This window comes from Coregonus clupeaformis, chromosome 24, assembly GCF_020615455.1.
Source record: "Coregonus clupeaformis isolate EN_2021a chromosome 24, ASM2061545v1, whole genome shotgun sequence".
Lineage (NCBI taxonomy): Eukaryota > Metazoa > Chordata > Actinopteri > Salmoniformes > Salmonidae > Coregonus > Coregonus clupeaformis.
Window position 1 is genome coordinate 22,274,699 of NC_059215.1, and position 144,179 is coordinate 22,418,877.

The 144,179-nt window shown below is 44.3% G+C and overlaps 3 protein-coding genes across 6 annotated transcripts; 2 read left to right on the forward strand and 1 right to left on the reverse strand.

The window, feature by feature from the left end:
• The first annotated feature begins 40,350 nt into the window (after window positions 1–40,350).
• On the forward strand, window positions 40,351–56,861 carry LOC121538457 (E3 ubiquitin-protein ligase Itchy). Of its 3 annotated transcripts, none has more exons than XM_041846483.2 (24): window positions 40,351–40,491; window positions 45,417–45,508; window positions 47,516–47,657; window positions 48,178–48,302; window positions 49,506–49,643; window positions 49,796–49,841; window positions 49,919–50,121; window positions 50,318–50,531; window positions 50,867–50,962; window positions 51,159–51,342; window positions 51,877–51,946; window positions 52,030–52,114; window positions 52,345–52,473; window positions 53,134–53,206; window positions 53,393–53,464; window positions 53,541–53,629; window positions 53,887–54,046; window positions 54,177–54,310; window positions 54,487–54,627; window positions 54,723–54,843; window positions 54,968–55,072; window positions 55,202–55,298; window positions 55,430–55,502; window positions 55,595–56,861. In XM_041846483.2, the coding sequence occupies exons 2-24, from the start codon at window positions 45,439–45,441 to the stop codon at window positions 55,692–55,694; spliced, it is 2,667 nt and encodes an 888-aa protein (XP_041702417.1). In that variant the 5' UTR covers window positions 40,351–40,491; window positions 45,417–45,438; the 3' UTR covers window positions 55,695–56,861. The 3 variants fall into 3 exon arrangements, with proteins under 3 accessions (XP_041702417.1, XP_041702418.1, XP_041702419.1); XM_041846484.2 differs by having other exon boundaries at window positions 51,159–51,333; XM_041846485.2 differs by lacking the exon at window positions 45,417–45,508.
• A 2,987-nt stretch (window positions 56,862–59,848) lies between these two features.
• On the reverse strand, window positions 59,849–72,135 carry LOC121538458 (zinc finger protein 341). Of its 2 annotated transcripts, none has more exons than XM_041846487.1 (15): window positions 71,907–72,135; window positions 71,337–71,447; window positions 67,549–67,739; window positions 67,135–67,284; window positions 66,354–66,557; window positions 66,045–66,228; window positions 65,818–65,908; window positions 65,436–65,695; window positions 62,124–62,314; window positions 61,708–61,916; window positions 61,445–61,541; window positions 61,232–61,364; window positions 61,028–61,139; window positions 60,794–60,864; window positions 59,849–60,647 (listed from the first exon to the last, which is right to left on the reverse strand). In XM_041846487.1, exons 1-15 carry the CDS (start codon window positions 71,935–71,937, stop codon window positions 60,175–60,177), a joined length of 2,508 nt encoding a protein of 835 aa, XP_041702421.1. In that variant the 5' UTR covers window positions 71,938–72,135; the 3' UTR covers window positions 59,849–60,174. The 2 variants fall into 2 exon arrangements, with proteins under 2 accessions (XP_041702421.1, XP_041702420.1); XM_041846486.1 differs by having other exon boundaries at window positions 65,818–65,911; window positions 71,907–72,134.
• Window positions 72,136–72,405: 270 nt separating this feature from the next.
• LOC121538459 (transcription factor E2F1) lies at window positions 72,406–82,174 on the forward strand. The gene is made up of 7 exons (XM_041846488.1): window positions 72,406–73,860; window positions 74,022–74,124; window positions 74,246–74,465; window positions 74,906–75,058; window positions 77,857–77,971; window positions 78,127–78,358; window positions 80,634–82,174. Exons 1-7 carry the CDS (start codon window positions 73,615–73,617, stop codon window positions 80,867–80,869), a joined length of 1,305 nt encoding a protein of 434 aa, XP_041702422.1. The 5' UTR covers window positions 72,406–73,614; the 3' UTR covers window positions 80,870–82,174.
• The last annotated feature ends 62,005 nt before the right edge of the window (window positions 82,175–144,179 follow it).

Here is a 144,179-nt window from a genome sequence, read left to right on the forward strand (position 1 = left end):
CCATGGTGCCAGTAGGACTGGGAGGACGCACTCTAGCCCCTCCATCTGATACCATCTCCCCCCGCTGTACTGATATCCACAACACTGACTGAGCAGGAATTACATGTTTCGGACCTGCTGTGGTTATATTACTTAAAGGGCTTGTGCATGCCTTTGGCAAAATACTAATGCCATCTGACATAGACATAATATTGGATGGCGCTGCCATCAATGCTATTTGATGGCTACAACTTCCTTAACCTCCCCCAACTGCCAGTTTATATGCCATCTAGTTACTCAAAATAAAAAAGAATACATAGGTAACATGAATCCCTGGCCCTTTCCTTCCGCTACCCCAAAAAAGCAGAGGTTAGTTAGGCACAGCATCTTGGCATGATTGCAAAAGGGTTTTGGACTAGAGTAGCAGGCTCACAAAACCTATTTATACCACTCAACAGCTGCCTGGCAGGGCCAGCGTGTTCTGGGGCAAAGACATGTTGGGGGGCGGGGACTTCTGGACTGCACCATTAAATCGATAGTTCACCCAAATAAAAAAATGACACATTGGTTTCCTTAACCTGTAAGCAGTCTATAGACAAGACATGACCACAATCATGTTTTGGTTTAGTTTCCAGTGGTGGAAAAAGTACCCAATTGTCATACTTGAGTAAAAGTAAAGATACCTTAATAAAAAATGACTCAAGTAAAAGTGAAAGTCACCGAGTAAAATACTCCTTGAGTAAAAGTCTAAAGGTATTTGGTTTTAAATATACTTAAAGGAAAATTCCACCCATAAACTATATTTTGGTATTGGTTTCATTAGTCCATGGTTGATATAGTCCCAACATGTTTTGCATGTACGCAATCAAGTTTTCAAGATATATAACTTTCAAAATACAGAAATACAGCCGTTATGATGCATTTTACATCATATGATGCAAAACATCATATGATGCAAAACGCAGCATCATATGATGCTAAATGCATCATACTGGCTGTATTTATGTATTTTGAAAGTTATATATCTTGAAAACTTAATTGCTTATATTCAAAAATGTTTTGCTAAAATATACATAAGTATCAAAAGTAAAAGTAAATGCAATAAATCATTTCAAATGTCTTATATTAAGCAAACCAGACAGCATGATTTTCTATTTTAAATGTTTTTGGGTAGCCAGGGCCACATTGCAACACTCAGACATCATCTACAAATGAAGCATTTGTGTTTAGTGAGTCCGCCAGATCAGAGGCACTAGGGGTGACCACGTGTTCTCTTGATAAGTGCATGAATTGAATGCTAAAACGTTAGCATGTGGAAACCGTGCCAGGGCAACTAAATCAAAGCATGGACTGCTGTCATACCTTGTCCATAGAGTGCTTACAGGGTAAAGAAACCCAAATATAATTTTATAATTTGGGCAAACTATCCCTTTAAAACCAGTTAATCAATATGCATAAATAGAACAGACCTGGAAACACCTCAAGTTACTTATTGCAAGCATTTGATGTGAAGCCTATTCATAATTTGAATGACATATAAAACATACACATTTAGTTATGAAGGCTATTCAAGGATATTCATAATTTCATTTCACTTCCATCCCTTGTTCTTAAAAAGCTAACTTGTTGCAATAACCACGCAAGCACACATGTCATTTTTCATTTACTTAAAAGGACACAGAATTCTTGCAGTTATTTCGCTGGGCATACATACAGTAGGCTACTGACAGACACACGCGCCGCTCGTAGCCTATCTGTGATTTGAAATCATGAGACAATCACAGTAACATAGATGTTACGTTCTGTAGCTGGTAAAAAAAAAAGAAAAAAGAAGAAGCTATTTCTGTTACAAGCAAAAACATTTACATCTAACATGGACATACCCGTGGAAAATATGTTTAAAAAAATACCTTCAGAATTTGTTGGATGCTCTAACTACTTCCCAAATCTTCCCACCATCACATGTTCCAGTGTAAATGTGTCAGGCACTGCGTACAGCCCGCACCAAAGCGTTGAATTGATAACTGCGAATGTTGAGGGCGGTCCATCTCAGGCTCTTGGGGATTTTATTATCAACATTAAATGTGCAATATGCAAAAATAACACCACCATTTTCTGGTTGCTAAAATTCGAATAGTTCTACTAATTTCAATTTGTGACAAAACAAGCAATGTAGATAATCATTGTACCATCTAAACCGCTGTGAAATATATTTTCATTAACCAAAAATATTGTATTTTCTGCTTTTTGAAGCTGGTGTACAAAACGAAAGTAAAAGAAGCAAACACGAAACTTAAGAACAGGAAGCATAGCGCACATAGAACAGATCTACCACTTCTTAAATTTGCTTTCAATGAGAATGACAGATCTATAACTCATATTTCTATGTGAATTTGTTCGGTAGCCCAAAAAGTTACATATTGCAGCTTTACATTTAATTTTGGACCCTATTTGGTTATTTCCATGATTGATTCAGTGTTTCAATTGTTGAAGTAATGCTCAGACATATTTTATAGTCACTATTATGTGATGTAACCAACCTACTGCTCCTGCCACTGTAAATTACTGAGTCTGAACATGACTGTTGATATTAATGGCAGGTCAGTTGTCTGAGGCTTTTAGACTATAGCAAGCTGCTGCTTCATTCACATTAAATAGAAAATACATGAATTAATTGGCTGAATAGGGTGCGATTTGTTTTTGGTTTCAATTTCATGAATTCACAGTTACATTTATAAACACAGACCTTGCATGGTCACTAATAAAAAAAGGAAACTCTGCACAACCCGAATTTTGGTAACTCACTCAATTTCTCATTATCCAACATTACTAGTTAATATTCAAGAGCACTGAGCACAGACACAAGGATTTCCACCCTCCGACACAGAGAAGACATTACATAGACACTCAGTAGCTACTGAGCAATGCTGCCCTCTGATGACTATTTAGGGATCTCATTTTCTCCTTTTATTTTTCGGCTGAATATATTCTGTACAATCTCTTGCATGGATGTTACTGGATCAACAAAATGATACAAATGATGATGAACAAGTAAAAGTAATCATGTGATTAAGCCTACAGATAAAAATGAACACATTGTATGTTATATTTACAAAATGGAAGATAAAATCTAGAACCACAAATAATTGTCAGTAACCACATTTCCATCCACAGTTTTTATGCGAGTAAAGTCATACAGTATAAAAGAAAATCACAACAGCTGTGATGGAAACAGGAAGTTTCGGTAAAATTGTATAAATGCCGACAGTTCATTTGTTAATTGGACATGGTGGGATCTTTTTGTGTCTAAAATTTAATTATGCTAGAAATGGAGGTGGGAACATCTTTATGCGCAAATATATATAGTGGGTAAATCTACAAGGACATAAGGTTACACTTCCTATATATACAGTACCAGTCAAAAGTTTGGACACACCTACTCATTCAAGGGTTTTTCTTTGTTTTTACTATTTTCTACATTGTAGAATAATAGTGAAGACATCAAAACTATGAAATAACACATATGGAATCATGTAGTAGCCAAAGAAGTGTTAAACAAATCAAAATATATTTTATATTTGAGATTCTTCAAATAGCCACCCTTTGCCCTTATTACAGCTTTGCACACTCTTGGCATTCTCTCAACCAGCATCACCTGGAATGCTTTTCCAACAGTCTTGAAGGAGTTCCCACATATGCTGAGCACTTGTTGGCTGCTTTTCCTTCACTCTGCGGTCCGACTCATCCCAAACCATCTCAATTGGGTTGAGGTCGGGGGATTGTGGAGGCCAGTTCATCTGATGCAGCACTCCATCACTCTCCTTCTTGGTAAAATAGCCCTTACACAGCCTGGAGGTGTGTTGGGTCATTGTCCTGTTGAAAAACAAATGATAGTCCCACTAAGCCCAAACCAGATGGGATGGCGTATCGCTGCAGAATGCTGTGGTAGCCATGTTGGTTAAGTGTGCCTTGAATTCTAAATAAATCATAGACAGCGTCACCAGCAAAGCACCCCCACACCATAACACCTCCTCCTCCATGCTTTACGGTGGGAAATACACATGCGGAGATCATCCGTTCACCCACACTGCGTCTCACAAAGACACGGCGGTTGGAACCAAAAATCTCCAATTCAGACTCCAGACTAAAGGACACATTTCCACCGGTCTAATGTCCATTGCTCGTGTTTCTTGGCTCAAGCAGGTCTCTTCTTATTATTGTTGTCCTTTAGTAGTGTTTTTTTTGCAGCAATTCGATCATGAAGGCCTGATTCACACAGTCTCCTCTGAACAGTTGATGTTGAGATGTGTCTGTGACTTGAACTCTGTGAAGAATTTATTTGGGCTGCAATTTCTGAGGCTGGTAACTCTAATGAACTTATCCTCTGCAGCAGAGGTAACTAAATAGAGCTATCTTCTGTATACCCCCCTACCTTGTCACAACACAACTGATTGGCTCAAATGCATTAAGAAGGAAATAAATTCCACAAATTAACTTTTAAGAAGGCACACCTGTTAATTGACATGCATTCCAGGTGACTACCTCATGAAGCTGGTTGAGAGAATGCCAAGAGTGTGCAAAGCTGTCATCAAGGCAAAAGGTGGCTATTTGAAGAATCTCAAATATAAAATATATTTTGATTGTTTAACACTTTTTTGGTTACTACATGATTCCATATGTGTTATTTCATAGTGTTGATGTCTTCACTATTATTCTACAATGTAGAATAATAGTAAAAATAAAGAAAAACCCTTGAATGAGTAGGTGTGTCCAAACTTTTGACTGGTAGTGTATATATATGATTCGGGAAACCATGCCATTTATTAGGCTACAGATTAAATAAATGATGATGAACTTCACAGGGTGGTGAAAATGCATGGTCATCTTGATGCTCCTTACAATAAATATCGAGGGTCTTATTCTGGTGACATGATGATCGATGCTTGACTGCCTTTTGACAAATACAAATATTCTAGCTCTTATCCATAAGAATCTCATCATGTAGAACCTATCAGCACAGCGAGCTGTTGGCTAGAGCGCACGTGCAAAAAACAGAGTAGGCACATTTGCTATTTAACGCAGCAGTTTTTGTGACATAACTGGAGTAGAGTTGAAAATAAGATGGAAACATGAAAACTTAAGCGAAAAAGTACATGTTGTGTGCACTACGTCGTCATGCACTGACTTTTATCTGCAACAAGTCCGTTTGGTGGAAACACACAGCTGTTGGGAAAATGCACATATTTTCTTTATGCTGATTTTAGAATATTCGCATGAAAATCTGTCGCCAATTGGATTCAAACCTAGCTAGTGTGTTACATTGTTTCAATTTCCGCGGTGGGGCCGGGCTCCATCGCACATAGAGATAGATAGAGGACTCATCTTTATATCAGTGCCATTATTGTAACGATCCCGGCTGTCTGAGTCGGGGTCTGGTCGTAGTCTCCAGTTTCCCGAGGGTTCGGGAACGCTCCGGGGAGCGCTCTGGTTTCCGCACCTGATTCCTGTTAGCAATCTGCACACCTGGGCCTAATCAGCACCTTTCTTAGGCTCTGGCCCAACATCCAGTTCCTGCCGGATCGTTAGCCATGAACAGTAGGTGTACTGTGTATCAGTTTAAGAGTATCTTGCGTGAGTTTTGTTATTTTGTACTTTGTTGAGTTTTGTGTTCTTACCTCCGTTTTTGTTCCACCTGCAGTCACACGTCCGGAACCTTCACTCCACCTCTGCCTGATGGTCGGCGGCTGCCGAGCCATCACTGGACCCAGACTGCACCCCCAACTACTCAACCACGCCGCCCGCTCTGTCCCTGGATTATACTGCACCTTTTTGTCGTATCCAATAAACCCTCACCTTCGTTCAACTCTCCTTGTCCTGGTCTGCTTTTGGGTTCTGGCTGAGGGAACTGTGACAGAACGATCCGGCCAATTATGAACCCAGCGGACCTGGACTCTGTTCGCCATGCCATTACCCAGCAGGAGAAGATGTTGGGCCATCATAGCATGGTACTACAGGAGATCGCGTTGTCAGTTCGGAACCTTTCTACCGGCCTGACGGAGGTCCAGAACCAACGCCAGTGTCCGGTGGAGGACTCACTACCGGTTTCACCCATCTCGCCTGCCGCTTCTGAAGTGGTGTCCCTCCGTGAGCCCAAGGTGCCGACACCGGATAAATATGAGGGGGAGCTGGGAAGATGCCGTTCCTTCCTTATGCAGTGTGGATTAGTGTTCGATCTACAGCCCTACTCTTATGCCACTGACAAGGCTAGGATAGCCTTTTTGATTGAGTTGCTGCGTGGTCGAGCGCTGGAGTGGGCTTCAGCCGTTTGGGAACGACAGGATCCCTGCATGGCTTCATACCAGGGGTTCACGGCCGAGATGAGGAAGCTCTTCGACCATTCCGTCCGAGGGAGGGACGCAGCTAGGCGTCTGTTTTCTCTTCACCAAGGAACTCGCGAGCGTGGCCGACTTCGTGATCGAGTTCAAGACGTTGGCTGTGGAGAGTGGGTGGAACGAGGAGTCTTTGCAAGCGGCCTTTTACCAGGGCCTGTCGGAGCAGCTCAAGGATGAGTTGATCTCCTATCCGGAGCCTAGTGACCTGGACAGCTTGGTAGCCTTGTCTATTCGGGTGGATAATCGAGTCCGAGAGCGAAGGAGGGAGAAGCAATGGGGTCCGTCCAATCGATCAGCTTCTCAGTTCCCAGTCGGATCGGGTGGTGGACCAGAACACGTCGATCATTCTCCACCACTAAGGATTAGTAGAGAGGACCTCTCTTCCGATTCTGAACCCATGCAAGTGGGGCGGCACGGGTTAACCAAGGAGGAGCGTCAACCTAGACGTAAGACCAACTGCTGCCTCTACTGTGGTCGCTCGGGACATTACATCTCCACTTGTTCCCGGCGGTCGTCAAACTGCCCGGCTCGCTAAAGTTGGGAGGACTTTTAGCGAGCCAGTTTCAACCTCTCAGTACCTCTGTCAGACCCCGCTTCCCGGCTACCCTTGTGAACAGGAATCAGAGCTTAGCGCTTAACGCTTTATCGATTCAGGTGCCGATGGAAGCTTTCTTGATGCCGAGTTGGTGGAACAGCTGGGGCTTTCCAAGGAGCAATTGCCGGAAGCCATTGAAGCGACCACTCTGAACGGCAGTAGTCTGGCACGTATCACGATGAGGACTGAACCGGTTAAGATGCGGTTGTCGGGGAATCATTCGGAGATGATTTCATTTTTCATTCTGCCGTCTTCCCATGTTCCTCTGGTCCTTGGATACCCCTGGCTGAAGGAACACAATCCCACGTTCGATTGGGCGACGGGCAAGGTAACGAGTTGGAGCCTTGATTGTCATGCTAACTGTCTCAAGACTGCCTGCCCCCATTCGGTTCCCAGTCAGGTGATTGAGGCTAAACCCCCAGATTTGTCCCTGGTTCCCGAGACATATCACGATTTGGGGGAAGTTTTCAGTAAGCAGAAGGCTCTGTCACTTCCTCCCCACCGACCATATGATTGTGCCATCAACCTGGTTCCTGGAGCTGTCTACCCCAAGGGAAGGTTATACAGTATCTCCCGACCTGAACGTGAGGCGTTGGAGACCTACATCAAGGAGTCCCTAGCTGCTGGTCTCGTTCGTCCCTCGTCATCACCCCCTGGGGGCAGGATTCTTCTTTGTGGGAAAGAAGGATGGCTCTCTTCGACCGTGTATTGATTATCGGGGGTTGAATGACATCACGGTCAAGAACAAGTATCCCCTGCCCTTGATGAGTTCTGCCTTCGACTCCTTACAGGGTGCTACGGTGTTCACCAAGTTAGACCTACGCAATGCGTATCACCTGGTCCGGATCAGAGAGGGGGACGAGTGGTTGACGGGTTTCAATACACCGATGGGGCACTTCGAGTATCAGGTGATGCCGTTTGGACTGACCAATGCTCCAGCGGTATTCCAGAGTATGGTGAACGACGTCCTGAGAGATATGATCGGTCTCTTCGTGTTTGTTTACCTGGATGACATTCTGATCTTCTCGAAGGAACCTTCCGACCACGTCCAGCATGTCCGGCAGGTTCTGCAGCGATTATTGGAGAATCGCCTGTTCGTGAAGGCCGAGAAGTGCGAGTTTCACGCCCACACGACATCCTTTCTCGGGTACATCATCTCCAGGGGTGAGATTAGGATGGACCAGGAGAAGGTTAGAGCGGTTCTGGAATGGGCCCAGCCCGGTACGAGATTGCAGCTCCAGAGATTTTTTGGGGTTTGCGAATTTCTACCGCAGATTCATCCGGGATTACAGCCGTGTGGCCGCTCCATTAACCGCCTTGACTTCCAGCATCAGGACCTTCAAGTGGAATCCGGAGGCGGATCGAGCGTTTCTGGATTTGAAGAGGCGATTCACCAACGCACCGATTCTCTCTCTCAACCGGACACGGCCCGTCAGTTCGTCGTTGAAGTGGACGCGTCTGATGTGGGAGTTGGCGCCATCCTGTCGCAGCGATGCTCCACGGACAGTAAACTCCATCCCTGCGCCTACTACTCTCGTCGCCTTTCGCCTGCGGAGAGGAATTACGATGTGGGTAACCGGGAGCTTCTCGCGGTGAAACTTGCCTTGGAGGAGTGGCGCCACTGGTTGGAGGGGGCGGAGCAACCGTTTATTGTCTGGACTGACCACAAGAATCTTGCTTACGTGCAATCGGCTAAACGTCTCAACTCCCGGTCAGGCCAGGTGGGCGTTGTTTTTCGGACGATTCAAGTTTGCCCTGACGTTCCGACCTGGATCTAAGAACGGCAAGGCGGACGCCTTGTCCCGGATGTTCTCCAAGACGGAGGAGAGTGGGTCCAAGACCGAGACTATTCTCCCCCGGCACTGCGTCGTGGGAGCAGTGATGTGGAAGATTGAGGAGGAGGTGCTGGCGGCCCTTCGGACTCAGCCCGGTCCCGGTAACGGTCCACCCGGTCGGTTGTTTGTGCCTGAGTCGGTTCGTCCTGCTGTCCTCAAATGGTCCCACGCCAGCAAGATGGCTTGTCACCCCGGCGTGGCTCGGACGATGGCGTTTCTTCGCAGACGTTTTTGGTGGCCTGCCATGGCCGAGGATACTCGGGGTTTTGTTGCTGCCTGTCCAGTGTGTGCGCAGAATAAGAGTACCAATCGGCCCAGCTCTGGACTACTTCATCCCCTTCCTATTCCCCGGCGTCCATGGTCGCATCTGGCCCTGGACTTCGTCACGGGGTTGCCCGCTTCTGAGGGGAACACGGTCGTTCTGACTATCGTGGACAGATTCAGCAAGTTCGCCCACTTTGTGCCTATTGCCAAGCTTCCCTCTGCCTCGGAGACGTCCGAGATCCTGGTTAGGGAGGTTTTCAGGGTCCACGGGTTGCCCAGTGATATCGCTTTCCGACCGTGGCCCTCAGTTTACCTCTGCTGTCTGGAAGTCCTTCTGTTTGGCCATTGGAGCTACAGTCAGTCTCACATCTGGTTTTCACCCCCCAATCCAATGGTCAGGCGGAGAGAGCCAACCAGAAGATGGAATCCACGCTACGCTGTCTGGTCTCTTCCAACCCCACCTCCTGGGCCTCTCAGTTGCCTTGGGTTGAGTATGCCCACAATACTCTCCTACATCGGCCACTGGGATGTCTCCCCTTCCAGTGCCTGTATGGCTACCAACCTCCCCTGTTCCCTTCTCAGGAGAAGGAGCTCTCAGTGCCTTCTGTTCAGGCCCATATTCGGCGTTGCCACCGGACCTGGCATCGGGCCAGAAAGGCACTCCTTAGAGGTTCGGACCGGTATCAGCTCCAGGCGAATCGTCGCCGGATCCCCGCTCCCACCTATACCATCGGAGAGAGGGTTTGGTTGGCCACACGGGATCTTCCGTTACGGACTGAGTCTAGGAAGTTGTTACCGAGTTTATTGGTCCGTTTGTGGTGGAGAAGGTGATCAATCCAGTGGCCGTGCGACTCAAACTACCGAGGACGCTCAGAGTCCATCCCACTTTTCATGTCTCCTGCCTCAAGCCTGTCTTCCTCAGTCCTCTGTTGCCTCCTCCGCCTCCTCCTCCTCCTCCTCGGATGATCGGAGGTGGTCCTGCCTACACGGTGCGTCGCATTATGGATGCCAGACGGCGGGGCCGGGGTTTCCAGTATCTCGTGGACTGGGAGGGGTATGGTCCGGAGGAGAGGAGTTGGATTCCGCGGCGACAGGTCCTAGATGCGGATCTCATCAGGGACTTTTACCGCTCCATCCTGGCGCTCCGGGGAGTCCGCCCGGTGGCGTTCGTCGGAGGGGGTACTGTAACGATCCCGGCTGTCTGAGTCGGGGTCTGGTCGTAGTCTCCAGTTTCCCGAGGGTTCGGGAACGCTCCGGGGAGCGCTCTGGTTTCCGCACCTGATTCCTGTTAGCAATCTGCACACCTGGGCCTAATCAGCACCTTTCTTAGGCTCTGGCCCAACATCCAGTTCCTGCCGGATCGTTAGCCATGAACAGTAGGTGTACTGTGTATCAGTTTAAGAGTATCTTGCGTGAGTTTTGTTATTTTGTACTTTGTTGAGTTTTGTGTTCTTACCTCCGTTTTTGTTCCACCTGCAGTCACACGTCCGGAACCTTCACTCCACCTCTGCCTGATGGTCGGCGGCTGCCGAGCCATCACTGGACCCAGACTGCACCCCCAACTACTCAACCACGCCGCCCGCTCTGTCCCTGGATTATACTGCACCTTTTTGTCGTATCCAATAAACCCTCACCTTCGTTCAACTCTCCTTGTCCTGGTCTGCTTTTGGGTTCTGGCTGAGGGAACTGTGACAATTATAGCGTATGTGACAGCATTGGTAGCGCCATAGCGATGTACATAGAGTTGGGAGAGATGCCATTAAAGTTAAGAAGACAACAACTAACGATGACATATCGGGTAAATCTACAAAGACCTAAGGTTACACATCCTACAAAAAGGTACTCCTTGTGTGCTGAGAACATGAACGAAATCTGAGTACAAGTTTTGGGTGGATAGGCAATGGCAGGCAAGAGATATGGGGTTGTTTTGGGAAGAAGTTTAGCCCCTCTGTGGTTCTTCCTGCTATCCCACCTTGGTTTCTCCCTCAGCCAGTGATAGATGTGGGGTTGCTTGAGAGGGAAGCTGTTGAGGAAGGAGTAGATTCAGTTGCAAGTGAACATTTAAGGAAAACACAGTACTATGCTTTCTTGAGTATATTCACAGATGGATCTAAGGACCCTATAAAAGGGAGGACAGTTGCAGCTTTTGGTGTTCCTGAGTTTAAGGTGGCAGTGATAAAAAGAGCAACAGATAATTTATCTGTTTACACAATGGAATTGCTGGCTGCAGAGTGGGTGGAGGAGGTGAGGCCAGACAGGGTAGTCATCTGCTCTGACTCCTGTGCCCACGGATGAGACCTCTGTAGCTCAGCTGGTAGAGCACGGCGCTTGTAACGCCAAGGTAGTGGGTTCGATCCCCGAGACCACCCATACACAAAAATGTATGCACACATGACTGTAAGTCGCTTTTAATAAAAGCGTCTGCTAAATGGCATAATATTATTATTATGAGCTTAAATTAATTTGTCTCTGAGCAGACAGGATGTATTGTATGAGGTTTTGCAGTGCTTGTATAGGGTGAGACAGATATTTGTGATGTTCCTCTGGGTACCAGCTCATATGGGAGTAGAGGGGAATGAGGAGGTGGATGTTCTTGCAAAGCAGGCTATTAAACATCCTAATATTGAGATGGAATTGTCAATCAGTAAAGCAGAAGCCAAGGGGTTGATCAAAACAGTGTTTAAAAACAAATGGCAAGAGTTGTGGAAAAGACACCTGTATAACATCCAGGAAAAGGTGGGGGCAGGGAGGTCCTCAGGTCGAGAGAGGCGGTGTCATCATTGTCAGGAGGAGATGGAGACAGTGGAACAGGTTCTACTTAAGTTCCAGCAATATAGGAGGGAAAGGGAGCGAGTGTTATTAGATTTATGGAGTAATTACATTTACATTTTAGTCATTTAGCAGACGCTCTTATCCAGAGCGACTTACAGTTAGTGAGTGCATACATTTTCATACTGGCCCCCCGTGGGAAACGAACCCACAACCCTGGCGTTGCAAGCACCATGCTCTACCAACTGAGCTACAGGGGAAGAGCCAAGATGAAGTGAACTGCTGGGGAAATCTTCAGGGGATGTAGTATTTCATTATGTATTTCGAGAGTATTGGGTAGGATTTAGACCTTCCCTGTCGCTGGTCCACACTCCAGTCCAGTAGGTGGCAGTAATGCACCTTAAAGTTGGTTGACAACCACCATAAAAAATCCACAGAAGACGAAGACTCACCGCCGTTGAGGCTACAACCCATAAGAATCCCAAACCAGTTGACTACTTTATAATGGCAGAAGCATGGTGGAAGCCCTCAATGGTGCTGCCCATGCTAAAACCATAGAGTTTCTTAACCCAGATGCGCAACATGGCGAAACTTCCGGGAACGCTTGTGAAACAGAACGAACATACTAGGCCGGGGTTTCAGAAGTCAAAGAGAGAAGTGAAAAATTCTCAAAATTAATAGACACAACCTAGATTCCAGCTAATGTCTTAAAGGGATACTTTGGGATTTTGGCATTTTGGCAACTAGGCCCTTTATCTACTTCCCCAGAATCAGATGAACTTGTGGATACCATTTTTATGTCTCTGTGCCCATATGGAAAAGCAATATATGGGAATATATGTATATTACTTATATGTTTTATATGGGCATATATGGTGGAAACATAATTGCCCATATATGCTTACATATGTATCCACACATATACAGTGGGGGAAAAAAGTATTTAGTCAGCCACCAATTCTGCAAGTTCTCCCACTTAAAAAGATGAGAGAGGCCTGTAATTTTCATCATAGGTACACGTCAACTATGACAGACAAATTGAGGAAAAAAAATCCAGAAAATCACATTGTAGGATTTTTTATGAATTTATTTGCAAATTATGGTGGAAAATAAGTATTTGGTCACCTACAAACAAGCAAGATTTCTGGCTCTCACAGACCTGTAACTTCTTCTTTAAGAGGCTCCTCTGTCCTCCACTCATGACCTGTATTAATGGCACCTGTTTGAACTTGTTATCAGTATAAAAGACACCTGTCCACAACCTCAAACAGTCACACTCCAAACTCCACTATGGCCAAGACCAAAGAGCTGTCAAAGGACACCAGAAACAAAATTGTAGACCTGCACCAGGCTGGGAAGACTGAATCTGCAATAGGTAAGCAGCTTGGTTTGAAGAAATCAACTGTGGGAGCAATTATTAGGAAATGGAAGACATACAAGACCACTGATAATCTCCCTCGATCTGGGGCTCCACGCAAGATCTCACCCCGTGGGGTCAAAATGATCACAAGAACGGTGAGCAGAAATCCCAGAACCACACGGGGGGACCTAGTGAATGACCTGCAGAGAGCTGGGACCAAAGTAACAAAGCCTACCATCAGTAACACACTACGCCGCCAGGGACTCAAATCCTGCAGTGCCAGACGTGTCCCCCTGCTTAAGCCAGTACATGTCCAGACGCGTCTGAAGTTTGCTAGAGTGCATTTGGATGATCCAGAAGAGGATTGGGAGAATGTCATATGGTCAGATGAAACCAAAATATAACTTTTGGGTAAAAACTCAACTCGTCGTGTTTGGAGGACAAAGAATGCTGAGTTGCATCCAAAGAACACCATACCTACTGTGAAGAATGGGGGTGGAAACATCATGCTTTGGGGCTGTTTTTCTGCAAAGGGACCAGGACGACTGATCCGTGTAAAGGAAAGAATGAATGGGGCCATGTATCGTGAGATTTTGAGTGAAAACCTCCATCCATCAGCAAAGGCATTGAAGATGAAACGTGGCTGGGTCTTTCAGCATGACAATGATCCCAAACACACCGCCCGGGCAACGAAGGAGTGGCTTCGTAAGAAGCATTTCAAGGTCCTGGAGTGGCCTAGCCAGTCTCCAGATCTCAACCCCATAGAAAATCTTTGGAGGGGAGTTGAAAGTCTGTGTTGCCCAGCGACAGCCCCAAAACATCACTGCTCTAGAGGAGATCTGCATGGAGGAATGGGCCAAAATACCAGCAACAGTGTGTGAAAACCTTGTGAAGACTTACAGAAAACGTTTGACCTGTGTCATTGCCAACAAAGGGTATATAACAAAGTATTGAGAAACTTTTGTTATTGACCAAATACTTATTTTCCACTATAATTTGCAAATAAATTCATTAAAAATCCTACAATGTGATTTTCTGGAATTTTTTTCTCTCATTTTGTCTGTCATAGTTTACGTGTACCTATGATGAAAATTACAGGCCTCTCTCATCTTTTTAAGTGGGAGAACTTGCACAATTGGTGGCTGACTAAATACTTTTTTCCCCCACTGTATGTACATATAAGTACGTCACATATATGTTGAAATATACAAGAATTGGCCATTTTCATATTTGACATATTTCTGCCTTCTATACACATGTGCATATGTATAATACTTATATGCTCATATGTGTGACGCATGTAGTATTAACATTTTTATTACAGGTTCAGTTTAATAAGAAATCCAGTATGAAGGAAGTTAGAGGTAGTTTCGTGAGTCAATGCTAACTAGTGTTAGCGCAACCCCTGGACGTCTGTAGGTATCTACTGGCATGCTATTATTGAACATGTTATTACTCCAACCTTGTGAACGTGACAAACTGACACATTTTCATTTTCGTCAAAAACAACTTTATATCCAAGGAGTGTCTTTGATTTGATAGCCTGAAGTATTTCATGATGTATTTCTGAGCATGAGTTTAGCTAGCCAACGTAGCCATGACATTGCCTACAGGCGTGATCAGGGATTTATATTGGAGAAGCAGTTTCTGCATATCTTCATACTGTACTGTCTTTGCTAAAACGACCTTTTGGCCACTAGAGGCCTCTATCATTCTCTATGCGTACACCCAAGAGGACTCGATGTGGATTTTCCTGGCTGATTGAGCTGGTGGCGCGCATTTTGAATAAGCAAATAATCAAACTTTTCTCGTTGTGTCGGTGGTTCGGCACGGCTGTGCTGTGACTGGGTCAGACATGGTAGGAGATAGTGATGGAAAAGAAAGCGAAGCCAGTATGGGGCATAGCGGGTTTGAAGGGGAGCGAGAGGTCTATGGAAGCAGAGATTAAGAAAAGTAAGTTTGAGGAGAGCAACGTAGTTTCCAATGCCAGCGACGGTTTGGAGGTAGAGTGGCGAGGAGGAAGAGCAAGCTACGCTGCGAGGGGATCATGCTGGAGCACAAAGTAACTCTGAAGTTTAGGGAGGAAGGGAGAGTTGGGGCGATGAGTCTAATGGCTGTGATAAGCCATTAGGGTGGTCCAGGTAGTTAGAGGTTCAAGGGCAGGTGGAGGAGACATGAGAAAGGGGGATACCTAGTCAGTTGTACAACTATATTTTACCCAACCCCTCTAAATCAGAGACCTTAATCGAAATCCACGTTTTTGGGGGTTAACTGTCTTGCTCAGGGATAGAACAACAGATGTTTACCTTGCCGGCTCGGGGATTCGATTCAGCAACTTTTCGGCTACTGGCCCAACCTTCATACCCGCCAGGCTACCAGCCGCCCCTTGTCTACTGTATATGCAGTAGTGGTGCGTGGGTAAAATCACTGGGGAAGACAAAAACAAGCCATATTACAACCTATGTGTTGTAAATGCGTTGTTTGCTCAAAGCCTGTTAGTTCATATGCCTTGCGACCGTAATATATATGCCTAAAGGCCGAGAGAATAAGAAGACACGGTGGCAGAATAGATTCAACCACACCTTTGTTTAATCACAAAACCTGAGCGCAACATCTCTGTATGAAAAATGTATCCACTCACTAACTGTAAATCGCTCTGGATAAGAGCGTCTGCTAAATGACTAAATTTTAAATTTAAATGAAATCCACAAAGCATATTGCATGTAACAAAGCGTTACATGACCTACAGCATGGTCAAGCAAGTTAATGTTTCTGACATTTTCAGACCACTAAACAACTATTGATTTAGAACCACGGAGAGTTACCGCAAGCTGCAAAGAAAACAGGCTCTGCCTCCACTATTCCAGCACCATTTCAACATCATCAAATCACCTATGCTACAGTGACAACTAAAACATACCAAAAACAATTTGGTCCATTCAACCTAAGTTAAATATAATGTGGCTGTCCATGTTTCTGACATGCTGACCACACCAGCTGCGTTGCAAAATAAATGTACACATACATGTTATTCAATAATTTCATCCACACTGCTCCTGTGCGTCTGCGTAGCAAGGCGCTAAAATATAACACGGGTTCTATTTGAAACGCTTGACATGCTGCAAGTCCTGCCTCTCCCATCTCCTCATTGGTTTTTAGGAGCATATACCCACGTGGGTGATTGAAAGATGAACAACGTCCACACTCCAGTCCAGTTGGTTGCATTAATGCCCCTTAAAGTTGGTTGACAACCAGTGGCATGTATTCATGGATGCCAAGGGAAGCCAGGTTTCCCAAAAAAAATTGACCAAGGAAAAAAAGAAAAAAACATATACAATAATTTCTTTAGTCTCTCTGTGTTTCATAATTTTGCTTCAATTCGCAAGAAGTTGAATATACTCACCGGAGAAAGCACCCTCTGTCTCTGTATGTGTAGGGCATCTATCTGATGCTGTCTGGTCCAAAAGATTATGACATTGTTGCTGCAGGTAGCATTGAATGCAAGGGAAGCCAGCAAGCATTTGGCCTCCCTTGATACAAAAAAAGAAGGTATAAAATAATACCCAATCAGCTTTGAGCTAAACTGAGTGAGCTCAATTGTGAATGGTCCTGGCGCACCAAGAAAAGCTCAAGGGAAGACAGTTTGGATTTGGCATCACTCCTATCAAATCGCATTGAGAGCATACATCATTGACAGAAACAACTTGAATTGTTGAATCTTGTTGTGTTGTTGTCCTAAATCAGCCATGGATGGAGATAGGGATTTGGGCTTGTGGTTTTACGTAATTCTCCATACTGGCCAATGATTATAACGGCAATTCTGCTGATCCAACCATTAATTCATATATTGTGCCCCATGGCCTGAGAGGATAGAAGTTGAATATGTAGCTAGATGTAGAAGGCTAACATGCTGACCAGACCACTCGCACGTATTGATTTTGTCCACCCACACCAGACGCGACCAGTACACACATTTTGAAATATCAAAACGAACTCTGAACCAACTAATCTGGGGACAGGTCGAAAAGCATTAAACATGTATGGCAATTCAGCTAGCTAGCTTGCTGTTGCTAGCTAATTTGTCCTGGGATATAAACATTGGGTTGTTATTTTACCTGAAATGCACAAGGTGCTCTACTCCAACAATTAATCCACAGATAAAAGGGTAAACAGAGTTTGTTTCTAGTAATCTCTCCTCCTTCAGGCTTCTTCTTCTTCTTTGGACGTTATATGGTGGTTATCAACCAACTTTAAGGTGCAATACCACCACCAACTGGACTGGAGTGTGAACTTCAGTTCATCTTTCAATCACCCACGTGGGTATATTCTCCTAAAACCAATGAGGAGATGGGAGAGGCGGTACTTGTAGCGCGTCAAGCGTCACATATAGAACAAAGTTCTATTTTAGCGCCTGGCTAAGCAGACGCGCGCGAGCAGTGTGGGTGCAATGATTGAATATCATGTAGGTGTCCATTTATTTTGCAGTCCACGTGACGCGTACGGTGTGGTCAGCATGTAAGGTTAACTAAAGGTTAACTAGCTAACGTTGCCTATGAAAGGAAGTTAGGCTAGCTAGCAACCATTTTAGCCATGTAGCCTAGGACAACAAAAAATAAAGGATGTCATTGGTGTTTCTCTGCACATAGAGAGGCGGTACTTGTAGCGCTGTCGCGTCACATATAGAACAAAGTTCTATTTTAGCGCCTGGCTAAGCAGAGCCGCGAGCAGTGTGGGTGCAATGATTGAATATCATAGGTGTCCATTTATTTTGCAGTCCACGCGAGCTGCGGTGTGGTCAGCATGTAAGGTTAACAAAAGTTAACCAGCTAACGTTGCCTGAAAGGAGTTAGGCTAGCTAGCAACCATTTTAGCCATGTAGCCTAGGACAACAAAAAATAAATGATGTCATTGGTGTTTCTCTGCACAGGCTAGCTAGCAGAGAAACACCAATGACATCCTTTATTTTTTGTTGTCCTAGGCTACATGGCTAAAATGGTTGCTAGCTAGCCTAACTTCCTTTCATAGGCAACGTTAGCTAGTTAACCTTTAGTTAACCTTACATGCTGACCACACCGTACGCGTCACGTGGACTGCAAAATAAATGGACACCTACATGATATTCAATCATTGCACCCACACTGCTCGCGCGCGTCTGCTTAGCCAGGCGCTAAAATAGAACTTTGTTCTATATGTGACGCTTGACGCGCTACAAGTACCGCCTCTCCTCTATGTGCAGAGAAACACCAATGACATCCTTTATTTTTTGTTGTCCTAGGCTACATGGCTAAAATGGTTGCTAGCTAGCCTAACTTCCTTTCATAGGCAACGTTAGCTAGTTAACCTTTAGTCAACATGTTTTTTCTACATTTTACATTTTAGTCATTTAGCAGATGCTCTTATCCAGAGCGACTTACAGTTAGTGAGTGCATACATTTTCATTCTACTTGCACGAACCCGCGCACACACGCACGCACACAGAAATCAGAACCATGGACAGCAGAGGCGTAACTTTCACTGGGGACGGGGGACGGGGGGGAACATGTCGGAAACTTTAACTTGCTTGACCATGCTGTAGGTCATGTAACAGTTTGTTACATGCAATATAAAGTTCCAGTCAAAAGTTTGGACACACCTACTAATTCCAGGGTTTTTCTTTGATTTTTACTATTTTCTACATTGTAGAATAATAGTGAAGACATCAAAACTATGAAATAACACATATGGTGTTAAACAAATCAAAATATATTTTATACTTGAGATTCTTCAAAGTAGCCACCCTTTGCTTTGCACACTCTTGGCATTCTCTCAACCAGCTTCATGAGGAATGCTTTTCCAACAGTCTTGAAGGAGTTCCCACATATGCTGAGCACTTGTTGGCTGCTTTTCCTTCACTCTGCGGTCCAACTCATCCCAAACCATTTCAATTGGGTTGAGGTCGGGTGATTGTGGAGGCTAGGTCATCTGATGCAGACGATTTTGTGTGACTCAAAATGGTTCGATATTCTACAAAGATCTAGGGGGAAAAAAGGACCTAGTACATTTCAGGTAAAATAACAACCCAATATTTATATCCAAGGACAAATTAGCTAGCTAGCTAAATGTCGTGGAATGTTTCATAGGTTTCGACCTGTCCCCAAATTAATATACACTACATGACCAAAAGTATGTGGACACCTGCTCGTCTAACATCTTATTCCAAAATCATGGGCATTAATATGGAGTTGGTCCCCCCTTTGCTGTTATAACAGCCTCCACTCTTCTGGGAAGGCTTTCCACTAGATGTTGGAACATTGCTATGGGGACTTGCTTCCATTCAGCCACAAGAACATTAGTGAGGTCGGGGACTGATGTTGGGCAGTTAGGCCTGGCTTGCAGTCGGCGTTCCAATTCATCCCAACGGTGTTCGATGGGGTTGAGGTCAGGGCTCTGTGCAGGCCAGTCAAGTTCTTCCACACCGATCTCAACAAACCATTTCTGTATGGACCTCGCTTTGTGCACGGGGGCATTGTCATGCTGAAACAGGAAAGGGCCTTCCCCAAACTGGTGCCACAAAGTTAGAAGCACAGAATCGTCTAGAATGTAATTGTATGCTGTAGCGTTAAGATTCCCCTTCTCTGGAACTAAGGGACCTAGCCCAAACCATGAAAAACAGCCCCAGACAATTATTCCTCCTCAATAAAACTTTACAGTTGGCACTATTCATTCGGGCAGGTAGCGTTCTCCTGGCATCCGCCAAAACCAGATTCGTCCGTCAGACTGCCAGATGGTGAAGCGTGATTCATCACTCCAGAGAACGCATTTCCACTGCTCCAGAGTCCAATGGTGGCGAGCTTTACACCACTCCAGCCGACACTTGGCATTGTGCATGGTGATCTTAGGCTTGTGTGTGGCTGCTCGGCCATGGAAACCCATTTCATGAAACTCCCGACTAACAGTTCTTGTGCTGACGTTGCTTCCAGAGGCCCTATTTGGTATAAGACCAAGTACATATTATGGCAAGAACAGCTCAAATAAGCAAAGAGAAACGACAGGCCATCATTACTTTAAGACATGAAGGTCTGTCAATACGGAACATTTCAAGAACTTTGAAAGTTTCTTTAAGTGCAGTCGCAATTAGAGATAGATCGGGTTTTCCAGGTCGTCCAGCGCCTGGAGAGGAGAGGAGCCGACCCTGCAGAACCAGTTGAGCGGCCGGATCCAGTCACCCACAACCCAGCGCCCAGAGGTATTCACCTGTCTCGACCTAGGGAATATGACAGGACAGCGGCCCGCTGCCAGGGTTGCCTCCTGCAGTTGGACCTTTATTTTTTTCCACCATCAGCCCGGCTCCATCGGGTTGGGAGAAGGTGTCCGCCCTCTTCTCCTGCCTCTCGGGGAAAGCCCTGGAGTGGGCCACCGCGGTCTGGAGTGAAGGAGGAGACGCGTTGGACAACTACGGGGAGTTGGTCCATCTGAGGCAGGGGACGAGGACCACGCAGGACTTTTCCCTGGAGTTTAGAACTCTAGCGGCTGGGTCCGGGTGGAAAGAGCAGGCCCTCATCGACCGCTTCCAGTGCAGCCTGCAAGAGGACGTCCAAAGGGAGCTAGCCTGCCGGGATACTACGTTGACCTTCAACCAACTGGTGGACATGGCCATCCAATTGGACAACCTGCTGGCTTCGAGAGGACGTCCTAGAAGGAGTCTGCCCATTTCACCCTCCCTCAACCCGGATCACGTTCCGATGGAGCTGGGTGGTGCAGCGATCCGGGAGAACGGAGGACGACAGATCCAGTGTCACTCTTGGGGCAAGAGAGTACATTCTGCTTCACGCTGTCGTCAGAGTTCTTCTGGGTCTGGAGGCGTCAGGCAGGCCACTCTCGCGTCACCCCAGGTAGCGCAAACCCACACTCGTTCAGAGCCCTCTGCTGCGCACTTCACCATCCACGTCCACTTCCCTGATTACACGGTAGTTCCCCAATGTAAGGCGCTGGTCGATTCAGGCGCACCTGGGAACTTTATGGACAGGTCTTTAGCTAATATCCAATGTATTACATTGGTTTCCCTACCTATTTCATTGCCCATCAAAGCACTTGACAGTCGACCATTAGGGTCAGGTTTTGTTAGGGAGGTTACAGCACCAGTCACGATGATTATGCAGGAGACCCATAGGGAGCAAATCACCTTTTATATTATTGAGTCCCCTGATTTCCCTGTTGTGTTGGGCCTTCCCTGGCTAACACAACACGATCCCACCTTGTCATGGCCACAGAGGGTTCTCACGGGGTGGTCGCAAGTGTCAGGGTAGGTATCTAGCTGTTTTTGTTGGTGCAACCACAGTGGAAAGTCCAGACACTACCTCCACCGTGTGCATTCCCCCCGAATACCTCGACTTGGTGCACGCGTTTTCCAAAACGCAGGCGACCAAATTACCACCCCATTGGGCGGGGGATTGCGCAATAAACCTCTGGTTAGACGCTGTGCCTCCCAGGAGTCAAGTATATCCCCTGTTGCAGGCTGAAACGGAGGCTATGGAGACATTATCCAGTGTTAAAGGTCCAGTGATTCAGTGATTCCGGCAGAAAATCCGATAGGTTCTGGGTCGATAACGCGCTGTGCAGACAGTGCAGACTGGCCGATAATAGTCCAGGCTAGAGCTGGCTGGTAGGTAGTGCAGGCCACGGACAATGGTGAAAAACCGCTAATGGTGGCTAATAGCAAGTAGCTAGTTAGCTGGTTAGCTGGCTACTCCCGTCCAGTAGACAGAGAGGTAGATAGCCGGGATACGGGCCTGCTTGAGGCTAGCTCAAGGCTAACTAATGCTTGCTTTGGGGGCAGTGGTGATTAGCCTACAGCAACATCCATTCAACATCCATTCGGTTGCGGCTAGCTAGTTGCGATCCGGTGTTAAGGTCCAGTGATTCAGTTATTCCAGCAGAAAATCTGATGTTCTAGGTGAAAACCGCTAACGGTGGCTAATAGCAAGTAGCTAGTTAGCTAGTTAGCTGGCTGGCTAGTTTCAACTGGAGATTCTTGATAAAGGTGAGTAAATAATAGAATCCGTTCTACATTGAGTGAGGTGGGTTGCAGGAAAGTATATTTAGTAGAAGGATGAAAAGTGTGATAGGGAAATATATAGGTGAAATACAAAAAAAATCAAAAAACAGGCTATTTACATGGACACACAAGAGAACACGACCGCACTGCTACGCCATCTTGACCTATATGCCAAGGCAGAAAAGTGTCTGTTCTTCCAACAGTCCGTCTCATTCCTCGGATACCACATCACCACCTCAGGTGTGGAGATGGAGGGAGACCTCATTTCAGCCGTGCGTAATTGGCCGACTCCAACCACGGTGAAGGAGGTGCAGCGCTTCATTAGCTTTGCCAATTACTATCGGAGGTTTATCCGAGACTTTGGCAAGGTCGCAGCTCCCATCACCTCTCTGTTGAAGGGTGGGCCGTCCCGGCTCCGCTGGTCTGCTGAGGCTGACAGGGCTTTCAGTAACCTGAGGGCTCTGTTCACCTCAGCCCCGGTACTGGCCCATCCCGATCCATCATTGCTGTTCGTAGTGGAGGTGGATGCGTCCGAGATAGGGGTAGGCGCTGTCCTATCCCAATGCTCGGGCATGCCACCCAAGCTCCACCCCTGTGCCTACTTCTCTAAGAAGCTCAGCCCGGCAGAGCAGAACTATGACGTTGGTGATCGGGAGATGTTGGCTGTCAGAGCCCTGACCACGTGGAGGCACTGGCTCGAGGGGGTGAAACACCCTGTCCTATATACCAGGCACAATGAACGTGAAGGCAGACGCACTGTCACGGCTGTACGACACAGAGGAGAGGCCCATAGACAACACCCCCATACTCCCAGCCTCCTGCATTGTGGCGCCGGTAGTGTGGGTGGTGAACGTGGACATAGAGTGGGCGTTACGCACAGAGCCATCTCCACGTCAGTGCCCAGCTGGGCTGCAGTACGTGTCGTCTAGTGTCCGTGATCGTCTTATCTATTGGGCACACACGTCCCCCTCCTCTGTCCCTAGTTTACGTCCAGGGTCTGGAAGGCGTTCATGGAACATCTGGGGGTCTCGGTCAGCCTGACCTCTGGGTTTCACCCCGAATCTAATTGTCAGGTGGAACTGGTGAATCAGGATGTGGGTAGGTTCCTGCGGTCCTACTGCCAGCACCGGCTGGGGGAGTGGTCAGTGTTCTTGCCATGGGCCGAATATGCCGCGAACTCTCTCCGCCACTCCTCCAGTAACTTATCTCCATTTCAATGTGTTTTAGGTTATCAGCCGGTCCTGGCACCGTGGCATCAGAGCCAGACCAAAGCTCCTGCGGTGGATGACTGGTTTCGGCGCGTGGAGGAGACATAGAACGCTGCCCACGTCCACCTCCAGCACGCCGTGCGTCGCCAGAAGGCCAACGCTGACCGCCACCTTAGTGAGGCCCGGTCTTTGTACCGGGTGATCGGGTCTGGCTCTCGACCTGGATCCTGCCCCTCTGCCTGCCCTGCCAGAAGCTGAGCCTACGGTTTGTGGGGCCGTTCAAAGTCCTGAGGAGAGTAAACGAGGTTACGTATAGGTTACTACTCCCTCCTGATTACCGTATTAACCCCTCGTTTCATGTGTCTCTCCTCAGGCCGGTGGTGGCTGGTCCACTCCAGAAGTCTGAGGTGTGGGAGGTCCTGGCAGGGGGCCTCGGCGTACTCCGTCCGTTCCATCCTGGATTCGAGGCGTCGGGTGGGGGTCCTTCAATACCTTGTGGAGTGGGAGGGGTACGGTCTGGAGGAGTGGTGCTGGGTCCCGGTGAGGGATGCCCTCGATCCCTCCCTGTTGCAGGATTTCCATCAGGCTCGCCCTCCTGGCCGTCCCCGAGGCCGGTGTCGGCGCGCTGCTGGAGCTGCGCGTCAAGGGGTGGGTACTGTCACGACTTCCTCCAACGCTGCCTCCTCTCCTTGTTCGGGCAGGCTTCGGCGCTCGTCGCCACCGGCCTTCTAGCCACTGCCACTCCTCATCTCATCATTCCATTTGTTTTGTCTTGTTTTTACACACACCTGGTTCATATCCGCTCATCAGTACCTGTATAAGTATTGCCTCTGCCCCCCATGTCTTTGTGTGTGATTGTTTTCATGTGGAGGTGACGATAGCTCGGTGGAGCTTTATGGATTGTATCGCCAGGATATTTACCCGTGTGCTTTGTTTTCTCCAGTGCGCCGTCATACCGCACTGTAGAGTTTTACGCATTGCTGCGTTCCGCTGTATTTGCTGAATAAACCATTTATTCTGTGATTTACCCTCCTGCGCCTGACTCCGTCCAAATCACCCGCTAAAGTGGATGATTTCATTCCTGTGCTGTTTGTAAATACCCTGGGAGGTTGACTGATAACCTGAACCAGGTTGCAGGCACTGGTTACAGTTTGAAGCTTTTTCTTGAGTGGGCAGCTTGATGAAAGCCAGTCAATATTTAGGTCACCCAGAAAATATACCTCTGTTGATATCACATACATTATCAAGCATTTCACACATATTATCCAAATATTGACTGTTAGCACTTGGTGGTCTATAGCAACTTCCCACAAGAACAGGCTTTAGGTGAGGCAGGTGAACCTGTAGCCATATTACTTCAACATGACTGTGAATATAAACCGCAACACCACCCCCATTGGCATTTGTCTTTTCTATAGATGTTGTAACCATGTATTGCTACCACTTTATCATCAAAGGTATTATCTAAGTGAGTTTAAGAGATAGTCAGTATATGAATGTTATCTGTTACTAGCAAGTTATCGATTTCATGAACCTAGTTTCTTAGGCTACATATGTTCATGTGGGCTATATTTTACACTTTTCTGGGATTCTTGATTGTTTTATTGCTTTACTGCGAGGCTTGTCAGAGGTAGACATGACAGTGATATTTATACTAAACAAAAATATAAATGCAACATGTAAAGTGTTGGTCCCATGTTTCATAAGCTGAAGTAAAAAAATTCAGAATTTTTCCATACGCACAAAAAGCTTATTTCTCTCATTTTTTTGGCACAAATTTGTTTACGTCCCTGTTATTGAACATTTCTCCTTGGCCAAGATATTCCATCCACCTAACAGGTGTGGCATCTCAAGAAGCTGATTAAACAGCATGATCATTACACAGGTGCACCTTGTGCTGGGGACAATAAAATGCCACTCTAAAATGTGAAGTTTTGAGGGACTGTGCAATTGGCATGCTGACTGCAGGAATGGTCACCAGAGCTGTTGCCAGAGAATTGAATGTTAATTTCTCTACCATAAGCCGCCTACAACATCGTTTTAGACAATTTGGCTGTACGTCCAACCGGCCTCACAACCGCAGACCACGTGTAACCACGCCAGCCCAGGACCTCCACATCCGGCTTATTCACCTGTGGGATCGTCAGAGGCCAACCACCCAGACAGCTGATGAAACCGTGGAGTATTTCTGTCTGTAATAAAGCCCTTTTGTGGGGAAAAACAAATTCTGATTGGCTGGGCCTGGCTCCTCACTGGGTGGGCCTGGCTCCCAAGTGGGTGGGCCTATTTCCTCCCAGGCCCACCCATGGCTGCGCCCCTGCCCAGTCCTGTGAAATCCATAGATTAGGGAATTTATTTCTGTCAATTGGCTGATTTCTTTATATGAACTGTAACTCAGTAAAATTGTTGAAATTGTTGCATGATAGTGCAGGGTGAACTGCACACAGTGGGCTTCCTACTAGGGAAAACCACCTCAGTGCTAACAGTATAACTTTGGTTCATAGGCGTATGATTACTGCTGACAATAGATGTAGGATTGACAGAGGCATTCATGGGAGTAGAGGGTCATAAATTAGAGATGAAGAGGGCAATGGGCAAGGCAGGGTTAACTTCACTTGGGAAAGATGAGCTATGCTATGTCATCTCAGCAATGAGGCACTGGTTAGGGTATTGGTTCTGTACAACAGAGTGTGGGAGGAGGGGAAACTACAGGGCAGCTGGAAGGAGGCAGTAGTGGTTCCAATCCGGAAGCCAGGGAAGGACCCAACGAGGTCAACAAGCTATTGGCCAATAGCCTTAACATATCATGTATGTAAGATTATGGAACGTATGATCACGGAGAGACTAACGTACTAACTGGAGAGCAGGGTGTTAGTATCGCCACATCAGAGTGGGTTCAGGAAGGGAATGGGAATTATGAACCCAGTGCTCTGTGTAGAAGCAGAGGTCAGAAAGGCCCAGGTGAACAAGGAGACGGTTGTGGCTGTCTTTTTTTATGTGGAGAACAGGAGAAGGCGTACGATATGATGTGGAAGGAGGGGTTGCTAATCAAGCTTGATCTTTTAGGGGTAGGAGGAAGAATGTACAACTGGATAAAGGACTTCCTGTTTGGAAAGTCTATCCAGGTGAGGGTGGGAAGCCTTTATAAGGCAGTTACTTGGTGGATAACGGTACACCGCAGGGGATCTTGATTAGTCCTCCTTTGTTCTCAATCATCATCAATGATGTTTACTCTCCGGTACGACCGGATATTGGGTGGTCTTTATTTGCAGATAATGGGACCTTATGGAAGCAGATGATGAGACCTTATGGAAGAGGGGAAGAGGGGAAGAAATGTACCATACACAGTCAGGAAGTTACAGGAAGCGATTGATGAGGTAGAGCGGTGGGCATTGAAGTGGGGATTCAGGTTCCCTGTAGAGAACTCAGACAGTGTTATTTTCCATTAGGAAGGTGGGAGATGAGATACGCCTGAGGTTGTATGGGAGAAATCTAGAGAGGGTGGGGTCCTGTTATCATGAGTTTCTAGGGTATCAAGTGATTACGAATGTAAGGATGTACTTCGACACTTTTGATGGGGAGTTCATATAATATATTTAATATGGTACCATGGTTAGTTATATCAGACGAAGTGTAACGATCCCGGCAGTCTGAGTCGGGTCCTGTCTGGTGACTAGTGTTTCTGTTCGGGTTCTCCAGTTTCCCGAGGGTTCGGGAACGCTCCGGGGAGCGCTCTTGATTTCCGCACCTGCATCCCATCAGCAATCTGCACACCTGGTCCTGATCATCACCCTTCTTAGGCTCTGGCCTAACATCCAGTTCCTGCCGGATCGTTAGCCATGAACAGTATGTTTGTCAGCGTATCAGCCTCTAAGCTACTAGTGTTAGTTTTGTTGTTTTGCACCTTGTTGGCTTGCCGTACTTACCTCCGTTTGTTTCTATCTGCAGTCTCTCACCCGGAACCTTCTCCCCACCTCTGCCTGATGGTCGGGCGGCTGCCGAGCCATTACCGGACCAACCACTGCACCCTCAACAACCCATCCACGCCACCCGCTCTGTTCCCTGGATTATTCAGCCTCACTCGGGAATCTGTTAAATAAACACTCACCTTTGTCTCAACGTACCTTGTCCTGGTCTGCTTCTGGGTTCTGGCTTAGTAAACCGTGACACGAAGGACATGGCCCTGCCTCTGCCATCTTCCTAACTCCAGAACAAAGATCCACTCTCTCTATATATACACTCTGTTACAAGTCTCTCCACGAACATCTGGTACCCATCATGGGCACTCCCTTCTCTTGATGTTATGACCCTTTACCCCTGTCACTATATCCTGTCCATCAATTATTCTTAGATCAACTTCAGTAATCTTCTCTGACATAACGGAATGTAGACTCCGTGGCAGCAAACCGCTTATCTACTAACTCTCCCCTGGTCCACACAATATTATGACATCATTACAATCCACTTTTTTTTCTTTCTTATTTTGTGGCAAGTAAAACTACTTAACCCCCAACAATTCATATAAAATACAATATTTCCAATCAGTAGTGTATATATATATATATATATGACTAGAGCCTAAACTATGCTAGATAACTGACCCATCATCTTAGACATGCTACCAAGAAAAACATCCATAGAAATAAATTGTCACCATCATGACATCATCCCCACAAATACAAAGATCCATGACACTTACTAAGTTACATGGATATTATAATCTGGTCACATTAATATAAAAATAACAAAAACGTCCGTCTTCATCATCCATGTGAAGTCAGAGGAACCCCAAGCTTTTCCCTGGTCACTTGGGGCGCTATCTGATCTACTGAGATTCTTCTTTCCAAATCTTCAATCCTGTAAACCTTCAAATCCACCTTATACATTTCCAACTTAACATTCCCCATTCCTCAATCAACATTATCAATGGACTCTAAACTGGAATAACATATAGATGAATAATTTATCCTTTCTCTCCTTGCATTTATACTGACTGATACATCTCTATTCATACTCCTAATACCTTCATATATGTCTCTAATATTTCCCATAGCTTTATTTAAATTCCCAATACCTTCCTAATCTTAATGGCCAACATGTATCCCCCATATAATCACATACATTCCCTCTTTATCTACTATAATAGCATCCAATGCTATGTGATTATCACTTACATAGTCTAATGAGTGACATCTCAGACCCAATTGCTTGAAAATCCAAGACTGTTAATAGATACAATGTTCAACTCCGACTTTGTTCTCCTATTATTCCTGAGATAGATACACATTATAACACTCTATTTTCACTCCCTGTTAAATCATTACATCCCTAAACTATTCATGCTTTAAAAATTCAACCAAAATCTGATCATATGAAAATAGCATAACCCCATGATAGGAACCAATTAAGTACTTAATAATATAATAATAATATGCCATTTAGCAGACGCTTTTATCCAAAGCGATTTACAGTCATGCGTGCATACATTTTTTGTGTATGGGTGGTCCCTAGAAACATAGATACAGTGGGGAAAAAAAGTATTTAGTCAGCCACCAATTGTGCAAGTTCTCCCACTTAAAAAGATGAGAGAGGCCTGTAATTTTCATCATAGGTACACGTCAACTATGACAGACAAAATGAGAAAAGAAAATCCAGAAAATCACATTGTAGGATTTTTAATGAATTTATTTGCAAATTATGGTGGAAAATAAGTATTTGGTCAATAACAAAAGTTTCTCAATACTTTGTTATATACCCTTTGTTGGCAATGACACAGGTCAAACGTTTTCTGTAAGTCTTCACAAGGTTTTCACACACTGTTGCTGGTATTTTGGCCCATTCCTCCATGCAGATCTCCTCTAGAGCAGTGATGTTTTGGGGCTGTCGCTGGGCAACACAGACTTTCAACTCCCTCCAAAGATTTTCTATGGGGTTGAGATCTGGAGACTGGCTAGGCCACTCCAGGACCTTGGAATGCTTCTTACTAAGCCACTCCTTCGTTGCCCAGGCGGTGTGTTTGGGATCATTGTCATGCTGAAAGACCCAGCCACGTTTCATCTTCAATGCCCTTGCTGATGGAAGGAGGTTTTCACTCAAAATCTCACGATACATGGCCCCATTCATTATTTCCTTTACACGGATCAGTCGTCCTGGTCCCTTTGCAGAAAAACAGCCCCAAAGCATGATGTTTCCACCCCCATGCTTCACAGTAGGTATGGTGTTCTTTGGATGCAACTCAGCATTCTCTGTCCTCCAAACACGACGAGTTGAGTTTTTACCAAAAAGTTCTATTTTGGTTTCATCTGACCATATGACATTCTCCCAATCCTCTTCTGGATCATCCAAATGCACTCTAGCAAACTTCAGACGGGCCTGGACATGTACTGGCTTAAGCAGGGGGACACGTCTGGCACTGCAGGATTTGAGTCCCTGGCGGCGTAGTGTGTTACTGATGGTAGGCTTTGTTACATTGGTCTCAGCTCTCTGCAGGTCATTCACTAGGTCCCCCCGTGTGGTTCTGGGATTTTTGCTCATCGTTCTTGTGATCATTTTGACCCCACGGGGTGAGATCTTGCGTGGAGCCCCAGATCGAGGGAGATGATCAGTGGTCTTGTATGTCTTCCATTTCCTAATAATTGCTCCCACAGTTGATTTCTTCAAACCAAGCTGCTTACCTATTGCAGATTCAGTCGTCCCAGCCTGGTGCAGGTCTACAATTTTGTTTCTGGTGTCCTTTGACAGCTCTTTGGTCTTGGCCATAGTGGAGTTTGGAGTGTGACTGTTTGAGGTTGTGGACAGGTGTCTTTTATACTGATAACAAGTTCAAACAGGTGCCATTAATACAGGTAACGAGTGGAGGACAGAGGAGCCTCTTAAAGAAGAAGTTACAGGTCTGTGAGAGCCAGAAATCTTGCTTGTTTGTAGGTGACCAAATACTTATTTTCCACCATAATTTGCAAATCAATTCATAAAAAATCCTACAATGTGATTTTCTGGATTTTTTTTCCTCAATTTGTCTGTCATAGTTGACGTGTACCTATGATGAAAATTACAGGCCTCTCTCATCTTTTTAAGTGGGAGAACTTGCACAATTGGTGGCAGACTAAATACTTTTTTCCCCCACTGTATACAGTGTATTTGATACACTGCCAATTTTGCAGGTTTTCCTACTTACAAAGCATGTAGAGGTCTGTAATTTTTATCATAGGTACACTTCAACTGTGAGAGACGGAATCTAAAACAAAAATCCAGAAAATCTCATTGTATGATTTTTAAGTAATTTAATTTGCATTTTATTGCATGACATAAGTATTTGATCACCTACCAACCAGTAAGAATTCCGGCTCTCACAGACCTGTTAGTTTTTCTTTAAGAAGCCCTCCTGTTCTCCACTCATTACCTGTATTAACTGCACCTGTTTGAACTCGTTACCTGTATAAAAGACACCTGTCCACACACTCAATCAAACAGACTCCAACCTCTCCACAATGGCCAAGACCAGAGAGCTGTGTAAGGACATCAGGGATAAAATTGTAGACCTGCACAAGGCTGGGATGGGCTACAGGACAATAGGCAAGCAGCTTGGTGAGAAGGCAACAACTGTTGGCGCAATTATTAGAAAATGGATGAAGTTCAAGATGACGGTCAATCACCCTTGGTCTCGGGCTCCATGCAAGATCTCACCTCGTGGGGCATCAATGATCATGAGGAAGGTGAGGGATCAGCCCAGAACTACACGGCAGGACCTGGTCAATGACCTGAAGAGAGCTGGGACCACAGTCTCAAAGAAAACCATTAGTAACACACTACGCCGTCATGGATTAAAATCCTGCAGCGCACGCAAGGTCCCCCTGCTCAAGCCAGCGCATGTCCAGGCCCGTCTGAAGTTTGTCAATGACCATCTGGATGATCCAGAGGAGGAATGGGAGAAGGTAATGTGGTCTGATGAGACAAAAATAGAGCTTTTTGGTCTAAACTCCACTCGCCGTGTTTGGAGGAAGAAGAAGGATGAGTACAACCCCAAGAACACCATCCCAACCGTGAAGCATGGAGGTGGAAACATCATTCTTTGGGGATGCTTTTCTGCAAAGGGGACAGGACGACTGCACCGTATTGAGGGGAGGATGGATGGGGCCATGTATTGCGAGATCTTGGCCAACAACCTCCTTCCCTCAGTAAGAGCATTGAAGATGGGTCGTGGCTGGGTCTTCCAGCATGACAACGACCGAAATACACAGCCAGGGCAACTAAGGAGTGGCTCCGTAAGAAGCATCTCAAGGTCCTGGAGTGGCCTAGCCAGTCTCCAGACCTGAACCCAATAGAAAATATTTGGAGGGGAGCTGAAAGTCCGTATTGCCCAGCGACAGCCCCGAAACCTGAAGGATCTGGAGAAGGTCTGTATGGAGGAGTGGGCCAAAATCCCTGCTGCAGTGTGTGCAAACCTGGTCAAGACCTACAGGAAACGTATGATCTCTGTAATTGCAAACAAAGGTTTCTGTACCAAATATTAAGTTCTGCTTTTCTGATGTATCAAATACTTATGTCATGCAATAAAATGCAAATTATTTACTTAAAAATCATACAATATGATTTTCTGGATTTTTGTTTTAGATTCCGTCTCTCACAGTTGAAGTGTACATATGATAAAAATTACAGACCTCTACATGCTTTGTAAGTAGGAAAACCTGCAAAATCGGCAGTGTATCAAATACTTGTTCTCCCCACTGTATCTCCCATTGTTCAACATATCATAAACAGATTATCGTTTTTAGAATTAATGAACTGTCTGCATAACTCCTTGTTGTCTTAAACAAACTATAGAATTTCAAATAGAACTATCAAATAACGTGTATATATCTAGACATGTTCTTCATATCATCCCAATGCTTCCTACATATTTCAATATAGCCCAACTATCACTACTTCCTTTCACCCTCTTACGAAATCATGTCATTAGTAAATTTTCTCCACAAAGCACTACTACCTAATAACATATTTTGATTCACCTAAATAGAAAGAATTATTTTAATACCAGTCTTATTAAACAATCCAATTCAACATCAATTCAACATGTCTCATCACCCAATTAACTTACTTACTTTGTAAACCCTCTACAATATCTATTATTCTCTATCGCTAACTTTCCATATAACGGTACCTCAACAGAATATAAATTATTGTGAATTTATAGTCAAAACAAATAAAACATATATTCACCGATATGCAACTTTAATTACTATGTTATACTATCCTCTGTGTTGGTAAGACAATCCCTTTCACATAATGTTATTAATTCACCTAGTAATCTAGGTCAATAGCATCAATGTAAAAGGAACCCTCTACACGTTCACCATCGAAACACCGTTACCCGTCACTCCACAAAATCTGCGGTCCTTGCAAAGCAAGTTAAACAACTACTTCCACGTCGCATAGCAAGTTACGTCACCACTCTAAATGTCACTTGTACGCACCACTAACTAGCTAGCCCTTTCACACCAAACATTCAACCCCCTATGACTTCCTTCTCCACAGCAACCACTGATCCTTGTACACCTAACGTAACCCATAATGTCCCTTACAGAACTCTCACGTTACAGCGAGCCCCAATGGTTAACACCCGCAGACAAAAACATGGAAACTCTTCAATTATTTTTTTTACAAGTAGACAAAATAAAACACATTCTCAAACAGCGTTCTGAATTTACCTCTATCATAGGGTTTAAAAACTAACGTAACAACATTAACCATCCGAACTTGCTGTAGTAACTTCATGTTAGGTTCAGTTTATCTATTACGATAGTATGTCCATAATACTTCTAACAAAGCTACATTATCCCTAGTGTTTGTTTAATATTCCTATTATTCTCAGAGTTCTCTTGCTTCACTTCCCATGAATATAAGACATTCGCTTCTCTATGCGTCGTAAACTTCATCCTATTTCCCCTGTTATCAACTAACATCATAGCCACACAATGAAACCACCAATCCTCAATTATTAGAATACAGCAGATGTAGGTAACTGTCCTTTCTAAGTAGGCTACCAAACCAAGTAACACCAAACACTTGCTGTAGTTTACCATCCTATATTGAACTTACAGTGAGGGAAAAAAGTATTTGATCCCCTGCTGATTTTGTACGTTTGCACACTGACAAAGAAATTATCAGTTTATAATTTTAATGGTAGGTTTATTTGAACAGTGAGAGACAGAATAACAACAACAAAATCCAGAAAAACGCATGTAAAAAATGTTATAAATTGATTTGCATTTTAATGAGGGAAATAAGTATTTGACCCCCTCTGCAAAACATGACTTAGTACTTGGTGGCAAAACCCTTGTTGGCAATCACAGAGGTCAGACGTTTCTTGTAGTTGGCCACCAGGTTTGCACACATCTCAGGAGGGATTTTGTCCCACTCCTCTTTGCAGATCTTCTCCAAGTCATTAAGGTTTTGAGGCTGACGTTTGGCAACTCGAACCTTCAGCTCCCTCCACAGATGTTCTATGGGATTAAGGTCTGGAGACTGGCTAGGCCACTCCAGGACCTTAATGTGCTTCTTCTTGAGCCACTCCTTTGTTGCCATGGCCGTGTGTTTTGGGTCATTGTCATGCTGGAATACCCATCCACGACCCATTTCAATGCCCTGGCTGAGGGAAGGAGGTTCTCACCCACGATTTGACGGTACATGGCCCCGTCCATCGTCCCTTTGATGCGGTGAAGTTGTCCTGTCCCCTTAGCAGAAAAACACCCCCAAAGCATAATGTTTCCACCTCCATGTTTGACGGTGGGGATGGTGTTCTTGGGGTCATAGGCAGCATTCCTCCTCCTCCAAACACGGCGAGTTGAGTTGATGCCAAAGAGCTCCATTTTGGTCTCATCTGACCACAACACTTTCACCCAGTTCTCCTCTGAATCATTCAGATGTTCATTGGCAAACTTCAGACGGGCCTGTAAATGTGCTTTCTTGAGCAGGGGGACCTTGCGGGCGCTGCAGGATTTCAGTCCTTCACGGCGTAGTGTGTTACCAATTGTTTTCTTGGTGACTATGGTCCCAGCTGCCTTGAGATCATTGACAAGATCCTCCCGTGTAGTTCTGGGCTGATTCCTCACCGTTCTCATGATCATTGCAACTCCACGAGGTGAGATCTTGCATGGAGCCCCAGGCCAAGGGAGATTGACAGTTATTTTGTGTTTCTTCCATTTGCGAATTAATCGCACCAACTGTTGTCACCTTCTCACCAAGCTGCTTGGCGATGGTCTTGTAGTCCATTCCAGCCTTGTGTAGGTCAACAATCTTGTCCCTGACATCCTTGGAGAGCTCTTTGGTCTTGGCCATGGTGGAGAGTTTGGAATCTGATTGATGGATTGCTTCTGTGGACAGGTGTCTTTTATACAGGTAACAGAGATTATCAAATCAAATCAAATCAAATTGTATTGGTCACATGCGCCGAATACAACAGGTGCAGACATTACAGTGAAATGCTTACTTACAGCCCTTAACCAGCAGTGCATTTATTTTAAACAAAAAAAGTAAGAATAAAACAACAACAAAAAAAGTGTTGAGAAAAAAAGAGCAGAAGTAAAATAAAGTGACAGTAGGGAGGCTATATATACAGGGGGGTACCGTTGCAGAGTCAATGTGCGGGGGCACCGGCTAGTTGAGGTAGTTGAGGTAATATGTACATGTGGGTAGAGTTAAAGTGACTATGCATAAATACTTAACAGAGTAGCAGCAGCGTAAAAAGGATGGGGTGGGGGGCAGTGCAAATAGTCCGGGTAGCCATGATTAGCTGTTCAGGAGTCTTATGGCTTGGGGGGTAGAAGCTGTTGAGAAGTCTTTTGGACCTAGACTTGGCACTCTGGTACCGCTTGCCGTGCGGTAGCAGAGAGAACAGTCTATGACTAGGGTGGCTGGAGTCTTTGACAATTTTGAGGGCCTTCCTCTGACACCGCCTGGTATAGAGGTCCTGAATGGCAGGGAGCTTTGCCCCAGTGATGTACTGGGCCGTACGCACTACCCTCTGTAGTGCCTTGCGGTCAGAGGCCAAGCAGTTGCCATACCAGGCGGTGATGCAACCAGTCAGGATGCTCTCGATGGTGCAGCTGTAGAATTTTTTGAGGATCTGAGGACCCATGCCAAATCTTTTCAGTCTTCTGAGGGGGAATAGGCTTTGTCGTGCCCTCTTCACGACTGTCTTGGTGTGTTTGGACCATGATAGTTCGTTGGTGATGTGGACACCAAGGAACTTGAAGCTCTCAACCTGTTCCACTACAGCCCCGTCGATGAGAATGGGGGCGTGCTCAGTCCTCTTTTTTTTCCTGTAGTCCACAATCATCTCCTTTGTCTTGGTCACGTTGAGGGAGAGGTTGTTGTCCTGGCACCACACGGCCAGATCTCTGACCTCCTCCCTATAGGCTGTCTCATCGTTGTCGGTGATCAGGCCTACCACTGTTGTGTCGTCGGCAAACTTAATGATGGTGTTGGAGTCGTGCCTGGCCATGCAGTCATGGGTGAACAGAGAGTACAGGAGGGGACTGAGCACGCACCCTGAGGGGCCCCCGTGTTGAGGATCAGTGTGGCAGATGTGTTGTTACCTACCCTTACCACCTGGGGGCGGCCCGTCAGGAAGTCCAGGATCCAGTTGCAGAGGGAGGTGTTTAGTCCCAGGATCCTTAGCTTAGTGATGAGCTTAGAGGGCACTATGGTGTTGAATGCTGAGCTGTAGTCAATGAATAGCATTCTCACGTAGGTGTTCCTCTTGTCCAGGTGGGAAAGGGCAGTGTGGAGTGCGATAGAGATTGCATCATCTGTGGATCTGTTGGGGCGGTATGCAAATTGGAGTGGGTCTAGGGTTTCTGGGATTATGCTGTTGATGTGAGCCATGACCAGTCTTTCAAAGCACTTCATGGCTACAGACGTCAGTGCTACGGGTCGGTAGTCATTTAGGCAGGTTATCTTAGAGTTCTTGGGCACGGGGACTATGGTGGTCTGCTTGAAACATGTTGGTATTACAGACTCAGTCAGGGACATGTTGAAAATGTCAGTGAAGACACTTGCCAGTTGGTCAGCACATGCTCGGAGTACACGTCCTGGTAATCCGTCTGGCCCTGCGGCCTTGTGAATGTTGACCTGCTTAAAAGTCTTACTCACATCGGCTACGGAGAGCGTGATCACATAGTCATCCGAAACAGCTGGTGCTCTCATGCATGCTTCAGTGTTGCTTGCCTCGAAGCGAGCATAGAAGTGGTTTAGCTCGTCTGGTAGGCTTGTGTCACTGGGCAGCTCGCGGCTGTGCTTCCCTTTGTAGTCTGTAATAGTTTTCAAGCCCTGCCACATCCGACGAGCGTCAGAGCCAGTGTAGTATGATTCAATCTTAGACCTGTATTGACTCTTTGCCTGTTTGATGGTTCGTCGGAGGTCATAGCGGGATTTCTTATAAGGTCCGGGTTAGAGTCCCGTTCCTTGAAAGCGGCAGCTCTACCCTTTAGCTCAGTGCGGATGTTTCCTGTAATCCATGGCTTCTGGTTGGGGTATGTACGTACGGTTACTGTGGGGACGACATCATCGATGCACTTATTGATGAAGCCAGTGACTGATGTGGTGTACTCCTCAATGCTGTCTGAAGAATCCCGGAACATGTTCCAGTCTGTGCTAGCAAAACAGTCCTGTAGCTTAGCATCTGCGTCATCTGACCACTTTTTTATTAACCGAATCACTGGTGCTTCCTGCTTCAGTTTTTGCTTATAAGCAGGAATCAGGAGGATAGAGTTATGGTCAGATTTGCCAAATGGAGGGCGAGGGAGAGCTTTGTATGCGTCTCTGTGTGTGGAGTAAAGGTGGTCTAGAGTTTTTTTCCCTCTGGTTGCACATTTAACATGCTGGTAGAAATTAGGTAGAACGGATTTAAGTTTCCCTGCATTAAAGTCCCCGGCCACTAGGAGCGCTGCATCTGGATGAGCGTTTTCCTGTTGATTAATGGCCTTGTACAACTCATTCAGAGCAATCTTAATGCCAGCATTGGTTTGTGGTGGTAAATAGACAGCTATGAAAAATATAGATGAAAACTCTCTTGGTAAATAGTGTGGTCTACAGCTTATCATAAGATACTCTACCTCAGGCGAGCAAAACCTCGAGACTTCCTTAGTATTTGATTTTGTGCACCAGCTGTTGTTTACAAATATACACAGACCGCCGCCCCTTGTCTTACCAGAGTCAGACGTTCTGTCCTGCCGATGTAGCGTATAGCCTGCTAGCTGAATGTTATCATTGTTGTCGTTCAGCCACGACTCCGTGAAACATAAGATATTACAGTTTTTAATGTCCCGTTGGTAGGATAACCGTAATCTTAACTCGTCCATTTTATTCTCAAAAGATTGAACATTGGCTAGTAGGATTGATGGGAGAGGCAGTTTACTCGCTCGCCGTCGGATCCTTACAAGGCACCCGGATCTGCGTCCGCGATATCTCCGTCTCTTCCTCACGCGAATGACGGGGATCTGGGCCTTGTCGGGTGTCTGTAGGATATCCTTCGCGACCGCCTCGTTGTCGGGTGTCTGTAGGATATCCTTCGCGACCGCCTCGTTGAAGAAGGAGCACTCCTTTTAAGAGTGTGCTCCTAATCTCAGCTCGTTACCTGTATAAAAGACACCTGGGAGCCAGAAATCTTTCTGTTTGAGAGGGGGTCAAATACTTATTTCCCTCATTAAAATGCAAATCAATTTATAACATTTTTTACATGCGTTTTTCTGGATTTTGTTGTTGTTATTCTGTATCTCACTGTTCAAATAAACCTACCATTAAAATTATAGCCTGATCATTTCTTTGTCAGTGGGCAAACGTACAAAATCAGCAGGGGATCAAATACTTTTTTCCCTCACTGTAAGCCTTACCACAGATAAGCAGAACTTGACATAATCAAAAAAATGAAAGTCTGCTTACCTGTTAGTTGGGCTGTGAACTGCATCCTTCATTTAGACGCCAATCTGTTATGATGAGTTTCTAGGGTATCAAGTGATTACGAATGTAAGGATGTACTTAGACACTTTTGATGGGGAGTTCATATAATATATTTAATATGGTACCATGGTTAGTTATATCAGACGAAGGACATGGCCCTGCCGCTGCCATCTTCCTAACTCCAGAACAAAGATCCACTCTCTCTATATATACACTCTGTTACAAGTCTCTCCACGAACATCTGGTACCCATCATGGGCACTCCCTTCTCTTGATGTTATTACCCTTTACCCCTGTCACTATATCCTGTCCATCAATTATTCTAAGATCAACATCAGTAATCTACTCTGACATAACGGAATGTAGACTCCGTGGCAGCAAACCACTTATCTACTAACACTCCCCTGGTCCACACAATACTATGACATGATATTATTACAGGTCCTTCATGTTTATTGGTGTACTTTGATATTAAGCTGACTTGGGCAGAACACAGAGTGGTGGGGAAATGTAAAAAAGTTATAAATGTGATGCGCTGTCTGACAGGGACAGAGTGGGGGGCTGGGCGTTCCTCACGGAGGACCATGTACTGTATGTTGTTTTGATCCAATCTGTAATAGATTATGGAAGTATAGTGTATGGTTCGGCAGCCAGGTATCAGAATATGTAGTGGGGCCTTTTGGACCTCTCCAGATTTAGGGGGAGATGTCATTACATAGCTGGCAATGAACTATTGGGTTAACTAACGAAAGGGGTCCTACAGGCATGTTCGGAACATAAACGTGGACAGAATAAAAGCTTTGGATGGGTGGGTGATAACCAGGCGAGGTGGATGGGATTATATGGCAGGGAGTTTAGCCCCATGGTACCTATCCCTGTGAGTCCACCATGGCTACTCCTACATCCAGTAGTTGATTTACAAGTGTTCTAGAGAGTACGGAAAAACCGGGAAGGTGTTGATCCATCAGAGTTATTTAAAAGACGACTGGATACTATATATCAGGATTTTATGCCCATATATACAGATGGATCAAAAGATCCATGGACAGGTCAGACTGGGTCAGCCTTTGTTTTAAAGAAAAGTGGGGTGGCAGTAAGGACACATATTACAGACCATCTGGCTGTATGCATGGCAAAACTGTTGGCTGTACTGTCCTTGCAGTGGGTGGAGGAAGTCAAGCCAAACAGAGTAGTTATATGCTCTGATTCATGTGCTGTGTTGATGAGTCTGCAAACATTTAGCTCATACAGCAGACAAGACCTGCTATATGAGGTTCTCCAAATTCATGCAAGGGTGAGACAGATGGGTGTCCAGATACATTTTGCTTGGGTCCTAGCCCATGTGGGGGTGAAAGGGAATGAGGAAGTAGATGTGCTAGCTATACAGGCCCTTAGGACAGAGGATGTGGATGTGGAGGTGCCAATGAGCAAGGCAGAGGCTAAGGGAATGATATGGACAGTGCAGAGATGGCAGGAGCAGTGGAACAGCGAGACTAAGGGCAGGCTTATATACAGAGTAAAGTCAGGGAGGAGGGTAGGAAGAGACAGAAGTGAGGAGGTCATCTTTACAAGGCTAAAGGTGGGACACCACCTATTGAATAAGTCATTAAATGTGATAGGAAACCATCCAACAGGAAGGTGTGATTATTGCCAGGAAACAGACAGTGGAACATGTGCTGATACAGTGTGAGCAGTATGATGGGGAAAGAGAGAGACTGAGATCAAATACGAGGGAGAAGGGGATACAGGAATTGAGTTTAAAATGCATACTGAGAGTAGAACATTGTTAGATACAGTCTCAAACATTTTCTATATTTTTAAGAGAAACGGGGCTGGCAGGTAGGTTGTAGTTCCTCCCTGTCCCTGGCCCACACTCCAATACAATAGGTGGCGGTAATGCACCATAAAGTTGGATGCCAAACGCCGGTTAACCCCACAGAAGTAGTATGCGTGCGCACCACCTTGTTTCGGTCAAGTGAGACGATTACGAAGATGGTGGAAGTTTATTTCTTGAAGTGAAGCCGCAAAAGAACCAAAACAGACCGGGATATTGGGGAAAGTTGCCTGTCACGTCTTGAACTTCTTCTGCCCTTGGATTCGGGTAAGCGAAACATCCGAGGTGGAAAGTCCTCAACCGCAATATTTTGCCTCCACACTGGGCTAGCCAGCCATGACACGGGCTAGCTAACCTGCCAGCCAGCTTGTTTTTTTTAAGCCTGTTGTGCTCTTGTGTTATCACGAGCAGTTGCCAGTAGCCCATTCATAGACTGTATATTCATAAGTTGCCAGCTGATATTTAACACGTAAACAACAACACGGCTTCAAACATTTTATTGCATCCAATCTCTGCATCACGGAGTAGAACGTAACATTTCAAGGTTGTAATTTCACTCGTTTTGAGACTACAGAGCTAATTTCGCGACTTAGCTAACTAGGCTAAACGCGTTAGCCTTCTTCGTTGTCAAACATGTCGGAGATATCTAAGCGTATCCTTTTGCCAATGTCATATGCGACTGGTGATGGTTAACATCAAATCCTAGCGATGGCAAACAAAATGCAGTAATAATTAACTATGTTTATTTTCTCCAGTCATATTGTTATTGAGTAAAATGACGTTGGGGTTCTCTTGCTTTTATCCAGTCACGTGTTCATAAAACATACTGTCATTTCAACAACCTGATCGTGCCACTTTCTTTGAACTGAGGGGTGGGGCTGGGTAAATGTAGCTAACCTTTTTTATTTTTTTATTTTTTTATTTCACCTTTATTTAACCAGGTAAACCAGTTGAGAACAGGTTCTCATTTACAACTGCGACCTGGCCAAGATAAAGCAAAGCAGTGCAATAAAAACAACACAGAGTTACATATGGGGTAAAAAAACATAAAGTCAAAAATACAACAGAAAATATATATACAGTGTGTGCAAATGTAGCAAGTTATGGAGGTAAGGCAATAAATAGGCTATAGTGCAGAATAATTACAATAGTATTAACACAATGTATTGTGGGTTATGATGGGTAAGGCAGTTGTAGGGTATTTATCATTTGTATTCTTAAAGAAACAAAGCTCTTCCTTGAATGTTGCACTCAAACAATCCATGTTTTTTTTAAAGTTATACATGTCTGTGTGTATTATACTGAACAAAAATATAAACGCAACAATTACAACGATTTTACTGAGTTACAGTTTATATAAGGAAATCAGTCAATTGAAATACATTAATTGGGCCCTAATCTATGGATTTTGCATGACTGGGCAGGGGAGCAGCCACTTGGGAGCCAAGCCCAGCCAATCAGAATGAGTTTTTCCCCACAAAAGGGCTTTATTACAGACTGAAATACTCTTCAGTTTCATCAGCTGGCTGGTGTCAGACGATCCCACAGGTGAAGAAGCCGGATGTGGAGGTCCTGGGCTGGCGTGGTTTCACTGCCAAATTCTCTACAACGACGTTGGAGGCGGCTTATGGTAGAGAAATTAACATTAAATTCTCTGGCAACAGCTCTGGTGGACATTCCTGCAGTCAACATGCCAATTGCACACGCCCTCAAAACTTGAGACATCTGTGGCGTTGTGTTGTGTGAGACAACTGCACATTTTAGTGGCCTTTTATTGTGGACCTTTGTAATGATCATGCTGTTTAATCAGCTTCTTGATATGCCACACCTGTCAGGTGGATGGATTATCTTGGCAAAGGTAAAATGCTCACTAAAAGGGATGCAAAGAAATTTCTGCACAAAATTTTAGAGAAATAAGCCTTTTCTGCATATGGAACATTTCTGGGATCTTTTATTTCAGCCCATGAAACATGGGACCAACACTTTACATGTTGCATTTATATTTTTGTTCAGTATAGTTGATATGTCAGTTCCTATGTTAACTATTAACTTGGTAGTGTTTTGTTAGCTAAACCCATAGACATAACTTAACCTAAACAGTAGTTTATGTGGAAATGTAGTAGTAGCCTACTAGCCTAGCCTTGTAAACACAAACCTCAGCGGCAGAGCTAAAGCTTGTCTGAGGTTCTGTACAATTGCTTAAGCTGCTATTTAGCCTTTAATCAGGATATTTTCGACTAACCTTGGCGATACTTTATTCGTTCTCGATTTGGACGTCCCCGGTGTCTTCTAAACTCCCATGGCTAGTTTCAGGGGGAAAGTTGGAATTTATTTATTTTCAGTTATTAAATTAAATACAATTTTGCTCCATGAAGTAATCCAACAAGATTAGATGGCGGTATATACATTGTCGGATTATTTCATGGAGCAAAAATGATTTAATTTAATAAAGGACTATTTTCTCAATTCCAACTTTCCCCCTGCAACTAGCCATGGTAGTTTAGAAGACTTTGTCAGAAAATCTATTTAGCATAATTCAATATATCAGCTACAACAGCAAATGTTATCTAGTTAGCCATACAATGTGCAACAATGCAACAGAATTTAGATACAAAAATGATTGGACCGAAGCTTTTAGCACTAACAAGGGACTTGTGAAGTATAAAGGACTGACTTGGACTCGGACTCTAACACTAGGGACTTGATACTCGACTTGGACTCGGTTTAGTGACTTGACTACATCACTGCCATCAGCTAGCCTACTTCTAGCCCTGAAGCAGGACCAAGTTGGAACATTACAAATAGGCCTATCCTATGGTGTAGGCCTACAGGCATTCCAAAATTCACAACAACCTCTAAAATCAAATTTTAATAGCCTAGGCTGTGTTTCCACTTTTTATTTGTTTATGCGTTATCTAACATTTAGGTGAGGCAGGTATTCATTGGATGATGGTGAATCTTTGATCCTGGTCTTAGCTGATGAGTTCCTGACTAGTGAGTTATTTAGCTGGCTCACAACGCAGTCACTCACTGTAGGCCCAGGATCAGCAGTGGTTAGTTATTAACTCCGGGTACAGCCAAAGTTAAAGTTTATCCAGAGCTTTTTCTCTCATTTGCACAGGGGAGATAGGCGAGGAACATACACTATATATACAAAAGTATGTGGGCACCCCTTCAAATGAGTGGATTCTGCTATTTCAGCCACACCCGTTGCTGACAGGTGTATAAAATCGAGCACACAGCCATGCAATCTCCATAGAAAAAACATTGGCAGTAGAATGGCCTTACTGAAAAGCTCAGTGACTTTCAACGTGGCACTGTCATAGGATGCCACCTTTCAGTTTGTCAAATTTCTGCCCTGCTACAGCTGCCCGATCAACTGTAAGGGCTGTTATTGTGAAGTGGAAATGTCTAGGTGCAACAACGGCTCAGCCGCGAAGTGGTAGGCCACACAAGCTCACAGAACGGGACCGCTGAAGCGCATGGCACTTAAAAATCGTATGTCCTCGGTTGCAACACTCACTACTGAGTTCCAAACTGCCTATGGAAGCAACATCAGCACAATAACTGTTGTGTCAGGAGCTTTATGAAATGGGTTTCCATGGCCGAGCAGCAGCACACAAGCCGAAGATCACCATGCGCAATGCCAAGCGTCGGCTGGAGTGATGTAAAGCTCGCCGCTATTGGATTCTGGAGCAGTGGAAACGCGTTCTCTGGAGTGATGAATCACGCTTCACCATCGGGCAGTCCGACGGACACATCTGGGTTTGGCGGATGCCAGGAGAACGCTACCTGCCCAAATGCATAGTACCAACTGTAAGGTTTGGTGGAGGAGGAATAATGGTCTGGGGCTGTTTTTAATGGTTTGGGCTAGGCCCCTTACAGTAAGGGAAATCTTAACGCTACAGCATACAATGACATTCTAGACGATTCTGTGCTTCCAACATTGTGGCAACAGTTTGGGGAAGGCCCTTTCCTGTTTCAGCATGACAATGCCCTCGTGCACAAAGCGAGGTCCATACAGAAATGGTTTGTTGAGATTGGTGTGGAAGAACTTGAATGGCCTGCACAGAGCCCTGACCTCAACCCCATCGAACATCTTTGGGATGAATTGGAACCAGGCCTAATCGCCCCAACATCAGTGCCAAACCTCACTAATGCTCTTGTGGCTGAATGGAAGCAAGTCCCCGCAGCAATGTTCCAACATCTAGTGGAAAGCCTTCCCAGAAGAGTGGAGGCTGTTATAGCAGCAAAGGGGACACAAACTCCATATTAATGCTCATGATTTTAGAATGAGATGTTCCAAAAGAACTAGGCTATGATTCCTGATGCTACTTTCACCAGTTTGATTTTCCCTAGAAAGTTAATTGTTGGGTTGCATCACACTCGTGGCTTTTTCCAGAGAACAAGTATTTGTAAATGGGCAATTCCACGGTAACATTGACACTGAGACTCAGATTTTTCACTTTGAAATGAATTTCAAACAAACCAATGATTGCAAAGTTAGACAAACCATACTATGCACAAGGTCTACCTAAACAATTTCCACTGAGAATTTTACAAAACCACATTCACTTTAAGAACAGTGCAGATGCCAAGTTCGGTAACAGAATGATGACACAAACCGTCATTCAGTTATCAAACTTAGCATCTGCACTGTTCTTCAAAGTAGTTATTGTGCATAGAGTTGTATGGTTTCTTTAACTTTGCAGTCATTGGTTTTTGTTTGACATGCATTTTAAAGTGAAAATCAGAATCTGTGTCACTCTGTTACTGCCCAAATGACTCTCTTAGAAATCTTACTACTATACATCTGAGCTCAGTAAGTTTCACACCCACACTTCCACGTACTTATAGAGAAGACTTGCCTAGTCAGAGAATGGTAGGTACCAGCATAACCTTTCTTGCCCATTTAACTAATAGCAATATCATTTCATTACCATTCAAAATAGGTCAATGTATTAGTTGCTGGGTGGTTAAAGTGTGACTAACAGAATGCTGACCATGATATTTTATGTTGTTCCATTACATTTAGGTAAGGTCACTGTCTAATATCGTAAAGCATCTCTCACAATCCAGTGAACCCAAATGTCATGCCTAGACAGAGGATAGAAAGTCTGTAACTTGCATTGCATGGAATGTGCTTTGGGCCATTGAGTGGTTGACTGAGTACGGTGTGGTGTTTGTTGCAGGTAGCCATTCCAGCCCTATGTCATGGCCTCCAGCGTTGCTAAACCAGGCCCTGGGAATGGCTACCCCATGAAGGCACAACTGCAAGTTATGGGTAGGTTCTTAATCCTGATCCTTGTCATTTATTTTGGGTGTTGAAGGGCTTAGTCCATACCAAACATAGGAAACTCTGTTTCTCAGGGTGTGGGCAATGTTTATTTTGTCCACACTCATAAAACAGAATTGACCCGAAGTGCTCTATAATATTATAATATACAGTGCCTTGCAAAAGTATTCATCCCCCTTGGCGTTTTTCCTATTTTGTTGCATTACAACCTGTAATTTATATAGATTTTTATTTGGATTTCATGTGATGGACATACACAAAATAGTCAAAATTGGTGAAGTGAAATGAAAAAAATAACTAGTTTCAAAAAATTATAAAATATAAATAACGGAAAAGTGGTGCGTGCGTATGTATTCACCCCCTTTGCTATGAAGCTCCTAAATAAGATCTGGTGCAACCAATTACCTTCAGAAGTCACATAATTAGTTAAATAAAGTCCACCTGTGTGCAATCTAAGTGTCACATGATCTGTCACATGATCTCAGTATATATATACACCTGTTCTGAAAGGCCCCAGAGTCTGCAACACCACTAAGCAAGGGGCACCACCAAGTAAGCGGCACCATGAAGACCAAGGAGCTCTCCAAACAGGTCAGGGACAAAGTTGTGGAGAAGTACAGATCAGGGTTTGGTTATAAAGAAATATCAGAAACTTTGAACATCCCACGGAGCACCATTAAACCCATTATTAAAAAATTGAAAGAATATGGCACCACAACAAACCTGCCAAGAGAGGGCCGCCCACCAAAACTCACGGACCAGGCAAGGAGGGCATTAATCAGAGAGGCAACAAAGACACCAAAGACAACCCTGAAGGAGCTGCAAAGCTCCACAGCGGAGATTGGAGTATCTGTCCATAGGACCACTTTAAGCCGTACAATCCACAGAGCTGGGCTTTACGGAAGAGTGGCCAGAAAGCCATTGCTTTAAGAAAAAAATAAGCAAACAGGTTTGGTGTTTGCCAAAAGGCATGTGGGAGACTCCCCAAACATATGGAAGAAGGTAGTCTGGTCAGATGAGACTAAAATTGAGCTTTTTGGCCATCAAGGAAAAAGCTATGTCTGGCGCAAACCCAACACCTCTCATCACCCCGAGAACACCACCCCCACAGTGAAGCGTGGTGGCAGCATCATGCTGTGGGGATGTTTTTCATCGGCAGGGACTGGGAAACTGGTCAGAATTGAAGGAATGATGGATGGCGCTAAATACAGGGAAATTCTTGAGGGGAAACCTGTTTCAGTCTTCCAGAGATTTGAGACTGGGACAGAGGTTTACCTTCCAGCAGGACAATGACCCTAAGCATACTGCTAAAGCAACACTCATGGTTTAAGGGGAAACATTTAAATGTCTTGGCATGGCCTAGTCAAAGCCCAGACCTCAATCCAATTGAGAATCTGTGGTATGACTTAAAGATTGCTGTACACCAGCGGAACCCATCCAACTTGAAGGAGCTGGAGCAGTTTTGCCTTGAAGAATGGGCAAAAATCCCAGTGGCTAGATGTGCCAAGCTTATAGAGACATACCCCAAGAGACTTGCAGCTGTAATTGCTGCGAAAGGTGGCTCTACAAAGTATTGACTTTGGGGGGGTGAATAGTTATGCACACTCAAGTTTTCTGTGTTTTTGTCTTATTTCTTGTTTGTTTCACAAGAAAATATATTTTGCATCTTCAAAGTGGTAGATATGTTGTGTAAATCAAATGATACAAACCCCCCCAAAATCCATTTAAATTCCAGGTTGTAAGGCAACAAAATAGGAAAAATGCCAAGGTGGGTGAATACTTTCGCAAGCCACTGTATGCGATTTGGCAGATGCTTTATCCAAAGCAACTTAGTCATGCGTGCATAAATTTTTATGTATGGGTGGTGAAATCGAACCCACTACCCTGGCGTTGCAAACACCATGCTCTACGAACTGAGCTGCTCTCAAACTAACTTCTAACAGACAGTCTTCCTTCTAGCTCTGCCCTAATTGACGACACTCTTCATCCCCTCAGTGCTATCAGCAAAACTGAGAGAGAACAAGAAGAACTGGTTTGGCCCCAGTCCATATGTTGAAGTTGCAGTTGATGGCCAGTCCAAAAAGACAGAAAAATGCAACAACACCCACAGTCCCAAATGGAAGCAGCCGCTCACAGTGTAAGTTGTCATCGTGTTATTGTTGACAGTCAGCGTTGAGAGCAAGGAACAGCCGCATCTTAATTTAACAAGTACAAATTCTCTCAAAAGTGGCAAGTGTACAGGGTTGACTGAGGATCCACTCATGATTTAGTAGTGCCAAGTGCCAACACATCCACACAATCAATCCCTTCTTTATATAGCTCTGGAGTCTTACTCTGCAGTCCCTTCTTAATTTAGAGTCCCTCTCCAATTTCAGTATGTCTTGGTGTGGAGTATTCGGAGCAGTTATACTATGGTGTAGTAAGCTGATGCGCTTACACAACTGTCTTTTCCTGCAAACATTCAGGGTTTAAGTAGGCAGCTGTTATAGTGGGCATGGACACTTGCTTCTATTTGTCTCTCTCTCTTTAGATATATGAAAATAATTATCTTTGACTATTTCATGTCTGATAAACTCTCACATAAAATGTATGCTATATTCCCAGTGAATTAACCAATGTCATCTTCATTGTTTGTTTTTCTTTTACCGCTGCAATAGAATTGTCACTCCTTTTAGCAAGCTCATCTTCCGGGTATGGAGTCACCAGACCTTGAAGTCGGACGTATTGTTAGGCATGGCAACTCTGGAGGTCAGCGAAACACTCAAATCCAACGACATGAATAGTGAGTGCCTTCCTTGTATCATGTTATTCATACCTTGCTTGGCTGTGTGATAAAGGCCTGTACTGTGTCTGTGCTCTCACACTTACATAACACAGCCACAAACACCTCCCTCTGCTTTGACTGTGTGATGTCACAGATCAGAGGCAGATGAGATTACTTCCCCGTTTTAAAGAGTTCATTCAGTCCCCTGACAATTTTCTAAATGCATTTAAGGCAAACCAGATTGAAAATATCACACCAGTCTCCTATTTTGACAAAGCAGTAAACAATGATAACTTAGTTTTGGAGTAGGATAATTACTCTGTTTCTTATGGCTGTACATTTGTTTGACTCTCCTTACATTTTACATTTTAGTAATTTAGCAGACGCTCTTATCCAGAGCGACATACAGCAGCAATTAGGGTTAAGTGCACATCGACAGATTTTTCACCTAGTCGGCCTCGGGGATTAGAACCAGCGACCTTTCGGTTACTGGCACAACGCTCTTAACCACTAAGCTACCTGCCGCCCCATTCTTCTTATGGGAATTCTCTCTCCATTACTTTTTTCCACTAGTTTGTTGAAGGTATATTTGATAAGGTGACAACAGACATAATTATTGGTCATAGCCTATCTGGTATACTGTCCAAGCAGTTCTTTACTGTCCCTCTCGTGTCCCAAACTCAAGGTTATCATCCTGGTGCAAAGTGGCAGACAAGGATGATTCAAAGTGCTGATAAAGGCTTTTGACAGACGAGGAGCTGAGTGGAAGGAGGCTTTTTATTACATAACCAATAGTGCTGGGAATTGCCAGAGACCTCACAATACGATATTATCGTGATACTTAGGTGCTGATATGATATGTATTGGGATTCTCACGATTCTATATGTATTGGGTTGGATACTGTGATTTTATTGCGATTTGATATTCTAAACATATTGCTCACCATATGTCTGCTGCAGAGGGACGAGAGGCATGAGAACGAGTTTTGATCAGTCATGGAAATAAAAGTGCTGAAAACAAATTGACTCCCTATTTTAAAAAGATGTAGAACAAGCTATGAAGGAAAAATACTAGAGTTTTGGTGCAGATACAGCCAACTAGTGCAAAAATATTGTCAACACGATATATCGTCAAAAATAATATCCCGATATGTAACTATATAGATTATTTCCCCCATCACTAATAACCAATGCTTTTGTTCCATGATGTTTTCCCTTCAGTCTCTGAGGTGGTGCAGACCCTGCATCTGAGTGCAGACAAAGACCAGACAGATGTGGTGGGGGACCTGTCTGTCTGTCTGGACGGCATGCAAGTCGACCCCGAGATGTTTGCCTCTGCTGCCAAGGCCAACAGCCAAAGTGAGTCTGCTCTGTGCAATGTTATCCGCACTGTTATCTGTATTGATTTGTAGGGAGAGAGTTATGGTTTTCCCATCCTTCCCAGAAAATAATCTCCAGCTTCCCCTCAGTATGTTCAGTTCACAACTCTGGGTTTGTCTTTCTGATCTCAGGTACATCAAATGGGGAATCGCAACACAACGGGGATCATGATGTGAGGTAAGCTTATTATTCATGGTTACTGTGGTAATGATGGTCTTGCTTATGGGCAGAGTTAATAGGTGATCTTGTGGCAGGCGGAGTAGAGACGGCTCTCCTTCTGTGGATGGTTTGGAGCACAGAGCTTCCCCAAATGAGCGTGCGGTCGCAGTGAACGGCACAGGGTCTTGCAAAGGGTCTCCTGCTCTGTCAGCAGGGGGCTCCAGGGGGAATCCTCTACGGCCCCCCAGGCCCTCCCGACCCCCACCACCCACCCCGCGCAGACCAACCTCTTCTCCAGGTGAGTGGGTCAACCTCTTAACCCATCTTAAACCAACACTAATGCTCCTGGGGATTTTATGGCATGGTATTTTGCTTTATGCTTCGTTTTGTATGTCCACAATTAAGCGTTTGTCAATTAATGTGGTCGAAAACCATCTAGTGTCATTTTCTCAAACACACTCAATCTTATTTTCTCATTCACTGGTTCATGGCAGCATCCTCTAATGGTTCTATACCAACTGAAGGAAGCGATGGCCCCAGCTCAGAGACCCCAGTCCGTATGCCTGCACCTGCAGGACCAGCCACAGACCCCAATGCCCCACCCCCTACACACGACCAGAGCCAAGCAATAGCAGCCAGACAAGCAGCCAGTGTTGCCCCAGGCCCCCCCAGAGTCCCCACTGTTGCTGCAGGCCCACTGCCTCCTGGGTAAGGGTCAAGCCATCCATGTTGATCAGTCTGGCAGAAACACTCAATCGGTCAGTTAGTGGTGTCAATACAACTCCACCCTCAGGTTCATAATCTGACTTATGATCTGTTAAAAAACTGAAAATGTGAGCAAGAGAGCTGTTGTTTGAAATATATCTGTTGCCGTGACTGCTTACCAACTGCAATTACATGTTATTATTGCTCTAGGGTTACTTAGTCTCATCACTTTTATACTTCAACTCTACACTACCTGACGTGACTTGGCTTTTTGCTTTTGTAGCTGGCTGACTGTTTTAAATGTTTACATTTTCTTTAAATCGCATGTTCCTGTAAAGATGGGAGCAGAGGGTGGATCAGAACGGAAGGCTGTATTTTGTAGATCATGTGGAAAAGAGGACAGCGTGGGAGCAGCCTGAGCCTCTACCTTCTGGGTAACTCCCCTCACATATCCTGTCTTCATACTCAAGTGACACTCAAACTACAATATACATTCTACATACAGTATTAAAATTCATTTTTCCTACACCCATATTAACACTCCAGTTCACAAGACAAGCGGAGAATAGTGTCTTTCTTACTAGAGGATGCTAAATGCGTCTCCCCTGTTCCTCTTTGCTCTGTGTGTAGGTGGGAGCGGCGAGTGGACCCCATGGGCAGGGTCTACTTTGTAGACCACATCACCAGAACTACCACCTGGCAACGGCCCACCATGGAGACAGTGCGGAACTATGAACAGTGGCAGCACCAACGCAACCAGCTACAGGGTGCCATGCAGCAGTTCAACCAGCGCTTCATATTTGGGGTGAGTGGGGTAAGTAGGAACTCTATGACTGGTCAAATCAAGTGCTCAACTCCTTCAATAACAGTACTGCTTGGTACTGAACAGTTGTGAAACACTCAACAGATGAAGATTTTAAATAAATGAGGCCAGCTGCTATTTGCACTGTGTGAAATGATAATGCCATCAAATGGATTGGGTAATTTACAAGAAGTTTATTAGGAACAAAGAAACTAAAGAGGGACACTACCTCACCCCTGGCTTTATTTAGCTAATTGAGCTAGCTGGCAAGCCAGACAGAGCCGTTATAGGAAGATAATATTTTAACTATGAAATGTAATTAATTGGGCCTTGGTGTAGTGTCCAGATGATCTATTAGTGTTTGTGTGTCAGCCTTATCAGATTCTCTCTTAAGATTGTCTGCTTCTCTTAATTCTTTACATATTGTGCTGTAAACAGTCTGTCCTTTTTCAGTTGGTGATATTTCACCAATCTTTATCAGTTGACAGTTGACTTTTTTTACTTTGTTAATATATTATTCTGTTTGTCTTCTCTTGTGCACTGAAGCTCCAGGACCAGGTTCCAGCCACTGAGAATAAGCAGTTTGATCCCCTGGGCCCGCTGCCACATGGATGGGGTAAGATCTCACTCGTTACCTCACATCGCACAGATTAATTGAATGTTTTCTAGAATTTTTAATGAATTGATTTATGTTCTCAGAGAAAAGAACTGACAGCAACGGGAGAGTGTACTTTGTCCAACACACCACACGGACTACACAGTGGGAGGACCCTCGCACTCAGGGGTGAGAAGTTCATCTGTACTCTTAGTACAGATATTTATCCTAACATCTACTTTTAACCCCAAAGTGGGAGCTATCCTGGCACACCTAGAACAAGACAAGAGTAGCTCAGCCCCTGGGTTTAGTACTCTCCACATGCCAATGCGCTGGAACTGAAGTGTTAATTCAGACATTGTTCAGATCTGTGTCCGACTGTTGGTCCTAGTGTATTGTGATTACACTCCCTCTCTCAGGTTGCTGAATGAAAAGCCTCTTCCAGAGGGCTGGGAGATGAGGTTCACTGTCGACGGCATCCCATACTTTGTGGACCACAACAGGAGAGCCACTACATACATCGACCCTCGCACTGGAAAATCCTCACTGTATGTCACAAGATTACATTCACTTAATCTCAAAGCATTGGGCTACCACTCTGACTAAACAATTTTTCTTGAGGCCATATTTTAGACCAAAATTGGCTGTATTTAACAAACACTGTTCTGTTTCAGAGACTAGTATTGACCTAAAACAGACTGGTGATGGAAGTGTTGCTACTAATAACAACGCTTTCTTTCTGTACCAAAAACGTCAAATAAGGATGACTAAAATGGGCTGAACAGATACTGTCCATCTTTTAGTATTCTAATGAGCCACACCTGAGGGAAGATGGTGTACTGTCAACATGACTGCTCTCTGTGCAGCAGGGACTTTGCTTTGCTCTATTCCCCAACTAACAGGAATTACCTGTTTGGTTTCTTTTACAGGACTGTGTGGTTATTGATATTTCCCCTCTAGTTGTTTGTCTGCTCACCTGTAGCATGTTTTGGCTGAAATAATTGTCATTATCTAGCCATTTGTTTAGTCTGCAGAGAGTAGTGAACACATACCATTGTCTGACTGTCTGGGGTCTATGGTTTGACATTATTGTATAGTTCTAATAAACTATAGTAAAAGCCAGGTAATCTGACAGAAGGCTGATTCAGTGTTTGGGTCATGATGCGTGACTGAATGTGTGCCTTTATCCTTGTCTCTCTCTACAACAGTGAAAATGGGCCCCAGATTACTTACGTCCGAGACTTTAAAGCCAAAGTCCAGTACTTCAGATTCTGGTGCCAGGTAGGTGTCATGCCTTCTGAGTTTGAGTGGTTAAACATTTACATTGTTTTTATGATCAACAGAACCACATGAATTCCAATACAGTGACCCAATGAAATGAAAACGATGACCCGCTATTTCTGTTGGCACGTTTGAAAAAATTTATATGCTTCAAAATCACTTATGATTTCCTCTCTTCTTGTCCAGCAATTGTCAATGCCTCAGCACATAAAGATCACTGTCACCCGCAAAACCCTGTTTGAGGACTCGTTCCAGCAAGTTAGTAAACATCCTCCCAAATGAGCATGTTGACACTGACATGTTGTCCATAATAATTTGACTCTCTCCGTTGTAGATAATGAGCTTCAATGCACAGGACCTCCGCAGGAGACTATGGATCATATTCCCTGGGGAAGAAGGCCTCGATTATGGTGGGGTGGCAAGGTAAAGTTCTAATGTACTCTCTTCAAGTGCTCTTGTGCAGTCATTGCACCCCAATAAATAATACGTCATTGTAGTGATGAAGGTACCTTCTGTATCCTCTGGTCAAGGTTTCAGCTATTTTAATTGCCTTGTAAAATATCCTAGATAAGTGGTTGCCTACCAGTTATTTGACCAAGTTATAAAGTATGGTGTTAGCTGGATGCTTGCAGAGAGGTATTGTGATGAGTGTTATGAAATATAAATTTATTCCTCTGTAGGGAGTGGTTCTTCCTGCTGTCTCACGAGGTGCTGAACCCCATGTACTGCCTGTTTGAGTATGCTGGGAAGGACAACTACTGCCTGCAGATCAACCCTGCCTCATACATCAACCCTGACCACCTCAAATACTTCAAGTTCATTGGACGCTTCATCGCCATGGTAACTATTTTTAGTCACTATGTTAAGTTCTACTTTTTCTACTGCAATGTGATATGTTTGCAAGTGCAAAGATCTGTTGATGCAGTTGTTGTGCATTTTTAGATGTTAGCCTCCTGAACTATTTTCCCAGGCTCTTTTCCACGGGAAGTTCATTGACACAGGCTTCTCACTGCCGTTCTACAAGCGCATGCTGAACAAGCCATGGGCACTGAAAGATCTAGAGTCCATTGACCCAGAATTCTACAATTCTCTCATCTGGATTAAGTGAGTCTTCTGAGGAAAATGTACTGATATTAACTTTGGTTGTAAATTATGTTAATGTCTGTTCAATATTTTGGTGGCACACTTAACTTCATGGCCCCATTTTTCTTAATCACAGAGTTGTTGTTTTCCATGTTAAGTCGCTGATACTTGTCTTTGTTATCTGTTGTGCACTTCAGGGAGAATGACATCGAGGAGTGTGGCCTGGAGATGTACTTCTCTGTGGACAAAGAGATTCTGGGTGAAATCACCACTCATGAGCTCAAGCCGGACGGTGGCGAGGTCCTGGTCACAGAGGAGAACAAGGGGGAGTATATTAGGTCTGTCTTAGCATATGGCTGCCTACTCTCCTCCTGACCCATGTTCACTACTTTCATGGTGTGGTGCCTTGATGGTCTGTGTGTTTCTCCCCCAGGCTTGTAGCAGAGTGGAGGTTGTCCAGAGGTGTGGAGGAGCAGACCCAGGCCTTCTTTGAGGGCTTCAACGAGGTCCTCCCACAGCAGTACCTGCAGTACTTTGATGCCAAAGAACTGGAGGTATGAGTCTTAGAGTTTGGCCTAATTATTTACACCAGGTTCCCCATATTCACTCATGTAAAGATGAGTTGTTGTTCCAACGCGTGTTCCATTGAGCCAATTGTGACGTGTCCACGTCCTGCAGGTGATGCTGTGTGGGATGCAGGAGATAGACCTGACAGACTGGCAGAGGAACACCATCTACAGACACTACGCACGCAGCAGCAAGCAGGTCCTCTGGTTCTGGCAGGTCAGTGTTATACAGCTCTCCTCACCAGTGCTACAGTCAGATGCCACATCTCCTCAGTATCATTACATTCATATCACACACTAAAGAACATGCCTGAACATACTGTACCCTCCTGGACTTCCCTTACAGCTCATCAAAGAGATGGACAACGAGAAGCGGATGAGGCTCCTCCAGTTCGTCACAGGCACCTGTCGCCTTCCTGTTGGAGGCTTTGCTGACCTATTGGGTAAGTTTGAGGCTATTCCTTCCCCTCATGGGTGGATGACATACAATCTACAGAGGTAAAAGATAATGAAACATAACATTGTGCCATTTTTACCTGTAAGTAGTTAGTGACTTACATATTTGGTTTTGTAGGGAGCAATGGCCCGCAGAAGTTCTGCGTTGAGAAGGTGGGAAAGGAGAACTGGCTGCCCAGAAGTCACACCTGGTGAGTACTGTATGGAAGAGAGTCAAGGTTAAAACAGAGTAAAGGCTTCACTCAACAGGTAACTAACCTGCCTCTATTTCCCCCTTTTCTAGCTTCAATCGATTGGATCTCCCTCCTTACAAAAGCTATGAGCAGCTGAAGGAGAAATTGATGTTTGCGATTGAAGAGACTGAGGGCTTTGGGCAGGAGTGATCTAGCAACAGATCGATAGACACATGAGTGTGGTCTTAATTTGTCAGTGTTTAAGCCAGGGAGCCTCTCGAAGACCGGCGTGTGTGTGTGTAAGCGTGTTTGTGTGTGTGTGCTGTTGAAAGGAGAGACCTTGCTCTAAAATACTGGAAGCCTATTAGAGGTGGGTATTGATCCACAAGAGTAAACTGCTCCCGTCTCATAGAATGCCCCCCCACGCATTAACGCTGGAAACTCACCCTCAATAACATCATATAATATATATGGGACAGGGTTATCAGCAGCATCGGTCCCATCATCCTTTGATTGACCCACCACTATTTCTGACTATCCCAACACTGTCTTTGAGGAAAATTAATAATTTTATTTCAGATGAAATTACGACCTCTGATCAGACAATGGCCAGATCCAGAAGGTGCACTGCACATGCTTCAAAATAGAACAGTTCTTCTGTTCAAGGCTCCTTAGCATTTATCTGTGAATCAATAAAATATTGCACGGGACAATATTGGCCCCTATATTTATAATGGTACAAGTACATGGATGTGGCTCTACTATGACCCTAGTTTTATAGGGCGTTGTGACATGGTAAAATGTAATATCTTTAAATATTCTGGGGAATAGGAAGTTGAAATGTTTGTGTCCAGAATATTGCCTTGATGTCTTGGGTGATATAAGATTTAACCACGTTGTGTGGCAAGGTTGTGCCTGTGAAGACTAAATATGTAGCTTTTAAAAGTCTGGGAGATTTTTAACAAACTGGTTTATCCATTTTATATTAATGGGAGATGTTTTTCTGGCCGTGGCAAAGGCATGGGAACGTCGGTGGGAATACATATTTTTGTTTGTTTTTTGGGTTGATTTTGAATGGAAATCCCCAGGAAGTTAATGTGTAAATAATGATAATTTATGGTGCGTTGCAAATAAAAAGTCAGCTCCTATTTTTGTCTCCAGATTTATCCTTAATGCAACTTAAACTGCTCTCCCTGTATATGAAATAATGTTGTAAATTGTGTTGATAACAAATTAATTTAATTTAGTAAAATAAAAATAGCATTTAGTAATAAGGGGTGTATTGTGAAACGCCATTTGAAAGATTTTACCCTGTTTGATATGTACATTATGAATTTGTGTAAAAAAAGAACTCAATAAATTAAATCTATTGGTTTAGTGTTTTTTCCTTTTTGGTGTTACTGGGGTAGTGAAGAAATCAAAACAATCTTTATTTGTTACAATCATATTTAAATTAGTGATACAGCGTCAAATCATAGTTATCCATTTTGAATAGTTAATTTTCATTTTAGCTAAATGCAGCATATTTTGCATGTATTATACATATCGAGTGCATTCCTTAAGTTTCATTCATAGAATGTTATATACTGTACACAAAATAGAATTGGTACAGTGGGGGAAAAAAAGTATTTAGTCAGCCACCAATTGTGCAACTTCTCCCACTTAAAAAGATGAGATAGGCCTGTAATTTTCATCATAGGTACACGTCAACTATGACAGACAAATTGAGGAAAAAAAATCCAGAAAATCACATTGTAGGATTTTTAATGAATTTATTTGCAAATTATGGTGGAAAATAAGTATTTGGTCACCTACAAACAAGCAAGATTTCTGGCTCTCACAGACCTGTAACTTCTTATTTAAGAGGCTCCTCTGTCCTCCACTCGTTACCTGTATTAATGGCACCTGTTTGAACTTGTTATCAGTATAAAAGACACCTGTCCACAACCTCTAACAGTCACACTCCAAACTCCACTATGGCCAAGACCAAAGAGCTGTCAAAGGACACCAGAAACAAAATTGTAGACCTGCACCAGGCTGGGAAGACTGAATCTGCAATAGGTAAGCAGCTTGGTTTGAAGAAATCAACTGTGGGAGCAATTATTAGGAAATGGAAGACATACAAGACCACTGACAATCTCCCTCGATCTGGGGCTCCACGCAAGATCTCACCCCGTGGGGTCAAAATGATCACAAGAACGGTGAGCAAAAATCCCAGAACCACACGGGGGGACCTAGTGAATGACCTGCAGAGAGCTGGGACCAAAGTAACAAATCCTACCATCAGTAACACACTACGCCGCCAGGGACTCAAATCCTGCAGTGCCAGACGTGTCCCCCTGCTTAAGCCAGTACATGTCCAGGCCCGTCTGAAGTTTGCTAGAGTGCATTTGGATGATCCAGAAGAGGATTGGGAGAATGTCATATGGTCAGATGAAACCAAAATAGAACTTTTTGGTAAAAACTCCACACGTCGTGTTTGGAGGACAAAGAATGCTGAGTTGCATCCAAAGAACACCATACCTACTGTGAAGCATGGGGGTGGAAACATCATGCTTTGGGGCAGTTTTTCTGCAAAGGGACCAGGACGACTGATCCATGTAAAGGAAAGAATGAATGGGGCCATGTATCGTGAGATTTTGAGTGAAAACCTGCTTCCATCAGCAAGGGCATTGAAGATGAAACGTGGCTGGGTCTTTCAGCATGACAATGATCCCAAACACACCGCCCGAGCAACGAAGAAGTGGCTTCGTAAGAAGCATTTCAAGGTCCTGGAGTGGCCTAGCCAGTCTCCAGATCTCAACCCCATAGAAAATCTTTGGAGGGAGTTGAAAGTCCATGTTGCCCAGTGACAGCCCCAAAACATCACTGCTCTAGAGGAGATCTGCATGGAGGAATGGGCCAAAATATCAGCAACAGTGTGTGAAAACCTTGTGAAGACTTACAGAAAACGTTTGACCTGTGTCATTGCCAACAAAGGGTATATAACAAAGTATTGAGAAACTTTTGTTATTGACCAAATAGTTATTTTCCACCATAATTTGCAAATAAATTCATTAAAAATCCTACAATGTGATTTTCTGGAGAAAAAAAATCTCATTTTGTCTGTCATAGTTGACGTGTACCTATGATGAAAATTACAGGCCTCTCTCATCTTTTTAAGTGGGAGAACTTGCACAATTGGTGGCTGACTAAATACTTTTTTCCCCCACTGTACCTCCAAAGGAAGTCAGGAATCTGCACGATAGATTTACTGTTCATGCGGCAGGTGAAAAAATTGACGTCTGGCCATGGATGAGGTACAGTGCCTTCAGAAAATATTTATACCCCTTGACTTATTCCACATTTTGTGTTACAGCCTTTATTCAAAATTAAATGTTTTTCTCACATATCTACATACAATACCCCATAATGACAAAGTGAAAACATGTTTAGAGATTTTTGCTAATTTATTGAAAATGAAATACAGAAATATCTAATTTACATAAGTATTCACACCATTGAGTCAATACTTTGTAGAAGCACCTTTGGCAGTGATTACAGCCGAGTCTTTCTGGGTAAGTCTCTTAAGAGCTTTCCACACATGGATTGTGTAACATTTTCACATTATTATTTTCAAAACACTTCAAGCTCTGTCAAATTGGTTATTGATCATTGCTATACAACCATTTCCAGGTCTTGCCATAGTTTTAAGTCAAAATTGTAACTCGGCCACTCGGTAATATTCACTGTCTTCTTGGTAACCAGCTCAAGTGTATATTTGGCCTTGTGTTTTAGGTTGTTATCCTGCTGAAAGGTGAATTAACCTCCCAGTGTCTGTTAGAAAGGTTTTCCTCTAGGATTATGCCTGTGCTTAGTTCCATTTTTTTTAATCCTGAAAAACTCCCCAGTCCTTAACTATTACAAGCATACCCATAATATGATGCAGCCACCACTATGGTTGAAAATATGGGGAGTGGTACTCAGTAATGTGTTGTATTGGATTTGCCCCAATAATTGTATGTGTGGGGTAAAGAGATGAGGCAGTCATTAAATAAATTACGTTAAACACTATTATTGCACACAGAGTGAGTCCATGGAACTTTACTTATTAAGCACATTTTTACTCCTGAACTTGCCATACAAAAGGGGTTGAATACTTATTGACTCAAGACATTTCAGGTTTTCATTTTTAATGAATTTTGGAAAATTGAAAAAATTCAACAATTCCTCTTTGACAATATGGGGTATTGTGTGTAGACAGTCCATTTTAAATTCAGGGTGTAACACAAAATTTGGAAAAAGTCAAGGGTTGTGAATACTTTCTGAAGGCACTGTAACTCACTGTTCTGAATAACAATCATCACTGTGAAAGGAAAAAGTGCCAAGCTTCAATGTTTTAATATAAAACAAATAATTGACACCCCTTTCATTTAATTGGAGGGATATAGTGAGATTCATATCCCTTCCACATGCAAAGGTAGTCTCAGGACAAGCTTTTCAAGATTCTGCTTGAATAACTCCGGTCTAGTCTTGGCACCAGTCTGTTTAGCTATCTTTCCACTCCTGTCATGCTAAACTTTGGCATATGACAAGGAGTACAAGGAGTGGAATGTTAGCTAAACAGACTGGTACCCAGGCTAACTCAGGCCTCAATCCACTGTCTCTACAAACATGGGTAATCTGCTGTAACCAGCCAGTCTCACTCCACTCAGCAGTCTCCAAAGTGTTCCTCCTGCTCTGCCTCTCCTCCCTCCAACTGATCCTCAACTGGGACAATTGACATCATCGCCTGAGGGTCCTTGATCCTCTCCTCCTCTTCATCATCCTCCTCCTCCTCCTCCTCCTCCTCCTCGTCGTCATCATCATCTTCCCCCTCCCTTTCATCCACCTCTTCCCTGCTCTGTTCAATCTCTGACTCCTGGTTCCCATTTGACCCCTGGTTCCCCTCTGTTCTGTGTCCCTGCCTCTTCCTCGTCACTCTTTTCTCTGCCCCGTCCTTCTCCACCGCAGCCCCTGCCATGGGGCACTTGTGGTCTCTGTAATACTTCTGTCGGGTGAAGCCCTTTTTGCAGGTGGCACAGCGGAAACGATAGTTGTTTGTGTGTGAGCGTTGGTGCTCAAGCATGTGGGCTCTTCTGCTGAAAGCTTTCTGGCAGTACCCACATTTATAGGGCTTGATACCTTGGGACGACAGAAATAAAAGTATGGCTCTCAATTGTTTTGAATCCTCACTTTAAATGGCTGTCAAGAGCTGCAACAAGGTAAATTATGTTTATAGCTGTGATTGGTGTATTAATCATTTACTACAACAGACAGGAAATACTCACCAGAATGAGACAGTATGTGTGCCTTCAACTTGTCTGGTCTGTTAAACTCTTTAGTGCAGCCAACATGTGTCCTGAAAGCACAAAATAATGCTTTGAATACACCAATAAAAAAACAGAGCTTTCTGTTACATTGACGTCAAAAGATATCCCCAGGTTTTTATTGGATTCCTTTGTGGCTCAGGTTTCCAAATAGCCTCACATATGATCTGTTCGAAAAACAGAAGCCTCACTTACCTAAACGGACATTTGTATTTCTTAAAGGGCTCATGAATGAGCATGTGCCTCTTCACCTTGTCCTTCCTGTTGAACATGGCCTCGCAAACAGAACATTTATATGGCTTTTCTCCTGCAATGAAATGACAGTGTTGCCATAAGCACAGTAGAGAGAACCGAGTGAAAGTTATTTGCACCATGGGGTAATGTGTCTGCATGCCTCACCTGAGTGGATAAGAGTGTGCAGTTTGAGGTAGTGCTCTGTTTTGAAGAACTTTGTACATATCTGACATTTGAACCTCCCTCCGATACCATGTGTGGGCAGGTGCCGCCGGAAATACCTCTCACAAGTAAAAACCTGATAAAAAGATATGCATTATTTAGAGTGACTTAATCCTAACATAGCAGCGAGTGACATACATTTTTTCTAGAGCATACCTTTTGGCAATGTGGGCAGGGGAAGTTATGTGAGGCGGTTAACAAATGCTGCTCCAAGGCCTCTTGCGTGGAGTACCGGCTTTGGCATTTCATGCACCTGAGTGTGAAAGAAACACTGGTGAAACCACTAACCCCATGGGGTCAAACTGAAGGCCATATAAAACACTGAGAGAAGCTGTGATCACACTGAAAAGAAAGCAATTGACTGAACTTTGTAAGCATTAGTATGGCCAAATTAGGAGAGTGGAGATAGTGAAGGTGACCTATAGAAAGTGGTCTCCTTGCGTGGGTTCTGCTGGGGACAGAAGCAGTGGGAGTACTGGTGCACCCCCAGCTCAAACAGCGAGGGGAACACCTTGCTACACAGGTGGCAGCGGTAGGTGAGCTGCTCCTGGTGCGTCCGGATGTGCTCCAGGAACAGATCCAGCTTCTGGAACGTCTGGGAACAGGACTTCACTACACACTTATATACCTGAAACACAGCAGGAAGAAACATTAGAAGGATTAGTGGTGAGAACAGAGCTCTTAAGGAAGACATCTGACACAATCACATTTCTATTTGAATACCTGTGCAAAGGAGAACAAAAAAGTTTGCCAAATAATATGCATAATAAGACTTGTGCATGAGTGCTTCATTACTGTTCTGGGTAGATCCTTCCCTCTGGCCATGTGGACTCACCTGCTCCCCTTTGTGCTGGGTCATGTGAGATTTGAGCTGGAAGTAGGTGCTGAACTTGCTGGCACAGAACTGGCACTGGTAGGAGCTGTCGATCAGGATGATCTGCTTGGTCTGGGCCTGCTGGCCGTTCTGCTTGCCGTGACCATCACCCAGGCTGTCACAGTCTCTCTCCTCAGGCTTACCTGGGGCTTCTGGACACACATTCAGCACACAATCTACATTTATAATACATACTTAGGCCCTTAATAATACATACAGTGGGGAGAACAAGTATTTGATACACTGCCGATTTTGCAGGTTTTCCTACTTACAAAGCATGTAGAGGTCTGTAATTATTATCATAGGTACACTTCAACTGTGAGAGACGGAATCTAAAACAAAAATCCAGAAAATCACATTGTATGATTTTTTAAGTAATTAATTTGCATTTTATTGCATGACATAAGTATTTGATACATCAGAAAAGCAGAACTTAATATTTGGTACAGAAACCTTTGTTTGCAATTACAGACAGAGATCATACGTTTCCTGTAGGTCTTGACCAGGTTTGCACACAATGCAGCAAGGATTTTGGCCCACTCCTCCATACAGACCTTCTCCAGATCCTTCAGGTTTCGGGGCTGTCGCTGGGCAATACGGACTTTCAGCTCCCTCCAAAGATTTTCTATTGGGTTCAGGTCTGGAGACAGGCTAGGCCACTCCAGGACCTTGAGATGCTTCTTACGGAGCCACTCCTTAGTTGCCCTGGCTGTGTGTTTCAGGTCGTTGTCATGCTGGAAGACCCAGCCACGACCCATCTTCAATGCTCTTACTGAGGGAAGGAGGTTGTTGGCCAAGACCTCGCGATACATGGCCCCATCCATCCTCCCCTCAATACGGTGCAGTCGTCCTGTCCCCTTTGCAGAAAAGCATCCCCAAAGAATGATGTTTCCACCTCCATGCTTCACGGTTGGGATGGTGTTCTTGGGGTTGTACTCATCCTTCTTCTTCCTCCAAACACGGCGAGTGGAGTTTAGACCAAAAAGCTCTATTTTTGTCTCATTAGACCACATGACCTTCTCCCATTCCTCCTCTGGATCATCCAGATGGTCATTGGCAAACTTCAGACAGGCCTGGACATGCGCTGACTTGAGCAGGGGGACCTTGCGTGCGCTGCAGTATTTTAATCCATGACGGCGTAGTGTGTTACTAATGGTTTTCTTTGAGACTGTGGTCCCAGCTCTCTTCAGGTCATTGACCAGGTCCTGCTGTGTAGTTCTGGGCTGATCCCTCACCTTCCTCATGATCATTGATGCCCCACGAGGTGAGATCTTGCATGGAGCCCCAGACCGAGGGTGATTGACCGTCCTCTTGAACTTCTTCCATTTTCTAATAATTGCGCCAACAGTTGTTGTCTTCTCACCAAGCTGCTTGCCTATTGTCCTGTAGCCCATCCCAGCCTTGTGCAGGTCTACAATTTTATCCCTGATGTCCTTACACAGCTCTCTGGTCTTGGCCATTGTGGAGAGGTTGGAGTCTGTTTGATTGAGTGTGTGGACAGGTGTCTTTTATACAGGTAACGAGTTCAAACAGGTGCAGTTAATACAGGTAATGAGTGGAGAACAGGAGGGCTTCTTAAAGAAAAACTAACAGGTCTGTGAGAGCCGGAATTCTTACTGGTTGGTAGGTGATCAAATACTTATGTCATGCAATAAAATGCAAATTAAATTACTTAAAAATCATACAATGTGATTTTCTGGATCACAGTTGAAGTGTACCTATGATAAAAATTACAGACCTCTACATGCTTTGTAAGTAGGAAAACCTGCAAAATCGGCAGTGTATCAAATACTTGTTCTCCCCACTGTACATTATGACATTCACTACCGGTCAAAAGTTTGGATGACATAGTGGTAATAAGTAATGATAACCAAAATCTTATGTCAATGAAGTACACTACTGGTCAAAAGTTTTAGAACACCTACTCCTTCGAGTAGGGGGGGGTATACAGAAGATAGCCCTATTTGGTAAAAGACCAAGTCCATATATTGTGGCAAGAACAGCTCAAATAAGCGAGGAGAAACAACAGTCCATCATTACTTTAAGACGTGAAGGTCAATACGGAAAATGTCAAGAACTTTGTGCAGTCTTCAAGTGCAGTCGCAAAAACCATCAAGCGCTATGATGAAACTGGCTCTCATGAGGACCGCCACAGGAATGGAAGACCCAGAGTTACCTCTGCTGCAGAGGATAAGTTCATTAGAGTTACCAGCCTCAGAAATTGCAGCCCAAATACATGCTTCACAGAGTTCAAGTAACAGACATCTCAACATCAACTGTTCAGAGGAGACTGTGTGAATCAGGCCTTCATGGTCGAATTGCTGCAAAGAAACCACTACTAAACACCAATAATAAGAAGAGACTTGCTTGGGCCAAGAAACACGAGCAATGGACATTAGACCGGTGGAAATGTGTCCTTTGGTCTGGAGTCCAAATTTGAGAATTTTGATTCCAACCGCCGTGTCTTTGTGAGACGCGGTGTGGGTGAACGGATGATCTCCACATGTGTATTTCCCACCGTAAAGCATGGAGGAGGAGGTGTTATGGTGTGGGGGTGCTTTGCTGGTGACACTGTCTGTGATTTATTTAGAATTCAAGGCACACTTAACCAGCATGGCTACCACAGCATTCTGCAGCGAAACACCATCCCATCTGGTTTGGGCTTAGTGGGACTATAATTTGTTTTTCAACAGGACAATGACCCAACACACTTCCAGGCTGTGTAAGGGCTATTTTACCAAGACAAAGGAGAGTGATGGAGTGCTGCATCAGATGACCTGGCCTCCACAATCCCCCCGACCTCAACCAAATTGAGATGGTTTGGGATGAGTCGGAGTGCAGAGTGAAGGAAAAGCAGCCAACAAGTGCTCAGCATATGTGGGAACTCCTTCAAGACTGTTGGAAAAGCATTCCAGGTGAAGCTGGTTGAGAGAATGCCAAGAGTGTGCAAAGCTGTTATCAAGTCAAAGGGTAGCTATTTGAAGAAACTCAAATATAAAATATATTTTGATTTGTTTAACACTTTTTTGGTTACTACATGATTCCATATGTGTTATTTCATAGTTTTGATGTCTTCACTATTATTCTACAATGTAGAAAATAGTAAAAATAAAGAAAAACCCTTGAATGAGTAGGTGTTCTAAAACTTTTGACCGGTAGTGTACTTCATTGACTTAAGATTTTGGTTATCATTACTTATTACCACTATGTCATCCTCAAAAGGTCTCAATGGCCCATAGAGAAATAATAATGATTCCACAGTGAAATGATTACCTGGCTGCTCCTCTTCCTCATGCTGTTGTTCCTCCTGTTGCTCCATGACCTCCTCTGCACACAGTGGGACCACCTTGACTGTGATGGGCAGCCTGGACACCGTACTGGGCAGCCTGGACACCGTACTGGGCAGCCTGGACACCGTACTGGCCACGCCCGAGGGCCACACTTTGTGTGTCTGCATGTGCTTCTTCACATTAGACTTCTGGGCAAAGGCCCGGCCACATACAATGCACTGGAAAGGCTTCTCCCCTGTATGACTGTAGAGACATCAAAGATTATAATGTAAAACATATGATTTTCTTATCCTGGGTAGATTCAATGCATACTGATATTGCTTTTCTGTTTGGGCTGAATGGTAAATGTGATTTGTTAAGCTCACCTTCTGATATGTTGCTGGAGATCAAAGTTTTTGGAGAATACTTTTTCACAGAAATTGCACTTCAGCTTCTGTGACTTTCCTTTCATTTGTTCTGCTGAAAAGCCAATGGATATGAACAACGGACAACATTATTTAATTTTGCCAATGATGAGAAACAATGTAAAAATATATTTTTTAGGATCAGACCAATATGTACTGTATATTGACATTTGTTTTCAAAATCATACCCGCTGCTCCATTCTGGCCTTTCTTGCCATTTTTGGGTCGTTTAGGAATGATCACTTTGTCAAACTCCCCAAGCTCAGTTAGGTTTGCAGTGATGCTGCAGGTTTTGGTTTTGGTGCCTTGCTTCCCCGGGCTGTATACTGGAGGAGTGTTGAATGACTGGCTCTCCACACACTGACTGGGGACCTGTGGGCATAAATAATACACGCATTGTGTTAGTGAACTACTGAGCCAAACTCTTTAGGAAGTTGCCCAAACACTGCAGAGTACAAGTCTGTCATCCTCCTCATTCTCTGTTAGTAAAAACTCACCTGTACAGATTGGAACAGCTGCAAGCCCAGGGTGTGAATCTCTGCACTACCACTCCCAGACATTTGAGGCATTGCGCTGTAGACCTGGACCACTGAGTTGCTGACACTGGATGGCACAGGCTGAGACTGTCCGGGTGGGAGAGAGTGGGAGGACTGCTGATGGTGCTGAAGGTAGGATGCACCTGTGTGCATACTCAGGTTACTCTAAGAAGGAAAGGTAATGAAAATGATCGGAGAGGTTGAGAGTAGAAGAAGTTCAGGAGCAAAATATATATATCTATAATAGAATTATTGTAAAATTAACTGTGTCCATAAGGTGTAGATAGTAAGTATAGACCGGAAGTAGAGGCCTGGGCATTGTTGTTCACTAACTTACTCCAAGTAGGGAAAGGATGGCGGGGTTGAAAAGTAATAAAAGGGAGTATATATATAAAAAACATGGGGGATTGGAAGTGATGCAGACAATTACATTGATAGAAGATACAATCTATCTGAAATATTAAGCTGATCCATCCCCCCCAAAGAAAAAAAAAGAAAAAGAAGGAAAGGTAAACAAGATATGTAGTGAATAAAGGCTGAAAGAATATACTTCTTACTGAGAAGAATAGCTTAATTGGGGATGCAAAGTTCCGTTAACTTGGGTGGGAAACTTTCCGGAATTGTTAGGCAATAAGCAGGGAAATCCCAAATCATCCAAACTGGATTTCTGGAAAACCAGGAAATCTTGGGGAAGTTACTGGAATTGTGCAACCCTATACTTAATTGAATGAAAACAACTTACCTGAATAGGGGGCTGCATTGCTGCCATGGGTTGGTCAATGGATGTGAAAGCGGAGATGGCAGACATCAGAACATCATCACTCACTAAAACATTGCCTTGGACCAGTGTGTGAGTAAGAGGAGATGGAGGCACTGTGATGTATGTGGATACCTGATGTGGATGGCCAAACAAAGAAAAAAGGAAGACTACATTATTGCATTTACATTGCAAGTGAATGATAGTTCTGGAGCATGCTATGATAGTTCTGGAGCATGCTATGATAGTCCCCAGCCCATACAGTAAGTACAGGAGATCGGTAACTAGTTTATTTTGCCAGACTCATGGCGCGCCGCTGTGGGAAGAGACTAAGTAATAAAAAAACATCTTAGCTACCAATCAAAATCATACGTCATAAGCCAGTAGTACAGTACCCACCTGTCTGTTGGCGGGGGTCTGTGGCACAGAGCTAATGGAGGGCACAGGGGTGTAGGCGTTACTAGATGCCAGTGATACTGTAGACAGGGAAGGGGCATTGGACTGGCATTGCTCTCTCTTGTGGGTCATAAAGGCAGGCAATAAGTTGAACTGTTTCTTGCACTTCCCACAAAGAAAGACATCTTCATCATCTGTAGAGAACAATTGGGAATGTACAGTGCCTTCAGAAAGTATTCACACCCTTTGATTTTTTCCATAATTTGTTGCATTACAGCCTGAATTTAAAATAGATTAAACTGAGATTATGTCACCACCCTACACACAATACCCCATAATGTCAAAGTGGAATTATGTTCAAGAGTAAAAATGTGCTCAACAAGTCACATAACAAGTTGCACGGACTCACTGTGTGCAATAATATTGTTTAACATGATTTCCACAGTGTGGAATGACTACCTCATCTCTGTACCCCACACATACAACCCTCTGTAAGGTCCCTCAGTTGAGCAGTGAATTTCAAACACATATTCAACCACAAAGACCAGGGAGGTTTGCCAATGCCATTGAATATCCCTTTGAGCATGATAAAGTTATTAATTACACTTTGGATGTTGTATCAACACACCCAGTCACAACAAAGATACAGGCGTCCTTCCTAACTCAGTTGCCGGAGAGGAAGGAAACCGCTCAGGGATTTCACCATGAGGCCAACGGTGACTTTAAAACAGTTACACAGTTTAATGGCTGTAATAAGAAAAAACTGAGGATGGACATTGTACTTTTTTTTTTCATTTTTTTTTTTAGGGGGTAGATCAGCTTTAATATTTCAGATAGATTGTAACTTCCATCAATGTAATTGTCTGCATCACTTCCAATCCTCCATATGTTTTTTTTCTCTCGCATATACAGTATGTATATACAGTGGGGAGAACAAGTATTTGATACACTGCCGATTTTGCAGGTTTTCCTACTTACAAAGCATGTAGAGGTCTGTAATTGTTATCATAGGTACACTTCAACTGTGAGAGACGGAATCTAAAACAAAAATCCAGAAAATCACATTGTATGATTTTTTAAGTAATTAATTTGCATTTTATTGCATGACATAAGTATTTGATACATCAGAAAAGCAGAACTTAATATTTGGTACAGAAATCTTTGTTTGCAATTACAGAGATCATACGTTTCCTGTAGGTCTTGACCAGGTTTGCACACACTGCAGCAGGGATTTTGGCCCACTCCTCCATACAGACCTTCTCCAGATCCTTCAGGTTTCGGGGCTGTCGCTGGGCAATACGGACTTTCAGCTCCCTCCAAAGATTTTCTATTGGGTTCAGTTCTGGAGACTGGCTAGGCTACTCCAGGACCTTGAGATGCTTCTTACGGAGCCACTCCTTAGTTGCCCTGGCTGTGTGTTTCAGGTCGTTGTCCTGCTGGAAGACCCAGCCAAGACCCATCTTCAATGCTCTTCCTGAGGGAAGTAGGTTGTTGGCCAAGATCTCGCGATACATGGCCCCATCCATCCTCCCCTCAATACGGTGCAGTCGTCCTGTCCCCTTTGCAGAAAAGCATCCCCAAAGAATGATGTTTCCACCTCCATGCTTCACGGTTGGGATGGTGTTCTTGGGGTTGTACTCATCCTTCTTCTTCCTCCAAACACGGCGAGTGGAGTTTAGACCAAAAAGCTCTATTTTTGTCTCATCAGACCACATGACCTTCTCCCATTCCTCCTCTGGATCATCCAGATGGTCATTGGCAAACTTCAGACAGGCCTGGACATGTGCTGGCTTGAGCAGGGGGGACCTTGCGTGCGCTGCAGGATTTTAATCCATGACGGCGTAGTGTGTTACTAATGGTTTTCTTTGAGACTGTGGTCCCAGCTCTCTTCAGGTCATTGACCAGGTCCTGCCGTGTAGTTCTGGGCTGATCCCTCACCTTCCTCATGATCATTGATGCCCCATGAGGTGAGATCTTGCATGGAGCCCCAGACCGAGGGTGATTGACCGTCCTCTTGAACCTCTTCCATTTTCTAATAAATTGCGCCAACAGTTGTTGCCTTCTCACCAAGCTGCTTGCCTATTGTCCTGTAGCCCATCCCAGCCTTGTGCAGGTCTACAATTTTATCACTGATGTCCTTACACAGCTCTCTGGTCTTGGCCATTGTGGAGAGGTTGGAGTCTGTTTGATTGAGTGTGTGGACAGGTCTCTTTTATACAGGTAACGAGTTCAAACAGGTGCAGTTAATACAGGTAATGAGTGGAGAACAGGAGGGCTTCTTAAAGAAAAACTAACAGGTCTGTGAGAGCCGGAATTCTTACTGGTTGGTAGGTGATCAAATACTTATGTCATGCAATAAAATGCAAATTCATTATTTAAAAGCCATACAATGTGATTTTCTGGATTTTTGTTTTAGATTCAGTCTCTCACAGTTGAAGTGTACCTATGATAAAAATTACAGACCTCTACATGCTTTGTAAGTAGGAAAACCTGCAAAATCGGCAGTGTATCAAATACTTGTTCTCCCCACTGTACATACATCCATACACACACACATATCCTTTTTTAAATTATATTTCCCTTCATTACTTTCCAACCCCACCACCGCTTCCCCAATTGGAGTAAACTAGTGAACAACAACGCGTAGGCCTCTACTTCCAGCCCATATGTACTATATACATTTTATGGACACAGTCAAATTCTACAATAATTATATTTTGTTTATTTTTACTCCTGAACTTCCTCCGATCATTTTCATGATGTCCATCTGGTTTGCTTCTATATGCCATATTTTTCTAACTGTGCTCTTTCAGAAAAGCTCTCAACCTATAACCTATATAGTTATTATGGACACTGTACTTATTCCACAATACTAACCTAAATGACAAAGTGAAAATAAGGAAGTGTGTACAGAATATGAATATTCCAAAACATGCATCCTGTTTGCAATACAACACATCACTGAGTACCAATCTCCATATTTTCAAGCATGGTGGTGGCTGCATCATGTTATGGGTATGCTTGTTATCAGCAAGGACTAGGGAGTTTTTTTTTTTGGATAAAAAGAAACAGAATAGAGCAAAGCACAGGCAAAATCCTAGAGGAAAACCTGGTTCAGTCTGTTTTCCAACAGACACTGGGAGACAAATTCCCCTTTCAGCAGGACAATAACCTAAAACACAAGGCCAAATATAAACTGGAGTTGCTTACCAAGATGACATTGACTGTTCCGGAGGGGCCTAGTTATAGTTTTGACTTAAATCTGCTTTAAAATCTATGGCAAGACTTGAAAATGGATGTCTAGCAATGATCAACAACCAACTTGACAGAGCTTGAAGAATTCTAAAAAGAATAATGTGCAAATATTGTACAATCCAGGTGTGCAAAGCTCTTAGAGACTTACCCAGAAAGACTCACAGCTGTAATCGCTGCCAAAGGTGATTCTAACATGTATTGACTCAGGGATGTGAATACTTTTGTAAATGAGATTTCTGTATTTCTGTTTCAATTTCTAAAAACATTTTTGCCATTATGGGGTATTGTGTGTAGATGAGTGAGACAAAATATATTTTGAATTCAAGCTGTAACACAACTAAATGTGGAATAAGGGGTATGAATACTTTCTGAAGGCAGTGTATCAACACTTCAGTATTTCAACTGCAATCAGTGGAGATACAGAATGCACCCTTGTTTTGAGTTACTGTAGTACCTAGTTTTCTCTGATCAACACATTAGAAATTGCAGTCAGACAAAAATTAAGAGGATAAAGGGAAGTGGAGGGACGCACACACCCATTGCCTGAATGGTAGATGAGCCTGAGACGTTCTGGTTGTTTGGGTCAGAGACACCTCCCTGGCCATCCAACAGAGACTGGACAGCCAGGACTGTCTGGTTGTCCATCCCTGGAAGAGAATAATTGATCTGGAGGTCAGAACGGTGCAGATCATGGTGATGATATACCATAGAGTAGTACGACAGGAACAAATCAAAATAGGATTGGTGCGCCACTTCTATTCCGACAACAAGCAAGTCTCTCAGTGGGTTGTAGCGCAAGTGGCTATTGTTTCAATGCGACATACTCCCTCTTCTCAAAGAATCACCAAACCAAGGAAATAGCTATGCATTACCATAAGCAAATGTAAAGAACACACGCAAAATTATCCAAATCCACTCAACGAAATGATAACTAGCTAGCTCTCTGGCATCGATTATTATATAAATTGTCCTTTATCATATCACATTGACATAATTACACCTCCTAGATAACCCAAAATAACCTCACTTTTTCCAGAAAACATTGTCTTACAACCCATTCAGATGTTGTTAAATTAAAAGTGTGAATATGATCAATGTGTCGATACCTTCCAGGACTTCAAATATAGCCTGCGCCATCTTGTAGTTCTTCTGTGTGTAGGCGCTCGATGAACATGACTGCGTATCCGATAACGTTATGTGGGCGGATTCTCTCTGCCCAACAACTGGTCCAGGGCCAGTTTCAACAGTTTTGGTCTTCTATTTTTAGTTAAGGATTCGGGTAGGAAAGGCTGATCCCAAGTCAGACATTAACTCATTCATCTCCCCTCTCAATTTGCTTCACAAAATAGTTACCAAAGAATAAAGCTAATCAAATAACTCATGATATATTCAAAGGTACACTTTCTCACATTTTATCTATTAGCCAAAAACATGTTTTCCCATTCATAACAATGAAAAGCGTGGCATCACAGAGAGTGGCACTTCATGGAGCCAATGACAAGTCTGGGAAATTCTGACGTTAGAGGGGCGCATTCGCTCAACCAATTGAAATCGTGATATTCATGCACGTGCATGTTTCGCGGCAAAAATATTTGGCGCGTAAACATCAACCCTTGTTCTGATCAGCTGGAACAACAACAACAATAACACAGTCGATTTGGCGCTCAGATTATAATTTTTATGGATGGACTTCAGTCAAGGTGATCAGCAAGAGGATCCATATAATTCGTTTATCGGATATGTTGATTTTTTTGGGAATATTTGCCATTATTTCGGTTTTGTTGGATTGATTCCAGGGTATGCTAACCAAAACGAGAAGGTGAAGAACTGAGTTGGCTAGTAACATTACTGTAGGTAGCTAGCATTCCAACGTGCCCTAATTGTCATTTGAAAGGATGCATAATACATCCAGTTATTCTTCCAAGGTAGCTGAAATAAAAGTTAATGTTAGTGCAATATTGCGTTAGGAAGAGTAAACGCTATTTAGGTTGCTGATTTGTTTATAGTTAATATGTTGCTGGTAAATTTCGTCTGAAACTGAGTTGGCTTGTGTCTTCTGTCCCATCCTAACCCTAAAGCGAACACAACCCCTTTACAATACCAGCTAGGTAGCTAACTACAGTAGCTAAGTTTTTCTAGGTCGTTGGATGCAGTATTCAAGGAACTCTGCTCGCTAGCGACACAGTAAGCAAATTATTAGCTTTACAAACTGTACCGAACGAAAGTTATTTTGATGTCAACCAACGTTAGCTAACTAATTAGCAATTGACAAAGGGAAAATAGTTGCTAGATGTGGCCAGGCCTCACCGCACACTCATTGTAAAGATGAAAACAATAGATTGCATAGAAAAGCTAGCAGCCAGTTAGCACGCTAGCTAACATTCGTGCATGTTTATTTCACTTTTGTAAGCTATAGAAACATTATTCAATACAACAATTTATCTTGTATAGTTACGGACTGTAACTACTGTCTGCTAGACTGCAGCTGTCAGAAAGCGCAACAACTGTCTCTAACGTTATTTTATAACTGGATAATTGTTAATTGTTAGGAAGCACCACCATACATTACCATGCATTTTTGATTTTGTTCGTTTTAGTTGTTGAAGCTTTATTGTCAGTAAGCTAATGTTAATATTATACATGCTTAATCTCATTATTTGTAGGTCAACTCTTCTAATACGTTTGCACTATTATTCACATACATTAGAGATGACTTGTGTCAGAAGGTGCTGATAGTAGCATATCAAGCCATTGGACTTGAATTCTGCCCCAAAACACAATTTAGGGAACTAGAGCACCCCAGTTGTGTGTGCAATGTCAGAGGCACTAGTATCAGGTCAGACTTCGGAGGATCTTTTGGCAGACTTTGAGTCTCTTTTGAATGCTGGGAGTATTGACCTAGCCAAGGACCACAGGATAGTCATCATTTCCACCCCCAGCAATGTGGGCTTAAACTCAGCTGTCCCCAGCAACACTGGAGAGATCCTCCTGTTCGCTACCCCCCAAGGCCCTGAGGATGTGGTCCAGGACCAGCGACTGCCAACTCTGGGACGACCTCCGGTAGGTAGTTAACTGACCATTTTGATATGGGTGTTGGCCGGGGTGTGAATATGATGTAAAGTTATCCCTGTACAATGACTACAGAAAGTGTGTATGTGTGAGAGAATGATCTGTAGCATCCATACTAACTTTTTAGCACCCCCCCATAACTTGTGTTTCAGGTGAAGAGGAAGCTGGACTTGGACAGTGATCACCAGTATGTGAGCACCTCTCGCCCACCTTCTCTTGGGAGGGCCCCAACGTCCACACCAGCACCACCCAGAGGTACAGCCCCCTGTTCTACATTCACAATTCAAATATAACTATTCATTTTAATTCAGTTGTAACTATTATAATTTTGGCCAAAGACAATAAAAGTATTTTCCTTATTGTGTCCTTCTCTCAGTTCCAAAGCCTTCGACAGAGAAGTCTCGCTATGATACATCTTTGAACCTGACCACCAAGCGCTTCTTGGACCTGCTAGCCCAGTCTCCTGACGGGGTGGTGGACCTCAACTGGGCCTCGCAGGTCCTGGAAGTGCAGAAGAGACGCATCTATGACATCACCAATGTCCTGGAGGGTATCCAGCTCATCTCTAAGAAATCAAAGAACAACATACAATGGCTGTAAGTCTGAACTCTCATACTGTACATACAGTATGACAATATCAAAAGTGTGTTCTGGCCTTTCTGGCTTAGAATCCTTATTGTGCTGGCCTCTACAGATATTTATTATATTTTTTATTTTATCTTTATTTAACTAGGCAAGTCAGTTAAGAACAAATTCTTATTTACAATGACAGTCTACACCGGCCAAACCCAGACGATGCTGGGCCAATTGTGTGCCGCCCTATGGGACTCCCAATCACGGCCGGTTGTGATACAGCCTGGAATCGAACCAGGGGGTCTGTAGTGATGCCTCAATCACTGAAATGCAGTGCCTTAGACCGCTGCGCCAATCGGGAGCCCAAATATCATTCAATACATACACTACATCATCAGTGATTCCACAGGATATGTGTATTAGCAACACTTTTTCCATTATCCTAACATTCTGTTTGTGACAGGGGGAACCGCATTGATGGAGCATCTGTTTCCCGTTACCAGGACCTACAGAAAGAGGTCTCTGACTTGACACAGGCGGAGGAGAAACTGGATGAGCTCATTACCAAGTGTAACCTCCAGCTCAGACTCCTCACTGAGGATACCCAGAACAAGAAATATCCTTTTGTGTCTTGTCTGTCTTTCTGTTTGTGTGTGTCTGTGCTTTTTGTATCTACTGTACAGTGGGGAAAAAGTATTTAGTCAGCCAGCAATTGTGCAAGTTCTCCCACTTGAAAAGATGAGAGAGGCCTGTAATTTTCATAATCGGTACACGTCAACTATGACAGACAAAATGAGAAAATAAAATCACATTGTAGGATTTTTAATGAATTTATTTGCAAATTATGGTGGAAAATAAGTATTTGGTCAATAACAAAAGTTTCTCAATACTTTGTTATATACCCTTTGTTGGCAATGACACAGGTCAAACATTTTCTGTAAGTCTTCACAAGGTTTTCACACACTGTTGCTGGTATTTTGGCCCATTCCTCCATGCAGATCTCCTCTAGAGCAGTGATGTTTTGGGGCTGTCGCTGGGCAACACGGACTTTCAACTCCCTCCAAAGATTTTCTATGGGGTTGAGATCTGGAGACTGGCTAGGCCACTCCAGGACCTTGAAATGCTTCTTACGAAGCCACTCCTTCGTTGCCCGGGCAGTGTGTTTGGGATCATTGTCATGCTGAAAGACCCAGCCACATTTCATCTTCAATGCCCTTGCAGATGGAAGGAGGTTTTCACTCAAAATATCACGATACATGGCCCCATTCATTCTTTCCTTTACACAGATCAGTCGTCCTGGTCCCTTTGCAGAAAAACAGCCCCAAAGCATGATGTTTCCTCCCCCATGCTTCACAGTAGGTATGTGTTCTTTGGATGCAACTCAGCATTCTTTGTCCTCCAAACACGACGAGTTGAGTTTTTACCAAAAAGTTATATTTTGGTTTCATCTGACCATATGACATTCTCCCTATCCTCTTCTGGATCATCCAAATGCACTCTAGCAAACTTCAGACGGGCCTGGACATGTACTGGCTTAAGCAGGGGGACACGTCTGGCACTGCAGGATTTGAGTCCCTGGCAGCGTAGTGTGTTACTGATGGTAGGCTTTGTTACTTTGGTCCCAGCTCTCTGCAGGTCATTCACTAGGTCCCCCCGTGTTGTTCTGGGATTTTTGCTCACCATTATTGTGATCATTTTGACCCCACGGGGTGAGATCTTGCGTGGAGCCCCAGATCGAGGGAGATTATCAGTGGTCTTCCATTTCCTAATAATTGCTCCCACAGTTGATTTCTTCAAACCAAGCTGCTTACCTATTGCAGATTCAGTCTTCCCAGCCTGGTGCAGGTCTACAATTTTGTTTCTGGTGTCCTTTGACAGCTCTTTGGTCTTGGCCATAGTGGAGTTTGGAGTGTGACTGTTTGAGGTTGTGGACAGGTGTCTTTTATACTGATAACAAGTTCAAACATGTGCCATTAATACAGGTAACGAGTGGAGGACAGAGGAGCCTCTTAAAGAAGTTGTTACAGGTCTGTGAGAGCCAGAAATCTTGCTTGTTTGTAGGTGACCAAATACTTCTTTTCCACCATAATTTGCAAATAAATTCATTAAAAATCCTACAATGTGATTTTCTGGATTTATTTTTCTCAATTTGTCTGTCATAGTTGACGTGTACCTATGATGAAAATTACAGGCCTCTCTCATCTTTTTAAGTGGGAGAACTTGCACAATTGGTGGCTGACTAAATACTTTTTTCCCCCACTGTACATACAAGACCACTGATAATCTCCCTCGATCTGGGGCTCCACGCAAAATCTCACCCCGTGGGGTCAAAATGATCACAAGAACGGTGAGCAAAAATCCCAGAACCACACGGGGGGACCTAGTGAATGACCTGCAGAGAGCTGGGACCAAAGTAACAAAGCCTACCATCAGTAACACACTACGCCGCCAGGGACTCAAATCCTGCAGTGCCAGACGTGTCCCCCTGCTTAAGCCAGTACATGTCCAGGCCCGTCTGAAGTTTGCTAGAGTGCATTTGGATGATCCAGAAGAGGATTGGGAGAATGTCGTATGGTCAGATGAAACCAAAATATAACTTTTTGGTAAAAACTCAACTCGTTGTGTTTGGAGGACAAAGAATGCTGAGTTGCATCCAAAGAACACCATACCTACTGTGAAGCATGGGGGTGGAAACATCAAGCTTTGGGGCTGTTTTTCTGCAAAGGGACCAGGACGACTGATCCGTGTAAAGGAAAGAATGAATGGGGCCATGTATCGTGAGATTTTGAGTGAAAACCTCCTTCCATCAGCAAAGGCATTGAAGATGAAACGTGGCTGGGTCTTTCAGCATGACAATGATCCCAAACACACTGCCCGGGCAACGAAGGAGTGGCTTCGTAAGAAGCATTTCAAGGTCCTGGAGTGGCCTAGCCAGTCTCCAGATCTCAACCCCATAGAAAATCTTTGGAGGGAGTTGAAAGTCCGTGTTGCCCAGCGACAGCCCCAAAACATCACTGCTCTAGAGGAGATCTGCATGGAGGAATGGGCCAAAATACCAGCAACAGTGTGTGAAAACCTTGTGAAGACTTACAGAAAACGTTTGACCTGTGTCATTGCCAACAAAGGGTATATAACAAAGTATTGAGAAACTTTTGTTATTGACCAAATACTTATTTTCCACCATAATTTGCAAATAAATTCATTAAAAATCCTACAATGTGATTTTCTGGATTTTTTTTCTCTCATTTTGTCTGTCATAGTTGACGTGTACCTATGATGAAAATGACAGGCCTCTCTCATCTTTTTAAGTGGGAGAACTTGCACAATTGGTGGCTGACTAAATACTTTTTTCCCCCACTGTATGTATTTCAATATGCATTATAGGGCAGTGTTTTTTCTTTAACATAATGGCACGCTGGGTTATTTGATGTGCCAGGATCTACGGAAGTCTTTTGACTCTCCTGACCAGCTGGTGATGGTTATCAGAGCCCCTCCAGAGACCCAGATGCAAGTCTCAGAGCCCAGTGAGGTATGTGGGAGGAAAATAGAACAATGGATGCTTGCTCAAGACTCTTTTCTGGACCAAATACTGTATTCCAGCTAATGTGGTTTACACACCAACCAGAACTATTGATTTGTATCCTCTCTGTTTCAATAAATTATTCATTTGTTGTCTTCTGGCAGGGGTATCAGGTCTCCCTGAAGAGCACTCAGGGTCCCATCGATGTCTTCCTGTGTCCAGAGGACATTTCTGGTGTCTGCAGCCCAGTGACAGGCATCAGCCCTTCTAAAGCCACAGATCAGATAATGCCCCAGCCTGCAGAACAACCACCGTGCAGCTCCACACAGGAAACGACATCGTCAACAGCTGTGTCCCAACAGAACTCCTCTCCACTGCCATTGTTTCGTGAAGCAGGTAAGCTGCTCCCACTAGTGTCACCCTGATAGGTTCAGGAATGTCTTAGATTTCTTCCAGAAATCTAATAGAGTGCAACTGAAGGCAATAAACAACTTCTCTGATAGAAAACAGCCTATGGGCATCAATATTAGTCAAACACACACAGTGAGACAGACTACCAAGCAGCGCAGCGTATTGCACTTTGTTTACATAAGACAACACGTCACATTTTTTTACTTGAGAAATACTGCAACAAACACCTTAGCTAGATTTAAATTGCCCGACTTAAACCTCGGCAAAAACGTCACAATTAATTACTGATTTCTTGAGTTGTCTTAGTGCATTCGGAAGTATTCAGACCCCTTGACTCTTTCCACATTTTGTTACGTTATAGCCTTATTCTAAAATGGAATAAATACATGTTTTCCCATATCAATCTACACAAAATACCCCATAATGACAAAGCAAAAACAGGTTTTTAGAAATATTTGCAAATTAATTAAAAATACAAAACTGAAATATCTTATTTACATAAGTATTCAGACCCTTTGCTATGAGAATCAAAATTGAGCTCAGGTGCATCTTGTTTCCATTGATCATCCTTGATGTTTCTACAACTTGATTGGAGGCCACCTGTGGTAAATTCAATTGATTGGACATGATTTGGAAAGGCACACACCTGTCTATATAAGGTCCCACAGTTGACAGTGCATGTCAGAGCAAAAGGGTACCAAAACATTTAAGAGTGTGCTCCTAATCTCAGCTCGTTACCTGTATAAAAGACACCTGGGAGCCAGAGATCTTTCTGATTGAGAGGGGGTTAAATACTTATTTCCATCATTAAAATGCAAATCAATTTATAACATTTTTGACATGCGTTCTTCTGGATTTTTTATTGTTGTTATTCTGTCTCTCACTATTCAAATAAACCTACCATTAAAATTATAGACTGATCATTTCTTTGTCAGTGGGCAAACGTACAAAATCAGCAGGGGATCAAATACTTTTTTCCCTCACTGTATATCCACAGTAAAACAAGTCCTATATCGACAACCTGAAAGGCCGCTCAGCAAGGAAGAAGCCACTGCTCCAAAACCGTCATAAAAATGCCAAACTACGGTTTGCAACTGCACATGGGGACAAAGATCGTACTTTTTGGAGAAATGTCCTCTGGTCTGATGAAACAAAAATAGAACTGTTGGCCATAATGACCATCGTTATGTTTGGAGGAAAAAGGGGAACGCTTGCAAGCCGAAGAACACCATCCCAACGTGAAGCACGGGGGTGGCAGCATCATGCTGTGGGGGTGCTTTGCTGCAGGAGGGACTGGTGCACTTCACAAAATAGATGGCATCATGAGGAAGAAAAATGATGTGGATATATTGAAGGAGACATCAGTCAGGAAGTTAAAGTTTGGTCGCAAATGGGTCTTCCAAATGGACAATGACCCCAAGCATGCTTCCAAAGTTGTGGCAAAGTGACTTAAGGACAACAGTCAAGGTATTGGAGTGGCAATCACAAAGGCCTGACCTCAATCCTATAGAACATTTGTGGGCAGAACTGAAAAAGCGTGTGCGAGCAAGGAGGCCTACAAACCTGACTCAGTTACACCAGCTCTGTCAGGAGGAATGGGCCAAAATTCACCCAACTTATTGTGGGAAGCTTGTGGAAGGCTACCCGACACGTTTGACCCAAGTTAAACAATTTAAAGGCAATGCTATCAAATACTAATTGAGTGTATGTAAACTTCTGACCCACTGGGAATGTGATGAAATAAATAAATAAAAGCTGAAATAAATCATTCTCTACTGTTATTCTGACATTTCACATTCTTAAAATAAAGTGGTGATCCTAACTGGCCTAAAACAGGGAATTTTTACTAGGATTAAATGTCAGGAATTGTGAAAAACTGAGTTTAAATGTATTTGACAAAGGTGCATGTAAACTTCCGACTTCAACTGTATGAGGATATATAAAAAAAACTATTTAATCAATTTTAGAATAAGGATGTAATGTAACAAAATGTGGAAAAAGTCAAGGGGTCTGAATATTTTCAGAATGCGCTGTAGATTCATTCTGACTATTTTGAGGAAGTGATACTGGCTTTGTTCCTATGGTGTCTCATGGGGGACAAACATCAGTAACTGCCACACAGAACCACACTCCAAAGACTGAAATCTTGTTTTTCATAATGAGAAACCCATACAGAATCGGTGCGTTCAGTCGTTCTTTAACGTTCCTCAATGGCTATTAGCCGTGGTCACTAAAACTGAATTTCCATTTTTCTTTACAGGAGCAGTCCTGGAATGTGACCCGTTCCCCAACCTGGGAGTGCTGCCGGAATTTGACCTTTCACCCCTGTCGTCCTCTGACTTCCTCAGTGGGGAGTGCCTTGGTAACCCACTGGACGGGTTCATCAACCTGTCCCCTCCACAAAGCCACGACTACCACTTTGGCCTAGACGAGCACGAGGGCATCACTGAACTGTTTGACTCTGACTTTGGAAACTTCACCCCACTAGAGTTCTGAGGATGGGGTGGAGAGAAACACCCACAGAAGGAGAATGAGGTTGTATCTCTATCGAAACACCCAATACCCTCTCTGAAGAAAGAAGTATACCCATGTGGCTATAATACAGAATTGTACAGCACAAACAGTAATGGCACTTAAGTCGTCTAGCAAAAGAGTTTAGCTTTAGATGGCTATTTAATTTATTTCTATACAGATAATGTTTTTGTACCAAGAATGTTTTTTTTTATTTTTTAAAGTGGTTTTTGCAGGTGTACTTGTGGGATATGGACTTGTGATTATCAGCTTGAATATTAGCATGTAAGCTAATGCTGAATATGTTATATTAGGTAGGCATTTTTGCCATAGTCTCAGGTGTAAGGAAGAGTCAGACTTTTCCAGTAAGAGTTGGGTTTCAGATGCATTTTAAGAAGTCATACAGTATGTTGGCCAATGGTAATGGCAGGATATAGCCTAAGTAGGTTAAGAGACCTAACTGTTTTATAGATGAAGTTTGGGATGGGGGCAGTTGGGATGTCATGCCTTAAAGGAAAGATTCACCATTTTGAATGTTCTATCGTTTTTGTGCATCTCTGAGCGATGTTCTATTGATTCCCGGGGTCCTTTCATGTTTTCATGTGTATCTGAGCTATTGCCGTTAAAGCTTGAGATGCACAAAAACGAAAGAACATTCAAAATGGGTGAACCTTTCCTTTTAATATTGATGAGATCCGTTTGGTAATCTAATTACCAATAAGAGAATCTTATCCCTTTTAAAACCTGTCCATATTGGTCTACAGTTTGAATATATTGTTTTACCAGGCTATACATTTGGTTGATTGTCAGTCATACAGTATCAGTTTGTCCTTATCATGAACCTCATCACAACTCCTTTTCTGCAGGACTTATGCAGTGCCTTATAAAAAAAAAAGTCTGGTGGATGGATTCAATTCAGGTGTTATGCTGTGTCTATAATTTAGTTGTTTGTATGCAAGTGTTAGATTTGCATTTCTTAACAGCAAGTTGTTGATTACTACTATTTGGGGGCCATCAGGCTACTATACTTGAGAATTCAGCCACTGTGTTAACAGCGCTTAAGGGAAACTAACTCTGCAGTCAATTTCACTTTGTTCAGCGCTTTGTTTTATAACAATATTACAAAATGAACTTTTTTCCCACAAATTCACTGGTGAAAATAATTACTTGTACCAATCCACCGAGTGGTTTATCAGCATGTCCTTTGTATCAAGTTAGTTTTTTGAAGAATAAAAACATCTGAAGTTGCCACATTGGGCAGGTGATTAAAAAATAAAGTTAAAAAACAAACTAACTGCGAAGAGTTCCATTAGCCTAAAACATCTCTCTGGTTCCTTCCCATTGTTTAAGTGTAAGACAGACAATTGATGGCATTTATGACAGTCGGGCAAGTTGAACCTGAATTGAGAATATTCTTACAAACAAAATACAAAGAATTCCAGTACTTTCTGATTCCTCCCTTGTAGATGACAGGCAGGTTTGGGGTTATTGTTTTGGTGGAAGAGCTTAATTTGCTTCCACTGGTCATGGCGCCTTTGTTAAGGTCAACGACATCATGAACTTTACCCTGTACCAGGACATTTTAGCCAAAATTCTAGTAACCTCTACCAGGAGGCTGAAACTTGGCTGCAAGTGGATCTTCCAGCAAGACAATAGCTCCAAGCACACATCAACATCCACAAAGACATGGTTAATTGACAACAAAATCAACATTTTGCAATGGCCATTTCAGTCTCTGGACTTGAACCCCATTGAAAACATGTGGTCTGAATTGAAGAGAGCAGTCCATAAGAGCAGACGGAGGATATTAAGGATCTGGAAAGATTCTGTATTGAGGATTGGTCTAAGATCCGTCCAAATGTGTTCTCCAATCGTATAAATATTTTGAAAAAGGCTCTGTGCAGTTATTCTCGCAAGGTGAGGTATTGAAAACGGGTGCCAATCATTTTGTCCTATCTTTTTGAGATAAAAAAATATTACTTGTTAAACAAAATCTCTATCTGAGCAATTGTGTTAGTATAAAATAATATAATAATTATTTTAAAAAATAGCTCATCTTTATCAAGGGTGCCAATAATTCTGGACCTCACTGTATATGGCAATATATGACACTTCTGCGTGTAAATAGCTAATTTAAATTTTCGGGCAAATTATTAATTAATTAATAATATGCCATTTAGCAGATGCTTTTATCCAAAGCGACTTACAGTCATGCGTGCATACATTTTTTGTGTATGGGTGGTCCCGGGGATCGAACCCACTACCTTGGCGTTACAAGCGCCGTGCTCTACCAGCTGAGCTACAGAGGACCACAAATTATCATTAATATCAGGTAACCAAAAAAATACTCCTGACTTTCCTGATCGGCAAGTGCCTTTCAGAATTTAATCTCAAACCCTGGTTCAAAATGTAAATAATTTAAGTGTCACTCCCTCTGAGTTTTAATGTGCTTTATTTTGTTCTTTCACTGAGTGTACAAAACATTAGGAACACCTTCCGAATATTGAGTTCTCCCCCTTTTGCCCTCAGAACAGCCTCGACTTGTCGGGCATGGACTCTACAAGGTGTCAAGCGTTCCACAGGGATGCTGGCCCATGTTGACTCCAATGCTTCCCACAGTTGTGTCAAGTTGGCTGGATGTCCGTAGGGTGGTGGACCATTCTTGACACACACAGGAAACTGTTGAGTGTGGAAAAACCCAGCAGCATTGCAGTTCTTGACACACTCAAACCGGTGCACCTGACACCTACCATACCCCGTTCAAAGGCACTTATATTTTTTGTCTTGCCCATTCACCCTCTGAATGGCACACATACACAATCCATGTCCCAATTGTCTCAAGGCTTAAAGATCCTTCTTTAACCTGTCCTCTCGACTTCATCTACACTAATTTAAGTGGATTTAACAAGTGACATCAATAAGGAATCATAGCTTTCACCTGGATTCACCTGGTCAGTCTATGTCATGGAATAATGTTTTGTACACTCAGTGTATATGTCATGTATTGGTGGATTCTCCATTGTAGTGGCTCGACTTCTAAGGTGTAATGTTTGTGTCAATCCAACAAAATGTTCATCACATACAGTACTTTACTCTTTCATTTTATGGTAGCCCAGGGGTTATTGACAGATGAGGTGTTGCAGGGTTCACATACAGTATGTACATCAGTGACACGCAAGGCCTTGAGCAATGAATACCGATGTCTAAAACATTGATTGACTGTTATTTGATCATTTCCTAGAGGAACAATGTCTCTTTCTGAGTGGCAAAGATAAGGATTATCCAAGTGAGGGGATGTGCGGTACCTATTAACTTATCTTTTGCTATGCTATGTTGGTCCCCTGCCATTGTCCCCTGCCAAGATTGTAGGTAATGTCTCATTTTCCTACAGTGTCTCAGGGCATATAGTTCTCTCTCATCACAGGCTGGTTCTCAGTCTCTCTCTCTTTAAAATCACCTCAGGTAGGAAGAGCAGTCTGTCCCTGGAAAGTTCAAACAACAAGAGGGGAATGTACTCACATCACTTTTTGTACATGGGCACTCCTCACAATGTAATATCAAGACCATGGTCATTTGGCCAGGTAAGTGGCTGCAAAGAAAACCTATCTTCATTTGTTGTTAATCATTGTGTCTCCTTGGGGAACATACAATAGTAACCCCTTTCCAAATATATTTTCTTCCTCGTGTGTAGTATGAACAGGGCATACTGGAGATCTGCCTTAACATCCTCCAGGTCAGCCCATATCACAGCAAAGACAAGCAGGGAGACTACTTCTGCCATTTAGACCCTGTCTACATCAGTAGAGTGGTGTGTGCCATGGGGAGTAAGCTATTGCAACGTGCTCTCAGGGAAATTCGTACTATTCTGTACGTAAATCTGTGACAAGCCATTTAGTATGATATGTTGCGTTACGTTAGGGTATATTATGAATTCAATAGAGGTCGCACAATATCATACGAATTAGAGGACGTATAGTATAATACGTCTTACCCAGTGATGTAGTGGTAAAAAAAAGATGGGTAAACTATAAACTCCAGTGGGCGATCGAGATAAGACGAATAATATATAAACCAAAACATATTATATTCTTAGAACTACAGTGCCTTGCAAAAGTATTCACACCCCTTGGTGTTTTTCCTATTTTGTTGCATTACAACCTGTAATTTAAATTGATTTTTATTTGGATTTCATGTAATGGACATACACAAAATAGTCCAAATTGGTGAAGTGAAATGAAAAAAATAACTTGTTTCAAAACATTCTCAAAAATAAATAACGGAAAAGTGGTGTGTGCATATGTATTCAACCCCTTTGCTATGAAGCCCCTAAATAAGATCTGGTGCAACCAATTACCTCCAGAAGTCACATAATTAGTTAAATAAAGTCCACCTGTGTGCAATCTAAGTGTCACATGATCTCAGTATATATACACCTGTTATGAAAGGCCCCAGAGTCTGCAACACCACTAAGCAAGGGGCACCACCAAGCAAGCGGCACCATGAAGACCAAGGAGCTCTCCAAACAGGTCAGGGACAAAGTTGTGGAGAAGTACAGATCAGGGTTGGGTTATAAAAAAATATCCCACGGAGCACCATTAAATCCATTATAAAACATTTTAAAGAATATGGCACCACAACAAACCTGCCAAGAGAGGGCCGCCCATCAAAACTCACAGACCAGGCAAGGAGGGCATTAATCAGAGAGGCAACAAAGAGACCAAATATAACCCTGAAGGAGCTGCAAAGCTCCACAGCGGAGATTGGAGTATCTGTCCATAGGACCACTTTAAGCCGTACACTCCACAGAGCTGGGCTTTATGGAAGAGTGGCCAGAAAAAAGCCATTACTTAAAGAAAAAAATAAGAAAAACACGTTTGGTGTTCGCCAAAAGGCATGTGGGAGACTCCCCAAACATATGGAAGAAGGTACTCTGGTCAGATGAGACTAAAATTGATATTTTTGGCCATCAAGGAAAACGCTATGTCTGGCGCAAACCCAGCACCCAGCACCGAGAACACCATCCCCACAGTGAAGCATGGTGATGGCAGCATCATGCTGTGGGAAAGTTTTTCATCGGCAGGGACTGGGAAACTGATCAGAATTGAAGGAATGATGGATGGCGCTAAATACAGGGAAATTCTTGAGGGAAACCTGTTTCAGTCTTCCAGAGATTAGAGACTGTAAGCATACTGCTAAAGCAACACTCGAGTGGTTTTAAATGTCTTGGAATGGCCTAGTCAAAGCCCAGACCTCAATCCAATTGAGAATCTGTGGCATGACTTAAAGATTGCTGTACACCAGCAGAACCCATCCATCTTGAAGGAGCTGGAGCAGTTTTGCCTTGAAGAATGGGCAAAAATCCCAGTGGCTAGATGTGCCAAGCTTATAGAGACATACCCCAAGAGACTTGCAGCTGTAATTGCTGCAAAAGGTGGCTCTACAAAGTATTGACTTTGGGGTGGGGTGAATAGTTATGCACACTCAAGTTTTCTGTTTTTTTGTCGTATTTCTTGTTTGTTTCACCCCCAAAAATATTTTGCATCTTCAAAGTGGTAGGCATGTTGTGTAAATCAAATGTTACAAACTCCCAAAAAATCAATTTTAATTCCAGGTTGTAAGGCAACAAAATAGGAAAAATGCCAAGGGGGGGTGAATACTTTCGCAAGCCACTGTATAAGGAAGGCCTAATGTAGTTAAAAATTACACAACATGCATATCATGTCGCCCTCCCAAAATAGTTAATTTGGACTTTGGAGATGTTTACATAACGTGTTATCTTTTTAATCACGTTCATGTTCTTAGTATCTCATGTGAGCTGCACTGCAATTCAGTTCTGTTTTGTAAACTGCTAAAGTGCACCCATGTAAAAGGCCCATAGTTGACTCTAAAATGTTGTATTCTATAAACATTTGAAGATAAACATTTTATTTTGTTTGATAAAATTACAGAATCTCTCAGGGGACCCCACATGGGTCCCGACCCCAAGTTTGGGAACCGCTGTAACCTCTGTGTCTCCTCTGCCTCCTCCTGCATTGCAGCCTGCCTCAGCCTCACCAATTTCTGCCTCACCACTGTGTCTCACTACTCACTGTAAAGCAGTTAAAAACATATATTTTTATATACATGAGAATAATATTGAATTGTCTTTATATTTAAATTCTTTATCTTTCACTAAATCTTAGGTCCCACATGCTGTACCAAAACACATAATGACATGAAAGTGCATTCTAACAGTGTAAAAGGCCCTTCGTTTGTTTACTCAAAAATGTTGTATTCTATACCCATTTGAAGAGAAACAAGTTATTCATGTGTTTGATAAGATTAAGGATTCTCTCAGGGGACCCTATTTAAATTTCAGGGGACCCCACATGGGTCCCCAAACCCAAGTTTGGGAAGCGCTGTACTACGAGCCTCTCTCTCCACTTGCATCCTCTCTCTGTGTCTCCTTTGCCTCCTGCAAGCTGCCTCACCAATTTCTGTCTCACTACTCTCTGTAAAGCAAAGTTATTTTGTTATGAGAACTCATGTAGCCTATCTTTTGTTAATATTATAGCTAGCTTTTAAAAGGCTTTTGATAAAGTATGACTGGAATTTATATATAAATGCCTGGAATATAAAAATGTGTACAATGGGTTAAAGTTATGTATAATAACCCTAGGTGTAAAATAGTAAATAATGGCTACTTCTCAGAAAGTATTAAACTGTCAAGAGAAGTAAAACAAGGTTGTCCACTATCGGCATATCTATTTATTATGGCCATGGAAATGTTAGCCATTAAAATCAGATCTAACAATAATATCAAGGGGCTAGAAATCCAGGGCATAAAAACAAAGCTATCATTGTACGCTGATGATTCATGTTTTCTTTTAAATCCACAATTTGGATCCCTCCACAGCCTCATAGATGATTGAGATAATTTTTCTAACCTCTCTGGATTACAATTAAATTATGATATGTGTACTATGTTACGTATTGGATCACAAAAAAATACAACTTTTACATTACCGTGTAGTTTATCAATAAAATGGTTGATAGTGAGGTGGAAATACTAGGTATTCATATCCCGAAATAAATAAATGATCTCTCTACAATACATTTTAATAGAAAGTTATCAAAAATAGTATATTTGTGGAAAAATCTCCCTGATTAACTATTTAGTCATATCCCAGTTTACCTAGTTGCTTATGGCCCTGCCTATACCTAACGACTTGTTTTTTTTTAATTATATGAGCAAAAAATATTCAATTTTATTTGGAATGGCAAGCCAGACAAAATTAAACAGGCCTATTTATATGAATAATGAAACATTTTATCTTTAATTTACAATCTGTAGAAAATGAGAATAGAAAGCTTCAGGACTTTTGTGAAACATCACAGCACAGTTGAAAAATATATGGCTAATAGAAATCAAAACTGGATGGTGTTCAGAGATAGATAGGAAGGGTTGAGGTGAGCTGAAGGGTGAGACTAAAAATAACAAAAAAACGAGATAACCAATGTAAAATAAACTGTGTCTGTAAAATGTACACTACCGGTCAAAAGTTTTAGAACACCTACTCCTTCGAGGGTTGTTCTTTATTTTTACTATTTTCTACATTGTAGAATAATAGTGAAGACATCAAAACTATGAAATAACACATATGGAATCATGTAGTAACCAAAAAAGTGTTAAACAAATCAAAATATATTTTATTTTTGAGATTCTTCAAATAGCCACCCTTTGACTTGATGACAGCTTTGCACACTCTTGGCATTCTCTCAACCAGCTTCATGAGGTAGTCACCTGGAATGCATTTCAATTAACAGGTGTGCCTTCTTAAAAGTTAATTTGTGGAATTTCTTTCCTTCTTTATGTGTTTGAGCCTATCAGTTGTGTTGTGATAAGGTAGGGGGGTACACAGAAGATATCCCTATTTGGTAAAAGACCAAGTCCATATTATGGCAAGAACAGCTCAAATAAGCAAAGAGAAACGACAGTCCATCATTACTTTAAGACATGAAGGTTAGTCAATACAGAACATTTCAAGAACTTTGAAAGTTTCTTCAAGTGCAGTCGCAAAAACCATCAAGTGCTATAATGAAACTGGCTCTCATGAGGACCGCCACAGGAATGGAAGACCCAGAGTTTTTTTTTTTTTTTTTTCACCTTTATTTAACCAGGTAAACCAGTTGAGAACAAGTTCTCATTTACAACTGCGACCTGGCCAAGATAAAGCAAAGCAGTGCGATAAAAACAACAACACAGAGTTACATATGGGGTAAAACAAAACAAAGTCAAAAAAATACAACAGAAATACATATATATACAGTGTGTGCAAATTTAGCAAGTTATGGAGGTAAGGCAATAAAATAGGCTATAGTGCAAAATAATTACAATTAGTATTAACACTGGAATGATAGATGTGCAAGAGATGATGTGCAAATAGAGATACTGGGGTACAAATTAGCAAAATAAATAACAATATAGGGATGAGGTAGTTGGGTGGGCTAATTTCAGATGGGCTGTGTACAGGTGCAGTGATCGGTAAGGTGCTCTGACAACTGATGCTTAAAGTTAGTGAGGGAGATAAGTGTCTCCAGCTTCAGAGATTTTTGCAATTTGTTCCAGTCATTGGCAGCAGAGAACTGGAAGGAATTGCGGCCAAAGGAGGTGTTGGCTTTGGGGATGACCAGTGAGATATACCCGCTGGAGCGCAGACTACGGGTGGGTGTTGCTATGGTGACCAATGAGCTAAGATAAGGCGGGGATTTGCCTAGCAGTGATTTATAGATGGCCTGGAGCCAGTGGGTTTGGCGACGAATATGTAGTGAGGACCAGCCAACAAGAGCATACAGGTCACAGTGGTGGGTATTATATGGGGCTTTGGAGACAAAACGGATGGCACTGTGATAGACTACATCCAATTTGCTGAGTAGAGTGTTGGAGGCTATTTTGTAAATGACATCGCCGAAGTCAAGGATCGGTAGGATAGTCAGTTTTACGAGGGCATGTTTGGCAGCATGAGTGAAGGAGGCTTTGTTGCGAAATAGGAAACCGATTCTAGATTTAACTTTGGATTGGAGATTCTTAATGTGAGTCTGGAAGGAGAGTTTACAGTCTAACCAGACACCTAGATATTTGTAGTTGTCCACATACTCTAGGTCAGACCCGTCGAGAGTAGTGATTCTAGTCGGGTGGGCGGGTGCAAGCAGCGTTCGGTTGAAGAGCATGCATTTAGTTTTACTAGTGTTTAAGAGCAGTTGGAGGCTACTGAATGAGTGTTGTATGGAATTGAAGCTCGTTTGGAGGTTTGTTAACACAGCGTCCAATGAAAGGCCAGATGTATACAAAATGGTGTCGTCTGCGTAGAGGTGGATCTGAGAGTCACCAGCAGCAAGAGCGACGTCATTGATATACACAGAGAAAAGAGTCGGCCCAAGAATTGAACCCTGTGGCACCCCCATAGAGACTGCCATAGGTCCAGACAACAGGCCCTCCGATTTGACACATTGAACTCTATCTGAGAAGTAGTTGGTGAACCAGGCGAGGCAGTCATTTGAGAAACCAAGGCTATTTAGTCTGCCAATAAGAATGCGGTGGTTGACAGAGTCGAAAGCCTTGGCCAGGTCAATGAAAACGGCTGCACAGTACTGTCTATTATCGATCGCGGTTATAATATCGTTTAGGACCTTGAGCGTGGCTGAAGTGCACCCATGACCAGCTCGGAAACCGGATTGCATAGCGGAGAAGGTACGGTGGGATTCGAAATGGTCGGTGATCTGTTTGTTGACTTGGCTTTCAAAAACTTTTGAAAGGCAGGGCAGGATGGATATGGGTCTGTAACAGTTTGGATCTAGAGTGTCACCCCCTTTGAAGAGGGGGATGACCGCGGCAGCTTTCCAATCTCTGGGGATCTCAGACGTTACGAAAGAGAGGTTGAACAGGCTAGTAATAGGGGGTTGCGACAATATCGGCGGCTAGTTTTAGAAAGAAAGGGTCCAGATTGTCTAGCCCAGATGATTTGTAGGGGTCCAGATTTTGCAGCTCTTTTAGAACATCAGCTGTCTGGATTTGTGTGAAGGAGAAGCGGGGGGCATGGGCAAGTTGCAGCGGAGGGTGCAGAGCTGGTGGCCGGGGTAGTGGTAGCCAGGTGGAAAGCATGGCCAGCCGTAGCAAAATGCTTGTTGAAATTCTCGATTATTGTAGATTTATGGGTGGTGATAGTGTTTCCTAGCCTCAGTGCAGTGGGCAGCTGGGAGGAAGTGCTCTTATTTTCCATGGACTTTACAGTGTCCCAAAACTTTTTGGAGTTAGTGCTACAGGATGCAAATTTCTGTTTGAAAAAGTTAGCCTTTGCTTTCCTAACTGCTTGTGTATATTGGTTCCTAACTTCCCTGAAAAGTTGCATATCGCGGGGGCTATATGATGCTAATGCAGTATGCCACAGGATGTTTTTGTGCTGGTCAAGGGCAGTCAAGTCTGAGGAGAACCAGGGGCTATATCTGTTCTTAGTTCTGTATTTTTTGAATGGGGCATGTCTATTTAAGATTGAGAGGAAATTACTTTTAAAGAACAACCAGGCATCCTCTACTGACGGAATGAGATCTATATCCATCCAGGATACCTGGGCCAGGTCAATTAGGAAGGCCTGCTCGCTGAAGTGTTTTAGGGAGCGTTTGACAGTGATGAGGGTGGTCGTTTGACCGCGGACCCGTTACGGACGCAGGCAATAAGGCAGTGATCGCTGAGATCCTGGTTGAAGACAGCGGAGGTGTATTTAGAGGGTAAGTTAGTCAGGATGATATCTATGAGGGTACCCATGTTTACGGATTTAGGGTTGTACCTGGTAGGTTCGTTGATAATTTGTGTGAGATTGAGGGCATCTAGTTTAGATTGTAGGATGGCCGGGGTGTTAAGCATATCCCAATTTAGGTCACCAAGCAGTACGAACTCTGAGGATAGATGGGGGCAATCAATTCACATATGGTGTCCAGGGCACAGCTGGGGGCTGAGGGGGTCTGTAGCAAGCGGCAACAGTGAGAGATTTATTTCTGGAAAGGTGGATTTTTAGAAGTAGAAGGTCAAACTGTTTGGGCACAGACCTGGATAGTATGATAGAGCTCTGCAGGCTATCTCTACAGTAGATTGCAACTCCACCCCCTTTGGCAGTTCTATCTAGACGGAAAATGTTATAGTTGGGGATGGAAATTTCAGAATTTTTGGTGGCCTTCCTAAGCCAGGATTCAGACACTGCTAGAACATCAGGGTTGGCAGAGTGTGCTAACGCAGTGAATAACTCAAACTTAGGAAGGAGGCTTCTGATATTTATGTGCAGAAAACCAAGACTTTTACGGTTACAGAAGTCAACAAATGATAGCTCCTGGGGAGTAGGAGTGATACTGGGGGCTGCAGGGCCTGGGTTAGCCTCTACATCACCAGAGGAACAGAGGAGGACTAGAATAAGGATACGACGAGTTACCTCTGCTGCAGAGGACAAGTTCATTAGAGTTACCAGCCTCTGTCACGTTCGTTGAGAGACGGATTGGACCAAGGTGCAGCGTGGAATGCATACATGTTTATTTAAAAAGAAAACACACGACAAAACAACAAAAGCAGCGTAACGTGAAGCTCACAATGGCTACACACACAAGCCAAACAAGAGTCCCACAACTAAGGTAGACAAAATGGCTGCCTAAGTATGATCCCCAATCAGAGACAACGATTGACAGCTGCCTCTGATTGGGAACCACACCCGGCCAACATAGAAATACAATAACATAGAATCTCCACATAGAAATACACGCCATAGATATACACATAGAAATTCACACCCTGACCAAACCAACGAGAAACAACAGGCATTTAAAGGTCAGGGCATGACAGCCTCAGAAATTGCAGCCCAAATAAATGCTTCACAGAGTTCAAGTAACAGACACATCTCAACATCAACTGTTCAGAGGAGACTGTGTGAATCAGGCCTTCATGGACGAATTGCTGCAAAGACACCACTACTGAAGGACACCAATAAGAAGGAGAGACTTGCTTGAGTCAAGAAACACGAGCAATAGACATTAGACCGGTGGAAATGTGTCCTTTGGTCTGGAGTCCAAATTGGAGATTTTTGTTTCCAACCTCTGTGTCTTTGTGAGACGGGGAGTTGGTGAACGGATGATCTCTGCATGTGTAGTTCCCACCGTAAAGCATGGAGGAGGAGGTGTTATGGTGTGGGGTTGGTTTGCTGGTGACTCTGTCTGTGATTTATTTAGAATTCAAGGCACACTTAACCAGCATGGCTACCACAGCATTCTGCAGAGATACGCCATCCCATCTGGTTTGGGCTTAGTGGGACTATAATTTGTTTTTCAACAGGACAATGACCCAACACACTTCCAGGCTGTGTAAGGGCTATTTTACCAAGAAGGAGAGTGATGGAGTGCTGCATCAGATGACCTGGCCTCCACAATCCCCCGACCTCAACCCAATTGAGATGGTTTGGGATGAGTTGGACGGCAGTGTGAAGGAAAAGTAGCCAACAAATGCTCAGCATATGTGGGAACTCCTTCAAGACTGTTGGAAAAGCATTCCAGGTGAAGCTGGTTGAGAGAATGCCAAGAGTGTGCAAAGCTGTCTTCAAGGCAAAGGGTGGCTACTTTGAAGAATCTCAAATATAACATATATTTTGATTTGTTTAACACTTTTTGTTTACTACATGATTCCATATGTGTTATTTCATAGTTTTGATGTCTTCATTATTATTCTACAATGTAGAAAGTAGTAAAAATAAAGAAAAACCCTTGAATGAGTAGGTGTTCTAAAACTTTTGACTGGTTGACACGGCAGTAATCGACGGACATTTACAAAATTGCTTATGTCTGGCATCTCACAAGGGCACTGTCAGTGTGTCAGGGCTAGATGGGATGGAGCTTTTGTCAAATTAACATCAGATTTGATGTTTTGTAGCAGGTTAGGAGACTTTACGCAGCAGGTTAGGAGATTTAATGTAGCAGGTCAGGAGCATTAGATTAAAGTTACGAAATGGGTTAGGGTTAGCTATAATACAAACAATACAAATAAAAGCAACTTTTGAAATTAATTTCACGAAGCTGGATCCCTTCTAGTGTTTACCCTGTAAGCGGAGTCTCTCTGACACTTGTCAGCTTTGGTCTGGGCTGAGGTACAGTGGCTTGCGAAAGGATTCACCCCCCTTGGCATTTTTCCTATTTTTTTGCCTTACAACCTGGAATTAAAATTGATTATTTGGGGGTTTGTATCATTTGATTTACACAATATGCCTACCACTTTGAAGATGCTAAATATTGAAACAAACAAGAAATACGACAAAAAAACTGAAAACGTGAGCGTGCATAATTATTAACTCCCCAAAGTCAATACTTTGTAGAGCCACCTTTTGCAGCAATTACAGCTGCAAGTCTCTTGGGGTATGTCTCTATAAGCTTGGCACATCTAGGCACTGGGATTTTTGCCCATTCTTCAACGCAAAACTGCTCCAGCTCCTTCAAGTTGGATGGGTTCCGCAGGTGTACAGCAATCTTTAAGTCATACCACAGATTCTCAATTGGATTGAGGTCTGGGCTTTGACTAGGCCATTCCAAGACATTTAAATGTTTCCCCTTAAACCACTCGAGTGTTGCTTTAGCAGTATGCTTAGGGTCATTGTCCTGCTGGAAGGTGAACCTCCATCCCAGTCTCAAATCTCTGGAAGACTGAAACAGGTTTCCCTCAATAATTTCCCTGTATTTAGCACCATCCATCATTCCTTCAATTCTGACCAGTTTCCCAGTCCCTGCCGATGAAAAACATCCCCACAGCATGATGCTGCCACCACCATGCTTTACTGTGGGGATGGTGTTCTCGGGGTGATGAGAGGTGTTGGGTTTCATCTGACTAGAGTACCTTCTTCCATATGTTTGGGGAGTCTCCCACATGCCTTTTGGCGAACACCAAACATGTTTGCTTATTTTTTTCTTTAAGCAATGGTGTTTTTCTGGCCACTCTTCCATAAAGCCCAGCTCTGTGGAGTGTATGGCTTAAAGTGGTCCTATGGACAGATACTCCAATCTCCGCTGTGGAGCTTTGCAGCTCCTTAAGGGTTATCTTTGGTCTCTTTGTTGCCTCTCTGATTAATGCCCTCCTTGCCTGCTCCGTGAGTTTTGGTGGGTGGCCCTCTCGCAGGTTTGTTGTGGTGCCATATTCTTTCCATTTTTTAATAATGGATTTAATAGTGCTCCGTGGGATGTTCAAAGTTTCAGATATTTTTTTATAACCCAACCCTGATCTGTACTTCTCCACAACTTTGTCCCTGACCTGTTTGGAGAGCTCATTGGTCTTCATGGTGCCGCTTGCTTGGTGGTGCCCTTTGCTTAGTGGTGTTGCAGACTCTGGGGCCTTTCAGAACAGGTGTATATATACTGAGATCATGTGACAGATCATGTGACACTTAGATTGCACACAGGTGGACTTTATTTAACTAATTATGTGACTTCTGAAGGTAATTGGTTGCACCAGATCTTATTTAGGGACTTCTTAGCAAACAGGGTGAATACATATGCACGCACCACTTTTCTGTTATTTATTTTTTACAATTCTTTGAAACAAGTTCTTTTTTTCATTTCACTTCACTAATTTGGACTATGTTTTATAAAAATCAATGTAAATTACAGGTTGTAATGCAACAAAATAGGAAAAACGCCAAGGGGGATGAATACTTATGCAAGGCACTGTACACCCACAGGTCATGATCAGTTGTGCTATGTAATGTTTAAGCATCTACAGTGAGGGAAAAAAGTATTTGATCCCCTGCTGATTTTGTACGTTTGCCCACTGACAAAGACATGATCAGTCTATAATTTTAATGGTAGGCTTATTTGAACAGTGAGAGACAGAATAACAACAAAAAAATCCAGAAAAACGCATGTCAAAAATGTTATAAATTGATTTGCATTTTAATGAGGGAAATAAGTATTTGACCCCTCTGCAAAACATGACTTAGTACTTGGTGGCAAAACCCTTGTTGGCAATCACAGAGGTCAGACGTTTCTTGTAGTTGGCCACCAGGTTTGCACACATCTCAGGAGGGATTTTGTCCCACTCCTCTTTGCAGATCTTCTCCAAGTCATTAAGGTTTCGAGCCTGACGTTTGGCAACTCGAACCACAGATTTTCTATGGGATTAAGGTCTGGAGACTGGCTAGGCCACTCCAGGACCTTAATGTGCTTCTTCTTGAGCCACTCCTTTGTTGCCTTGGCTGTGTGTTTTGGGTCATTTTCATGCTGGAATACCCATCCACAACCCATGTTCAATGCCCTGGCTGAGGGAAGGAGGTTCTCACCCAAGATTTGACGGTACATGGCCCCGTCCATCGTCCCTTTGATGCGGTGAAGTTGTCCTGTCCCCTTAGCAGAAAAACACCCCCAAAGCATAATGTTTCCACCTCCATGTTTGACGGTGGGGATGGTGTTCTTGGGGTCATCAGACGGGCATGTATATGTGCTTTCTTGAGCAGGGGGACCTTGCGGGCGCTGCAGGATTTCAGTCCTTCACGGGCGTAGTGTGTTACCAATTGTTTTCTTGGTGAATATGGTCCCAGCTGCCTTGAGATCATTGACAAGATCCTCCCGTGTAGTTCTGGGCTGATTCCTCACCGTTCTCATGATCATTGCAACTCCACGAGGTGAGATGTTGCATGGAGCTCCAGGCCGAGGGAGATTGACAGTTATTTTGTGTTTCTTCCATTTGCGAATAATCACACCAACTGTTGTCACCTTCTCACCAAGCTGCTTGGTGATGGTCTTGTAGCCCATTCCAGCCTTGTGTAGGTCTACAATCTTGTCCCTGACATCCTTGGAGAGCTCTTTGGTCTTGGCCATGGTGGAGAGTTTGGAATCTGATTGATTGATTGCTTCTGTGGACAGATGTCTTTTATACAGGTAACAAGCTGAGATTAGGAGCACTCCCTTTAAGATTGTGCTCCTAATCTCAGCTCGTTACCTGTATAAAAGACACCTGGGAGCCAGAAATCTTTCTGATTGAGAGGGGGTCAAATACTTATTTTCCTCATTAAAATGCAAATCAATTTATATCATTTTTGACATGTGTTTTTCTGGATTTTTTTGTTGTTATTCTGTCTCTCACTGTTCAAATAAACCTACCATTAAAATTATAGACTGATAATTTCTTTGTCAGTGGGCAAACGTACAAAATCAGCAAGGGATCAAATACTTATGATAGGGGATGTTCCTTCCATGGTTACTCCCAAATCCTGTTGTTGATCTAACCTTGGAAGGGAAAAGGAAAGATTGGTCAGAAGTCAGTGATATAGGGAAACTGGTTGACAATTACATTGGTAGAAGTTCTTATGCTTTTTTTTACCGCTTTTCACAGATGGATCCAAGGACCCAAATAGTGGGCGCACAGGAGCAAGCGTTTACATTCCTGAATTCTCACCACAAACACCCAGTCTATGACTGTGAGTGATGCCCTCCTACTTTTCTTTGTTTAGTGTCTGTGAAGATGGTCAGGTGTCTTGAAGGGGGACTGGGCAGCGAACTTTAAAGATGGAGTTACCCAGATGGAATGGACTTGCAGTGCCAACATCTTAAAGCTCTGGGGCCGATCCAATTTCAGAACTGTAAGTTACGGCCTGTGCTAGGTCTTTGCCTCTGTCATGTGTACAGTTAACTGAAATTTGACTATCCACTTGAATATTATTCACCATTAGAGGTCTTTCCAGTGGCAATATACAACAGTAAATATCATTGTCGTGAGTTGACTTTGTGCGTTTCTTTCTTTTTTTCAGTTATGACAGTTTTGGGGGTCCCATCAAGAGTTGTCACAATCTTTAACTCTGCCCGTGATACCATTGGAAACCTGGTCATCGAGGAATATTACACCAACACTGGGGGAAAAAATTTACATCTCCAAGGACAGCATATGGGTTGGTGTTCACAAAGTCAAAATGTCATATGTTTTGGTCTGCAATAAAGAACACTTTGTTTTCTCTCAGTCGTCTGAGATGGTTGCATAACCTCTTATAGTATTTAGCTTTTGATAATTTTGGGGTATGCAGTCATGTACAGTGGGGAAAAAAAGTATTTAGTCAGCCACCAATTGTGCAAGTTCTCCCACTTAAAAAGATGAGAGAGGCCTGTAATTTTCATCATAGGTACACGTCAACTATGACAGACAAATTGAGAAAAAAATATCCAGAAAATCACATTGTAGGATTTTTTATGAATTTATTTGCAAATTATGGTGGAAAATAAGTATTTGGTCACCTACAAACAAGCAAAATTTCTGGCTCTCACAGACCTGTAACTTCTTCTTTAAGAGGCTCCTCTGTCCTCCACTCGTTACCTGTATTAATGGCACCTGTTTGAACTTGTTATCAGTATAAAAGACACCTGTCCACAACCTCAAACAGTCACACTCCAAACTCCACTATGGGCCAAGACCAAAGAGCTGTCAAAGGACACCAGAAACAAAATTGTAGACCTGCACCAGGCTGGGAAGACTGAATCTGCAATAGGTAAGCAGCTTGGTTTGAAGAAATCAACTGTGGGAGCAATTATTAGGAAATGGAAGACATACAAGACCACTGATAATCTCCCTCGATCTGGGGCTCCACGCAAGATCTCACCCCGTGGGGTCAAAATGATCACAAGAACGGTGAGCAAAAATCCCAGAACCACACGGGGTACCTAGTGAATGACCTGCAGAGAGCTGGGACCAAAGTAACAAAGCCTACCATCAGTAACACACTACGCCGCCATGGACTCAAATCCTGCAGTGCAAGACGTGTCCCCTGCTTAAGCCAGTACATGTCCAGGCCCGTCTGAAGTTTGCTAGAGTGCATTTGGATGATCCAGAAGAGGATTGGGAGAATGTCATATGGTCAGATGAAACCAAAATAGAACTTTTTGGTAAAAACTCAACTCGCGTGTTTGGAGGACAAAGAATGCTGAGTTGCATCAAAAGAACACCATACCTACTGTGAAGCATGGGGGTGGAAACATCATGCTTTGGGGCTGTTTTTTCTGCAAAGGGACCAGGACGACTGATCGTGTGTAAAGGAAAGAATGAATGGGGCCATGTATCGTGAGATTTTGAGTGAAAACCTCCTTCCATCAGCAAGGGCATTGAAGATGAAACGTGGCTGGGTCTTTCAGCATGACAATGATCCCAAACACACCGCCCCGGGCAACGAAGGAGTGGCTTCGTAAGAAGCATTTCAAGGTCCTGGAGTGGCCTAGCCAGTCTCCAGATCTCAACCCCATAGAAAATCTTTGGAGGGAGTTGAAAGTCCGTGTTGGCCAGCGACAGCCCCAAAACATCATTGCTCTAGAGGAGATCTGCATGGAGGAATGGGCCAAAATACCAGCAACAGTGTGTGAAAACCTTGTGAAGACTTACAGAAAACGTTTGACCTGTGTCATTGCCAACAAAGGGTATATAACAAAGTATTGAGAAACTTTTGTTATTGACCAAATACTTATTTTCCACCATAATTTGCAAATAAATTCATTACAAATCCTACAATGTGATTTTCTGGATTTTTTTTCATCATTTTGTCTGTCGTAGTTGACGTGTACCTATGATGAAAATTACAGGCCTCTCTCATCTTTTTAAGTGGGAGAACTTGCACAATTGATGGCTGACTAAATACTTTTTTCCCCCACTGTATGTCCTAAATGTATACAAATATTTCCAGGAACTTCCATGTGTGGGTTGAATGCTGGATGTCACTGCCTGACCTGGGCCAAGGTTTTGACGGGTGGCAGGTATTGGATCCAACTCCCCAGGAGAAAAGTGGAGGTCAAATACCTAATTCTATTCAATTATTACTTTCTGTTAGTTAGATCATCAAGATGAAAGAGGAAGGCAGGTAGCTTATTGGTTAAGAGCGTTGTGCCAGTAACTGAAAAGAGTCGCTGGTTCTAATCCCTGAGCCGACTAGGTGAAAAATCTGTCGATGTGCCCTTGAGCAAGGCACTTAACCCTAATTGCTCCTGTAAGTCGCTCTGGATAAGAGCGTCTGCTAAATGACAAAAAAAAGAAAAAAAAAGAAAGAAAGATTGAAAGCTAATGAAAACTATGCTGTTTTAATCTCATTTTGACCTTTGATTCTCTGAAATATCTGACTGTCAAATGTTTGCCCTTTCAATAGATAGCCTATTGATCAGATCAGACAATTCTTCTGAAATGTCTTTAAGTGAATAGAATGATAACATCTGCAACATCTACAGGAATATTCTGCTGTAGTCGATGTTCAGTGAAAGGCCTCAGAAAGCGACGTAATGACGCTTTGTACGACGCTCCATTCATCTATGCGTCGGTCAACGCGGACGTTGTCACGGTGATAGTGAGGGATGGTGTTGGGGACGAGTGTGTACACACAGAGGGTCGGATCTCACTAAGAACGTGGGCTCAGAGAGACCTCAGAGCCTCTGTGCTTACAAGTGTAATGAAAGTAAGACAGTGCTAACATCATGAAATCCCACACAACTAAATCGCAACTATACAAAAAGTATTCTGCTGTCAAGATACAAAGGTCTGACAGACTTAAAGTACCCATGCAACGTACCTGTAAAAATGTAAATGTCAAAGTGAAAAAGGTTGCTTTTCGTTATTTCCATAATGTATTTTGTTGTTTGTTATCACACCTCATCCTCTGTCCATTTCTCTCTCCGTAGCAACAGTTCAGAGTTTGGAGGTTTCCTTGAAGATTGAGAAAGAGCCAAGGTTGGGGGAGAACATTTACTTGTGCGTCTCTGTCACCAACAGGGCGAATGTCCCCAAGGTTCTGAAAGAACATCTCAATGCTCAAACAAAAGAAGACAATGGCAGCCCACGGAACTCGTTCTGGGAGGCACACAAGCAGTTTCATATGGCTCATGTGCAGGTAACAAGTCACAACCAGGGGTTTCAATTGGGTATGGCAGTCACCATACTCTAGCTCAACACCAACAATTTTAAATAGGCTACTAAAATCATTCCAATCCCGATTTAAGAAAAATATTTCATCTCTTTTAATTTAGACACCCTCTATGCTCAACACCAAATCCAGTAGTCTCCCATAATACAATTGTTTGTTGTTCTTTTCATTACTACTGTGCTTACAGTGTTACTGTGCTTCTTCCAGTTCTGACAGTTCATCACCAGATCCCACACTCTTGAGTATGAGAACATGCTTGTGGGTGAGGGTTTGCTGAACTTGGCGGTGGTCATAAAGGATGAGCGGACCAAAGAGCGGGTCCTAGCGTCAGAAGAGTTAAACATCATCACCCAACAGATCTCTATAGAGGTACAGTACGCTCTCTAACAACTTATCTAGTCTTTACCCGACGTACCTCCCAGGCAGAGTCAGAGTTTCTGAAGTGCTTTTATTCCACAGGTCATCGGTGGAGATAACATTCAGCTGGAGAAGGTGCACAGTGCCCTGGTTTCTTTCATTGATGGTTTCACTATTCCCTTGAGCGGTGCTGTGCTGACAGTGGAAGGCTCAGGCTTGATGGAGGGCAAAGACCAGACAAAGTAAGTGATCGTGCACCGGAAGACCAAGAAACTGATTATATTCTAAACTGTTCTGAAAAAGCAAATAAGACATTGGGCTCTCTGTCTCTATGGAACACATTCTAAGTTTAACACTTTCTTTGTTTGAATGACAACAAAACCACCTATTCTTGTGGCTTGAGGAAGTATTGTAGAAACGTAGTCTTGGTACGTCACCAGGTACAGTGAGGGAAAAAAGTATTTGATCCCCTGCTGATTTTGTACGTTTGCCCATTGACAAAGAAATGATCAGTCTATAATTTTAATGGTAGGTTTATTTGAACAGTGAGAGACAGAATAACAACAAAAAAGACGCATGAAAAATGTTAAATTTATTAGCATTTTAATAAGGGAAATAAGTATTTGACCCCTCTGCAAAACATGACTTAGTACTTGGTGGCAAAACCTTTGTTGGCAATCACAGAGGTCAGACGTTTCTTGTAGTTGGCTATCAGGTTTGCACACATCTCAGAGCTCTTTGGTCTTGGCCATGGTGGAGAGTTTGGAATCTGATTGATTGATTGCTTGTGGATAGGGTATCTTTATACAGGTAATCAAGCTGAGATTAGGAGCACTCCCTTCTAAGTGTGTGCTCCTAATCTCAGCTCGTTACCTGTATAAAAGACACCTGGAAGCGAGAAATCTTTCTGATTGAGAGGGGGTCAAATACTGATTTCCCTCATTAAAATGCAAATCAATTTATAACATTTTTGACATGCGTTATTCTGGATTTTGTTGTTGCTATTCTGTCTCTCACTGTTCAAATAAACCTCATTAAAATTATAGACTAATCATTTGTCAGTGGGCAAACGACAAATCAGCAGGATCAGCTCTTTTCCTCACTGTATGCTCTTCTTAGTTGTCAGTTTCATGGAACTAATGCATTTGGTTGCATCACAAGACTTCCACCTCTAACTAAAAAGGTCACACAGGTTGTGTAATGCCTCAGACAGTAAGATGAAACAATAACATACAAACGCTACATATATATATTCCTGTGTTTTATATACTGTATATGGTTTTAGCAACAGTAGAAGGAAGAGGGGAGTTCATGGATCTTATAGTGACATCTAGATGAATTGAATACAAGCATTCCTTGACATTATTTACTCCAGCCATTCTCTAAAAGTATTAGGGTGTACCTCGTGCAGCCAGGACAGACCATGGAGAAAAATGATTATTTCACCCCCACAACAATTGGCACCAAACTGTTGCAGGCAAGCCTGGTTTACAACAACAGTCTCAGCAGCCATCAGAAACGTCCACAAAGTCTCTGTTTCTGCATAAAGCATAAAGCATGATTGCTTTCTACTGAGCATACTGAAGGATGTGAGTGTTTGTATTGTCTTCACTTTTTGTATTTCTACGCTTTTGGTAAGTTAATGTTAAAATGTGTTATTCCTATATAATGTGTTAGAGCAAGTGTTCAGCTCTATTATTGATTTGTTTCAAGAAAGATTTGTCAATATATTGAAAATGTTTTGTTTACGTTTCATAAAATCTTTATAAGCAAGTCCCACCTTCATTCCCTGAACGTATTGTGAATTAATCAATCAATGCAATGTGAAGGCGAGCATGGCATTATTGTTATGTAAATCTTGACAGGTTTTTGTATGTTAATTCAGCTCTTGGTTGATTCATGGGAGTGTGTCCCCCCCATTAGAACATGTATCCCTCTTACAGACATTGTGTTGTCAAGTGACTGTAGTATGATGGAACTCCTATTGGATGATAAGGGGCTATCATACCACTCACTGGCAGGGAGTGTTTCCTCGACAGACAGTGTGAGGGAAACGTTCTACAGAGATAAGAGGAGCCACATGAATAAACATGGAACATTATGATACAATGAACAACATTCACAGTGAAGTTTAGCTTTCAGATACAGTGCTGTCCCAACTGTTAAATGATAACATTGATATCTTCAAGTTTTAATAGTTGAATGTACAGGATACACATGGTTTGTACTGTCCAACAAAATGCTTACTTAAAGTTATTTCTCGACAATGCAACAACAATAAGAAATAATAAAAGATAAGAATACAAACAAAAAGTAAATGGCTCAGTAGAATATAATAGACATTTTAGCATCAGTATATACAGTTGAAGTCGGAAGTTTACATACACCTTAGCCAAATACATTTAAACTCAGTTTTTCGCAATTTCTGACATTTAGTCCTAGTAAAAATTCCCTGTATTAGGTCAGTTAGGATCACCACTTTATTTTAAGAATGTGAAATGTCAGAATAATAGTTGAGAGAATGATTTATTTCAGCTTTTATTTCTTTCATCATATTCCCAGTTGGTTAGAAGTTTACATACACTCAATTAGTATTTGGTAGCATTGCCTTTAAATTGTTTAACTTGGGTCAAACGTTTGGGTAGCCTTTCCACAAGCTTCCCCACAATAAGTAGGGTGAATTTTGGCCCATTCCTCCTGACAGAGCTGGTGTAACTGAGTCAGGTTTGTAGGCCTCCTTGCTCGCACACGCTTTTTCAGTTCTGCCCACAAATGTTCTATAGGATTGAGGTAAGGGCTGTGTGATGGCCACTCCAATACCTTGACTTTGTTGTCCTTAAGCCATTTTGCCACAACTTTGGAAGGATGCTTGGGGTCATTGTCCATTTGGAAGAACTATTTGCGACCAAGCTTTAACTTCCTGACTAATGTCTTGAGATGTTGCTTCAATATATATATCCACATAATTTTCCTTCCTCATGATGCCATCTATTTTGTGAAGTGCACCAGTCCCTCCTGCAGCAAAGCACCCCCACAGCATGATGCTGCCACCCCCGTGCTTCACGGTCGGATGGTGTTCTACGGTTTGCAAACAACCCCCTTTTTCCTCCAAACATAACGATGGTCATTATGGGCAAACAGTTCTATTTTTGTTTCATCAGACCAGAGGACATTTCTCAAAAAAGTGCAATCTTTGTCCCCATGTGAGGTTGCAAACTGTAGTCTGGCTTTTTTATGGCGGTATTGGAGCAGTGGCTTCTTCATTGCTGAGCGGCCTTTCAGGTTTTGTCGATATAGGACTTGTTTTACTGTGGATATAGATACTTTTGTACCTGTTTCCTCTAGCATCTTCACAAGGTCCTTTGCTGTTGTTCTGGGATTGATTTGCACTTTTCGCACCAAAGTACGTTCATCTCTAGGAGACAGAATGCGTCTCCTTCCTGAGTGGTATGATGGCTGCGTGGTCCCATGGTGTTTATATTTGCGTACTATTGTTTGTACATGGTACCTTCGTGGTACCTTCAGGCGTTTGGAAATTGAATGAACAAATTCTTTTCTGAGGTCTTGGCTGATTTCTTTTGATTTTCCCATGATGTCAAGTAAAGAGGCACTGAGTTTGAAGGTAGGCCTTGAAATACATCCACAGGTACACTCTCAATTGACTCAAATGATGTCAATTAGCCTATCAGAAGCTTCTAAAGCCAGTGACATAATTTTCTAGAATTTTCCAAGCTGTTTGAAGGTACAGTCAACTTAGTGTATGTAAACGTCTGACCCACTGGAATTGTGATACAGTGAATTATTGTAATGAATACTCGGACAGAGTGGTAAGATCCAATCGCAGAATAGCGATGCTTTATTAGAGTACAGACAAGGGAATAGCTTAATCGTGGTCGGGCGGGCTGTGGTCAAAACCGGGCCAGGCAGAGACAGGCAGAGGTACCAAGGAGCGGGCTTGAGTGTAGTCGAGGTCACAGGCACAGGATCAGAGAAACGGTAATCACTGGGATAGACAAGCAGGATTAAGCAATTCGGGGGAGTCAAACAACAAGGTACAGGTCGGATACATGGGTAATCAAAAACAACAAACTCTCTCTCTCTCTCTCGGAACAAAAACGCTTAGCAAGTCACAATGGAACAATACCTGCACCTGACTGAACTTCTGAGCACACCTTATATCCTACCCAATTACGGACAGGTGTGCTCCAGAACTCAGGTGAACCAGATCGAAGTCTGATGACTCCCCCTCTCTGTAGATCGGGGAAGTGTCAGTATCACTACCTCCAGGAAATACACGACCGCCGCTGTTCTGATACTGATGGATTTATTCATCTACTAAATTCTCCACCGTCATCAATCCACCGTCGAACTGTTTAAATACATTTCAACACATGCACAAAAAACAAGTTGGCGTTCACGTTACCTTGCACGTAAATATCTCGCGACAAATAATTAACATAATGAACATACCTCGCTGGCTGCACACAACTGAGAGGAAATGGGTCCACTTAGAAACAAGAATACTTGTAAATAAACACGTCGTTAATTTAACTTATCTTTCAGAGTACTAAACTTTACCACCGCTACTTTACTGCGATGTCTGGAACTTGTCACCACTAAAAAGCGTCCCAACACAACATAGAATGTACAGATAGTTCCTATCACATAAATACAAGCAAAATCAATATTCAAAATACAAGTTGTACAAATAATAATGATATTATGTAAAACCTATTAATAATGACATGAATAACATTAATAATGACATGAATAACATTTATGGCAGTTAGTCCAGACTCTGTCTAGACCCAGCCAACCCCCGATCCCTTACAGTATCCCCTCCCCAGGGCCGGCTCCTGACGGCCTTCTACCTCTACCGGTGTCTTCCTCTGGGTCGGGGTCCGGGATGATCTGGGTGTTCAGCGTAAGTGGCCTTGAGAGCGGGGTCTAGTATGTCCTTAGCAGGGACCCAGGACCGTTCCTCCGGTCCATATCCCTCCCAGTCCACGAGATATTCGATGCCCCTCGTCTCCGTCTTGACTCCAGTATCTCGTGGACTGTATAGGTGGTGTCCTGTTCATCCTCCAAAGGTGGTGTAGTAGGTTGTTGAGTGATTGGTGGGTACATCGGGCTATAATGGACAGGTTTCAACAGGGAGACGTGGAACGAGGGTTTATCCTGTAGTGTCGAGGAGTAACAGACGGTAGGTGACAGGGTTAATACGTCTCTGTACCTTGAAGGGACCAATGTACCTGGGTTGGAGCTTCTTGCAGCTCCGTCGGAACCGCAGGTCTCGGGTAGACAGCCACACTCCGCGCCGGGTTGATAAGTGGGAGTAGGTCTCCGGCGTTCGGTCGGCGTAGGTCTTTTGCTGTTGTGAGGCTTGACTGAGATGTTGATGGGCCGTCTCCCCAGACCTGCGACTCCGACGGAACCACTCGTCACGCCGTGTACTGTCCCGGTGCGGTATCCCACGGAACAGGGGGTGGTTGATACCCCCAGAACACACTGAAAGGGCGTTAGACGTAGGGAGGTGTGAATGAGTGAGTTCTGAGCATACTCTACCCAAGGAAGGAATCGGCTCACTCTTGCGGCTGCCGCGAACATTGTTGCCGTAGATACTTCCCAATTTCCTGGTTGAGCCGTTCTGTCTGCCCATTGGCCTGGGGATGATATCCGGAGGTGAGGCTCACCAGAGATGCCCAAGCTGTCGTGAGAAGGCCTTCCAAACCGGGATACGAACTGGGGTCCCCGGTCGGAAACAATATCCTCGGAACACCAAACTGCCGGAACACCTGGTTAAATATAGTCTCCGTCATCTGAGTGGCGTTAGGTAAACGGTTCATGGGTACTAACCGACACATCTTGGAGAATCGATCGGTGACCACGAGAATTACAGTATGGCCCTCTGATTCTGGTAGGTCGGTAACAAAGTCCATAGAAAATGCGACCAGGGTCATTGAGGAGTTGGCAATGGCATCAGCTCACCCTCCGGTAGTGCTCGAGGCGCCTTGGACTGAGCACATACTGGGCAGGATAATACGTAGTCTCTGACGCTCATCTGTGAGGGAATCCCACCAGTATTTTCAACTGATGAGTCAGTGTAGTTCGAGTGATTCGGGATGACCAGATCCTAGCGGACGTGTGGCACCATTCCATCAGTTGAGGTCGAGCGGAGCTGGTACAAACACCTTCGACACCGGGGGTTTCTGGAGGGGCTGGTTCCGATTGTAGGCTCTCCTGAATCGTGTCACCGATAGCCCCACCTCACAGGACCAGCACGGCAACTCATGGGGAGGATAGGTCTCTGGTTCAACCGGTCTGTCAGCGCGCACGAACCGCGGAAAGCGTGTCCACCTACAATTCTTGGACCCGGGGAATATAAGAGACAGTGAATTGGAAACGGTTGAAGAATAAAGACCACCTTGCCTGTCGGGAGTTCAGTCGTTTAGCACTGTGAAGATACTCCAGATTGCGGTGGTCCGTGAGCACTTGGAACGATGAGCTGCTCCCTCCAGCCAATGTCTCCACTCCTCCAGTGCTAACTTCACCGCCAGTAATTCACGATTTCTCACGCCGTAGTTCTGCTCGGCCGGATTCAGCTTCTTAGAAAAAAAAAGCACAGGGTCGTGATTTGGGCGGCTCACCTTGGCGCTGGGATAGCACGGCTCCAACTCCCAACCTCCGAGGCGTCCACCTCCACGATGAACGGCAGGTAGGATCCGGCTGAATAAATGGGAGCGGTGGTAAATCGTTGTTTCAATGTCTCAGCACGACCCCCCTCGTCCATTTCAGACCACGACCCTTGTGGCTGGTCATCGCGACAGGGGGAGCTGCGGTTGTGCTGAAATTGCGAGGAACTGTTCGTATAGTAATTGGCAAACCCTAAGAATCTCTGGAGCTCTTTCACCGTCTGGGGTTGAGGCCAGTCCTCATACAGTTTGCACCTTGGATTCATCCAGTTTACCCCTGGCCGGGAGTGAGTATGGTCCCAAGGAAGGAAATCGTTGTAGACATGGAATTCACTTTTCAGCCTTCACGAACAGAGAGTGTTGCTCGTGAGGGTCCAGAACCCAGCGACATGGGACACATGTTCACTCAGAGAGTTAGAGTAGATTAGAAAGTCATCAATGTACACTATGACAAAGCGATCAATCAAGTCCCCTGAAAATGTCATTGCCCATGAACGCCCTGGAACACAGAGGCGCTTAGTAAGTCCATAGGGCATGACACAATATTCATAATGTCCTCGATGGGTGATGAAGGCGGTCTTCCATTCATCCCCTTCTCTAATGCGCACCAGATTGTACGCACTCCTGAGGTCCAGTTTACTGTAGATGGAGGCCTGCCCCACCTGCTCGAGGGCTGCTGGAATCAAAGGAAGGGGGTAACGATTTTTAATGGTAATATCGTTCAAAACCTCGATAGTCTATAAAAGGAGCAGTCCGCCATCCTTTTTCTTAACAGAAAGAAAAAACTGGATGCGGCGGGAGATGTAGATGGGGCGTAATGGCCCCTTGCTGTAGTGCCTCATCAATATACTTTGCTCATTGATTCTCGTTCGGCTGTGACAGGGTAGATTCGTCCGCAAGGAGGTGTAGCCCCGGATAGCAGATCAATTGCACAATCCCCAGGCCCGAGCGGTGGTAACAAGGTAGCCCTCTCCTTGGAGAACACCTGCGCGTAATCCTGGTACTCTGTAGGAACAACAGTAGACACCGCACCCTTCGCATCCTCCACAGTAGACGTTGCAAGGTAAAATGAGGCACTCTGCCCTACATACCTCACTCCAAGCCGTGATCTCACAGATTTCCAGGAGATGACGGATCATGGGTAATGAGCCAGGGGTGGCCGAGGACTAGCGGCTCCCGTGAGCGGAGATGACGAACAGAATGATGTTCTCATGGTGCAGGGAGCCCACTTGTAACTTGATTTCCTCGGTACGGTGCGTAATGAACCCAGTGCCCATGGGCTCACTGCTTCAGGCGCGTTGACTCGCAGGGGGTTGAATTGGGATAAGTTGAACTCCCAACTCCTCAGCAAGACCCATATCCAGAAAGCTGGCAGCCGCCCGGAATCAATAAGTCCTTCCAACCTGCGACTTTCTCTCTCCGACAGATAAGGTAACTGGCACATACATTTGTTTAGATGCAATGTTCAAAACTGGAGTCTCACTCTCACCGGTTTGGCAGTTCCGAGGCGATATCCGGGGGTACGGTTTGGTCGTACGGACATTGACGAACCAAATGACCCGACTGACCACAATACAGGCATAGTCCGTCTTGCCGACGTTGTTGTCTCACCGACCCTTGTAGAGGTGACCGTCCCAGTTGCATAGGTTCCTCCTCAGTGTCACGGATTCTGCCGAGGCTGCTCCCCCTCCTGGTACGAGCAGGCATCGGCGGTCGCCGTCCCCGGAGTACTAGCTGCCACCGATCTATGTTTCTGTGTGTGATTGCCTTTGTCTGTCTGTCACACCTGTGTCCTATTGTGTATTCATCACCTGTCCTATAAGTTCCGTCTTTTTTCTTGGTAGGATTGTGTGTTGTTGTTCGCCTGTCGCTTTGTGCTGCTGTTTTGCTTCTTGTTTGTTTTTCTAGTGTTTTACGCTTGTTCGTAAATGCTCGTCTCTTATTGTTGGAGGTCGTTTGTTTACCGTTTCCTTTTGGAATTGTTGAGTAAACTCTGTTGGACTGAGCCTCGGTGTCCTGCGCCTGACTTCCACCACACACACACCTCACCTCGCGACAGAACAACACACCATCTCCATGGAGCAGCAGGTAACAGCGGCGATACCTTCCCTGGAGGACCGGATTAATTACCAGGGACGCCATGATCCGGCAACTCGGGTCGCCATGGACGCAGGTGTCCAACAGACTGCGCCGGTTGATGAATCGGGGAGGTGCCCCGCCTTTTCACACCATCCCAGCACCAACGGCCAGTCCTCCTCTCTCAGCACCGGAACTCAGTGGCATTCGGCTCTCGCTCCGAGGGGCATATGACGGTTCTGCAGCCGGGTGTCAGGGCTTTCTCCTACAGGTAGAACTTTACACTTGCCACCATACACCCGGCGCCCTCGCGGATACGAGAGCGTCTCGCCCTCATCTCCTGTCTCTCCGGGAAAGCGTTGAGTGGCCAACGGCCGAATGGAGGGGAATAGACGCCGCCACCATCACCTACGCGGAGTTTTCCGCCGCTCCAGGACTGTCTTCGATCATCCACCTGAGGGGAAAGCGGCGGGAGAGCGTCTATTCCACCTCCGACAGGGGGAAGAGGAGCGCACAGGAGTTCGCACTGGAGTTCGGACACTAGCAGCGGATGCGGGATGGAAATGAGAGGGGGCCCTCATTGACCACTATCGGTGTAGCCTACGAGAGGACGTTCGTCGTGAGATGGCCTGCAGGGACACCAACCTGTCGTTCGACCAGCTGGTGGACATCTCCATCAGTCTAGACACCCTGCTGGCTACCCGCGGACGCCCCGAGTGGGGGTCGTCCATTCCATCCTCCAGCACCTCCGAGCCTATTCCTATGGAGCTCGGGTGCTGGCGCTAGAGAGAGGAGGAGGGAGAACCCGAGGAGGGCCAACCCCTGCACCCAACTGTGGCCGTGGAGGACACACCACGGCCAGGTGCTGGGGAGGGTCTTCTGAGAGAGGGGACAACAGGTCACGCACTGGGGAGTCAGTCCAGGTGAGTAGGGCGCCCCACTTACCCAGAGCTCTCTGTTGGTCACATGGAGTATTCCTGTGCGTTTTCCACAGGTGGCACCTCATTCCCAGCATAAGGCGCTAGTAGATTCAGGCGCAGCTGGGAACTTTATTGATCGTAAATTTTGTGCTAGGTTAGGAATTCCCTTCGGCGGTAGAAGTTCCATTCCCTGTCCATGCATTAGACAGCCGGCTCGTTGGGGTCGGGTCTTATCAGGGATGTCACAGCACCGCTGACGATGACTACGCAGGGGGGTCAGAGGAGATCATTCAGTTCTATCTTGATTGACTCTCCTGCGTACCCAGTGGTGTTGGGGCTTCCCTGGTTAAGTACCCACGATCCTACCATAGCGTGGCAACAGAGGGCTCTTATGGAGTGGTCTGCCCAGTGTGTAGGGAGATGTCTAGGTGTTTCCATAGGGGCGACCTCGGTAGAGAGTCCGAACCAAGTGCCCGCACTGCGCATTCCCCAGTATGAGGATTTAGACACTGGTATTTAGTAAATCGAGGGGCAGCAAGGGCTACCTCCTCATAGACAGGGGGACTGTGCGATAAATATCCAGACTGGAGCAGCTCTTCCCAGGAGTCATGTGTGGTATCCCCTGTCTCAAGAGGAGACAGCGGCTATGTGGAGACATACATAGCTGAGTCCTTGGCACAGGGATACATACGCCCTCTACTTCCCCAGTCTCCTCGAGTTTCTTCTTTGTGAAGAAGAAGGACGGGGAGATTGCGCCCGTGTATTGATTATCGTAGTCTCAATCAGATTACAGTTAAATACAGCTACCCACTGCCACTGATTGCGGATGACGAAGAATCATTACGCGGAGAGCGATTCTTCACAAAGTTAGATCTCAGAGGCGCGTACAATCTGGTGCGCATTAAGGGGGATGAATGGAAGACAGCATTTAGTACCACCTCGGGTCATTACAGTATCTCGTCATGTCATACGGGTTAATGAATGCTCCTTCAGTCTTCCAATCCTTTGTTGGCTAGGATTTTCCGGGACATGCATGGGCAGGGTGTCGTAGTTTACGTCGACGACATCCTGGTGTACTCTTCTAACGAGCGAGCATGGAGCCCAGGTGCGCCTAGTATTGAGACGACTGTTGGAGCATGACTTGTATGTCAAGGCAGAGAAATGCCTGTTCTTCCAGGAGTCCGTCTCCTTTTTGGGTTATCGTTTGTCCGCGTCTAGCGTGGAGATAGAGGTAGATCGGGTATCGGCTGTGCGTAATTGGCAAACTCCAACCACCGTAAAAGAGTGCAGCGGTTCTTGCTTTTGCTAATTACTACCGGAGGTTTATCCGGGGCTTTTGGACAGGTTGCAGTTCCCATTACGTCCCTGCTAAAGGGGGGTCCGTGCGCTTGCAGTGGTCAGCTGAGGCGGACAGGGCATTTTGTCAAGCTGAAGAACCTGTTCGCCTCGCCCCGGTGCTGGCGCATCCGGATCCTCTTTGCCTTTCCAAGTAGAGGTGGACGCGTCCGAGACCGGTATTGGGGCAGTCCTGTCACAACGGTCCGGCACGCCACCCTAAGCTCCGCCCCCGTGCATTCTACTCAAGAAGCTCAGCTCGCGGAGCGCAATTATGACGTTAGGGGACAGGGAACTGTTAGCTGTAGTCCAGGCCCTAAAGGTGTGGAGGCATTGGCTTGAGGGGGCTCAACACCTTTCCTCATTCTGACTGATCACCGTAACCTGGGTACATCCCGGGCAGCTAGGAGATTGAACCCTCGTCAGGCTAGGTGGAACATGTTCCTGACCCGGTTTGTTTTAAGATCACATACATCCCTGGGTCCCAGAACGGTAAGGCAGACCGCCCTGTCCCGGCAGTATGACACAGAGGAGAGGTCCATTGAGCCTATTTCCATACTGCCGGAGTCTTGTCTGGTGGCTCCGGTAGTATGGGAGGTCGATGCGGAGATCGAGCGGGCGCTGCGTGCCGACCCTACTCCCCGAGTGTCCTGTGGGGCGGACGACGTTCGCTCGAGGTTTCGTGATCGGCTTATTTCTTGGGCTCATACATCACCCTCCTCTGGACATCCTGGTATTGGTCGGACGGTGCACTGCCTTAGCGTAAAATACTGGTGGCCAACGTTAGCCAGGGATGTGAGGGTTTATGTCTCCTCCTGCTCGGTATGTGCCCAGTGTAAGGCACCTAGACATTTGCCCAGAGGTAAGTTACATCCTCTGCCCGTTCCACAACGACCATGGTCCCACCTCTCGGTAGATTTTGTGACCGATCTACCCCCTTCCCAGGGTAATACCACCATCTTGGTCGTTGTGGATCGGTTTTCTAAGGCCTGTCGTCTCCTCCCACTGCCGGGTCTCCCCTACTGCCCTACAGACCGCCGAGGCCCTCTTTACCCACGTGTTCCGGCACTATGGGGTCCCCGAGGATATTAGCAGCACACCGAGGTCCCCAGTTCACCTCCAGAGTCTGGGGGCTTTCACAGGAACGCCTGGGGGTCTCGGTTAGCCTTACCTCGGGTACCACCCAGAGAGCAATGGGCAGGTTGAACGGTGAACCAGGATGTGGGTAGGTTTTTGAGGTCCCATTGCCGGGACCGGCCGGAGGAGTGGTCGAGGTATATCCCCTGGGCAGAGATGGCCCAGAACTCTCTCCGCCACTCCTCCACCGGATTAACACCTTTCCAGTGTATTTTAGGGTATCAGCCGGTCCTGGCACCGTGGCACGAGAGCCAGACCGAGGCCCTGCGGTGGACGAGTGGATTCGGCGCTCGGAGGAGACGTGGGGACGCTGCCCATGTCCATCTGCAGCGTGCCATCCGTCAACAAAAGGCGGAGCGCCCGATCGCCACCGCAGTGAGGGGCCGGGTGTACGCACCGGGAGATCGGAGTCTGGCTCTCGACCAAACCTGCCCCTCCGCCTGCCCTGCCGGAAGCTGGGTCGGCGGTTTGTGGGGGCCCTTTAAAGTCCTGAGAAGGTTGAACGAGGTGTGTTACAGGTTACAACTGCCTATAGAGTACAAAAATATTAACCCCTCGTTCCATGTGTCTCTTCTCAGGCCGGGTGGTAGCTGGTCCACTCCAGGATAATGAGATAGGAGAGACCCCTCCGCCCCCCTTTGGACATCGAGGGGCCCCGGCGTACAGAGTCCGGACCATCTTGGACTCGAGGCGCCCGGATGAGTGGGTCTCAGTATCTCGTGGAGTGGGAGGGTACGGTCCGGAGGAACGGTGCTGGGGTGCCCAGGAGGGACATCCTCGATCCATCCCTCCTGACTGATTTCCCATCGTGGGCATCCCACGCGCCCGGGTCGCGTCCTCCTGGCCGTCCCGAGGCCGGGTCGGCGCACGGCTGGAGCCGCTGGTCAAGGGGGGGTACTGTCACGGATTCTGCCGAGGCTGCTCCCCCTCCTGGTACGAGCAGGCATCGGCGGTCGCCGTCCCCGGAGTACTAGCTGCCACCGATCTATGTTTCTGTGTGTGATTGCCTTTGTCTGTCTGTCACACCTGTGTCCTATTGTGTATTCATCACCTGTCCTATAAGTTCCGTCTTTTTCTTGGTAGGATTGTGTGTTGTTGTTCGCCTGTCGTTGTGCTGCGTGTTTTGCTTCTTGTTTGTTTTTCTAGTGTTTTACGCTTGTTGCGTAAATGCTCGCCTCTTATTGTTGGAGGTCGTTTGTTTACCGTTTCCTTTTGGAATTGTTGAGTAAACTCTGTTGGACTGAGCCTCGGTGTCCTGCGCCTGACTTCCACCACACATACACCTCACCTCATGACACTCAGATTCTCTCCTCCGCTCTGTCGATTGCTTAGGACCAGTGATCGAGGGCTCCCGGACTGTGGATACCTTGTGTTGCACTATCAGATTATCAATAGAGATGGCTATTTTGATAAACTCATGTAGCGCAGTGATATATCCTCGACAAGCCAACTCAGTCTGTACGTCTTTGCGCAGCCCTCTTCGGAAAACGGTGAGCAAGGCCGTCTCGCTCCATCCGCTACCGGCTGCTATAGTACGGAACTCTAAAGCGTAGTCGGCTACGGTGCGACGGCCCTGCTGAAGTTCGCATAGTTGGTCTCCAACTACGCCCAGATACTGGGTGGTCGAACACCTCCTGGAACAGTCTCTTGAACTGAACTTCCGCATTCAACTCGGGAACCTCAGCTGCCCAAAGCGCAGTAGCCCAATCCAGTGCTCTTCCCGTTAGTAGAGAAATCATGAAATCCACCCTGCTACGGTCATCGGAAAACATAGTACGATTATAGACATATACAGGGACGTCTGAAGTAGAAACCCCTGACATTTGCCAGGTTCCCCGTCGTACCTAGTCGGTAGAGAAATCGGAGGTGTAGGGACGAGACTGACCGTGCTCGGGGTGGTGCCTTCAGCCGCACCAGCGTTTGAGTAGCTGCAGGAGTTCATCCATCCGTTTCTCTGCATCTCCCATCGCCTCCTGTAATTCCGCTGGATCCATGGTAATGGCGAGGTATTCTGTAATGAATACTCGGACAGAGTGGTAAGATCCAATCGCAGAATAGCGATGCTTTATTAGAGTACAGACAAGGGAATAGCTTAATCGTGGTCGGGCGGGGCTGTGGTCAAAACCGGGCCAGGCAGAGACAGGCAGAGGTACCAAGGGAGCGGGCTTAGTCGTAGTCGAGGTCACAGGCACAGGATCAGAGAACGGTAATCACTGGGGTAGACAAGTAGAGGATTAAGCAATTCGGGGAGTCAAAACAACAAGGCACAGGTCGGATACACGGGTAATCAAAAACAACAAACTCTCTCTCTCCTCGGAACAAAACGCTTAGCAAGTCACAATGGAACAATACCTGCACCGACTGAACTTCTGGAGCACACCTTATATCCTACCCTAATTACGGACAGGTGTGCTCAGAACTCAGGTGAACCAGATCGAGTCTGATGACTCCCCCTCTCTGTAGATCGGGGAAGTGTCAGACTCTGTCTAGACCCAGCCAACCCCCGATCCCTTACAATTATAAGTGACATAATCTGTCTGTAAACAATTGTTGGGAAATTACTTGTGTCATGCAAAAAGTAGATGTGCTAACCGACTTGCCAAAACTATAGTTTGTTAACAAGACATTTGTGGAGTGGTTGAAAAACGAGTTTTAATGACTCCAACCTAAGTGTATGTAAACTTCCAACTTCAACTGTAATACAGGAAGGCACAATTTATAGTCCAATATTTACACCTATTAGGAAGGGGGGATTAAGGGGGGGCGTGTTTAAATTGTGCAGTATTAGCAATAGTAAACTGGTGGTCAGTCCAGTTAAAGTGTTCAGTAGTCAGGTGGCTTGTAGATAGAAACCTGTCTCTGAGCCTGTTGATATCAGACCTCATGCTCCGATACCGTCTACCCAACGGTAAGGGAGTGACAGCTCGTGGCTGGGGTGTGTGGGGTCCTTGATGATGCTGCGAGACTTCCCTCAGGCACCGTTTCAAGTAGATGTCATGGATGGGTGGGAGCACAGCCCCAGTAATGTACTGGGCCATCTTCACCACCTGCTGGAGGTATTCCCATACCAGGCCGTGATGCAACTGGTCAGGATGCTCTCGATGGTGCAGCGGTAGTATTTGGAGAGGACCCAGGGTGGCATGCCGAATTTCTTCAGCCGCCTTAGGAAGTAGAGGCGCTGTTGCGCCATCTTGACAAGAGTGGTGTTTTTTTCAAGTCATCAGTGATGTGGACGACGAGGAACTTAAAACTGTTGACTCTACTGCAGTCCCGTTGATGTGGATCGGGTGTGTTCCTCCTCTGCTAACTGAAGTTAGCTAACTCTTTTGTTTTGCTGACATTGAGGGAAAGGTTGTTGTCCTGGCACCACAATGCCAGTTCACTTTCCTATAGGCTGACTCGTCGTTGTTGGTTATCAGGCATACAACCATTGTGTCGTCAGCAAACTTTGATGATGGAATTGGTGTCGTGCAAAGCCACGGAGTCGGTGAACGGGGAGTATAGCAGAGGGCTGAGGAGACACTGTGTTAAGAGTCAGTGTGGAGGAGGTGCTGTTGCCAATCCTCACATCCTGTGGTGTGCCCATCAGGAAATCCAGGATCCTGTTGCAGAGGATAGTGCCCAAACCCAGGGCTCTGAGCTTAGTGATGAGCTTTGAGGGAACAATAGTGTTTAATGCTGAACTGTAGTCAATGAACAACATTCTCACACAGGTCTTCTCACCCCTCTACCAGGAGGAACTCACTGGAATGTTGTTATAGGAGGTGAGTGCATTGTACATTTTGACAGTGCTCTTAAACAAGCCTATAAGGACCAGGGGTAAGTGTCCCCTGTAGCTGAGTTGGTAGAGCATGGCGCGTTGCAATGCCAGGGTTGTGGGTTCGTTTCCCACCCGGGGGGGCAGTATGAAAACGTATGCACTCACTAACTGTAAGTCGCTCTGGATAAGAGCATCTGCTAAATGACTAAAATGTAAAATGGGTAAGGATCAGCTTATAGGACTTGGGTTGTGTGTACTGTGGAGTAGGCCTACCTGTTATGATCTTGAGTCATCACTAGATGGCAGCATTGAAGTCTCAAAATTCATGTCACCCCCTTGTCTCTGTGTGTGTGTTTGCCTTTGTATCCCCTCTGTGTGAATATGGCAAGGAATCATATTTCTAATGCAAACATTGTTTTGACAAATGTTCTGCTTTGCATAGAAAATAATAAGCTAAAGTCAATTTGATAGGCCTATAACCTAGGCTAGGTGGAACAGAAATGGTGGGTGAAGGCTGATGTTTTGAACATCTTTGCGAACCCTCTCTTCTGGTGCCATGGAGTTTCATACGCAGCCATATTGGAGATGTGTGCGATAATCAGACTGCACGGTTGCTGATTTTCAGATAAATTAAATGTCAGGGGGAAACCGGGGCGTGGGACCACTCCAGTGTTTGAAAAGCTGAGGCAACCATAAATTATTAAAGGCCCAGTGCAGTCAAAAACATGTTTTTCCTGTGTTTTATATTTCCACGCTATGAGGTTGGAATAATACTGTGAAATTGTGAAAATGATGATAATGCCCTTTTAGTGTAAGAGCTGTTTGAAAAGACCGCCTGAAATTTCAGCCTGTTTTGGTGGGATGGAGTTTTGGCCTGCCTGGTGACATCACCAGGCGGTAAATTAGTTAATAGACCAATAAGAAAGAGAGTTCCAAACCTCTCTGGCAATAACAACTAGTTTTCAGTTTTCCCCTCCCCATTAAGACCACTCCCAGACCATCCTAGCAAAATTCTTGCTTGAGAAATTGCTATTTGCCAACAGGCTATTTTTGTTTATTTTTGACCATTTAAATTGAAAATAATCACAGTGCTTGATTGTTATCCAGAAATGATTTGATATTGAGATAAAAATGGCTGCATTGGACCTTTAACAGCTTCTCTCTCCCTCCATCTGCCGTTTCTAAGAGCTTCACACCGAGATTCGAAGTTGAGAGGTAACGTTTCTGAACTTCACAGAGGAGTGGAAACAAAGTGAGAGAGCGGATATATAGTAGATGTATTAAACTGAACAATGACACAGCTGCAAATTAAAGTGTCAGTCCACTAACTCTTATGGACAAGCAGAGAGGGTGCTAGGTTTCATAGTTTGGGATAAAAAAGACTGATCTCTCTTTACTTCTCATTATTCTGTAGTCGATCCAGTGTATGATTTTGAAGTATGTCCTATCTTTCCAGAGAACAGTTCAATTGAAGCCTTTACAGAGTTCCACTGCCAAATGATGTGTTACCTATTGCAAATATGCGGAATTCAGAGGGAAATTGTTCAAGCTATTGCATTGGTGGTAATAATAGTCCCCTAGCAGCCCTAGCTCCAACCCCATGAGTGAGAGATGTGAGTAATCTTTAATGACTGTGATAATTAATCTAGTAGTGACCCATCCATCGCCACCCGTTAATGGGTTTGTCCCGAGGTCGCAGCTTCGAGGTCACAGTCAATAGCAAATTATTAACATTGGCTTATGTGCCAGAAGTGCCACGCATTGGTCAAACAGTCCATTATTTTAGCTGTGCAACTGTATCACTGCCTTTGTCTTGCTTCCTCTCACGCCATTGATCTCTGAGTTTCATTATGGTCTATGCATGCTTGGAGAGGTGAGTGAGGGTATTTCAATGCTACCGATACTAACTCTGCATTGTTTCATTAGCCAAGAGAGGGTCGCCTGTGGTCATTGCAATTACTCCTAGACAAACCGTTTCACTCCTGGCCAGGCTAGGTAATATGAGTGGGAATTGCTGGGGGCTGTTCTAATAGGTGCAGATTGATGGAGATGTAGCCAGGTCTAGCAGAGACCTCTGTTCTGTGTTGTGCTTGCTTTGTTTTATTGATTATGTTTACTCTGTCCATGGTACAGTCTGCTGGGCAGAGGTACCCTGTGGATAAAGCCTGGGCTATTTTTCCTGCAGTGAGTGCTTAGCTTATCTCTCTTGGAGCTTGTTTTTGTATTTATTCAGAATGCTATTCTGTTATAAAGGCTATTGTAGTTGACTAACACTCATCTTGAATCACTGGGTTTTTATGGCCTCATAGCTACACCTGTAGAGAGACAGGTCCTCTGGCTGGTGATGTGGTGACTGGTCTGGGAGGACCTTTGTGGAAATGGCTATTTTATTACCACCATACATCACAGGCAGGCTTGAGGTCTGGACAACAACAGCAATCTTTCTCTATGGTTTACTGAAAATACCAAAGGGAAAATTAATTGATGGGAACATTGCCATTCACACCCAGATCTGTGTTTTTCTGTTAGAGGAAAGGATTTGGATGGTCACCTGCATTGACATGATGTCACGAACGTTGACTGATGACTCGTGGAACCAAGGCGTAGCGTGATAAGCGTACATTTTATTTAGTACACAACACACAAACAAAACAACAAAATGAACGATACATGAAGTCCTGAGGTTACAACAACACAAACCTTTACGGAACAAGATCCCACAAACTAACTGGTGCCAACAGGCTGCCTAAGTATGGTCCCCAATCAGAGACAACGAGATACAGCCTGGCTCAACATCCACACCCTGGCTCAACATTTAAGAGTCCCCAGAGCCAGGGCTGACACATGAATTGCAATTGGAGTGTTAGTCCCCGTATCCGAAAAGTATGATACCCCTAAAATGACAACTTATTTGTTGCCATGTTTGTGGCCAAATCAATACTCGCCACAAACTGTTTTTGACCTCTGTCCTGCCCGGACTCACAACACATTCTCATGTTAAAGCTATTACTTCTCTGTAGAACCACAGGACATGATAGACCAAACTGGCCTCTGGGCATTTCGTAGGATTTGGTATTTAAATTTGTATCCCTCCATTTAGTATGATATGTTACGTTACAATAGAGGGTCATGTGATACCACACTGTCATGCTTTGTTCTGTAGAATAGCAGCATGTATGTAGACATACAGTATGTGATGCAATACAATACAATATTACAGTAGAGAAATAGAAAACTTGCATCATTCCCATCTGTGCCATGCAAGTCAGCCATTTGTGAGCCAGTATGCTTGTAAGGGTTTAATCAAGCAATTAGACTAGCGGAAGATGATGAATATGGCAGGATTGGCAGAACTAGAGCCAACACAGAATTTGGCCAACCGACCAGGATCAACCCCCTATTAATTACAGTAAGTGAGTGGGCTGTGAGTGCTGCATAAGTGCATACAGACACTGCATAAGTGCATACAGAAATTCAATTTATTCCAAACTAATATTGGTAGCCAAGTATTCATGTAATCATCAGTTAAAATATAAGCATGATCTTTTCAGGAGTTGGTAGAGTTTAAATCAATTCAAGAGATCAACTTCTTGATAATCCATAACCTTCCCACTGGGCACACACTGGTTGATTCAACGTTATTTCCACGTCAATTCAATGAAAGTACGTCGAACCAATGTGGAATAGACGTTGAATTGACATCTGTGCCCATTGGGTTGGGTCATATAGGCTACTGAGCATTGTTCATGGTTCTCTATACAGTGAGGGAAAAACGTATTTGATCTCCTGCTGATTTTGTACATTTGCCCACTGACAAAGACGTGATCAGTCTATAATTTTAATGGTAGGTTTATTTGAACAGTGAGAGACAGAATAGCAACAAAAAAATCCAGAAAACGCATGTAAAAATGTTATGAATTCATTTGCATTTTAATTAGGAAATAAGTAGCAAAACCCTTGTTGGCAATCACAGAGGTCAGACGTTTCTTGTAGTTGGCCACCAGGTTTGCACACATCTCAGGAGGGATTTTGTTCCACTCCTCTTTGCAGATCTTCTCCAAGTCATTAAGGTTTCGAGGCTGACGTTTAGCAACTCGAACCTTCAGCTCCCTCCACAGATTTTCTATGGGATTAAGGTCTGGAGACCGCTAGGCCACTCCAGGACATTAATGTGCTTCTTCTTGAGCCACTCTTTGTTGCCTTGGCCGTGTGTTTTGGGTCTTGTCATGCTGGAATACCCATCCACAACCCATTTTCAATGCCCTGGCTGAGGGAAGGAGGTTCTCACCCAAGATTTGATGGTACATGGCCCCGTCCATCGTCCCTTTGATGCGGTGAAGTTGTCCTGTCCCCTTAGCAGAAAAACACCCCCAAAGCATAATGTTTCCACCTCCATGTTTGACGGTGGGGATGGTGTTCTTGGGATCATAGGCAGCATTCCTCCTCCTCCAAACACTACGAGTTGAGTTGATGCCAAAGAGCTCGATTTTGGTCTCATCTGACCACAACACTTTCACCCAGTTCTCCTCTGAATCATTCAGATGTTCATTGGCAAACTTCAGACAGCCCTGTATATGTGCTTTCTTGAGCAGGGGGAACTTGCGGGCGCTGCAGGATTTCAGTCCTTCACGGCATAGTGTGTTACCAATTGTTTTCTTGGTGACTATGGTCCCAGCTGCCTTGAGATCATTGACAAGATCCTCCCGTGTAGTTCTGGGCTGATTCTTCACCGTTCTCATGATCATTGCAACTCCATGAGGTGAGATCTTGCATGGAGCCCCAGGCCGAGGGAGATTGACAGTCTTTTGTGTTTCTTCCATTTGCGAATAATTGCACCAACTGTTATCACCTTCTCACCAAGCTGCTTGGCGATGGTCTTGTAGCCCATTCCAGCCTTGTGTAGGTCTACAATCTTGTTCCTGGCATCCTTGGAGAGCTCTTTGGTCTTGGCCATGGTGGAGAGTTTGGAATCTGATTGATTGCTTCTGTGGACAGGTTTTATACAGGTAACAAGCTGAGATTAGGAGCACTCCCTTTAAGAGTGTGCTCCTAATCTCAGCTCATTACCTATATAAAAGACACCTGGGAACCAGAAATCTTTCTGATTGAGAGGGGGTCAAATACTTATTTCTCTCATTAAAATGCAAATCAATTTATAACATTTTTGCATTTTTCTGGATTTTGTTGTTGTTATTCTGTCTCTCACTGTACAAATAAACCTACCATTAAAATTATAGACTGATCATTTCTTTGTCAGTGGGCAAACGCACAAAATCAGCAGGGGATCAAATACTTTTTTCCCTCACTGTATGATGTTTACTACATTTCATTAATATTCTAATAATACCTCAGACTGTTTCCTCCAGAAATAAGTACAGTGTAATACATTTTACAGTAGAACACAAGGGAGCTTTAGGATAAGCAGTGCCTGTACAAATGCATGCCATGTGGTTTAATTAAGTCCCCGGCTCTCCCATTTTAATATAGAGAGATTATGAATCATAAAGTGACTTTACAGGTGAGCCAAACAGAGCCTGATGAGTTTGTATATCAGTCCCGTCCCCCTGGGGTTATGACATCAATTTACACAGCGACAGCTCGTCTGAATGATTATGTAGCCATTTACACTCGTACCCGTATATGGGTTGAAAATGGCATATTTGGGCACTAATAAGCGGGACGTAGTGGCTGTACAGTAACATGCTATACATGACATCAGAGCTCTGGCTCGGCGCTTCACTGTATTGGTTTTGACTGACAGCTGTTCTGAACTCGAGCACGGCGCACAACAAGAAGTTGCCCCCATCCCTTTTGCAAAAAAATATGTTGTCCAAGTGAGGGAAATGCTGTAAATTGATGACTCAATGTATTTTGAAAGATGAGATATTGAGGATTATAATAAATACTGCTTTGATGTCATATAAGCAAGCCAAACACAAATGTGTACTTCACATTTCCAAATCATGAAACTTGTGTCATATACAGTGTCAACGTTTATGATCACTATGTTTGATGTACAGTTACAAGATGACATGTCGTCATACCCTGGGTTATTCTGAACAGAATAAGCCTATGTTTGTTTATTGTGAAGATGGTTCACCAAGGCACACGCACCTGAATGCACTGATGACTCCTTTCTATGCACACCAAAATTAGGATCTATTTCTCTGAATTGCCTTGTGAAAGCCTAACACTGTAAGATCATATTTTATAACTTAGCTAGTCATGTTGGCAATAGAACAAGCTTTCAAATCATGCCCACCTGACCCAGATTCTTCTAATCAAAAAAGTGCATTGAAATTGCTTAGGAACTGTGCACACTTTGGAAAGGTGTGTGGCCACTTGAAGACACCAGTTAGTCCTCTCACTCAAACCCGTGTAATTTTTTTGTCTTATGTTGCACTTAACCCACATTTTCCAGGAATAGTCATATCATGTTACTGAATGTATCCAGAGTATTTTCAGATTTCATTATCAGCAAATGCGGCAAAATATACAGTAAATGTAAAATGCACATAAAGTCATCAGTGTAATGTTTGGATTCCGACTTATATCAGGGGAACTGTTTTGTACTCACCTGTGATCTAATAATTTCCCCCATTATCTCCAAACTGTTCCCTTTCAATTGCTACAATAGTTATGCATTTTCATATTTATTTAACAGGCAACGTGCCAAGACTATCCATCTATTCTAGAGGTAAATCTATATCATTGTCAGAATATACAGTACATGCCACCAAATGTGTTGTAGTTTACTATAGATGTTGACAGTTAGAGATTTCCTCTGTTGAGAAGAGCTACACTGAAAGAAACCATTTACTGTAATACTTTATGTAAATGAATGGATGTGTGCTACTACTGTAGATGTGTATTCACAATTTTCAATGGACAAAGATTACTGTGAGAATATAGGACTGAGCTATACTGCTATACAAAATAGAAATGTGGAAAAGCTGGAAATAAAGTGATTTTGTGACTATAGTCAATTGTAAAACGCTCCAAAAGTCTGATTTTCTCCAGTAAGCTCCCTTTGGCACAGAGTTCCCTTTCCCTAGAGATTGAGTCATGAATCGTGAACAATAATAAGCAGGAGGTAATTTTCCTATGAGGGAAATAAGTGTAAAAGCATTTCATCTCAGTGGCTTGGACGAACTCCAACCTCATCAGAGGAGCACATTTATTTTGGACTCAGAATGCATTCCCTTTAATTTCACGCTGAATGCCCTGATACCAGCCAGAAGACAAAATATAACGTTTAATTTTCTGCCAAGAGTTACTACCAGAGAGAATGCAAGTGCCACACACAAAGAGAGAGAGAGAAAAGTTTATTTCAGAGTTGTTGTTTTTTTTGCATTCGTTTAATTCACTTTGGTGTCTTAGATGTTTTTTTCCTTTGCTTTAGAAGGGAAATTATTGACGTTTGCTCTGTCTGCTGTGTCTGATATAATACGAAGAGATTGACTTTGAGGGTGTTCCACTTTTGTGTGCCATTCATATTTTCATCTGTGTTGTCCGGCCTGTTGATGCCTCCATGCTGTTGGGTCTTAAAACCTCTTAGATGTAAAGTCCCCTGTTTAGGGGACCTGCGTGGTTCTGGTACTGGTTTCGACCGACATTTCCACTTATACATCGATCTGTGGACACGCTAGATTGAAATGGCTTGCATTGAGCGATAGCCCTGGTTCCCACGGACACAGTAGTACAGTTGAAGTCGGAAGTTTACATACACCTTAGCCAAATACATTTAAACTCAGTTTTTCACAATTCCTGACATTGAATCCTAGTAAAAATTCAGTTAGGATCACCACTTTATTTTAAGAATATGAAATGTCAGAATAATAGTAGAGAGAATGATTTCTTTCAGCTTTTATTTCTTTCATCACATTCCCAGTGGGTCAGAAGTTTACATACACTCAATTAGTATTTGGTAGCATTGCCTTTAAATTGTTTAACTTGGGTCAAACGTTTCGGGTAGCCTTCCACAAGCTTCCCACAATAAATTGGGTGAATTTTGGCCCATTCCTCCTGACATAGCTGGTGTAACTGAGTCAGGTTTGTAGGCCTCCTTGCTCGCACAGGCTTTTTCAGTTCTGCCCACAAATGTTCTATAGGATTGAGGTCAGGGCTTTGTGATGGCCAATCCAATACCTTGACTTTGTTGTCCTTAAGCTATTTTGCCACAACTTTGGAAGTATGCTTGGGGTCATTGTCCATTTGGAAGACCCATTTGCGACCAAGCTTTAACTTCCTGACTGATGTCTTGAGATGTTGCTTCAATATATCCACATAATTTTCCTTCCTCATGATGCCATCTATTTTGTGAAGTGCACCAGGCCCTCCTGCAGCAAAGCACCTCCACAGCATGAGGCTGCCACCCCCGTGCTTCATGGTTGGGATGGTGTTCTTCGGCTTGCAAGCTGCCCCATTTTTCCTCCAAACATAACGATGGTCATTATGGCCAAACAGTTCTATTTTTGTTTCATCAGACCAAAAAGTGCAATCTTTGTCCCCATGTGCAGTTGCAAACTGTAGTCTGGCTTTTTTATGGCGGTTTTGGAGCAGTGGCTTCTTCCTTGCTGAGCGGCCTTTTAGGTTATGTCGATATAGGACTTGTTTTACTGTGGATATAGATACTTTTGAACCTGTTTCCTCCAGCATCTTCACAAGGTCCTTTGCTGTTGTTCTGGGATTGATTTGCACTTTTCACACCAAAGTACGTTCATCTCTAGGAGACAGAACGCGTCTCCTTCCTGAGCGGTATGACGGCTGCGTGGTCCCATGGTGTTTATACTTGCGTACTATTGTTTGTACAGATGAACGTGGTACCTTCAGGCGTTTGGAAATTGCTCCCAAGGATGAAACAGACTTGTGGAGGTCTACAATTTTTTTTCTGAGGTCTTGGCTGATTTCTTTTGATTTTCCCATGATGTCAAGCAAAGAGGCACTGAGTTTGAAGGTAGGCCTTGAAATACATCCACAGGTACACCTCCAATTGACTCAAATTATGTAAACTTCTGACCCACTGGAATTGTGATACAGTGAATTATAAGTGAAATAATCTGTCTGTAAACAATAGTTGGAAAAATTAGATGTCCTAACCGACTTGCCAAAACTATAGTTTGTTAACAAGAAATGTGTGGAGTGGTTGAAAAACAAGTTTTAATGACTCCAACCAAAGTGTATGTAAACTTCCGACTTCAACTGTATATACTCTGAACCTGTGTGACGTAGGATGTGAAATCTGAAACCACTTGAAGCTGGGATGTCCCTTCTACCATTTCATTCGCTCTTCTGACTGTCCATCAACTCCTGGCTGAACCCTATGTCACAGCCATTGACAAAGCACATGCCTGCAATCCTTACATCGTATCGCAGCTGAAGAGAGTGGTTTAATCACTGTAGCACATTCAGAGATCGATTTATAGCTATTCATTTAAAATAATGCATACATTTTAAACAAAAAACACTGTGTTTGTCATAGACAGACAATATTAATATGAGATGAAAGGCGAGTTCCTAACGAGTTCAAGAAGCCAAGCTAGAGCTCGGTGAGACCTTCACAATGACGAGGACAGACGTTTTGATCAAGAGAGACCTTTTGAAAATATGCAAAACATTTTCTTATAGTTAGTACTTTTATAATTTGATTATACTATATTTAGAAAGCATATAAGTCATTTCAAGCCTTATTCATACAGTTTTATTGAATAGGAAAAACATCATATAAAATATGTTATATTTTTATCATATTGTACTGTGTACTTGAGCTTGTGTCCTCGAAAGTGACTACACCTCAGCAATTTAGAACTATTTTTACCAGAAAGGTGAGATTTTAACATTTCTTGGAGTATGCAGCGTTAATAGTTATTGTTTATGGCCCTCTCATGATAAATAATTACTTTTGAGGATTAAGCAGATTACATTCTCGATTACATTTAGTTACATTTAACTGGTTTTAAAAACCAATTAACACAGAGACTGGAGTTTCTCTTCATTCCAGCTAGCTGCCTGGAGGATAGTTGAATTATTCTATATAAATTCCCCTTAGAGCTGGAAATCTCATCAACAAAACAAAGACTGTTCTGCCGAGTTGCTCTGCAGAGTTATTTGAGGAAGGAAAGAGAGGAAGGCTCCACACCACTCTCTCACTTGAGTATCTTACCTAGTTATTTTCAGATGACCTCATTTTGCTCTTTTGTAGCTTTGTCAACTATGTGTGTGTTTTCTATACCTCTTCGCTCCTCTTCCTGTAGGCTTTACAGACTCTCCCCACCCTTTGTCTGCAACCCTTCTAATTTAGTGTACCCTCCGCACACAACCCATGTGGAATTCCCAGTCTCCAGAAAAGTTTGGAACTGCTGATCAGCGGTCAAGAACACAGAGTTCCTAGATTTTTTGGGCGGAGACATGGATCACCCCAGAGAACACTGCTACTCCAGCTGCTCTCTCTTCATCTGACTACGTGTTCTCTCAAAGTCCGAGAGCATCTGGTCGTCGCGGTGGTGGCTACTCATTTCACCTAAGTGGAGATTCTCTTTTCTTCCTCACTCACCTGTCCATCTTCACATTTGAATTCCATGTTGTCACTTTCACTTGTCCACTCAAGCTTAACATTGTTGTCATCTGTCGCCCACCAGGTGCCCTTAGAGAGTTCCTCAATGAGCTTGACACCTTGATAAGCTCATTTCCTGACAATGACTCACTTCTCATTTTACTGAGCGACTTCAACCTCCTGACATCTGCCTTCGATTAATTTCTTTCCACCTTTTTCTTTCCCCTTCTTGCCTCTTTTGACCTCACCCTTTCCTAGTCCCCTCCCATTCACAAGGCAGGCAATATGCTTGACCATCATTTTTCTAGAGGCGGTTTGCCTACTAATCTCACTGCAACCCCCCTCCAGGTCACTACTTTGTTTCCTTTTCTATCTCCCTCTCCTCTAACCCTACCCACTCAGCCCCTACCCAGATGGTCATGCACCGTCGCAATCTTCGCTCTTTATCTCCTACTACTCTCCTCTTCTATCCGATCATCTCTCCCTTCTGCTAAATCGTTCTCCCTCCTGTCTCCTGATTCTGCCTCTTCGACCCTACTCTCCTCCCTTTGCTTCAACCTATGACTCGCACGCTCCCCTTTCCTCTCGGCCGGCTCGGCCCTCCCATCCTGCTCCGTGGCTGAGTGACTCATTGCGAGTTACAGAACAGGGCTGCGGGCAACTGAGCGAACATTTAGGAAAACCAAACTTCCGGAGGACCTATCATCCTTTCACCCTCTCCTCTCTATCTTCTCTTCCGCTGTATGAGTTTTTGCCCATGTACAGTGCCTTCAGAAAGTATTCATACCCCTCGACTTATTCCACATTTTGTTGTGTTACAACCTGAATTCAAAATAGATGAATAAAATGTTTTCTTCTCACCCATCTACACACAATACCCCATAATGACAAAGTGAAAACATGTTTTTAGACATTTTGGCAAATGTATTGAAAATTAAATAAAGAAATAACTAATTTACATAAGTATTCACATCCCTGAGTCAATACATGTTATGTTAGAATCACCATTGGCAGCGACTACAGCTTTAAGTCTTTCTGGGTACATCTCCAAGAGCTTTGCACATCTGGATTGTACAATATTTGCCCATTATTCTTTGCAAAATTCTTAAATCTCTGTCAAATTGGTTGTTTTTCATTGCTAGAGAACCATTTTCAAGTTTTGCCTGTGCTTAGCTCCATTCCGTTTCTTTTTTATCTGGAAAAACTCACCAGTCCTTTACGATTACAAGCATACCCATAACATGATGAAGCCACCATTATGCTTGAAAATATGGAGAGTGGTACTCAGTAATGTGTTGTATTGGTGCCTTGTTGCAAACAGGATGCATGTTTTGGAATATTTTTTACTCTGCCAATTAGGTTAGTATTGTGGAGTAACTACATTGTTGTTGATCCATCCTCAGTTGTCACGACTTCTGCCGAGTCTACCTCCCCTCCTTGTTCGGGCAGGTTTCGGCGTTCGTCGTCACCGGCTTACTAGCTACTGCCGATCCCATTCTCATCACTCCACTTGTCATGTCTTATCTTGTCAATCACACACACCTGGTGCTCATTCCCCTAATTAGTATGTGTATAAGTGTTCCCTCTGTTCCCCTTGTTTTTGTGAGTGATTGTTTCTTTGTGAGAGCGAGTAGCTCGGTTGAGCTACTCTTCCATTTGTTATTGCCAAGGTGGAATATTTCCTTTGTGATAGTTTCGTTTTGACGCTTGGTGCGTTTTATTTATGTAAACGGAATAAACTCTGGACTTCGGTGTTTTACCTCCTGCGCCTGACTCCTTCATTCACACCTCATCACAGAATCACTCACCCGCTGAATGGAGTCAGCAGGAGAAGACCGCATGCCTGGAGTTGTGGCAAGGGTCCAGGAGCATTCCTCGGCTGGCCAGCTTGGGGGAAGCGATGGATCGGGTTCTTCAGGGAGTACGCCTGGAGAGGAGTGGACCTGATCTATCGAGACCAGCTGGTCAACCGGATCCAGCCACCTACACCCCAGCCCCTGGAGGGATTCAGATATCCCGGCCACCGGCGTTTGATGGGACGGCAGCGCGATGTAAGGGATTTCTGCTCCAACTAGAGTTGTATTTCTCCAGCATCAGGCCGGCGCCACTGGAGCGGGAGAAGGTATCTGTCCTCGTTTCCTGCCTTTGTGGGAGAGCCCTGGAGTGGGCCAACGCGGTGTGGAATGAGGGAGGTGCCGTGTTGGAGGACTACGGGGAGTTTGCTCGCCTCTTTCGGGTCGTTTTCGATCACCCGCCTGAGGGTCGAGAGGCGGGCGAATGACTGGTCCATCTGAGGCAGGGGACGAGGGCCACACAGGACTACGCGCTGGAGTTCCGGACGCTGGCAGCAGGGTCCGGGTGGAACCAGCGGGCCCTGATCGACTATTTCCGGTGCCACCTAAGGGAGGACGTCCGACGGGAGCTAGCCTGCCGTGATGCCATGCTATCGTTCTCCCAACTGGTGGACATGGCCATCCGGCTGGACAATCTGCTAGCAGCCAGAGGACGTCCTAGTAGGGGTCTGCCCGTTCCCACTCCGGACAACTCTGACCCCGAGCAGATGGAGCTGGGGGAGCCGCCGGTCGAGAGAGCGCAGGAGGACAGTGACAGTGCCACTCTGGTGGCACGAAGGGACAATCCACCTCACGTCGCAGTCAACGTTCCTTTGGGTCTGGAGGCGGTAGGCAGGGTACTCACGCATCACCCCAGGTAACAAACACCCAAACTTGTTCAGACCCCTTTGCGGCGCACTGTACCTTATCTATCTCCTTTCCCGATCACCTGGTAGTTTCCCAGTGTAAGGTGCTAGTCGATTCAGGCACAGCTGGGAACTTTATGGACAGGGCATTTGCACACCGTCAAGGCATTTCATTGGTTCCCCTATCCATTCCACTCCCCATCAGAGCACTTGATAGTCGACCATTAGGGTCCGGGTTGGTTAAGGAGGTTACTGTATCAGTCACCATGATTACACAGGAGACGCATGTTGAGCAGATCACTTTTTTGATTATTGAGTCTCCTGCTTACCCTGTAGTCTTTGGTATTCCGTGGTTAGCCCTTCACAACCCCAATTTTTCATGGCTGCAGAGGGTTCTTACGGGGTGGTGGCGTGAGTGTCCGGGTAGGTGTCTAGGTGTTTCCATTGGTGCGACCACGGTGGAAAGTCCAGACAGTAACCCCACCGTGCGCATTCCCCCCGAATACCATGATCTGGTGCTCGTGTTTTCCAAGACGCAAGCGACTAAATTACCACCTCATCGGGAGGGGGATTGCGCGATAAACCTTCGGGTAGACGCTGTACCTCCCAGGAGTCATGTGTATCCCCTGTCGCAGGCTGAGACGGAGGCTATGGAAACATACATCACCGAGTCCCTGCGCCAGGGGTATATACGTCCCTCCACTTCACCTGCTTCCTCGAGTTTCTTCTTTGTGAAGAAGAAAGATGGCGGTTTACGCCCGTGCATTGATTATCGACCACTGAATAAGGTGACGGTACGATTTAGTTATCCTCTTCCCCTCATTCCTTCAGTGATTGAGTCAATGCATGGAGCCCGTTTTTTCACCAAATTAGACCTCAGGAGTGCCTACAACCTGGTGCGTATTTGGGAAGGGGATGAGTGGAAAACAGCATTCAGCACAACATCAGGGCATTATGAATACCCTACGGTTTGATGAATGCTCCATCCGTTTTCCAGTCCTTTGTGAACGAGGTGTTTCGGGACATGCTTGGTCGCGGTGTGGTGGTCTACATCGATGACATCCTGGTGTATTCCTCTACGCGCGCCGAGCATGTGACCCTGGTTCGCAAGGTACTGGTCCGACTGCTGGAAAATGATCTTTATGCCAAGGCAGAGAAGTGTGAGTTTTTCCAGCTGTCAATCTCCTTCCTCGGATACCGCATTACTACCACAGGTGTGGAGATGGAGGGAGATCGCATTTCAGCCGTGCGTAATTGGCCAACTCCAACCACGGTGAAGGAGGTGCAGCGCTTCCTTGGCTTTGCCAACTACTATCGGAGGTTTATTCGCGGCTTTGGCAAGGTCGCAGCTCCCATTACCTCCTTGTTGAAGGGTGGGCCATCCCGGCTCTGCTGGTCTGCTGAGGCTGATTTGGCCTTCAGTAGATTGCGGGGTCTGTTCACCTCCGCCCCGGTACTGGCTCACCCCGATCCATCACTACCGTTCGTAGTGGAGGTGGATGCGTCCGAGGTAGGGATAGGCGCTGTCTTATCCCAATGCTCGGGCACGCCACCCAAGCTCCGCCACTGTGCCTTCTTTTCGAAGAAGCTCAGCTCGGCGGAGCAGAACTACGGCGTTGGTGATCGGGAGCTGCTGGCTGTTGTCCGAGCTTTGACGGTGTGGAGGCATTGACACGAAGGGGCGAAACACCCTTTCCTCGTCTGGACAGACCACCGCAACCTGGAGTACATTCGGGCAGCGAGGAGGCTGAATCCTCGCCAGGCCAGGTGGGCCCTCTTCTTCACCCGGTTTGATTTCACACTCTCATACATTCCGGGTACGAAGAACGTGAAGGCAGACGCACTGTCTCGGCTGTATGACACAAAGGAGAGGCCCAGAGGCCACACCCCCATACTCCCGGCCTCATGCATTGTGGCACCGGTAGTATGGGCGATGGACGCGGATATAGCGCAGGCATTACGCACAGATCCATCTCCACCGCAGTATCCAGCTGGGCTGCAGTACGTTGCTGCGCTTATCCGTGATCATCTGATCTACTGGGCACACACGTCACCCTCCTCTGGTCATCCAGGTATCGGTCGTACAATGCGCTGCCTGACCGAGAAGTACTGGTGGCCTACCTTGGCTAAGGACGTGAGGGTGTATGTTTCCTCCTGCTCAGTGTGCGCCCAGAGTAAGGCACCTAGGCACCTCTCAGCGGGTAAGCTACAACCTTTACCAGTTCCACAACGACCATGGTCTCACCTTAGTATTGATTTTCTTACTGATCTTCCCCTCTCCCAAGGTAACACCACCATCCTGGTCGTTGTGGATCGCTTTTCAAAGTCCTGCCGCCTCCTTCCTCTGCCCGGTCTCCCCACGGCCCTACAAACGGCGGAGGCTCTGTTTACTCACGTCTTCCGGCACTACGGTGTACCAGAGGATATAGTGTCTGACCGAGGTCCCCAGTTCACGTCTAGAGTCTGGAAGGCGTTCATGGAACGTCTGGGGGTCTCGGTCAGCCTGACCTATGGATTTCACCCCGAGAGTAATGGGCAGGTGGAAAGGGTGAATCAAGATGTGGGTAGGTTCCTGCGGACTTACTGCCAAGACCGGCCGGGGGAGTGGTCGGTGTTCCTGCCATGGGCAGAATACGCTCAGAACTCTCTCCGCCACTCCTCTACTAACCTAACACCCTTCCAATGTGTTTTGGGTTACCAACCGGTCCTGACACCATGGCACCAGAGCCAGACCGAGGCTCCTGCGGTGGATGACTGGTTTCGGTGCGCGGAAGAGACTTGGGACGCTGCCCACGTTCGCCTCCAGCGAGTCGTGCGTCGTCAGAAGGCGAACCCTGACTGCCACCGCAGGGAGGCCCCAGTTTTCGTACCGGGGGATCGGGTCTGGCTCTCGAACCGGAATCTACCCCTCCGCCTGCCCTGCCGGAAGCTGAGCCCGCAGTTTGTGGGGCCATTTAGTCCTGAGGAGGATTAACGAGGTTACATACAGGTTGTTACTCCCCCCTGATTACCGTATTAACCCCTTGTTTCATGTGTCTCTCCTCAGGCCGGTGGTAGCTGGTCCGCTCCAGGAGTCTGAGGTGCGGGAGGTTCCTCCACATCCTCTGGACATCGAGGGGGCCCCGGCGTACTCGGTCCGTTCCATACTGGATTCGAGGCGTCAGGTGGGGGGCCTTCAGTATCGAGTGGAGTGGGAGGGGTACAGTCCGGAGGAACGGTGCTGGACAACCTCGATCCCTCCCTGTTGAGGGATTTCCACCATCGCCAACCGACTCGCCCTGCTCCGCGTCCTCCTGGCCGTCCCTGAGGCCGGGGTCAGTGCACTGCTGGAGCCGCGCATCAAGGGGGGTACTGTCACGACTTCTGCCGAGGCTGCCTCCCCTCCTTGTTCGGGCAGGTTTCAGCGTTCGCCTTAACCGGCTTACTAGCTACTGCCGATCCCATTCTCATCACTCCACTTGTCATGTCTTGTCTTGTCAATCACACACACCTGGTGCTCATTCCCCTAATTAGTATGTGTATAAGTGTTCCCTCTGTTCCCCTTGTTGAGCTACCCTTCCATTTGTTTTTGCCAAGGTGGAACATTTCCCTTGTGATAGTTTCGCTTTGACTCTTGGTGTGTTTTATTTATGTAAACGGAATAAACTCTGGACTTCGGTGTTTTACCTCCTGCACCTGACTCCTTCATTCACACCTCATCACATCAGTTTTCTCCTATCACAGCCATTAAACTCTGTAACTGTTTTAAAGTCTCCCGAATTAAACTCTTAGAAGATATATATGTTATATATCGATAACAGTCACTTATTAAATAATTACCTCTCATCAGTCTCATTCTGACCATCGCATAGTCCTTGAACCTGCAAGAACCCTAACCTTATTGATGAATCAGCAATACACAAGAACCCTAATCACAGCTCACCGCTCATTCGGATTAGAAATGCAGCATGTATTTACGTGTAGCTGTCCTCGATAGTTGAGTTGATGATGTAGGACTCTGGTTTGCCCACCAGAGATCCCAATGTTCTTGGTAGAGTATTTGGTCGTAGTGGTGGTTAGAATGGATACTTCAGCGTACCCTGTAGTTCATAGAGTTGATCTGTTAGATAGATACTTCAGATGTACCAACGGTTGTCTGAGTCCTTCCCAACTCGTGTCTTTAGTGGAAGTTCTCTAGACGACTATACATGCCAGCTGCAGACTGGTATTGCTAAGGTCTAGTGCGTTGTCTTCTTCTTCACCTCATGTAGAGGTTGAGAGTTTCAGAGGTTCACAATTTTCAGATTGCGCTGCATGTCGTCTGGTCTGTAAAGTTGAACGATTTTGTAACGTCAAGCTCGTGCTTCACGTCTGCTGGTCTTCTTGGTCTAACCATTTGAAGCTGTGTAGCTTCAGCTTCACGCCTCCTGGTCTAATGTTAATTCAACCATTTGCAACATCTGGCTTGGTCTGAGGTGAATTTCGTCACTAAGGGTTTTGTACTTGAGTAGAAAAGGGGGCATTTCATCATGTTTGTGCTCATCTGGGCGTGGCCACTGACTGAGAACAAATCAATCTCATCTAGAATGCTAAAATCACATTTTTATCTTCACAAAAGTATTATTATACATAATCATTCATTTTATACAACAATTAGATGCAAACCTCATAACTGGGAAGTGTACACCCCCAGAGATACAGTTATGTTGTTCCACCATCTTTAATGACATCACAACATAGTAACGAGTTTGACATGATTGTTCTTTAAGTCCCCATCGACCATTTCCCACATTCTTTGAAGTAGGAATATTGTTTCATTATCCACTTTTGGATGTTGGAGTCTTGGCGGGAAGACTTCCTTTGTTCCACAGGGAAATTCCCTCTCCCAATACTGCATGGCACGGAAAATAAAGTTTCTGCAAGGAATTTACAAGAAGGTCATAAAACTGGCCCCCAGGAGAGGGGGTGTTCAAACCTTTGTCTAGCCGGCATCTTTGATCCTCAGCCCATGAGGGCAAATCATGACAATGCCTAGCGTCACGTCTGGAGGAAACCAGGCACCGCTCATCACTTGGCCAATACCATCCCTACGGTGTAGCATGGTGGTGGCAGCATGATGCTGTGGGGATGTTTTTCAGTGGCAGGGACTGGGAGACTAGTAAGGATCGACGGCAAGATGAACGCAGCAAAATACAGAGAGATCCTTGATGGAAACCTGCTCCAGAATGCTCAGGACCTCAGACTGGGGGCGAAGGTTCACCTTCCAACAGGACAACGACTTAAAGCACACAGCCAAGATAACGCAGGAGTGGCTTCGGGAATGTCCTTGAGTGGCACAGCCAGAGCACGGACTTGAACCCGATCTAACATCTCTGGAGATACCTGAAAAAAGCTGTGCAGCAATGCTCCCCATCCAACCTGACAGAGCTTGAGAGGATCTACAGAGAAGAATGGGAGAAACTCCCCAAATACAGGTGTGCCAAGCTTGTAGCGTCATACCCAAGAAGACTCTCAAGATCTGTCAGGTTGGATGGGGAGGCTGTAATCGCTGCCAAAGCTGCTTCAACAAAGTTCTACTACGCTAACGTGGAATTGCTTTAACATGGTCATACCATGGATCATTAGCTATTTGATTTGGAATTGTAGGACCCCTGTAGGTATATATACAGTGGGGAGAACAAGTATTTGATACACTGCCGATTTTGCAGGTTTTCCTACTTACAAAGCATGTAGAGGTCTGTAATTTTTATCATAGGTACACTTCAACTGTGAGAGACGGAATCTAAAACAAAAATCCAGAAAATCACATTGTATGATTTTGAAGTAATTAATTTGCATTTTATTGCATGACATAAGTATTTGATCACCTACCAACCAGTAAGAATTCGGCTCTCACAGACCTGTTAGTTTTTCTTTAAGAAGCCCTCCTGTTCTCCACTCATTACCTGTATTATCTGCACCTGTTTGAACTCGTTACCTGTATAAAAAGACACCTGTCCACACACTCAATCAAACAGACTCCAACCTCTCCACAATGGCCAAGACCAGAGAGCTGTGTAAGGACATCAGGGATAAAATTGTAGACCTGCACAAGGCTGGGATGGGCTACAGGACAATAGGCAAGCAGCTTGGTGAGAAGGCAACAACTGTTGGCGCAATTATTCGAAAATGGAAGAAGTTCAAGATGACGGTCAATCACCCTCGGTCTGGGGCTCCATGCAAGATCTCACCTCGTGGGGCCTCAATGATCATGAGGAAGGTGAGGGATCAGCCCAGAACTACACGGCAGGACCTGGTCAATGACCTGAAGAGAGCTGGGACCACAGTCTCAAAGAAAACCATTAGTAACACACTACGCCCTCATGGATTAAAATCCTGCAGCGCACGCAAGGTCCCCCTGCTCAAGCCAGCGCATGTCCAGGCCCGTCTGAAGTCTGCCAATGACCATCTGGATGATCCAGAGGAGGAATGGGAGAAGGTCATGTGGTCTGATGAGACAAAAATATAGCTTTTTGGTCTAAACTCCACTCGCCGTGTTTGGAGGAAGAAGAAGGATGAGTACAACCCCAAGAACACCATCCTAACCGTGAAGCATGGAGGTGGAAACATCATTCTTTGGGGATGCTTTTCTGAAAAGGGGACAGGACGACTGCACCGTATTGAGGGGAGGATGGATGAGGCCATGTATCGCGAGATCTTGGCCAACAACCTCCTTCCCTCAGTAAGAGCATTGAAGATGGGACGTGGCTGGGTCTTCCAGCATGACAACGACCCGAAACACACAGCCAGGGCAACTAAGGAGTGGCTCCGTAAGAAGCATCTCAAGGTCCTGGAGTGGCCTAGCCAGTCTCCAGACCTGAACCCAATAGAAAATCTTTGGAGGGAGCTGAAAGTCCGTATTGCCCAGTGACAGCCCCGAAACCTGAAGGATCTGGAGAAGGTCTGTATGGAGGAGTGGGCCAAAATCCCTGCTGCAGTGTGTGCAAACCTGGTCAAGACCTACAGGAAACGTATGATCTCTGTAGTTATTATTAAGTACTGCTTTTCTGATGTATCAAATACTTATGTCATGCAGTAAAATGCAAATTAATTACTTCAAAATCATACAATGTGATTTTCTGGATTTTTGTTTTAGATTCCGTCTCTCACAGTTGAAGTGTACCTATGATAAAAATTACAGACCTCTACATGCTTTGTAAGTAGGAAAACCTGCAAAATCGGCAGTGTATCAAATACTTGTTCTCCCCACTGTATATATACCAAAAATATTTGATGAAACATTGAATTTGGCCTTACTGCTATTAGCCCATAGAAACACATTGAATAACACATTCATACATGGCAAAATAGATAGTAAAACAAATTATCAAAAGGAAGTATGTTTTTAAGTGTCTGTCCAATACCTGAGAGATACAGTGGGGAAAAAGTATTTAGTCAGCCACCAATTGTGCAAGTTCTCCCACTTAAAAAGATGAGAGAGGCCTGTAATTTTCATCATAGGTACACGTCAACTATGACAGACAAATTGAGATTTTTCTTCTCCAGAAAATCACATTGTAGGATTTTTTATGAATTTATTTGCAAATTATGGTGGAAAATAAGTATTTGGTCACCTACAAACAAGCAAGATTTCTGGCTCTCACAGACCTGTAACTTCTTCTTTAAGAGGCTCCTCTGTCCTCCACTCGTTACCTGTATTAATGGCACCTGTTTGAACTTGTTATCAGTATAAAAGACACCTGTGCACAACCTCAAACAGTCACACTCCAAACTACACTACGGCCAAGACCAAAGAGCTGTCAAAGGACACCAGAAACAAAATTGTAGACCTGCACCAGGCTGGGAAGACTGAATCTGCAATAGGTAAGCAGCTTGGTTTGAAGAAATCAACTGTGGGAGCAATTATTAGGAAATGGAAGACATACAAGACCACTGATAATCTCCCTCGATCTGGGGCTCCACGCAAGATCTCACGCCGTGGGGTCAAAATGATCACAAGAACGGTGAGCAAAAATCGCAGAACCACACGGGGGGACCTAGTGAATGACCTGCAGAGAGCTGGGACCAAAGTAACAAAGCCTACCATCAGTAACACACTACGCCGCCAGGGACTCAAATCCTGCAGTGCAAGACGTGTCCCCCTGCTTAAGCCAGTACATGTCCAGGCCCGTCTGAAGTTTTCTAGAGTGCATTTGGATGATCCAGAAGAGGATTGGGAGAATGTCATATGGTCAGATGAAACCAAAATATAACTTTTTGGTAAAAACTCAACTCGTCGTGTTTGGAGGACAAAGAATGCTGAGTTGCATCCAAAGAACACCATACCTACTGTGAAGCATGGGGGTGGAAACATCATGCTTTGGGGCTGTTTTTCTGCAAAGGGACCAGGACGACTGATCCGTGTAAAGGAAAGAATTAAGATTTTGAGTGAAAACCTCCTTCCATCAGCAAGGGCATTGAAGATGAAACGTGGCTGGGTCTTTCAGCATGACAATGATCCCAAACACACTGCCCGGGCAACGAAGGAGTGGCTTCGTAAGAAGCATTTCAAGGTCCTGGAGTGGCCTAGCCAGTCTCCAGATCTCAACCCCATAGAAAATCTTTGGAGGGAGTTGAAAGTCCATGTTGCCCAGTGACAGCCCCAAAACATCACTGCTCTAGAGGAGATCTGCATGGAGGAATGGGCCAAAATACCAGCAACAGTGTGTGAAAACCTTGTGAAGACTTATAGAAAACGTTTGACCTGTGTCATTGCCAACAAAGGGTATATAACAAAGTATTGAGAACCTTTTGTTATTGACCAAATACTTATTTTCCACCATCATTTGCAAATAAATTCATTAAAAATCCTACAATGTGATTTTCTGGATTTTCTTTTCTCATTTTGTCTGTCATAGTTGACGTGTACCTATGATGAAAATTACAGGCCTCTCTCATCTTTTTAAGTGGGAGAACTTGCACAATTGGTGGCTGACTAAATAAAAAATTTCCCCACTGTATAAGAAAGCTCAGTGGAATGACCCGTATACCTTTAACATGGAAATGTCTTTCAATGTCTTGTGGGCATCGTAGAGCAAAAAGAGACGTATTCTAGGGTTGAATGGCGGGAACTCGGTTACCGAGATTTACCGCCCAAAACCACTCCCTTTTCCTGGGATAAATAACTGCGAGAAACCGGTAAATTATAATAAATGATTTATACATTTATGAACAGCTTGCATGAAATTGAACTGTTAAATTATATGCAGAAGAGAACTTCCCCCAACAGTTTTTTTTTCTCGTCAGGACCAGATGGAAAGAAACGCTGCTCAGGCGTTTATTTTACGCATGCTACGTTAGGTTAGCTTAAACAGACAGACTTTTATGGTAATATAATATTATGTTAATTCGATTTTTCAGCGGCCGAGGACATCCACTTTAGACCTCTTTTGTAGTCAGTAGCTGCTGTTGATTAAACATCTTCAGACCACGATGCTTCTGCTTACACCTATTTCACCTATTATACAATATTGAAAGGTTATTTTATTGTTGTGTGAAGTAGTTTTAGATGGACATCCATCAACTTCCTGTTGCTTTTGCTGTAGATTTTTGGGAAACTCTTTTCGTAGAAGGTTAGGAGAATTAACGTAGCAGGTTAGGAGACTGAGGTTAAGGTTAGGAAAAGGGTTAGGGTTAGCAAAAATGCTCTCCTAACCTGCAATGAAAATCACTTTGTATCAAAGTGCCATGAAAAGAGTGTGTCCCGTAGAGTTTTACGTATATCATTTATTTCTAAATTGACAGATTGCACTCAAAACACAAGTCAAAGTACTCTATTGAGCGCTTTTTGCTATCTTTGTATTTACAATCTTATTTGTTTGCAGCAGAATAATACCTGAAGGAGAATGAATGAGACATTGATTTAGGCCCTCTAGGGTAGTTATTTATTTATTACTGGAGTGAAAGTGGGACCAGAGACACCCATAACCCTGGCTGCCTATCCATTCTTATCAAGAGACATTATGCTTTCTATAAATCTCTCTTCTGAAATCATTAGACATAAAATATCATCATGTCTTGCACATTCCCAAGCACACAAGCTCAAACTGCAGGCAGTATATCACAGTGAAAACTATTCTAGCTGTGTGGACCTCTGGCTTTTAAACATCAGCTTAGAGCAGTAGTAACTGCTATTGAAAGCCCTGAAATTGGGATAAATCAGCTTAAAACAGCATGATCATCCAAGTTTTTCAGGTTGTGTAATATCACTATAGTGCTTGACAGTTTCAATCAATATACTGTCCACTCTAACCACTCTAACCACTGAAATGTTACAACCAAATGTACGATGAACCACATGTATTAAAGGGGAATTTGGAATATGTAGATGTAGATGGATTGCTTGTTGGATTTTACAGAGCATGTTGCAGGTCTTGGTTACATGCTGAGGTCATCAATCAACCCTGACTTTGTTGTAGAATATAAGGTCATTGTTTGCCGCCTCTGCTTGTACACTGTTGACGTGGATCAAAAGGTACACTGCTTGTCAGAAACAGATGAAGATGGATAGTGTGTGTGTGTGTGTGTGTGTGTGTGTGTGTGTGTGTGCTCACGTTTGTGTGTCAAATAAAACATTTCACAAAATTCAACCTTGGTATGTCAGTCATCCGTCTGCCTTTCATGTAAGTTTCACCATGGTAATGAGCGAGCGGTCAGCTAACAGTGACCTTGTTGTGCTACGGTATGTGGGGAGTTTCTCAGTGTGACACATTCAGGACACTGTACAGACAGAATAACAAATGTATCCCTGTGTTCTTCTCCTAAGTGTGCTCAGAATAGGTTATCACAAAGGTAACTTTATGCTATCGTTATCTTGACAAGTTTCATAGATTAAGTCAAAATGGGGGAAAGAAGATACAAATTCTACTTCATATCCATGGCGAAATTTCAAGGAGGATCAAAATTACTTGAGTTCTAATGAATACTTATTAGCTGCAATTAGCAATTAAATGCATTAATCAGATCTATTGGCAACATTTTAGTTCAGAACCACATGTACGTATGAACTCATTAATAGTGTGAATGGCATTTTGAAGCGCTAACCTCTGCATCTATATATTCTCACAGGTGATTTGAACAAAATGTAATCAAATTAAAATGTTCTTTGTCACATGCTTCGTAAACAACAGGTGTAGACTGACACTGAAATGCTTACTTACGGGTCCTTCCCAACAATGCAGAGAGAAAAATATAGAAACAAATAATAACACAAAAATAAATGCACAATGAGTAACGATAACTTGGCTATATATATAGGGTTAGGGGTACCAGTACCAAGTTGATGTTCAGGGTTATGAGGTAATTGAGGTAGATATGTAGAGTTGAAGTCGGAAGTTTACATACACCTTAGCCAAATACATTTAAACTCAGTTTTTCACAATTCCTGACATTTAATCCTAGTAAGAATTCCCTGTCTTAGGTCAGTTAGGATCACCACTTTATTTTAAGAATGTGAAATGTCAGAATAATAGTAGAGAGAATGATTTATTTAAGCTTTTATTTCTTTCATCACATTCCCAGTGGGTCAGAAGTTTACATACACTCAATTAGTATTTGGTAGCATTGCCTTTACATTGTTTTATCTTGGGTCAAATGTTTCGGGTAGACTTCCACAAGCTTCCCACAATAAGTTGGGTGAATTTTGGCCCATTCCTCCTGACAGAGCTGGTGTAACTGAGTCAGGTTTGTAGGCCTCCTTGCTCGCACACGCTTTTTCAGTTCTGCCCACACATTTTCTATAGGATTGAGGTCAGGGCTTTGTGATGGCCACTCCAATACCTTAACTTTGTTGTCCTTAAGCCATTTTGCCACAACTTTGGAAGTATGCTTGGGGTCATTGTCCATTTGGAAGACCCATTTGCGACCAAGCTTTAACTTCCTGACTGATGTCTTGAGATGTTGCTTCAATATATCCACATCATTTTCCTTCCTCATGATGCCATCTATTTTGTGAAGTGCACCAGTCCCTCCTGCAGCAAAGCACTCCCACAGCATGATGCTGCCACCCCCGTGCTTCACGGTTGGGATGGTGTTCTTCTTCTGCATGCTACCCCCTTTATCCTCCAAACATAACGATGGTCATTATGGCAAAACAGTTCTATTTTTGCTTCATCAGACCAGAGGACATTTCTCCAAAAATTACGATCTTTGTCCCCATGTGCAGTTGCAAACTGTAGTCTGGCTATTTTATGGCGGTTTTGGAGCAGTGGCTTCTTACTTGCTAAGCGGCCTTTAATGTTATGTCGATATAGGATTCGTTTTACTGTGGATATAGTAAATCTTCACAAGGTCCTTTGCTGTTGTTCTGGGATTGATTTGCACTTTTCGCACCAAAGTACGTTCATCTCTAGGAGACAGAACGCGTCTCCTTCCTGAGCGGTATGATGGCTGCGTGGTCCCATGGTGTTTATACTTGCGTACTATTGTTTGTACAGATGAACGTGGTACCTTCAGGCGTTTGGAAATTTCTCCTAAGGATGAACCAGACTTGTGGAGGTCTACAATTTCTTTTCTGAGGTCTTGGCTGATTTCTTTTGATTTTCCCATGATGTCAAGCAAAAAGGCACTGAGTTTGAAGGTAGGCCTTGAAATACATCCACAGGTGCACCTCCAATTGACTCAAATTATGTCAATTAGCCTATCAGAAGCTTCTAAAGCCATGACATCATTTTCTGGAATTTTCCAAGCTGTTTAAAGGCACAGTCAACTTAGTGTATGTAAACTTCTGACCCACTGGAATTGTGATACAGTGAATTATAAGTGAAATAATCTGTCTGTAAATAATTGTTGGAAAAATTAGATGTCCTAACCGACTTGCCAAAACTATAGTTTGTTAACAAGACATTTGTGGAGTGGTTGAAAAACAAGTTTTAATGACTCCAACCTAAGTGTATGTAAACTTCCGACTTCAACTGAACATATAAACTCAGCAAAAAAAGAGACGTCCTCTCACTGTCAACTACGTTTATTTTCAGCAAACATAACATGTGTAAATATTTGTATGAACATAACAAGATTCAACAACTGAGACATAAACTGAAATGGAATAATGTGTCCCTGAACAAAGGGGGTTTCAAAATCAAAAGTAACAGTCAGTATCTGGTGTGGCCACCAGCTGCATTAAGTACTGCAGTGCATCTCCTCCTCATGGACTGCACCAGATTTGCCAGTTCTTGCTGTGAGATGTTACCCCACTCTTCCACCAAGGCACCTGCAAGTTCCCGGACATTTCTGGGGGGAATTGCCCTAGTCCTCACCCTCCGATCCAACAGGTCCCATTCGTGCTCAATGGGATTGAGATCCGGGCTCTTCGCTGGCCATGTTAGAACACTGACATTCCTGTCTTGCATGAAATCACGCACAGAACGAGCAGTATGGCTGGTGGCATTGTCATGCTGGAGGGTCATGTCAGGATGAGCCTGCAGGAAGGGTACCACATGAGGGAGGAGGATGTCTTCCCTGTAACGTACAGCGTTGAGATTGCCTGCAATGACAACAAGCTCAGTCTGATGATGCTGTGGCACACCGCCCCAGACCATGACGGACCCTCCACCTCCAAATCGATCCCGCTCCAGAGTACAGGCCTTGGTGCAACGCTCATTCCTTCGACGATAAACGTGAATCCGACCATCATCCCTGGTGAGACAAAACCGAGACTCATCAGTGAAGAGCACTTTTTGCCAGTCCTGTCTGGTCCAGCGACGGTGGGTTTGTGCCCATAGGCGACGTTGTTGCCGGTGAAGACCTGCCTTACAACAGGCCAACAAGCCCTCAATCTAGCCTCTCTCAGCCTATTGCGGACAGTCTGAGCACTGATGGA

Excerpts from the sequence above, each read along its gene's own strand:
- LOC121538457 (XM_041846483.2), top strand. The coding sequence starts at position 45,439 with ATGGCCTCCAGCGTTGCTAAACCAGGCCCTGGGAATGGCTACCCCATG. Across the intron at positions 45,509-47,515 it reads GGCACAACTGCAAGTTATGG|TGCTATCAGCAAAACTGAGA; the intron begins GTAGGTTCTTAA and ends TCATCCCCTCAG. Across the intron at positions 54,047-54,176 it reads TTGGACGCTTCATCGCCATG|GCTCTTTTCCACGGGAAGTT; the intron begins GTAACTATTTTT and ends CTATTTTCCCAG.
- LOC121538458 (XM_041846486.1), bottom strand. The coding sequence starts at position 71,937 with ATGGCGCAGGCTATATTTGAAGTCCTGGAAG. Across the intron at positions 62,315-65,435 it reads TGAGGAAGAGGAGCAGCCAG|AAGCCCCAGGTAAGCCTGAG; the intron begins GTAATCATTTCA and ends ATGTGTGTCCAG. Across the intron at positions 61,140-61,231 it reads GCACACTCTTATCCACTCAG|GAGAAAAGCCATATAAATGT; the intron begins GTGAGGCATGCA and ends ATTTCATTGCAG.
- LOC121538459 (XM_041846488.1), top strand. The coding sequence starts at position 73,615 with ATGTCAGAGGCACTAGTATCAGGTCAGACTTCGGAGGATCTTTTGGCA. Across the intron at positions 74,466-74,905 it reads AAGAACAACATACAATGGCT|GGGGAACCGCATTGATGGAG; the intron begins GTAAGTCTGAAC and ends TGTTTGTGACAG. Across the intron at positions 78,359-80,633 it reads GCCATTGTTTCGTGAAGCAG|GAGCAGTCCTGGAATGTGAC; the intron begins GTAAGCTGCTCC and ends TTTTCTTTACAG.